This window comes from Pungitius pungitius, chromosome 21 (genome assembly GCF_949316345.1).
Source record: "Pungitius pungitius chromosome 21, fPunPun2.1, whole genome shotgun sequence".
Lineage (NCBI taxonomy): Eukaryota > Metazoa > Chordata > Actinopteri > Perciformes > Gasterosteidae > Pungitius > Pungitius pungitius.
The window spans coordinates 3,840,009-3,973,918 of record NC_084920.1 but is presented as its reverse complement, the minus strand read 5'-3'; the positions used below and the strand labels follow the sequence as shown (position 1 = coordinate 3,973,918).

At 44.4% G+C, this 133,910-nt stretch overlaps 7 protein-coding genes across 9 annotated transcripts; 5 read left to right on the top strand and 2 right to left on the bottom strand.

Annotated features, from left to right (window-relative positions):
- The first annotated feature begins 16,278 nt into the window (after window positions 1-16,278).
- On the top strand, window positions 16,279-24,797 carry cep55l (centrosomal protein 55 like). The gene is made up of 12 exons (XM_037463670.2): window positions 16,279-16,772; window positions 16,950-17,176; window positions 17,282-17,389; window positions 18,028-18,183; window positions 20,390-20,443; window positions 20,628-20,775; window positions 21,017-21,162; window positions 21,285-21,478; window positions 21,624-21,747; window positions 22,103-22,174; window positions 22,350-22,475; window positions 22,666-24,797. The coding sequence occupies exons 2-12, from the start codon at window positions 16,988-16,990 to the stop codon at window positions 22,876-22,878; spliced, it is 1,530 nt and encodes a 509-aa protein (XP_037319567.2). The 5' UTR covers window positions 16,279-16,772; window positions 16,950-16,987; the 3' UTR covers window positions 22,879-24,797.
- A 3,069-nt stretch (window positions 24,798-27,866) lies between these two features.
- rbp4 (retinol binding protein 4, plasma) lies at window positions 27,867-30,211 on the bottom strand. Of its 2 annotated transcripts, none has more exons than XM_037463673.2 (6): window positions 30,090-30,211; window positions 29,779-29,987; window positions 29,535-29,671; window positions 29,319-29,425; window positions 28,636-28,848; window positions 27,867-28,520 (listed from the first exon to the last, which is right to left on the bottom strand). In XM_037463673.2, exons 2-6 carry the CDS (start codon window positions 29,878-29,880, stop codon window positions 28,468-28,470), a joined length of 612 nt encoding a protein of 203 aa, XP_037319570.1. In that variant the 5' UTR covers window positions 29,881-29,987; window positions 30,090-30,211; the 3' UTR covers window positions 27,867-28,467. The 2 variants fall into 2 exon arrangements, with proteins under 2 accessions (XP_037319570.1, XP_037319569.1); XM_037463672.2 differs by having other exon boundaries at window positions 29,779-29,881; window positions 30,090-30,205.
- Window positions 30,212-32,903: 2,692 nt separating this feature from the next.
- pde6c (phosphodiesterase 6C, cGMP-specific, cone, alpha prime) lies at window positions 32,904-41,498 on the top strand. The gene is made up of 22 exons (XM_037463669.2): window positions 32,904-33,570; window positions 34,432-34,584; window positions 35,395-35,484; window positions 35,568-35,708; window positions 35,808-35,882; window positions 36,004-36,068; window positions 36,302-36,368; window positions 36,737-36,784; window positions 36,931-37,080; window positions 37,179-37,322; window positions 37,664-37,729; window positions 37,916-38,071; window positions 38,148-38,255; window positions 38,374-38,483; window positions 38,578-38,665; window positions 38,790-38,890; window positions 39,011-39,118; window positions 39,341-39,404; window positions 40,055-40,129; window positions 40,241-40,324; window positions 40,823-40,976; window positions 41,090-41,498. The coding sequence occupies exons 1-22, from the start codon at window positions 33,103-33,105 to the stop codon at window positions 41,128-41,130; spliced, it is 2,556 nt and encodes an 851-aa protein (XP_037319566.1). The 5' UTR covers window positions 32,904-33,102; the 3' UTR covers window positions 41,131-41,498.
- A 3,238-nt stretch (window positions 41,499-44,736) lies between these two features.
- On the bottom strand, window positions 44,737-55,250 carry fra10ac1 (FRA10A associated CGG repeat 1). Its single transcript, XM_037464576.2, has 14 exons — window positions 55,199-55,250; window positions 54,794-54,873; window positions 54,466-54,558; window positions 53,864-53,909; window positions 53,555-53,631; window positions 53,319-53,402; window positions 53,119-53,203; window positions 51,631-51,676; window positions 47,842-47,955; window positions 47,110-47,152; window positions 46,727-46,860; window positions 46,464-46,514; window positions 45,684-45,768; window positions 44,737-45,178 (listed from the first exon to the last, which is right to left on the bottom strand). Exons 1-14 carry the CDS (start codon window positions 55,214-55,216, stop codon window positions 45,136-45,138), a joined length of 999 nt encoding a protein of 332 aa, XP_037320473.2. The 5' UTR covers window positions 55,217-55,250; the 3' UTR covers window positions 44,737-45,135.
- A 1,092-nt stretch (window positions 55,251-56,342) lies between these two features.
- Window positions 56,343-65,129, top strand: lgi1b (leucine-rich, glioma inactivated 1b). The gene is made up of 10 exons (XM_037464138.2): window positions 56,343-57,029; window positions 57,197-57,268; window positions 59,122-59,193; window positions 59,593-59,664; window positions 61,964-62,035; window positions 62,540-62,709; window positions 62,856-63,020; window positions 63,145-63,365; window positions 63,526-63,772; window positions 64,239-65,129. Exons 1-10 carry the CDS (start codon window positions 56,827-56,829, stop codon window positions 64,586-64,588), a joined length of 1,644 nt encoding a protein of 547 aa, XP_037320035.1. The 5' UTR covers window positions 56,343-56,826; the 3' UTR covers window positions 64,589-65,129.
- Window positions 65,130-67,140: 2,011 nt separating this feature from the next.
- slc35g1 (solute carrier family 35 member G1) lies at window positions 67,141-73,752 on the top strand. Its single transcript, XM_037464216.2, has 5 exons — window positions 67,141-67,654; window positions 68,964-69,144; window positions 70,709-70,843; window positions 71,148-71,344; window positions 71,571-73,752. The coding sequence occupies exons 1-5, from the start codon at window positions 67,351-67,353 to the stop codon at window positions 71,981-71,983; spliced, it is 1,230 nt and encodes a 409-aa protein (XP_037320113.2). The 5' UTR covers window positions 67,141-67,350; the 3' UTR covers window positions 71,984-73,752.
- A 2,417-nt stretch (window positions 73,753-76,169) lies between these two features.
- Window positions 76,170-132,883, top strand: plce1 (phospholipase C, epsilon 1). Of its 2 annotated transcripts, XM_062560266.1 has the most exons (48): window positions 76,170-76,294; window positions 80,846-80,941; window positions 84,243-84,366; window positions 84,476-84,620; window positions 84,768-84,837; window positions 85,204-85,828; window positions 86,033-86,446; window positions 86,548-86,757; window positions 102,663-102,856; window positions 102,947-103,089; window positions 110,613-110,767; window positions 110,884-111,054; window positions 113,356-113,501; window positions 113,598-113,745; window positions 113,837-113,947; window positions 114,054-114,163; window positions 114,303-114,401; window positions 115,462-115,590; window positions 115,682-115,818; window positions 116,302-116,408; window positions 116,600-116,724; window positions 116,838-116,982; window positions 117,118-117,282; window positions 117,370-117,484; window positions 117,631-117,805; window positions 117,913-118,035; window positions 118,541-118,677; window positions 118,772-119,010; window positions 119,130-119,191; window positions 119,355-119,520; window positions 119,624-119,731; window positions 119,853-119,969; window positions 120,370-120,528; window positions 120,740-120,875; window positions 121,128-121,169; window positions 122,753-122,871; window positions 123,102-123,219; window positions 124,665-124,802; window positions 125,323-125,613; window positions 126,408-126,571; window positions 127,224-127,485; window positions 127,626-127,744; window positions 127,860-127,988; window positions 128,075-128,272; window positions 128,515-128,733; window positions 128,809-129,021; window positions 129,582-129,699; window positions 130,248-132,883. In XM_062560266.1, the coding sequence occupies exons 6-48, from the start codon at window positions 85,229-85,231 to the stop codon at window positions 130,433-130,435; spliced, it is 7,164 nt and encodes a 2,387-aa protein (XP_062416250.1). In that variant the 5' UTR covers window positions 76,170-76,294; window positions 80,846-80,941; window positions 84,243-84,366; window positions 84,476-84,620; window positions 84,768-84,837; window positions 85,204-85,228; the 3' UTR covers window positions 130,436-132,883. The 2 variants fall into 2 exon arrangements, with proteins under 2 accessions (XP_062416250.1, XP_062416249.1); XM_062560265.1 differs by lacking the exons at window positions 80,846-80,941; window positions 84,243-84,366 and having other exon boundaries at window positions 128,809-129,036.
- Window positions 132,884-133,910: the final 1,027 nt, after the last annotated feature.

Here is a 133,910-nt window from a genome sequence, read left to right as displayed (position 1 = left end):
ATTTCTCAATGGAGCAATGCAGAGGCGATTAACCAACACTCGTCCATCTGCTCCCACTGGCTACTATGTTGCCCAGACAATGTGGGCTACTACGAATAAACAAATGCTTATTAAAAACAGCGAATATGAGTCGCTCACCATGCCAGCATCATCGGCTTCACGTGTCGTCTCCGGTGTGACACAGAAACCTGATCTGATCATCCGCTCTTATTAATGCTCCTGCTTTTCATCACGTTTTAAATACGACCCAAAATCTGACAGGTATTGACTGCAGTGCAAAGTCGAAGGCCTCACGCCGTCACATGCGTGAGCCCTGTTGTGTCAGTGAGAAATGGGCACGGCTATTTGTCATGGGTTTCCGTAAAACCCCAGTGCGAGAGCTTCATGCATCTTGAAGCATGCTCAGATCATTAAGCACACCATTTGGGAATCATATTCCCTATATTTTTTTAAAGTTTGACGTCTTACACTGCCTTAATGGCCAGTCCAGACACATGGACATATGGACGGAGGAGAACTAATTAAAGCTTGCTGTAAAATGATTCGGTTGGATGGCTACTTCCTTGAGGTTAACAGTTCACATCTCCCGCAAACACAGTACCTCTAATACTCACAGTTATGTCCAATGTATTCGGGAATCTGGGTATCTACTGATGCATTCACCGTGAAGCAATATAAAAAGCAGCTTATGTTATGTAACGGCTTGGCTTGAGACCGACTCCTTGGTTTATGAGTCATTAAGCATCTTGCAAACACCTTAGTCTCTGGGCGCTAGTTTAAATGAATCACAGAGACCCATCTCTTCATCCTCACTGTGAAGAACTGCATGAAAAGGGTCCAAAAATGTATAATGGTCAACCGTGTTAACCTATGCTGCAAGGTAACAATATGCCCCTTATTGTGTAGTGTGTTATGTATTTTATTTAAGCCTAATGGCATTCCAGTGTCTTCTTCAACCCAACAGGCTAAAGATATACCGTATAATGAGGACCAGATGCCCTGCAGAGTCAAAAGGGCCCTGTCTGGAGTACACTGATAATAATGGTGCAGTCTGCTGGTGGTTCATATAGGTGAGAAATTGCTTATAGATTGTGTCGACTCAAATGGTCTCGTTTTGCCCTGCTGGGTAAAAAGTGAAAAGAGACAACCTACTTTATAAAAGATAGTGGTTTTAAGTGCGGAGGACTCATAATCCGCACATACAATATTTACTGGTGGGTTTTGATGAGGGATACATATTGCATGTTCACACTTACACAAACAGAGTTTCTGTGCGGTGAACAAAATGCGTTTTTAAAGGCGTCAGTGTTTCGAGTTTCCTCCGAGAACGATCCTCTCAACTCCCCTGAAGTGCTGACACGGCACGGCCGTTGGTTTTTAAGGGTTCTCCGCGACAAACGTCCACCCCAAAGAGTGGTTGCGATAGCCGGGGGGAGCCACAGGCCCAGGCACTGATCACCCGGGGCTCCTCACACGTCAGCCTGCAAGACAGATTGTGGTCCTGACCTCAAAGCAGTGTTGTGGTCTCAGCTATAATCAGGACGGTTCCCCGATGCGCGGCCTGTCACTTTGGTATTCTGCTCAGTCCAAAGGGGGATAGTTTCATGTGACCATTCTAAAGGGAAAGAGTACAATTAGAACATATTTGTACATTTAAAACTCGGGGTCTTCCAGTATTGCAGCAGCTGCTCCTAATTGCCCGGCATCTATTTATTGCGGAACGTCCCGATAGCTCTCATCGGTTTGTCGAGTCCTCCTGTCGGAGTTCCTGCTCTGTTTGTGATAACCGCTCTGCAATCAGACCTAACCAGCAACTACTCCTGTTGCTAATGCCAGTTCTCTCCGTTTCCCAGTCAAGGGTCATCTGTTTTTCCTCAGCTCTCATCTGCAGATAAACGGCACCGCCAATCTCTGTAGTCCACCCTCCACTGCTGCTACCTGCCAATCTTCAATTTTCCACCCTGCTTATCAGCCTTAGAGCCTGGATGTGTATAGGCCTTGGAACATTTCGACACTTTTACTTGTGCCATCCAAAAATATCGAGGTAGAAAGCAATGCACGATTTTACTCTTCCTCCTTTTTCATCCCACCCCCCCCCCCCCCCCCCCGAGATCCTTCAGAATGAGTTAGCTGTGCAGCAATTAAACTACAACAATTTCCAACGGCATTGTTTCCATTTTATTTGAAATGAAAAGTCCTAATTGCCTTCACATTTCCACACTGGGCTTTAAGTTATAGTTCCACTAATCACATCAGCAGCCATCTAATATGCGTATTCGGGTGCACCTTATTTCAAATAATTTTGGTATTTTACTCTGGTTTTATTTGGGGTCCTAAAAAGGAATTGAATGGAAAACTGTCATTCGCAATGTTTTCAGTTTTCTGCACACTAAGGTGTCATCCTTTTGGATTATCACATTAAATTGCACTTTCGAATGAGGCTTTTCCTTTTCCCTACAAAAGGACTGCAGTGCCGAACAGATTTTCAAGCACAAACCCACGAAAACATGGACTCAGCCAGAAGTGGGTTTTACACGGCAGGCTGGTCGATTACACTTATGGTGCTTAAAGTAGGTCAAAGAGGGTTTGCGGAGGTCTATAGAGGGATCATGTCCTTCCCGCTGGGTGGAACTTGTAAATAAACGAGTGAGTGCGAGAACATGTTTCTGCCACCTTTTAGCATACTGGAGTTGGCCTGTGTTCGGCTGGGCCAAGTCCAAGAAAAGCTGAGAGGGAAACTCGTGTTGGATCATCTTGTGAAAAGACTCGAGTAGTATTGAACGGTCTCCATTTTACGGTTGTTTCTCACCTGAAAGAGGGGATTCTAGGGGTGTGTGTCAACAAGTTAACCACTCTCCCTTTCTCAGCAAGTATTTCCAGTAAGAGGGATCAATGTGACAGATGTTGACCCTCGACAAAAAGGTAACAATCAATTATTGAAAAATAAAGAAATGTGCAATACGATATTGATGGATGCAATGCCGTGTTCCCCCAGACACCAGAACCTCATCATGGTTCACCTTAAATGCTCTCCTTGGAGGAGCATTAGGAATGAAAATGAAATGTGATCCCCATGAGAGGAAGTCAGGATGTTTGTGCCAGCTTGGTGTGTTTCCTTCATAAATAAAACCAACTGTTCTTTCTTTTTCACACGTACAAAGCCAATGCCACGGCAAATCAGTCCGTCCTGGAAGGGGAACAAAGGATGCCACTGTGCATGAACTGAGGGCAATCAGATACGACCCAGATGGAACAATGAAATACACTGTGCAGCATTGTAGTCCCCTCCTTCAATCCGCAACGAGGCGCACCGCAGTCGCACAACTCACGACACTTATAAGGTTGATAACAGGACATGCGCAACCCTAGAAAAATCAGCTTTCAGTTAAAAAAAACTGTTGTTAAACACCTAATATATTTTTCCATTTGCCATGGATAGTCATTTAAACCTCAAAGGCATTACAAGAGAACCTAATTTACTTGTAAAATGACCAAGTGCTTACAGTTATGATGTTAAACAGCACATCTGCTGTAAGGCCTTTGCATTTCTTCAGTTTTGACCTCTGGAACCCAGAACCAGCCGGTGGTGGAGCTGGAAAAGCCGATCTGTTGGTGCATGGAGGACAGAGAACCAAAACGCCATTTTCACTGAGCTACTACGAGGGGACCTTTGAGCGCTTGGGGGGGGGGGGGGGGGGGGGTAGAGCGGCCCCTGCATCATCCCCTCATGCATCCCAAGGGCCATGGATACCGACGCTGCTCTGTCAGGCTCCTGGCATATTAATGAGCTCCCTTTAACGATGTTTTCATGTTAAAAACAATTAAGGAAGGCTCGCCTCTGGTGAGATGAGTAGCTCCCCGAATCCAGTATCTCTCATCTTCATGCCGTTGCTCACCTCCCGTACTAGCAGGAGAAGACGCTTGGCATCAGCATCATCAAAGTCCTCAAGTTGAAACTCCCAGAGCTGCACTCCCCATGTGCGTCACATCCTCAGCAGGCAGACGAGGATGCAATTTTTTCCCCTGCAGAAGCCGCATAGGTTCCGTGAGTGCAATCTGATCCGCAGAGAGCGATCATATAAGGGCCTGAGGAACAACACCTTGATGGGATCTATGCTGCTGCTCTCTTTTCATGAACTGCATGGATACTGTTTTGCTGTGCATCTAAATATCCAGAAAGTCCCAAAGGGATCACAATTTCAAATCTACCTATTTTCACCATTTACAGTCAATGACATTGGCTCTACTTTGACCAGCTGCAACAGAAAAGTTGACATTGAAGTATCAATAGTCCCAATTCAAAACCGAATATACATTATTTCGATAAGGACCATTGTCACGGTTTGGGTTCATGTCCTGTTTTATTTTGTAGTTTCATGTCTCTCGTGTCCCTGGGGTTGACTTCACTTCCTGCCTTGTCCTGTCATCCCCTGTGATTGTCTGCAGTGTCCATGATTGTTTTCACCTGTGTCCAATCACCTGCAAACCCCCCCCCCTTGTGTAGTTAAGCCCTGTTAGTCGCTTGTACCTTGTCTCTAGTCCTCATGCCATGTCAAGTGCGTACTCTTGTGTAGCGTTAATTCCTGGTCCCCGTCTCGTCTACGTTCCCCCCCCCCCCCCCCCCCCTCGGCCTTCCGGATTCTTTGAGTTCTGAATTGTGAGTTTTGGCCTTTTGGATTTTGATTTTTGAGATTGGAACTGCTGACTATTTTCTTTTTTCCTGCACCCGTCCTGGCAGCCATTCTGCATTGGGATGTCATTTTTCTATGTCAACAGTACGCTCTCTACCTCGACCCTGACCATGTGACATCAGATCGGATACAGAATAAAGTTCCCCACCAGTTTTGTATGACAACGGAAACCAAATGAAGATTATTCAAATCATTCAGTAATTAGAAACAGGGCTTTGCTTTTATTCTGGCTAAACTGATGATACAGCAGTAAATGCACCATACTAAGATTAACATTTATGCTCTGGATAAAGTGAATTCATAAGGGACGTTCCGCTGTCTTTGAAGTAGTCTGGCTACTGGCTCAGACTTTGAAATAAATAAATAGATAACACTGGGGGGAAAAAACTGTTAAAGATATTCCCTCAGAATCAATTCCTGGTTTACAGTCAGAACTGCAACTTTAAAGGCTGTTTAGTCAGTTTGGAGACACGTGGCAAGAGAAACTTGCCCAATAAATTCTCCTTTCAGTAGAAAACACCAATGGGGAAGTTTAATCTCTGTATATAGCGGCGAGTTTTTAGGGCTATTAAACTAACCCGAAGTTTAACTGTCAAAAGTATCTTTTTTTTTTTTTGGAATGGTTATGGTAAAAGCCGGTTTGCCCATTAGCTTTAGGATTTAGGTGTAATAATTTGGGGGTCATGTCAAGCTCAGCTGCAAAACTCAGCGGGAGAAGAAAAAGGTGAGCGTGGCCCCTCTGATTCTCCTCTAAACCAATTCCTAATATCTAACAGTTTTCTTACAATGAGTCTTATAACCTATTCAATCATTAATAGGTTATCGATCACGTTTAGCATCTTTGGAATTCTGCAGTATTCTACTCAATGGTGGAAGTGTCCTGCCGTTGCAACATCCGTAGGGGTTGTTGACACACATGAAAGCGAGCGTCGTGAATATTTTCCAGAGGAAACTCAATTCCTTTCCTGCAGGGATGAGAAGGACATCAAAGCATGTGTGTTGTGCAAAATGACTGCCAATGCAACCGTATTTTTCACTAAGGTAGCGTGGTTAATCAGGAGAGCAGATAGTCAGACAGATACTGACTGAGTAGCAACACACAAACAAGGGAATTCACAAAGATTGGATGGAGGCCACTGATACCATCATATATTATGCTGATAATATGAATGCTCAATCGTATAGCTTGGCTTCTGAGAGAAATTTTGAGAGAGAGAGAAGGAGGCTTATTTGCATTAGAAGGGGCCAATCTTGCACCCAATATATGCATACCTCATTTAAACATGTGCAAATAGCATAGGAGCTCCGAGACACTATTGGCTTAGCAGCACAGCCATAGCTGCGTTTTGGCCTCTATGTGTGCTTTGAGCATTACACAGATTGCATATGTCTCATTTGTGCAGGTTTATCATCTGCAGAAGCCTCGCAATCCTTTAGTGAATTTGCGACTAAGACGAGCTGAGCTGGGTCCGCTGCGGCAGCTCGCCCACCACGGCCTTCTCATCTCATTACATTGATTTTGACCAATAAAAAGAATCCCATGCTCATGTTCTGAGCTCATCTGCTTTGCTGTTCGAAATTAGCTGGGCTGCCCCGCAGCATCAACATGCACGCTGCATCCGTGCTTATCGGAGGAATGACCACAGTTTATGCAGATCTCACTTGATGGGATGTTGCACTTAATAGGCAGAGTGAATTGCATAAAACATTCCGTGATGTTAGATGACCTTGCTTCATCCCCCATGCATGGCTTGCATTTGGGATATCAGCAACGCCACATGGCGGGACGCTGCTGCAGAAAAAGCTGCTGCAGCTTCCGCTCTATCAATATTTGCTCAGATTGCCAGACGAGTCAGCCAAGATGAAATAGCGTTATTTGTCTGTATATCACATTGTGCACAAATCACATTTAAACTAATCAATGTACATTCATATTAATTGATGCAAAAAGCACCTCACGGGTATGCTAAAAGTATATTCTCACAGCGAGTGTCGAGTTCAGAGCCAAATGCTAAATGGAAGCCACTCTGCAGTCTTGTTAGATTTGCTGTGCTCCGACCTGATCAAGTGTAACATCGCCATCCCTCCTTGATCTAAAACTCATTGCATATTGATAGGCTAAATGTCAACAAACATGTTGTCATTACGTGCGAATGAATGTGTTCATGAGCAGCCCGACGGCAGCGCCTTGTAGATGTAGCTACATGTTGATGATGCAAGGAGATAACGCGCAACGAGATGTGTAAAGTGCACCTACTCGAGCAAGGTACCCACGGTATGTATAGAAAGGCGGAGAGAGCAGAGGAAGACCGACTGATTCCCAAATGATGAGTCACAGCAGTCAATGCAGGGAGTTGATCATAAAGTACTGACAAGTGAATTCTGAGCTCTTACTTGCATTATTTAAATAAAAAGGTCACGCTTTTAACTGTTCACTGCTGAAACCTCCTCTCCGGCCTATAGCCTGATGAACGACTGTGGGGGTATTGCTAAAGAGGTGGTTTGGACTCACTTGTACAAAAGGTTAAAAAATACAACTTTTGGAGGTGGAGCTCACAGCACGACCGACAGCACAGCCTCGCTGTTTTGAAATTGAAATGCCCTTGTCACATTAAGTGGCAGATCTCAGGACACTTAACAGTCCTTCCCACGCCCCTTGGCAGATGCAGTGTTTTTAATGACGTTGTCTGCTTCCTGTCAAGTCAGCTGGGGCCTGATACGGGGGAAAGTCACCTGTGGAAGGACAGTGGAGAAAAAAATGTTTTGAAGGGCAGCCCGAGGAACTTTAGTGTCGTGCACGCTGTACAGGGGAATCGGGGCTGACAAGGCACGTGGACACGGTACGGACACTGCACAGAGAAACGGCACACGGCCATGACACGGACACGGCACAGAGACACGGCACGGACACGGCACATAGACACGGCACACAGACACAGCACGGACACGGCACATAGACACGGCACACAGACACGGCACGGACATGGCACATGGACACGGCACAAGGACGCGGCACAGACATGGCACATAGACATGGCTCACGGACACGGCACATAGACATGGCTCACGGACACGGCACATGGACATGGCACACAGGCACGGACACGGCACGGACACGGCACAGACACGGCACACGGACACTTTTTCCACCGGTGTGTTTTCTCTGACGTTGCCTCAGTGTTCTTTTGACTGGGCTCATGGGAATTAATCCCTTGCGTGATAAAATGGTTTCGGAAAAAAACATCCGACAGGAAATAATTTCATTTTAGATATAAAAGGAGACAATGTTCAGATGTTAAATAGCGCGTGTGTGTGTGTGTGTATACGAGTGCAAAGATGTCTGCCAACGGTGTCTCCTTCACAATCCAGGTGTTCTTTGCTTTCTTAAACTCTGCCCGGCTTAATCTTCAATTCAAATGAATCTGCTCTCCTCAGGCCCTTTCTGCCCCCCCCCCCCCACCCCCACCCCCCCTTTCTGTCATTTATTTTTCTCTTTAATTTTCTCTCGCCGGTCATTTTTCACAGAGATTTTCCACTCTGCTGTGAACATGTCCACCGAAGTAGGGCAGCCAGCATGACGGGACGAGAGAGGAGCTGGTGGAGAGAATCCCCAAAATAAAACACGTCTCTGCAGGCAAATGTTTGGTACTAATGACAAAAAAGGCTGCTTTGGATGATGCCGCTTGGTGGTAAAATGGTAGCGCTGTGCTCTTGGATAAAGCTGTGACGTGTACATCATCCATCAATGTGGAGCCATCGCCCTGAAGGTAACAGAAGCTAACGTGAAAAAGATTTAGTACCGTTTCACTTTGATGGCCTTTATGAAAGGCGGCCATCTTTAACTTTGTTGCACTGACGCAGTACCAAGCTTTACCTTGTTAATAGTTTAGTTGTTTTGGCCCATTTTATATTTATTTTATTCCATTTTTGTTGTTCTTGCTTTGTTTCGCTTGTTTCACCGTACTACACTCAATATTTTTGTGATTGAGTGTGTCTCCTCTTAGCGGCCTTTTAGTATCTGCCATTGGCTCCTCCTGCATGCTCTCCCATCTAAAGGACTGTCTCTCCATCGTTAAGTACGTTCACGCTGCGTCTCCAACCAAGTCTTTGCACATCCATCCGCTTCATCAACTTGTCGATCCATCAGAACCACAGGTGTCTGGACTCCACGGGGTGAGGGGGGAGGGGTTCGTCTCGCTGCCGCTCGGGAAAGACGCCACCAGATGACAAATCTCCACATCGAGTCGTCGCGCCCAAAAAGATTCTGTCACACATCCTCCGTTAAAAATGAACAATTATCTTTGGTTTATCGGATTTGTCTCTCCTAAATGAAGTTGCCTTATTGGAAACTCAGTTTGTATGTTGTTATAGTGACGCGTTATTAATCTCTGCACGCGGCCCGTTTGTTGGACTCAGGTTATATTAAAAAGACGGCCAATTATGTTTCTTTATTGTGGACGTGAAAGCCCCCAAGCGTCTCTGAATGTGTTCGCTACAGTAAATTCCTGTTTGTGTCCTTGGTTAACGTCCAATATTCACTCTCGTTTTAGAACTCTTTTGCTTCGCACCAACTCCTGAGGGAATATCTGGCTCTTTATCTGCTGAATGCTCCACTATGTTGGCAGGCTGGTCCGTAACTTGTGTGTGTTTGCTGGTTGCAGCTAGCGTCCTTGTCGTAGAGCCTCACCGCCCCGAAGACGGGAAACGGGCGGGAGAGGCCGCGAAAGGAGTGAAACCTAAACCGTCCTCAGGGTTAAAAAAACGATGGATCTTGAACGCAGCGTCTGTTGATAATTCATTGTGGGTTCGCATTGATTAAAGCCCTTTAAAAGCTGAATGTTGTGTCAGTGGGAAAATTAGCCCCTTTAACCTCATAATCATTGCCTTGAATCAAGTAGAATGGGAATATCTCCAGCAAATATAACGTGTCGCTGGTGATGATGAGATTTCCAGCACAATAAAAGGAAAACAGGACAAAAGGCAAAGGACTCTGCAGGAGGACAGTGAAGATCCCAATGACTTAATTTGAGCTCTCTTGATTTGTTGTTGTCTTGATTTTAAGTTGATGTCCTCAAACTAAAAAAAAAAGGTTAATGTTAGAAACTTTAAGTTGGGATCACTGCAATTGACAGTGAAGTTAAGCTCTGTGTCAGCAGCACAACAACTAAAGCTAACGTAATAATGTAACCTAGAGTGCACACACAGAGATTTCCCCCTTTCGCTAAGCCTGCATAATACTCCATAATACTGCATAATGTCCAGCTATCAGAGGTGACACGGAGCCCACACTGAATAGATGTTATCTAAGTTCAGAGATAAGCAGGCAGGAGCGTCTACCATGTGTGTTTGAAGGCTGTATCCAGGATACCAAACGGGTTCTGCAGTGAAAATGGGTTTGCATGGAAGCCAAACCGCCAATAGACAACCAATCTGAGGACAACGACTGTTCCTGTAAAGCAGGGCAGTCTTCATTCAATTTTTCTATCATGAATCTTTTGAATATTTTCAGTAGCTGGTGTGGCGTAGATTCGCTACAGCTAGTTAATGATGTGGTAACGTGCCCTGTTAATGTTATCTCAACAGATTTTTTACCTTTTGGAAGCAGCACTATTCTTGTGATCCTCCACTGCTGCAGTTCAGGTAATTGTGACAGCAATCTCCTTGTTTATTTATCTCTCCGCTGGTTCCCGCCAGGCTGAAATAAGGCTTCAAAGACAAGAAATATTAACAAATTTGCAAGATGAAATCAAGTCCATCAATCTCAGAAAATACACCCACAACAGAACGGCTCTCAGTTACTCAGCGGCATTAATCTTTCTGATGATCTTTTCCGCCTTGACAGGTTCAGCATCAACAAATAGGAATCTAAATTTGACAATGGAGGAATGGAAAAAAAGTCCCCCTGATGAACAACATGCTATCGCTAACGCCAGAAGGGGTGTTAATGGGGAAAGTAGCTGCCTCGGGATGCTACTTTTCACAGGAGTGTACACAACACTGGCACATCGTACAGTTAGGGACAATTTAAAAGAAATGCTCTGTGAGAGAGTGTCAAAGTGTCAGTCCCTTAACCTTAAGTCCGTTCACCTTTTCCAGCGTTCAGTGCTTATCTTGTTTTGCCTTTTTGCAGGCATTTTTCCGTATAAAGGGTGTTGATGTGTGTCGGGCCGAGTAGGGTTAGACATTTCACCCAAAACAAGACTTTCGAGCATTCTCCGAGTGACCCAATTAGGAGAGGTACTGTGTGTTGGACCGGAAAGCGGCAATGTACCAAACGAGGATCCTACTCGGGGAGTTGGGATGGTGCTCTTCAAAGCCTCTTTTCTTGTTTCTCTACTCATCTTCAAGTCAGGTGAGCAATCAATGAAATCTCGCTAGATGTGTGAGCTGTTGGAAAATGTGTGATCTGGGCCAGAGAAATCATGAAATATTCAGTGATGTTAAGACATTGATGAGTACACAGAGTCAGAGACAAGACAAGGAGGCTTTATGAAGCCCCCCCGCCCCCCCCCCCCTTTAAAACTAACAAGATGTCCACATGATAGAAGCTGTAGGTGTGTGTAGAGCAGCGCTGAAACAACTAGTTACACAACTATTCCCAACATATTTTACAAAATTGGCAGGTTTTCCAGATGTCAGCATGTCTCTATTTTACATTATTATAAATAATTGGAATTGGGTCCGAAACGTTCGCCCTTTTCTGTCCGACAAGACAAATATATTCCTTAACTCGTTCAAGGAGGAGATTATGCTTTGTTTTATCGCTGTGCTCTAATACACGTTTGATTTCATCAGGCCGGCTTACGATATTCTAATACGTTTAGTACAAAACTCACTCTGTTTTTCTGGTTATGTCTCTTTTAACAATAGCTGCTGACCTTTAGCGGAGGCTTGTGTTTAGAACAGCTGTTGCTATGGAGATTTGATGAATGACCCGTTGCATTGAAATCGAAACGGCGCTTTTATGATAACCAACGCACTTAAAGTTCACAGAAGTTCATGGGAAAGTAAAAACAATTTAGTTTCGTGGCCCTGACTCAGTGCCGTCAACAGTGCTGATTATACGCTTGCTGTGAATATGTATTAGAATCTTTTGCAAATTTATTTTGTGGAGAAAAAGAGCATATGTCAACGGATGAGTTTAAATTCACGTCCACTACTCTGTCTTCTAAAAGATAAACATCCAGTTTAAATACTTAAAAAGGCATTTTCACGTTTCAGCCTGTTTGAGCAACAATATACTGCACACATTCCTGCTCTCTAGCCCACGCCTAATTGGGATTTTTATGTGCCACTAACTAACCTTCCTTGAATTTGCATTTGTGTCCCACTTTCATGTAACCATTTGGAGGAGGCCCATTAATGGCGTTGACAGCGAGATAAAGCAAGCACAACCATGAACATTTAATCCAAGAGCAGAGGAATCGGAGTTTCAACGTGCATTCGGCACAGATTTACCCCCAAAATGTCTCAAACACGTCCTGTGCACTGAGGACACTACCTCAGCCAGCACGGAAGGAGCAACAGGAAGGCGAAAGACCAAGAAGAAAAGCACTTCAGGTGCAGGCCTAAAGAGCTAGTTCTGTGCAAAAAGCCCCTGCCCTCGCAGATCCATCGATACGAGAGCCACGGGTCTCTAATTCAGTCAGATCCCGCTTTTTTTTCCTTTTCTTCACATTTGGTCACAAAGCCCGTGTCACGTGTTCATGCTGATGATGTAGTCGAGGCTCTCTGCGTCTGCACATTCTTGGAAGCTGCTCAAATAGTAATGGCAAGTCCAGGCACACGCCGCCTCAGATGAATTCGCAATTTTAGGACATCGGAAATTCAAGCCGGCCCGCAGAGAGATGAGCTTCTCCAACTAAACAGAAATTCCATATTGGTGTGTTGCTAACACATCTGAATCGTACATGCTAAACATTATCGACTGCGACAAATCCAGTGGTAACCTGTGTATGTTCTTTAGCTTCTACAGCAGAGGTCATGGAGGAGGAGGTGATGGCAAACGGAAGCGATTACGTTTTGGTGTTTCTGGTGATCATTCTTTGCACTTTAGCTCGCTCCTAACTAAGAATCTTACCGTAATCCAGCAGCCTCTCAGGGGAGTAAAAAAGACGTTGCCTCAGAAGAGCTCCTAAAAATAGCTTGCGATTCATACGACCTGAGATTATCCACCACAACTTCGCTAAAGAGAAGGAAAAAAAAAGAAGAGAGATTTTCAAGCAAGACGTCAGAAGGCAGAAAAAAGGGAAACGAAGATGCCCCCGGGGTCCTTAGTTCATCTTCCCTGTGATGCTGGGCGGCTCACATCAGACAATGAGAACAAAAAGCATTGAATAAAGAATGGAAGGGATGGGAAAACTTATGAATATAATCTCCGTGGCAAATTGCTTTTCCCCATTTTGATCTTTGGCCCTTTTGTCATATTTCAAGGCACTTAAGTCTGATTTGAGTCATTGAAGAGTACGATTGTCGACAAGGGCACATTTTTTCAGTAGAGAGGGGAAACCCATCGTGCCAATGTGACCCCCGCCCCCCCCCCCCCCCCCCAACATAAGTGTCAATCACACATGTCGTTCAGTTCATTCTGCAATTTGCTTTTGCTGTTCACCCTCATTCTGGAGAACAGTTGGAGCCGATGACTTGCATTCATTCTGCCACGAACAAGTCCGCCACCTTTTTTTCAGCCTTCATGAGGAAGTGGGTTCGGCTCGCTCTGCATTGAGTGCGAATGAAAGCAATTAAAAGCAACATTGATGTCCATGAATGCACACGTCTAAATACATTTAAGTCTATCGGGGCATTTTGACATCAAAATAAGTCCAGCACGTTGGTGCATCTTTTATTGCATGCCAGTCATTTGAAATGAGTCATCACACTACGCACCTTCCCTGATAAATGAAATGTGTTTCTAGGCCGTTTGAGAGGATTGTAATGCTTTATGCAGTCAGAATATGGTCTTAATCCCAGGTTATGCCACGTGAATATTCAAGTCTTGTGATTCTTGTGACTCAACTACAACGGAGCAAACACAACACGCACAGAACACGACTCACTTACTTCCTCCGCTGTCAAAAATGCAATAAACTCTCGAGCAGTTTGTGCTTGGCTTCAACACTGGAATCCATCAAAGTTGGACTTGGCAGGATTTGTTTGTTCATTAATTACATTTCGTAATGAGCATCTTTGTTGAACATGATTATCAGACTGGTGGGATGATGCTTGTTTATTTCATGGACAACTTAAAAATGTCTCTACGTGATGGGGAGGAACGTATAAGGAAGCTTTCGGGGATTCGAAGATACGTTTTGTTTCTCCCCGGGGGGGGAACATCTATTAGGACTTTAATTCACTGCAAACTCACAGTTTTGGGTCACGTCGCCATCTGACCAGCTTTAATCTTGCTCAGCGCTCCTCGATTCCAACTCGTGGGCGTGTGCAGCGGGTCCATAACGCGCTCGGCTGTGGCTGGTTTGGTTGGTTGAAAATAGTTCTCTCGCCGAACGGTGTTGAACTTGAAAAATTCAGTGTGGTGTTGAGGACACCCAGCTGTGCAGAACCACACAAAGTCAACGACGCAGTGGAACTGTGCAGCTGCAAAATTTAACAAGCTCTCGCGTCCTCAGTCGGGGGGGGGGAGGCAGAGTGATCCGTAGGTACATCTGAGTGGCAAAATAAACTTTCGTCTTGGTCTTTCCCCGTTGTGTTGTGTCTCATTCTTTTATTTGTTTTAAGCGACGTGATTTCATATCTTTCCCCACACACACACACACACACACACACACACACAAATACATGCTGTGCTGTCGGTGTGTATCTGTGTTGAGCCCCAGCTGATGTGCCCTTTCAAAGCGCTTGTGTGCAGCCAGAAATGTTAATGAATCTTAATGAAATATTAATGAATCGCGAATTCCTCTTTGTCTCGTGACGTTTCGCTGCTTTGGTTGCTGTGGGTACGACAACAGGTCTGAGCGTGCTGTCGATGCCGAAATCTCCGTTTTGCATCTGTTTGTTCTGCTTAATATTTTCATGTTTGTCTGACAATGCTCACTTTCCGTTATCACAATGGCTATCAACCAATAACATCCATCCTGGCCCGCTTCCATTTAGGTTGGCGAGGGCTCTGGTATTGTGCACGCTGGCCCACCCGTAATTCATTTGATCAAAACACGCCCGTATTTCACCTGCTGCAAACGTGCCCAAACAGCTGCCATGATAAGGGCCCATTTAGAACTGACCTCTAGGTATAATACACAGCACAGGAACACAAAACCTGCAAAGCCGCAGCCCCGTTTCCATCAATGCTGCCCGACCTGAAGTGTGCCTCTCCTCTCGCCGTCTCCTCGCCGTCTCCAGCTCGTGGGTATCGGGAGCGAGGCCAGCGTGTAATGCAGAGCCAGCGTGGGGTCCGCAGCGGAGCGGTCAAGCTGCTCGGGCTGATGATGCGGACGTGCGGCTCACCGGGGGAGGACGGATGCATGAGCCAAGCTCCTATCCTGGCTCCACTGTGAGCCACTGCGGGGGCCAGAACGAGAGCCTGGCAACTCCGCGAACCACCAAAATGGGGGGGGGAAAGGGATGAGATTCTGCAATTCTACAGGATGTGATAGTTTCCAATAGTGGCATGTCTATAATTAGCTCAGTCGGGCAAACCTGGGGAGGGAGGTTTTCCTAGCTTTAGCATTTCAAAGCTGGCTGTAGAGCTTTGGCGCTCCATATCGAGGAGTATGTCTCCATCTGTCCGCTTCTCTCCGGGGAGCAGGGTTATAGATACCTCTAGCTTTGATGCTACGAGAACAGAATTAATCCTGCGATGCCCTTCGACCCCGGCAGACCATTTACTGGCTAAGCCATGACAAGGTTTCACAGTGATCATAGTGGTCCTCAGCTGGGAGTTACAGGCTGGACAAACACAGCCCACCAGAAACAGAAATGGCTTTGTGTGATTCTACCGATAAAAGGAAAATAGGAGGTGTTGGAGGTGGTGATTTACAGCTGCAAATATGGACCATACTGACCGATTGGATGTCTATTAGATCAGAGGTTAAAGTACAAAGTAGCTTAACAATGCACTCTGCAGCGTTTCTGCTAATGAATTAAAAACATTATAACAACCCTTTGATACTTTTATTAACGCACATATTCTATGCGTTGTGTTTAAATTGACCTTTTGATGTTACGTAAAAAAAGGAAGAATTCAAAATGTATTTGAACAGCTTAACTTTTGAAATAAATCCTAGCTTTCAATACAATAATACTTTGGATAATACTCTCCAGTACACAATTAGAGGAACACACCAAGGCCAACTATTTACACTGTCTATTGCTACAGGCATTTAAAATAAAGTCTGCATTTTTGCCAGTTTTACACATAGAAAATAATCTATTCTTCTGCTGAAGGTTTTTAGGTTCAAAGAACTTTAAAGTGATTCAACATCGGGTTTCTTTAGTGCAATGGATTGGTGCTGAGAATAAAGGCGGAGAGGGGTATAATCCATAATATTGAAAGACAGGCACATTTTCTCTAGAATGAATGGGATGATCTGAGGGTGTTTTCAACACCAGACTCTAGCATAATATATTTTCTATTTTAGAATCATCAGATTTGCAAAGATTTGTGTTTGTATGAGAAATATTTTATTCATTTAAAACATGTAGTGCAAATGACAAGAACACCATAAAGTAAACCCCATCTAAAATGTCTTAAAGAACAGGTGTAATTGGCAGTGTTATGTTAACCAAATACCTCATTCAGTGCAACACGCCGTCCGGTGTGGGTGGAAACATGAGGTAAAAACCAGAAAAGACGAATTTCTTACTCATTTTATGGAGACTTGGATGAAACACCAATATTTAAAAGAATTACATCAGCACATAGTTAACAAATCATTGTGTTTCCCATACTGCACCGCCCGTCGAGGCATTCCGGGTGACAAAAGCAAACAAACCCCACTGCGCATCACGGATGTGACGTCAACGCGCTGCAATTCAAACTTCAGGAAACGAAAGCGTTTGGTTAGAAAACGGTCTTGTCGTTACCAACACCCTGTTTTCACGAGTTACCTGCATTTCGCTGTATTTGTAAGTTTATCTTGTATTTTTTCATCAATGATATTTGTTTACCTTTTAATTATAAGCGTGCAGTTGAGACGAATTAACAGTTTAACAAAAGTGCTTTAAAAGGTTTGCGTAACGTACAAGGACTGTCAGTGTTATTCCAAATGTATGTATATATGGAACTGCTCGTTTCCCTCCTAGGAGTCGAGGTCGTTTCCTCTACGTCAAACCAAGCAGCCATGACGTCTAAAAGTGCCAAAGAGACCATCGTCACCAGGTTGGGCTTCAAATCCAGCAGCTCTGCCTCCAAGGCCGAGGCGGAGCTGGAGAAGGTCCGCAAAGACAACGCTCACCTCAGGAGGAAGGTCGATGAACTGACCAAGAGACAAGTCAAACCCCCCGAATCGGACAAACTCAAGCTGCTAGAGGTACAAGTCGTTGTCTGCTTGATTCCCCTTGTTGTTTTTTTCTTCTTCTACTGCATATTTTTAATGTGTGTGTGTGTGTGTGTGTGTGTGTTTTTTTTTGTTCAGAGGATCCTGTCCCTGGAGACGCTGCGAGAGAGGAACAATCAGCAGTTGTTGGTTAAGGAGCAGGAATTAGAAACAATGAGACGGCAGCTGTCAGCCAGAGGAGGAGAGGTTTGCACATGTGACACGTCTCGTTTTACAGCAGACCCGCACAAAGTACTCTAAACATTCTCCGTCCGCTTGCACACTGTCCTCATTTGGGCTGATGTGGCCCAGCTGTGTTCTTCTGAGAGCGACTTGTGAAGGGTTGTTATCACTTTCTGCGATGTGTTGGTGTGTGCGCGTGTGTGTGTGATACTGGCAGAAGACAACTGTCAGAAAGTGGGTGGGAAATGGACTAGAATCCCACTGAGCTGGCATTAAAAACAGTTGGGGGTAGTGGGGGGGGCGGGGGTAGCTTCCATCATCCCATTATGCCAGTGGCCCAGCTAAAGGACGTTTAGACAGCCTGGAAAAATTGCTTAAAAACACGTTGTGTGCTGTTCATATTTATAAAAACCAACTATGCATCACTGTTGTTGGTCTGTTTTTATGACACTGCCAGGGAAATTGGTGCTGTCTATTTGATGCTTCTTTTTCTATTGTTGGATACATCTTTGTTTATTTTTTTTTAATGACAATCCTATCCGCCTACCACTTGGAAATGGCATGTTTTGTCTGTTTGTTTTTTTTGTCTTTTATTTAATCACACTCGCCTCTTCGTCGTTAACTCTGAAACACGCGCATGCACCTGGGTGTGGACGTTTCAGGTGGTGGCATCGCTGCAGGCCCAGCTGGAGCAGCGGAAGAAGGAGGCTGAGCAGAGAGACGCGTTGTTCCAGAATCTGTCGCAGGAGACCGGGAACCTGAAAAACCAGCTGGCCACTGTTTCTGCCCGGTGCCAGTCCCTGGAGGCGCAGGCGGCGGTAGGTTGACCGTGTCGTAGCCCTGTGTGCGATTTCACCTCTCCATAGTGGGGATGCAGTAGACTTACATTAGTACAATTGTTTAAAAAAAAAACAGTCACCTAGAGTGTAACAGGAACGAAGTGCTTTAAACAAACCTGTACATTAATGGCTTGATGTGACATTTTATGTGCGTCAGGTCTTTGAATAACAAAGGCTTCTGTGTTACTCAGACGCAAGTACACTTATGCTCTATAATGTTTTCATAATCAGGTTTTTGTACATTTCAACAGAAGCCCTATTTATTTTCAGTGACCACTGCATGATAGGACACTTTTTCTATGGAAATGCAGCTAATTCTTTGTCCACTGGGCGGCGCTGTGTGACCTCTGTTCTCCTCAGCTGCTGACTTTACCTTCACTCTGGGGAATTAGTCTCCATGAGAGCTAAAGCCGCAAGTAATACACGACCCAAAGCGCTATGAATGTAACCGCATAATCCATGGTGCTGGTGAACATGCACGCTGGCTTTGTGCCAGTGACACACCTTAACAATAACTTTCTATATTACTCGGATTATTTATAAGGAGAATTTCTATTTCCTACCATCAGCTCCCACCACCATGGCAACGGCGCAATTGCAAGAGGTATCAAAGAGCGGCAAAGGTGTGTGTGTGTGGGGGGGTGGGGGGAGAGAAGGGGGGGGTGCGCTGTGCTGCGGTAATGAGATCGTCGACGCGGAGGTTATAATGCGATGTAACCGGCGCTTAAGTCTGAACGCGGCGGCCTGCGTGGGTTGACCTCTGGGGCGCGCCCACATGCATTAAAAACACTATCGACCTAATACGTATATACATATGTGCTCTGAATATTTAAAATGGTACTATCGACATATCAATATGCTGTTTTTAAAATCAACAATGGCGGTACATCACAACACCTTTTTGATCAAGTCTCCTATGAGCCGTTGCAAACCCGGAGCTCTATCCAGTCCCTCTGGGTGCTTTATTGCTTCAATCTCGGCTCGAGCCAAAGCAATACGATGGGTTGGAGAAAGAGAGATTTTACTAGATTTGTTGTTGCTGGAAGCGCTCTTTTGAATCTTAAGGTTCTCTGGTCGTTTGCATAACTCTCGCTTTGGTTTTCAAGTCACTACTTTCCGACTCAAGGTTGGAAAGTTGCTAACAATAAGATTCTTTTTTTCTTTTACAAAGGGACACTTTTTAATGTCCGTGTTTCTCCGTTTTTACCGTGCACTGCATCTACTCATCTGTCTTTTTATTACAGGAGCTTTGCTTTTAGCTCCCTTTTAGCTCTACTAGAAATAATCCGACAGACCCTGACCCAACGGCTCCCTCCTTCTTGGGTTCACAAAAGCTCTTAGTGAGTTTAGCTCATGGAATGTATGTGTTTAAGTCCATCTGGAAGAAAAGGTTGACGGGCGCATGTTGCTTGTCTGGAAGTGTGCGAGCTCACAGAGATGATCGTTTCAGAAGCCTGTTGTTGTCGAGGGTTACCGTGAGCTTGGGTGTTTCAAGTGGGATCAGGGCCTCGGGCCGGATGCTCTTTTAGGGGAATGGATGTCGGGGGGAAAGTGACTCTAAGGTGGGTCCTGTGGCTTTTAAGGGTACCGACTGGCGTGAGAGGCGACGCCTACTTTCTGTCCAAACAGTTTTCAAAGAACTGATGGGAAACACAAAACACAAACGAACTGTAAACCTGCACACAACAACAACAACAAAAAAGCCCAGGGCCTCCTGTTACCCTTCATTGGAAAAGGCTGTTAACCTACGGGGGAGTTGACCCCTTTCAGTCAGGGTGGTATAGTCCACAAGACATTCTCCCTTTCATGTGATGCCATCTTGAACATTTGTTGAAAATAGTTCTATTAATTTATTTCCAAGGCTGTAAGGGATTTTGCACTGTATTGCTATTGGTGGCTCTGCCGAGTACACACATGGCTGGTGTATTAGCTTAATTAAGATGTTGCACAGTAAAACAATCCAATCCCCTATCATTAGTGTTGTCGTTGTTGAATAGCAAAAACACCAAATGGCCTGTTGATAATCGCCACACTGGTAAAGTTGAGTAACAAGATCTTGATTAAAAAATAAAAGGCACACTGGTAGAGCGCAGTTCCCAATTCAAACCGGTCAGATAGATGTCCACAATATTGGCTTCAACACTTCTGAGTTGTTTTTATTCATTTGTTCCGTCTCCCTCTACAGAACGGACAGCTACCTCCTGCAGACTTGGCCTTGGTACAAGATCAACTGAGAGACGTGAGTGGATGGCGATGGGTAACGGCGTGTGTTTGTCATGTGACCGCTTACTCTCTCTGCCTTGTAACGAATGCCTGGCCCATCCGCCGCACATTTCCGAAGTATTTCATCCCATAACTCCCTCGAGTGCCACACGGTGAACGAAAACCATCATGTGCATCTGCTCCCCCCACGCCCCCGCCAGGCCCTGGAGAAGAACCAGCAGTGGCTGACGTACGACCAGCAGCGCGAGGCCTACGTCCGGTCCGTGACGGCCAGGACGCAGGAGCTGGAGCAGCAGCTGGCCCAGCAGCAGCAAACCAGACGGGAGGCCCCTTCAGACGCTGAGGGAGGTAGGAGAAATTCAGTTTCGGTACCTCCCCCCCCCCCCCACCCCTTCTACCCCGCCTTGTTGTGCTGTAATATGTTCAGTATGCGACAGGAAAAGGGTAAATAAGGGGCGCTTTGATTCAGATAGCGGGAAATGTCAGCAGCGCCTGGACGGTGCTCAGCGCTGAGAAGTTTCCATTTAAATTGCAACGCATGTCTGAGATGAGTCCTTTTTATTTTATGCACCAACACCTGTTATCTCAGCGCCCGCTGACTCGGCAAGTGCAAAAAAAGAGGTTGAGCTGAAAACCCACTATGAGCAGCTGCTTCGGGGGGTTCAGAAAGACTTGGAGGAGAAAGAAGAGCAGGTCACCCGAAGACAACAGGAGCTCAGCGTGCAGAGGGAACAGGTAAAAGCTGTCATTACTGTTTACATATCTACTGTCTGTCTAATGTTGAGATATTTGAGGGTCTCTTATAAACCCTGCAGTCAAACCACGCACACAGTTTTTGTCTTTCTGCGGCTCCGCAGGCGTCGTCGGCTCACGCCGAGCTGCAGTCTCAGAGGGAGGCGGTCGCCGGGCTCCGGGAGGAGACGTCCGCGCTGCAGAGGAGGTACGAGAGCAAGTGCGGCGATCTGTCCGCGCTTCTGGTGAAGTACGAAGAGAAGAGCAGAGAGACGGAAGAGCTGAAGATGCGGCTGCAAGCGGAGCGACACGGCAACAGGTAAAGCAGGTCGGCCATCGATCTGGCCGTCCACAAAATGTGCAAATGCACGCGATTCATATATTAAAGGACCTCGTATGCAAGGTGGACGGTGTCAAGAGAGCGCACCTTTGTGTAGTGTTGCCTAAATGAACGTTGCGTCCAGGCAATCGGCGTGTGAGGAGAGAAAGGCCTTGTCGGAGCGCTCCGACAGGATGAGACTGGAACTGGAGAACATGGAGGTCCGATTGGACGAGGAGAAGAAGAGATCTGCTGAACTCCTTCTGCAGGTGACACTTGAATTCCACCAGAGACATTTTTAAATCGATTGGCGATGGTGGCGCGTGGAGTAGCGTCCTGGTGGTGCCCTGGGAGCCGCCACGGTTGGGGGTTCGAATCCCGGCTGCTCCATGTGCCACGTCGAAGTGTCCCTGAGCAAGACACCTAACCCCTGAATGCTCCCCAGGCACAAATGTAAGCCATGGGTTACATTTCAATGTAAGTCACTTTGAATGAAAGCGTCAGCTAAATAACGTGTAATGTAAATCAAGCGCAACGCCGGATGTGTTTGAATTTCACGACATTTCAATGCATGACGTGGGGTTTTTTTTGTGGTTTTTCTGACTGTTGATTGGGCCTCCACAGGTGAACATGCTGCAGAAGTCTCTCCTGAGCCAAAATGAAGAAAAAAGGAGACTCGCCGCCATGGAGCAGCAGGTAACGCTGTCAACAGGTCACTCGCTGTGTTCTCTGTACACATCAGGTCGGCGCCGTGTCTTTCTGTCTGCACCGACTTACCATTTCACAAAAGCACCGATACTGATCCAACTCACTGGAGCACATTGAGTTCTTGCCTCACTCCTAAATATATATACTTCTAACCCCTCCTCAGATCCAACTCTCCGCCAAGGACTTTGAGAATGAAAAGATTGATCGCCAGGGCATGCAGCATCAGTTACATAAGGTGCTGAAGGAGCTCCGCAAGGCCAGGGATCAGATTGCTAAACTGGAGTCTGCAGTGAGTTTTCTACTCTGAGCTCCATTTTCAATTATATACATATATATTTATTTCAGAAATACAATTTCACTCTCAAATATTTTAATTGCATTTTAATGGAAAATGCTCTACTTGTTATTCTTCCCCTGGGAAAGTTAAGTGAACTCTTTTTTTTTCTTCTTTTTTGTAAATGTGTCGTTCTGTGCTCCAGAAACAGCCAAACGCGCGTTTCTCAGAGCCTGGCTCCTACAGCAACTTTGAGTTCGGGCGTCTCTCCATCGACGACCCCCCCGGGCCTACGTCTCCCTCCAAAGTCGCCAACCTCCTGGATGAGAGTTTCCTGGAGTGCCCAAAGTGCCGGGCGGCGTATCCCACCAGCCGCCACAGGGAGCTCCTGGCACACATTGACTACTGCTTTGCTTGAGCTACAATAAGGTATAGCTCAATGGGGGTGAGGGGGGGTGAGGGGGAAGGGGGGGCAGGAAATATAGAGAAGCAACCATATACACAACACAAGCAATTGTTAATTCTTAAATCATATCCAGGCCTCTAAAAACAACGGGATGGATCCCTGTTTGGTCATGTGATGAAGTAGGCGTGTCTTCTTTTAGCCTTTCTTCGGCTGGATCATCATCATCATCATCATCATCATAATAATAATAACATCCATTCAGGAAATTTCAAAGACGTATTCTGCAAACACATTACTCCTGTGAGCAACTACGGTGAATAAGATAAATATGTGTAACCTAAGCTCATTTGGGGGCTGCTTGCATGCTTCTTTTTTTCTGTTCCCAAAGCTGATTCAATGTGCAGCAGCCTCGTGTAACATGATCAGTTTGGAAGTCCTGCTGTCATTATGATCACTGGATACACATTTCTGATGCATTCAATAATGGGACATTGTAGATTTGTTCTAAGCAAAGGTGTGTGTGTGTGTGTGTGTGTGTGTGTGTGTGTGTGTGTGTGTGTGTGTGTGTGTGTGTGTGTGTGTGTGTGTGTGTGTGTGTGTGTGTGTGTGTGTGTGTGTGTGTGTGTGTGTGTGTGTGTGTGTGTGTGTGTGTGTGTGTGTGTGTGTGTGTGTGGATATCCCATAAACCAGATTAATTGTATCACTTTAATGGAGGTAGTGAACTTTGTACTCCAAGCGGTTCCAATGGTTCCTTTGCCTGAGAGTGGGTTGATTATGTAAGCAGCTTAAATATCTGAGTTAATAGTAAATTATTTTTTTTCTATATCTAAATGGGATTCAAGGGATAGTCAGTTTCATGCTGGATTAATATGGAAGAATAAAAATGTAGTGCAGTTTTAATTTGCCAGTAGAAAACCATTAGGCCAAAGTATTCCTTGTGTTATTGCTGCAGTCTCCCTGCTTCCCTTTTTTATTATTGTAGTCCTTATTTTATTGAAAAGCTCTTGGTGAATTTTATTTTTTGTGTATTTATTATTGGGTGACAGTCTTTTTAGATAATGAAAGCTTTTATTTCCCTCCCGGTAATGTTTAGCATTGCTGATTTGAATATCACTGTCCTTTATTATTATTTTGTATTTATGATTGCCTTTTTTTGGAACATCATGGGACGTTTCTTATTTTATTGTATCCAAGTTGACAAAGTTACTAGCCGAAAACCTCCACTTAGTGTATATAACATTGAAGGCACATTTCCTATGTTTATTTTTTTTCTATTTTATAGTATTGAGGGGAAGGACCCTTTTATATCAGGGGGATACGCGTTGCCTATTGAGGTTTTGGTTCCGGCTAAACACGGCTTGGGGCGTTGGACAAGCCCTGCTGAAGCATGTGACCTAACCCACAGTTTGATTTGTCCACCATTAAGCCCGATTCTAAACCCGCTGCACGTGGTGCCCGGTTGTCCTTGTTTTCCTCCCTGCTCCACTGGAGCTCACTTCCACCTCCACTGTTCCAGCCTGCGGTCCTGTGGGGCTGGAATAAGATTGCATGAGCTAATTCCTTGTACTGAACTATTTAAGGCGAGGGATTAGTAAAGGTCCTCTTGGCGCTGGAAATGGGGTTAAGTTGCCTTTATTTCTGCCGTCTTGGCGATGCAGCTCAATAGACTTAAGAGGGACAGACACTGCTACGGTGTCATCTTTTAGATAACAGGTTTTTCTTTTATCACATTGTTTTGGATACATGTATTCTTGTTAAGCTGATTTATTTTCCAACTCATGTTTTTGTAATGATGGGCTCTTAAGTGGTTGTGCCATGTACTGTACAAAAGTGTGCAATAAAGATATAAATGCCCTTCCGACGCGGCCCTCTGTCCTCCGTACTGCCACATTGGAGTGTAATTAAGGACCAATAGTGCTTCAAACTTTAGCCTGATTTATAAAATAAACTATAATAAAGATGAGGGGACTCGTTGTACTTTGGCAATGGAGGGATTAAGCACCGGATTGACAATTAATTAACCTGCAAAGTAACCAGGCGCTGTGTCAAACCTTTAAATTAGGGCCGCGTTAATTACGATTAATTAATTACAATGTGAATTAAGATTAATTACACAAAAAATATCACATTAAACATTTTTTACGCATTTTTACACTTATTTTTTGCACCGCGGAACGTTTCTCACTGGATGAGTTTCGGAGGACCGATTATACTGGAGCACCAACTAGCGTTCATGACTTCAGACAACAACAAACCACAGTGAACATGAACGAAGAAGCTGACGAGACAGTGTCGCGTGGCCCCGTGAATGGGAAATCTTATAATAATAATAAACACACGGATGGAAGCGTCGATAAGAGCGTGGTTGTGTGCAAGCTGTGCAACAAGGAATTCACATCGAGCCTCAAGTATCACCTCAACGCAAAACAATTAGCAGCTAGCGTGGACGTTAGCCCGACCCGAGTACAAGGACCCACACCCCACCCACACTGCACCAGCTAACTGGTTTAAGGACCAGGGTAACTATGTCCACGTCTGAAAACATAACCAATGTTCTGAATGTACTTGAAAGTATTGGTCTACTTAAAAAAACATAGTTTACAGAAGGTCTACTTACCTATAGGCTACCTGAATTTCTGAAAGTACTATATTTCTAAATATGCTATTTCTACACTTGTCTGCTGGAATTGGTTGAACAAATCCATGTGAAAAAAAATTACTTCTCACTGTTCTCAGGTCAAATATTTATGCAATTAAAATGCAATTAATTTTGATTAATTACAAAGCCTCTAATTAATTAGATTATTTTTAATATTTTATATATTATATTATATATATATTGACCTTACATATATTTTTTATAATTTTTTACCTATTATTTAAAAAAATTGTGACATTTTTTGACCCTACATATTTTGACTTTTTTCACAATATTATTTTCCCATGACATGACTGGAATGATCTCAGATGGAGCAACCTACACGTCCCTGTCACTAATGCCAAATGCCCCAAATTTCTGTACTTTAAACCTTATCTGGGTTCAACCCTCAAGGGACATGGTGGCTCTTCCTAAATCCTTTTTTAGTTTTGGGTAACTGACATTTAGAAAAAATCATAATGGGATATTGCCCCAGAGACGGATTGGTGCATCTTGGAAGATCAACCATGCTATTCATCCTTCCTGCATTGGTAAAGGCACAAGTGAGTTGAATTTGAATGTAATTGGAGAATTGGAGGGTGGATGCACTAAAAAGGGTAAACAAATCTACACCCTGTGCCAGACTGTCAGTTTAAGGTTGTCCACAGGATGCCCTGAAGTAGACAAACATGTGATTGTCTTGAAAAATGCCCTCAGAGGCTGTAATAAGTTTCATGTCAGTGTGAGCACTGAATGAGACACATCTGCTCATCTTTACTGACTTATCCGGCCTTCTCTCCCGTCAAAAAGGTGGAACCCTATAGGCTACGTAGCATGGCTAATAGGCTAATAGGCTAAAGCAAAGCAATTAACATCAAATTCAATTCATCAGCAAAAGATTCTTCATCATTCTTGACAATGCCATCATAACTCAAGTGACCGCGCCTTGTGTTTCTGCATAACCCCTAGGGTTCACTTCTCTGAAACAACCGTGGGGACAATGCCCCCACTACTACCTCCGCGGCAGTGTGCTCAAGACTTGGCACGAGCGGGATTTGAACCCACTGGCGGTGCGCACAGAGGCTTCTGGGCTCTAGCTTGCACCCCTACACTACCAGTCCTGGTCACATTTTACCAACTTTGATTCTCCTATTTAACCTTGAGCATGTGAGTTAAACTTTTAAAATCTCTTAAATGCTATTTCCACATCTGGGCTTGAACCATCAACCTTCAAGTGCAGTGCAGGGGCTTATGTCAGCAGCTTTTCCGCTGTGCTACTTCACCACACACTAACCAACCCTTTGTTTCTCGCATTTAACCTTGAGACTGCTACTCAAACCTCAAAACTCTTTCAAAGCAGAAGTGATGTCTGCATTAAGGGGCATGAACCCACAACCTCAGACAGCAGGTTGGAGCCTGCAGCCCTTCAGTTGTTCCCTTGTGCTATTCAAGCACATGCCTCATTGTGTCCGTTTCTCATATTAGACCTTGGGATTGTTTACTAAACCTCAAAACTGTTTCAAAGTTTACAGTTTAAAGCCCTGACGGCAACCAAACCCTCCTTCTGAGAGAGCAGGTTTGAACTGAGGATCCTCCACACTTCAGCCTTCCTGCTATCTCCCTGCACTGTTCCACCACACACCTGTTGATGCTTTTGAATCCAACCTCAATTCTCATATTCTCAGGCTGGAATCCACAACACAACACACTTGTCTGCTGGAATTGGTTGAACAAAAATAAAAATCCATGTGAAAAAAATTACTTCTCACTGTTCTCAGGTCAAATATTAATGCAATTAAAATGCGATTAATTTCGATGAATTAATTACAAAGCCTCTAATTAGATTAATATTTTTAATCGAGTCCCGGCCCTACTTTAAATAATACAAAGAAATAAATGTCCTCCAGCCACTCAGGAGGAGGATGAAAGGCACAGCGGTTCTTTATGTTGTTGCAGATGTAATGTTCACAGTGTTCTTCGTCTTGGTTACAGTGCTCACATTGCTAAATAGGCAAAAACATGAAGTATAACTGACTACTACTGCAGTTTTTGGAGAATAGTACATTTCAATCTAAAGGTTATGTAATCAACTGCTTACCATTCATCCTGTAGATGTTTATGGCACACAAAACACCTTACAGCAGTAAGAAGCTGTAGCTTGAAGCCCATTTCCTATATTGGCCTTTCTGATGTTTATTTGCACAATGTTTAAAGTCGATAGCACTAAATTCTGCAGGCACTTGGATTTCGACTCCTCTTGATTGACTGAAGCCGAAGGCAAACAACATGGATTTGTTATTTCCAATCCCTTTTAATACAGATAATTATATCGAGGCAATAAAAAAAATGTTATGAGCCAGCATGTTATCGATGTTTTATTTCAAAACTAGATCAAGAAGTATACATCAAATAATGAAGTACCAAACTAAACGCCTATGCCCATATAACACACAGCTAAATACGTATGACGGTTTATTACCTTCAGTGTAAAAACAAAGTCATTGACATGTGTACCTGGTTTTGTGGTAAACATGGTGTTAATAGTCCAGAGCTGCAGTACAATATATATATATATATATATATATATTGGAACTGATTGAAGTTGCTCTTCAATGATCTGATGTGTATGTTTGTTCACTGTGACTCACTAAGTTCACAGTGAATAAGTCCCACTAGTTTCCATAAGGAACCATGTTTCAGCAATCGAGGATAACACTAAAATATGAACAGGCCCACAGTCTCCTCCTCCAACTGGGACCTTTTTTGGGGACAGTGGCAACAAACTTTTTGTTTCTATGTACAGCTTGTTAATGTTACAGTTGATGGTTCACATATTGTTGAATACGTTTGAAGAAAAAAAAGGGGAGAGGAGAGGAAAGCTCTGGTGGGATCCGGTCCGGGCCGAGCGGGCCCTCCCCCCCAACGGTGGTCCGCAGCCCGAACCCGCATGCCTTGGTGCTGCTTCACGAGCCCAGTATGATGCCTGGAGTGACGGATTGGCTGGACTCACAGTAGCCTGCAGGGAAAGGACACACGACATCTCATCTCTCTGTCATCACCCCCCCCCCCCCAAAAAAAATACCACGTGATGATGGACGACACAAACGTGGGCCCCTGGGCCGATCTCTCACCGGTGTGTTGGACGCGTCTGTATTTGCCCAGCAGGCAGAGCTCCGTCTTCTTCTGGACCACTTTGGCCTGGTCCTCGGGCCTCAAGCCGGTCGGGTGGCGGGAGAAAATGAAGGAGTAGCTGTTCAGGCAAGTGCCATCGGAGTCGATCTGCCTGCAGGAGTAGTGGATGGCGTAGTTGTCGTAGTCTGTGTCAATCACCCAGTGGTCGTCGTCTGCGGGCGAGAAGGAGAATTCATGTCGTTTTGATTGATTTCAAAATAAAACATCAAAACCACGTATGGGAAGAAAAAAAAGAAGTCAGTTTTTTTTTTTCTCCCCAAAGTGGACTTTAGCACTTGTCAATCCCACAATCAGATAACAGCTCAATATTAGATTACTAGGAAACTTTATTTGACTTAAACACCAAAAAGTTTGAGTCAGCCCTATGATTGTGGGGACATTTCAGAGAGAGAGGCAAGCATTTGGTCGGATTCGTTCTCCTGGGTCACAGAGGACCAAGTGCTGCGGTTGATGATTTAATTAAATCAACATTCGTCGTGGAGGTCAACGGCCCCTAAATGTCAGCGACTCCCAATCGACGGTGCCTCGGCGGGCCTTGAACTTATTGTTGTTGGTTCCGGGAAAATCCACATTCGCAAATCAAGCCTGGACCCTTTTGAGGCGTGAATGCTCCTGTACTTACTTCCAGTCTGCAGGTAAGATGCAGCCCCCCAGTACCTCATCTTGAACTTGGCGGGGTCAGGGGTGTCCATAAAGGTGGCGAACATGCTGGCACACAGTTCCCATTGGCTGGGAGTCAGAAGGGGAGCAAAGGGCATTACGTCAGATGAGATCAAAAACGGAGTCGGATTTAAGGGTAGAACATGTGGCACAAATTGAAGAAAAGAGCACTACTCACTTGAGAATGATCACCCTGCCCTCGGCGGTGGCAGTCATCTGTCCGTCCTCGGAGATCGTGAAGGTGGCCAGGATGTTGTCCAGTAAGAACAAACCTTCCGGGTCCTTCTTTCCCACGGCGTACCACGTCCCCGTGTACTGCAAGAGAGCCACACAAGCGTAAGGGCGCGTCGCTACTCAGCGCTTTTCAGCAGAAACACGTCAAGTCCTCTCGCTGATTACTGAATAAAGAAAAAGCTCTTCACCCTCGTTTTGTCAAAGTCCTGCATGACCTGGATGTTGGCCACCTGGCAGTCCTGTGCCCAGGACGGAGCCAGGAGACAGAGGGCCACAACGTACCGCAGCATTCTACCTCAGAGGGGGGGAGAGAAAAGGGACACGGGTCAGCCAACGTCCTGCACGTGTCCAGCGACGTGTTCTCCTCTAAATCAGGACCCTTTCGAAAAAGCGATTGCTTCAAAGAAATAACGAAAAGAGTGAGACACAAACAAAAAAAGAAGCTTAAATCCTTTCAAATGAAAAAAAAAACCTAAACAAGTCCGTTGTCAACGCATACCTGTTTGAAGTGGAGAGCTCACAAATACCCTGTGCTCTGTCGCGGTTGTTGCCTTATATATACGGGCCGCCGCGTATTGCGCAACGTCTTCTGGGGATCGGGACCGCCCCCCCTGCTCCCCCCGCAGCGAGCTCGCCTTCCATTGGACCAACATTTACATAGCTGCATGCCCCGGCGCGCTATTGATTTGTGCGTTTGTGAACATTGGCCCCCACCACCCCTCGGCGGGCCTTAAAAAATGTGTCCTCCTGTCAGAATCAATGCTTTCTCGGGTCTTATGAAAGCAGCTGCAAGCAAAGCCAAGAGGAACATCTGGAACAATACTCATCTGTAGATACATAACAAACATCGGGCACACTTTAAAGTACACACACACACACACACACACACGTGCGCGCAAACATTGACACAATAAGCCCATTTGAGTATGTGGAAAGATTTTTAGCACTTGTATAACAAGGAAAGGTTCCAGGGGGTGAGCACGCTTCCCGCCAGCATCCGTGTGATTGCATCACCCCATGACTTGATTTGCTATCAGCTGATTCTTTTTAGGACTGTGTTTGCAGAAATGACGGACGAGGTGCACTTCAAACCTAAAAAAACACAATCAATGTGAAAGAGAGAGATGATCACGTCACGAAGCGCAAAGTCTCGGGTTTCATTGATGTTGGCCCGATGTGACTTGGCCCTAAAAGAGAGGAGCCTAAGCAAGCTAATGGACCCCACGATGACGTCATATAATGTGTACAATAGCCTATTTGTTTACTTTTCTGGAAAGCTGTTTTTTTTATTTTTTCTTCCTAGACCGAGGTCCAACTGTTTGTTCCAGTTTTCGGAATTGTTTTGCAGCTGTTATTTTTTTGCACTGAGCTCATGTTGCCACTCCTCTTGATTGAATGAAAGGAGGCGAGCACAGGCACAAACATCTGCAGCTTGCATAACCAAAGGCCCAGCCAGTGGAAAACAGGGCAATCACTCATTTTGAGCAGGAATAATAGCAGCTGGAATTTGGCCAGAGGCTACATTTCATAACCATGAAGATTGGCTGAGAAACCCCATAAGAAAACAGGCTTGTGCATGCATTTTCTATTATTGGGGAGTGTAATGCCATCATTATAGCAGGAGTCTTTCTTGATTTGTTGGGGCATGAATATTCTACTGAAACCAGCAAAAGTAAGCGAGAATATATATATATATATATATATATATATATATATATATATATATATATATATGTCAGGCAGGTGGCAGCGTAGGAGGAGGACTCGGACGCAGAGAGAGGGTTCAGCTGATAATGCTTTTATTAATAACAGAACGGAAAAAAACTCAAAATCTCTCTTAACGAGGAAACAAAGGTCGTGATCAAAATTCAAAAGGCAAAAACTCAAAATCTCTCTTGACGAGGAAACAAAGGTCGTGATCAAAATTCAAAAAGGTAAAAAACTCAAAATCTCTCTTAACGAGGAAATATAACAGGAATCAAAAAATGACGTGACAAACATTACCGGACTTGACTCTTGATGTGAGGGCTGGTGCGCAGGGAAAAACAACAAGACACACTGGCACAGGACAAGGGGCGACGCAGACTATAAGTACACATGAGGGAGTTGTGGGAACAGGTGGACACAATCAGGACTCAGGGGAGACAATCAGACTGGTGACACACGAGGAAGAGCAAGGCACCAGAAACGAGAGGGAGTTAGTTTCCAAAATAAAGCAGGAAGTCAAAAAACTGTGGAGACAGGACAAAAACGCAACTTGACATACAGGTGTGACAATATCCGACCGAATAACCCAGGCCAGTGCTGCAAATTCTTTTCAAATGACTCTTGCCAGCAGCACTGGTTCTCGCAAGAAATTTGGCAAACGCTGCAAACTGGTTCCTTTTGGTGAATGTAATTGTACATGTAGGAGCATGGCTTATGTTAACGCTCGCTGCAGTTTGTTGAGTGAGCGAGCACAATGGAGGTACGTGAACAGTACAAGTGAGTTAGAAGTTGTACGTTATGAAACGAAACACTGGAACTGTCCATCAGAAATATGTCATTAATTCATCTTATTCATCGATATTCTGTCTCTTACATCAAACTAATTACTCCCAGTGTGAAATGAGCTGCTCCAACTTGTTTGCACTCATCCACCCGGACGCATTTTCTAGTAGCTCGGCTAATCCCCGAGTCAAAAAATTAGTGGGGAACTCCTTGTCTTGCTGGCCCGCCAGCAGCCGACCAGACAGACTCAGTTAATAATAGCCAGCCATCTTTGTTTAGGGCTTTGTTCCCAGACATGCAAGTCTCACTAATTGGCCAATTTCCAGTCCTAGGACGAATACCTCCGCGATGATGGAGATCTAATTATAGCGCACAGCCAGGCTGCTGTTCGCCAGGTACACCACTATGGCTCTGATCACCTGGGACGTCCTCCACCTCCAGCACCAACACCAAGGACAGCTGTGTTACCTAATGGAGAGTTTGGGTATAATGGTCTAAATAGCTTATGAATGCAGAAGGATTGGAGCAGAAGGCTCCCAGGTGGGAGTTGAGTGCTCGCCCTTGGCCCCTGAGCACCTTTTTCACACCCTCTCCCCGGCCCGGGCGACCTGACATCCGACCCGAGGACTGTCCCCCCACCCTCCCCCCCCCGGCTCTCTGCCGTGTCGCGCGCCCTGACACAAAATGATCAGCGTCGGGATTTGCGGGGTTAAGGGCGCTTAGAGCATGGGTTTTAATGGCCGTGACGTCACCTTAATTAGCGGCCCCTTTGATCCTTTCAGCCTCTAAGCCGCGCTCTGCCCCGTTTCTGTCTGTCGGTGGACACGGGATGTGTCACTGACTCCCTCGGGGACCGTGGAGGAGAATGCCACTGATCCACCAAACCCTGTAGGGCCACAGCGCAGCCTCCCACCTCCATATTTCTTTTTTTTTGTTGGGGGGGGGGACTTTTTTGACGCGGGTGATGCTTTTTTAAAAGGAAAGAGAACGGGAATATACACACAGCACCACTCGAGTTCAACATGGCGGACAAGGACAGCGTGGAGAAGTACTTGGAGAACAACCCGCAGTTCGCCAAAGAGTACTTCGACAAGAAGGTGCGCGCCGAGGCGCTGGCCGCCGCCTTCGCCGCGCCCCTGGAGGTCAAAGACACGGCTTCCTTCAAGGACGTCAGCTGCGTGCAGGAGGCCGCCGTCATCTTCGAGCTGGTCCAGGAGCTGCAGAAGCAAGGGAGGATGGAGGAGTCTCTCCACAAAGTGATGCAGCGAGTCGCCCTGATCCTGCAGGCCGACCGGGTCGGTTTTTACGTCAACCGGGCGAGGAACGGAATACCCGAGCTCTCCTCCTGCCTCTTCGACGTGACCCCGACATCCAAATTCGAGATAAACCTTGTCGACCCGCACAGCGAAATCGTGTTCCCCCTCGATATGGGTATCGTCGGTTTGACCGCAAATTCCAAAAAGGCCCTAAACATACCCGACGTCTCGAAGGTGAGAGAAAGTAGGGCCCGGGCCGCTCTGTGGGAGAGTTGTGTGTGCGTGGATGCCCGGCTGTCAATCATTAGGCGGAGATGTGTCCTTGTTTGTGCGATGTTACTAGTGAAAACTGACCCTAATTTTAAAAAAAACCTCTTCTTTATATGATTGATCTGAATAGCTAGAGGAACGTGTGAAGGTCCACAGAGTATTTGTATGTAGTTAAATTACCACCAGGCTTGTTAGGGTGGATTAGTGGATTAATGGACCTCATTTGTGGTCGACCTACGTTTCTTTGTAGCATACATTATTATTTCCTTGCTATTGTTGCTTTGACCATTAAAAGCTCCAGTAACTGATATTGAAATATATTCATGAAACACAGGTTGCAGTGTCAAAATGAATGATAAAATATATTTGTGGGAAATATTTTGTATTAGCTTGAAGATTCACAGAAAACGTTAAAAGTGATGTTGTAAGAGCATTGTCATTTGTACGTGCCTATGCCAGCCGTCTAAGGCTTCAACTGGGTCGATAAAATAGTTATCTGAAGAATATTAACATTTATTCACCCATATTGTCCATTGAGAAATTTGAATGCAGCATGAATGTTTTAAGTGTGGCCAACACTAAAATATCATATTCCTGACTGTCTAGTTTGTTCATTTGAAATTAAGATCAGACAGATTGCTGCCCTCTTTTTAAAGAAACCATATGTATGTTAGAAGTATACGATTAATGAGTGAAGGAAACCATCTAACCGCGTGGATGCCAATGAATAGTGTGATAATAAACCATGGCACATAACGTGTTTCATATCCACCTGGATTCAACTGGCCCCTGACACAAAGTCTTTCATTTTTTTGTCCAACACAGAATCCAAAGTTCTCCGACTTTGTCGACAAACAGACTGGATACAAAACGAAATGCATGCTCACTTTTCCCCTGATGGCTGATAAAGAGTGCCTTGGAGTTGTCATGGCACTAAACAAAATAGGAGCCGACTCGTTCACTGCAGAGGATGAGAAGGTAAGGAAAAATCATTTTGTTTTCAGACACCATTTGAATCAGTGAATGTACTTGGATTTGACCATTATAGTGTCAAGTACAATATATTTTGCAGGGAATGTCTGCTTCTTTAAAAAAAAACAAAATGAAAAAAAGCCGGCGTCTGCCATTTGAAATGTGCAGAGAAAGATTGCTGTAATTAAGGCGTAAAACCTTCCAATTATATCAGCGGGAGCCAATCAGACCTGACCGGCTTGATTTGCTTGCCTTTGAGCATTCATCTTGAATAAAGGGCATAATGATTTAACATCTTTCTACATAAAGGAGAGCGTTCTTGCGATTATCTGGAAGCGGTAAACTCACACCGAGGTAAAGAATAAAGTGCGACGGGTGGAAATGATGTTTTCACAGACTGGTGGTTATAACGGTAATCAGACGAACTGAAAACGAGAGTTAAGGAGATCTGAAGAGAGAGAATTATGCAAAGAGCACATGCTTCAGCTGCTAAGGAGCATAATTACCACGTGTGGAACCCGTGTGTCATTTGGGTCCAGGTCTATGCTTCCCTTTCAACGTCTCGCATCTCAGAGGCTCTAACGTTTTTAATTGTTTAGCCAAAGGTGGACTTGACAGACCGTGTCAAAATATTAGGTTGTGCTTAGGTCAGCGTTTTTTTACGAAATAGAAAACACACTGTGTAAACCCATCGTGTTATTTTACAGTCACAGTTCTCTCTTCATTTCAAATAACCAAATAACCCAAAGAATTCTACCACAGTCTTTAATCTGCCATTGTCTATTGCTGAAACCTGTAATCTCCTTTGGTCATTAGCTCTTCCACAAGTACATGAACTTTGCCCAAGTCATCACCCTGCAGAACTACACATCCTACATGTTCAACGTGGAGTCCAGAAGGAGTCAGGTGAAGGCAACCTGCAACCATCGCGCATTGAAGCAACGTTTTTGTAAATTCTAACGCAAGATTTCCCGTCCCTTCTCCTGCAGGTGCTTCTCTGGTCAGCCAGTAAAGTGTTTGAGGAGTTGACGGACATTGAGAGACAGTTCCACAAAGCGCTCTACACTGTGAGGATCTATCTGAACTGCGAACGATACTCAGTGGGCCTGTTGGACATGACTAAAGAAAAGGTTTGTCCTTCACAACAGTGTCAGTTTTCCTCCCAGGATTGAATTGGTAGCGTTTGTGGCCAAAGGCCTAATAAACTTTTTTTTTTTTTTTTCCTGCAGGAATTCTATGATGAATGGCCGGTGAAATTGGGAGACGTGGAACCTTATAAAGGACCAAAAACGCCAGATGGCAGGGTAACATTTTTCTCCTCGTTGATTCGTTTTTTTTGGAGTCCCGCCGTACTTTGAATCTGACTTGCTTGATCTTTCTATCGTTCAAGTCAGAAGATAAACGTATCATTCTGTTTTTGTACAGGAAGTCATCTTTTACAAGATCATCGACTACCTCCTGGAAAGCAAAGAAGAGATCAAAGTCATACCGTGAGCATGTGTTCAACAGAAAAAGAAGATGTCCCAACGCCGTTTTACTAAGAATCTGATTTTCTACTCAAATGGACAAAAACATAAAAGCAGTAGTTAAAATTCAATGAATATGTTAAGCATTCTTATGGGACAAATGGGAGTTTCTGAGTGTGATTGGGTCAAGTTTCTGTCTGTTAGCATCATCAACCTTGCTTCTCAGAGGATGATTCTGTATTTTTCTCCCTTTTCAGTGGTCCGCCTGCAGATCACTGGGCTCTAGTTAGCGGCCTACCGACATATGTTGCAGAGAATGGCTTCGTAAGTCGTTTATTATGAAAAATGACTTGAATTATATAATATGAGAACATATGTATATCGAATGGAGTAACATAAGCATGTAGTTAAACAAGTGACAAATAACAGAATATAGACTCTGAATTTGTAGGAAGTGACTTTGTGCATGTGTCACTACAGTAATCAGCATAGTTTAAATTAAAAACAGGATTTCATTTCCAATCATTGAATGGTTTCTGCTGTTGCTAAAAGTTTAACATATTGCAAAAAAAAACATTGTGGAATATATAATTACTATTTTCAAGTCAATTGCAAAGATTGATCCGAAAAAGCAGCTTTAAGTCTTATGCATGCATATTAACAGATTGTCTCTGTCTTGTGTCCTCCTGCAGATTTGCAACATGATGAATGTGGCTGCAGATGATTACTTCAATTTCCAGGTGAGAAGACTTTTTCCATCCAGGTGGTAACCACCTCCTTTTTTTTACATGAAGACCCTTCTCTTTACCATTTGCAGTTTTTGTTGTTGTTGTTTTGTTATGCCTATATTCAGCAAAGCTAAACGTTTCACCCCGACGTCTTTCAGAAAGAGGCCGTGGACGACACGGGCTTCGTCATCAAGAACGTTTTATCGCTGCCCATCGTCAACAAGAAGGAAGAAATCGTGGGCATCGCCACCTTCTTCAACCGGAAAGACGGCAAGCCGTTCGACGAGCACGACGAACAGATCACCGAGGCACGCGCATTCTCACGCACCCCTTTTGGACATCACCTGTGTGGACTCGTTGGTCATTGGTTCCCCCCCCCCCCCCGCCCCCGTGTCGTTTTCTCCAGGCCCTGACGCAGTTCTTGGGCTGGTCGGTGCTGGTTTGCGACACGTACGACCGGCTGAACCGCATGGAGTACCAGAAGGACATCGCCCAGGAGATGCTCTTGTACCAGACCATGTGCACCAAAACCGAGTTGCAGGGCATTCTGGTCAGTATCCACGCCCCCCCCCCTCCCCCATACCCCCCCGTCCTTCCTGCACATCTTACTCTCCAGAAGCTTGCCCTTGATCCCCCAAAAGGAGACTCAAGTTTACAAAAGTTATACAAGGATCTATTGGGGGGGGGGGGGGGGGGGCTAACAAAAGGTCTGATGGAGACGATGACTCAACAGTTCCTGCCTGGAGCTCTCGTCTGAGGCGTTTGAGACATCTTCTACTTTCCGTCGCAAATCTACAAGTTCAGGCTGTAAAATGATGAACCATGAATGTTCATGGTTTCAACGTGAATACCAACAATCCTTATTGTTCTCTCTTTTTTTTTTTCCACCAGAACACCAAAGAGAAGTTTGACGCCGAGCCTGAAGATTGTGAACAGAAAGATATGTACAAACTGTTGGTATGTTTTGTTTGAACCTTGGAGGCCAATGAAACACTGTGACACATATTAAATGTGTGAATGAGACAATGGATGGATGGATTGATGGATTTTGGAAAGCTTTATTTAAAATATTCTGAAATATTCTTAACCGTTTACTCTTTTTTTGGGTATCGAATGATCTTTATTGGGGTTTTTTTGTTTCAGAGAGCATCGTGCCCACCAGCTGACAACGTCAACGGAGAGAACCTGTACCTGTTCTCCTTCAGTGACTTCCCCGTCTCCGAGTTGGACCTCATCAAATGCGGCATTCGCATGTTCTTTGAGCTCGGAGTGGTCGAAAAGTTTAAAGTTCCCGCAGAGGTGAGGTCCTCGGCAAACACATCCGTGTGGAACGACGCGAAGAGGAAGCCCGAAGCTCAAATATTCTCTCTCCCAGACGCTGACCAAGTGGATGTACACCGTGAGGAAGGGTTACCGCAGCATCACGTACCACAACTGGAGGCACGGCTTCAACGTGGGCCACACCATGTTCTGCCTGCTGCAGGTAGGGCCTTAAAACCCCGTAGCGAGGTGCCCTGGTAGATGCTCTTTCATGGGTGGGTTACAATCCATAGCCGCTGCGAATGATAACCCCAGGAATTGTGTGTGTTTCCGACCCGCAGACAGGGAAGCTGAGGAAGTACTACTCTGATCTAGATGCCTTTGCCATGGTGGCAGCCGCTTTCTGCCACGATATCGACCACAGAGGAACCAACAACCTCTACCAGACAAAGCGAGTCTCATTTCTGTGTCTGTGCTTCGGGAGCCCGGGCATGCGTGTGTGTGTGTGTGTCTGTGTAACCAGGGGCCTTTTCTTATTTCTCCAGGAGCGCGTCTCCTCTGGCCAAACTCCACGGCTCCTCCATCATGGAGAGGCACCATTTGGAGTACAGCAAGACGCTCATGGCTGAGGAGGTATGACAAAGTGACGCGTGCGACGGGTGTTGAAGAAATACCCGACCTGAGGGGTGGGGGGGGGGGGGGGGGGGCGGGCGAGGCGCACGTTTTGACCACCGCTCTTCGTCATGGTTTTTCGCAGACCCTGAACATCTTCTGCAACCTCCAGAAGCAGCAGTTCAAGAACGTGCAGCACTTGTTTGATGTCTGCATCATTGCCACCGATCTGGCCCTTTACTTCAAGTAAGTTCTGTAAAATACCGCTGAGGTTCGGCTACCGCCCCCCCCCCCCCCCCCCAGACCTTTTTTCCCTTTGGTCTGGTTAGTTCAGTTGGTCGGACTGTCTGCTTTTTCATCACGCAGGAAGAGAACCATGTTCCAAAACATTGTGAATGCCACAGAGCCCATGCCGGATGAAAAAGAGGCCATTGCCTACATTTCCAACAACTCCACCAGGAAGGAGATCGTGATGTACGTACCCGATATCACGGCCTGATCCTTTCACTCTGAAATGTGTTTGTGAGAAGATTTCTGAAACAGAGGACCTTTGCGTCATCAGCAGCAACGGGGTGTCACATGTGTGTGTGTGTGTGTGTGTGTGTGTGTGTGTGTGTGTGTGTGTGTGTGTGTGTGTGTGTGTGTGTGTGTGTGTGTGTGTGTGTGTGTGTGTGTGTGTCTCTCTCTCACCTCCAGGGCCATGATGATGACAGGTTGCGACTTGTCAGCTATCACCAAACCCTGGGAGGTGCAGAGCAAGGTGGGCGGCGTTCACAGCCTTCGCACGCGTCGAAAAGACTCCACAGTGACATTTCTCACGTCGCTTTGTTCTGCTACGACTCACATTGTTCTATTGGGCAGGTCCACAGTCGTTGATTTTTTGTTTCTGCTTCCTTATTTTAGATGTAGTACATCCATGAAAAATAATAATAAGGCTGCATATAGTAGGCCATATGTTTTGGGATTATCTGTCCATTTGGTCCATTCTCGTAAGTAAATTCTGGCTCAAACCACTTCACTTGGACTCCAGGATTAGCTGGTTTGGGAGGTTTAAGGTCAAGGTTAAAGTGTCCTGTCATCTGGCCCAATCTTGTGCCTTTCTCAGGACCTCTATTCAAATTAGGTGGAAAAATCCATTAGGATTTTGTGGATGAACTTGTTCACTTTGGGGTCGATTTCAAATGCTCATTATGAGAATTTAAAACACCCGTCTACAAAGATCAAATGAAGTTATTCACATTTGGACAGCCTCTGATTGGCAGAGGCACACAAAAATGAGGCGCTATTTGTAAAATTTGAAAAAATAACACAAGATAAAGGTCTGAGAACGGAGTGTGTCTATTTATAGTCTGCTTTAACTTTCGTATTGAATTTACTTTTGCCATTCTTTGTTCCTCTGTTTCCCTTCAGGTGGCTCTGATGGTAGCTGCTGAATTTTGGGAACAAGGAGATTTGGAGAGAAGTGTCTTGGACCAACAACCAATTGTAAGTTTCATACCCCTCAACATGTTCCTCCTCTTCCTTTCACATATTCCTTTTTTTTAAAGTTTCTCAGCTTGGCTTTTGTTTTGAAAGTGTCCTCTCTGTCTCCCTTAGCCAATGATGGACAGAAACTGTGCCGAACAGCTACCCAAGATGCAGTGTGGTTTCATCGACTTTGTATGCTCATTTGTGTACAAGGTAATACTCTAGCTTTTACATTGCCCAGCAGAAGAGTGAGAGTCATTATTACACACAGCGAGAGGGAGGCCGATTGTTTTCGAGATGGATCCCGAGGCGTCTAAAAAGCTGGGAATCGATTTCGCAACAAGGGAGTCTTTGCCTTTGCTCTGTGTGGCAACAATTCATCTGCAACCGCTGGAATTTAAAAGACGGTGTCAAAAGGTGTCGATTAAACTCACTAGAACAGCCAAGGAAAACAGCATGCAGTGACAAAACAACCAGTCAATTAAATCATTTCTCACGATACTATTGGCTCAAGGGGAATGTCAGCTGGATATATTTCAGGATGGTATTTGTACAAGATGACGCCCATCCATATAAATCAAGTGTCAGTCTAAAAAGGAAACAATGTATTTACTACGGCTGCCTTTTCCTTAAACAAGTCACTGTCCACTGTGCATTCCACAGTGCCAAACGCATCACGTTCATCCCGTGAATCGTCTTTTCTCCTACCAGGAGTTCTCCAGGTTCCACAAAGAAATCACGCCCATGTTCGATGGTCTTAACCACAACCGGGCACAGTGGAACGCGCAGGCTGAGGTGTACAACGCAAAGATGAAGCTCATTGAGGACGAGAAGAAGAAGCTGGAGGAGGAAGAAGCCAAGAAAGGTATGAGAAAGAAACCGTTGTGTACATTGGTCCTGTTGGTGCTCTGATAGAAGATCGAGAGACTCACCCTGTCTTAATACTTCTCCTCTGTTTCTGTGTGTGCGTGTATCTAGCCGGTGGAGATGTAAAGTCAAAGACCTGCACCATCTGCTAAGTTCCTACGGTTCCAGGGTCTCGACTGACGCGGCCTGGTTAGAACTTATCTAGCCTATTCTGGTCTGACAACTAGTCTAGTCGGAGCTTGACCGGGCCGGCCTGGTCTGGTCTGATCTACCCCAGAGTAGTTGTCTCTGGTTAGGTGCTGTCAGCTCTGGTGCAGTCTAGTCCAGCCCCGTCTGGCCTGGTCTGGTTCAGTGTAGCCTTCGTTAGCCTAGCGTATTCAGGTCTGGTCTCTGGTTCGGGTCTGCGGTCAGCCTCACTGTCCCCCCCCAAGGAAGGGAAGAGTCAGCGACGTTCCCCAAGAAGTGATGCTGGGACTGCGAGTGAAGAACCAGCAGATGTGATGTGTTTGAGCCCCCCCACACCCCCCAACACCTCACCCCCCTCCTCCCCTTCAGACAACCAAGAACTTACAAATATGTACGCACACGGACGACGTGTATTCCTCTTTAATAGAATCGATAGCAAAATTCAAAAAACATTTGTGTTCGGAACTCTGGGTTGGATAAGTTCAGAAGCTGCAAGAAAATGTTCAAGTCAAACGCTCTGGTGTACATCTCTAAAACCAGGGGACAGGATGCGATGTATGTGGTGTGTATGCATTGGCTGTCAGTAACCACACGTTAGCCACAGTAGCAGCGTAGGTTGCACAATGCACTTTTGGCAGTGGCAGGCCATGAGTGGAGGGCGGGTGGGCCGGCTGGGGCAACGACCTCATGACTTTATACTCACTGGGATCAGAGGGATGGGTTTAATGTTCTGTTTTTTGGCTGATATTCAAAGTAGCGCGAGTTGTGGAGTGAATTCCTCAAACACAAGAACCTGAAGGATCCTTTAGTGCTGTTAAACAAACCAACGGCTGATGTTCTCATACCTCCAAAGGCGCTGATGAGCTGTGTGGGGGGTGTATTTATTTTAATATGCAATCAATCTATATACATATATATATATTTTTTGGATTCTTTGTCTGACAATTTTGTACTTGAGCTGTCTTCACACATGGAGAGTTTGAGATGATTTTTGTGACTGGGCGTTAAATGCACGCTAAAATCCAAAGTCAGCTTCGTAAAAACACCTGTAAGCTGTTGTCCAACAGGTCCAACCTGCCTGAAAAAAAGAACATGCATAATATTTAAACCTGTGTTTATAGCCATATCCATTCAAGAAATATAACCTCCTTTAAATGTACACGATGATTCACATGTATATAGGCAACTACATAGGAATTGTAAATTGTGTAAACTTAAGAATAACTGAAGTGTAAAACTAATTTGGATCAAAGTCAGTCAAACGGGGGGCCGTAGATCTGCCTCTCCCTGTAAGAAGATTGGATAGGATTTGATTGCGGGCCAAGTGTTTGAGATCCACACAGCTTTAGACTTTAAATACCCTTCTTACAGGGGAGGAAAGGAGGCTACCAAAGCCCTGTGCGCATGTGCAGACGATTTTGTGTTAAAAAAAAAGAAAAAAAAAAGTACGTACAGATCCATAGCAACGTCGGTTGAATGGTGACGGGCCAAAGTCCTCTGCTTCCTTCTTCACTGATGCAACGGGGCGAGGAATCACGCAATGACCGCTGTCAGGTGTTTGAATCAGTGTGAGTCTCCCTGTAAAGCTGTTTTGAACTGGATCAGGCACCTGAGTTGACAGTGCATTCCCCAGTGCGCCCTGCGAAGCACTTGAAATGACCAGCTGTTGCGTAACGTCTTCTCAACTTAATCCAATCAGAATGGCTTTGGGACTACCTGGAAAACTCCTTTTTCTGCTGCTGGAGGTGAAGTGAGGAGCCGTTTGCGGTCACTGGAGACCTGATGGTGCAGAAACATTCACTGAAAGCAAAATGTTTTCACTATTCAACCATGAATTTACCTCAATGTTCCTGCTGCACACATCTTCCTCCAGTGATCCGAATAGCCTCTCCCTTCACGGATCCTTTGTGAAATACCAAATAACGCTCCAATTATCGCATCAACTGTCATCAACTTTTGCAAATAAGAAATCTAACATTTGAGATATGAGAGAACGTCTACTGTATGTATGTATCATGAAATGTAATATGTGTAAGCAAATAAAGGAATTTATGGAAGAGTACGTATAAACACAATTACCTTTTTCTCAACATGAAAATAAGGGATACTTTGATCTGCTATTAGAATGAACTTAGGAAACCTCCAGCTTAGCTGCGCCAGCGCTCCTTCTTAGTCATATATATCGTGCAAGGATCTTAGAAGCTCCAAAGCTGGATGAGCCTCCGGGGGAAAGAGGATCAGTGGATTGGTTCTGATCCCCCGCTCGATTCAACGCTGTCTGGCTATTTCCTTCTGCGTCCTGCTGTCTGCAGATCCTGCATGCAGAAAACGCCGGTGTGAAATGAAGAGCAACAGGGCTGCACTAGTGCAATCCAGCGTGTGTGTGTGTGTTGTGTGTGTTGCGTGTGTGTGGTTTGAGAGCAGGTTGCTTCAGAGGCTTCTGCTAACAAGATGGAGCATTTGACTAATGAACACAAAAAGCACTATGATCTATCATTCTGCAGGGCGCTATCAAACCACGTGACCTGTCATTCCCCCAGACAACTTAGGGGTTGGTGGGGACAAAATCTTTGTAGGTTGCCCCCCCTTCTCTAAACCAGAAACACCTCAATGTGTTCAAAGATTTCAAAAAGGAAAAGGGAGTTGTTATTCTTTGGGTTTTATATATATATATATAAATATATATTTCCTCCAAGACATGCACAAGGGGCCCTGAATGTGTGCCACGTGAAGGCAGGAATGTTTATCTGGGGGAAAAAAAAAGAAAAGAATCGTTCAACTGTAAATGCATCCAGGTGTACAAGGGAGGGCCGAGGGCCAGATAACATCCCGCCGCCACTCAGAGGCAACCGCCTGCTATCACTCAATGTACCGTTTGCTTCGCCTGACCACCTGTTTGCCATGAATCATTTTCGCCCGAGGAAGCGGAGGAGTTTCAATAAGACGGACAGAACTGTCTTCATCAACCCGCGGCGGATTGCTTCTCTGCGACTTTCCCGCCCTCGGCCACAGGGACATCTCCAGCTAATCCTGGTTAACAGCGGAGCGATTACTACAGATAGGGGCTTTTGCACGATAACTTTAGGTGTAATTGTAACATATTGAAAGCGGGTGGTTTTTCCCCCTTTCCACAGTGGCTCAATTGGAATGACCTTTTGTTTTAGTTGTTTTACTTGTTAGAGAGGTCGGAACCTCGCGTGGACTCCCCCGCTTGTCACATTCCGCGAGGCCAGGTCGTGACAAATGGTTCCCCCCCCGGGGCCGCTTTGAGCTAAACGCTCCTGTTGAAACACGGCGCGCGGGTTCACCGGGTTCCCATCGGCATGTTTTCATCTGAAAATAATAAATGCACAGCTGATGGCTGATGAGAATGTTGGGGGAAAAAAAAAATTGGATCCACAAGAGGCCGTTTGGACTTTCACAGCGGGAGAAGCAAGTAATGGAACTATTCAAGTGCCGTGCATGCTGGCTCACTGTCACAGCTGACTGGGACACGGGAATAGAACAGAGACATCACTAATGGAACTAGAAACAAGGGCCCTCTTCTACTAGGAGTCAAAATGTACGCTGTGAAAAAGGCTTTTGTTTTATTACAAATATTGGTCAATAAGCAAAAGATTCAACAAATGGAATGTTGTAACTGACGTTGGTAAAGTAGTTACAGTTCACCCTAAAGCAACACGCATATCTGCCATGGCTTTTGAGGGGGGGGGTCCGGACAATCTGGACGGGGAGACATCGGCGTCCATCGCCAAATGAAACGCCGACAGCGGCGTGATTGACAGACATTGCAGGGCAATACGTACTTGATCGTCAAAACGTACAAAACGTCTTTTATTTTCCGCAGCAGTCCCAAAACACACAATAATACACATTAAACCAACAGCTACACTGGACTGGATACTGAACAGGCTGGATGTCTGCGGCCCTGCGGGGGGGGGGGGGGGGTTGGAAGTGTCCTCACAGCGCGGTCACAGAAACATGTCTTGGAAGTATTCATCAAACTCCTCCTCCCTGGAAACCACAAAACAAACGTTAGTCCCTTCCAGGACGGACTCAGACGGTTAAATGCTTTGTTGGTGTTGGCCCTGACTAACCCAAAGTGCTAGTGGGACGCTTTTATATTTAACACAAACAAGTAAATGAATAATGTAAACAAGCAGACCTCATGAAGCCTCTATTGGCTTAACTGACTGTGACAAATTAAAACTTCTGGTTCTCTTTCTGTGAGTTTTGTTCCCATGGTGCTAAGTAATACAGTGGCAGAATAAAACACTGTACACACAACGTACTCTTAAATCAACCAACAATTCAAATGCGAGAAGAAGCTCGACAGGTTCGTGTTAAAGGTTTAGCGACTTCCCCGACAATCGGGAGGTGCTTTGCGGCGGGTATCTAAGGAGTCACCTGTGTGCTAGAATAGAGATCAGTAACATATGGACGCTAAGTGGTAAAGACCGATGGTTTTACAGCAGCTTACTGGGTCAGATTTAATATGCACAATCGCCGGCAACCTCACCTTGACTTCTCCTCCACTGCGGGGGCGGGCCCTCGCCAGTGCTCGCCTTCTGATTGGCTCTGTGGTTTATCACCGGCTTCAGAGTCTAGTGAGTGAGATTTAGAGAGCTTGTCAGTCAACACTGAAGGAGGAACAACTAGGATGAACAAATAACCCACGTAAGGAATTCTTTGGACGGTTTTGAAATAACTAATATTTGAATAATTTACAAACAAACCCTTGAACAAGTACTAACATAACCTACAAAGTAGTAAAATTACATGTAGATTAAAAAACCCGATGATGCGATTCATTCTATCCTTTTTCAATGGCATAACCCTTGACAAGAGAATGTACACCACCACCCAGCCACCCACCCATCCATCCATGCAACCATGCATCCATGCATCCATCCATGCATCCATCCATCCATGCATCCATGCATCCAGATCCTGGTCCAAACAGAGCGGGAACATAAAAGACACATTTCATTTCCTGCTGCTCACAGTGAAGGGCAAAAGTGAATACATTTTTTTTAAACCTCCAGAGGAATGAGGGGAGAAAAAGGCAGACCTGTAGTCTGTTTATAGTCTGTTTATAACCATCACCCACAGGGCTAATAAGATGCGTTTTCAGAAAGGGTTGTCAAGGGGTTTTCTCAAGTTTAAAAGGAGCTGAAAAGCCCGAGGAGCCCAATGTGTGTGCCTTGTTTTTTATGTGGGAGGAATGTGTGTGTGTGTGTGTGTGTGTGTGCGTGTGTGTGTGTGTGTGTGTGTGTGTGTGTGTGTGTGTGAACTCTACCTTTGTCCGAGTCCTTCGACTCCTCGGATTCGTCAGAAGAGGCCGAGGGATCTGGAGAGAAACAGAGACAGTTACAAAATAACACTCCCTTAACACCCAAAAGGGAGTCGTTATAAAATAATGATGCAGAATGCACGAGAAAGATGATCTCATCAAGAAGAAATCTCAAACCGGGCTGCTACCACAGGCGGTTCGCATATGATCAGATTGCCGGCCCATTTAACGGGACAATTTATTTGGATGTAAGAGGACAGGAGCTTTACTTCTGGCTCTCTTGTGTCGCTGCTTTTTGGAGCGTGAAGACGATCTTTTCCTCTTCTTCTCCTTCTTCATCTTCTGTGGTGGCTCCTGGTTCTCCTCCGATGGCCTTTTAGTCTTTGCTTTCACCTCCTTCCTCCTGCAAAACAGACTTATACTTTCAACAAACGGTATTCGGAACACGAAGCAGCCAATTACAGCAGTGTTTGTACGACCGAGGGCTCTTTCAGAGGCGCATGAATGGATCCTGGCTTGAGCATTAAACAGATGAAGGCTTGCATACATTTCCTTACACAAGGAGACCTTGCATATGCTCCATAATCATTCAGCCACTCATTAAGGAGATCCACATTTGTAATGCAATGTCAAAGAAATGAGGACTACTTACTTGTGGTGGTAATTGAGTTTGAAAGAGCATTCGGGACATAATCCTGCAGTAGAGACAACATGGCATCATCAATACCAACTCAAATAGGATTTTATTATTTCAATGTCATTATTATTATTACTACAGAAATTATAAAGGTGCTGTTAGATGAATTATTGCACTCTCTATACTATATTTAATCATCTGTTATAAGATGCACGTAAGAAAAACACATATAATTCAGGAAAACCAGCCTTTTATACCTCAATGAAGTAATTCTGGTAAATAAATCATGTATAAATGACGTAAAGTAGTGCCAGGACATAACCCTGTGGAACTTTCAAGTTGTATGTATATATATATATATATATATATATATATATATATATACATATACATATACACACACAAACTCAAATGCTCGGGTGGTCTGAGAAATGTGTTCATTAATTCAGTGTAACAACAGCTCTATCCATCACATTTATCAAAGATGCCTTGTTAAATTTGCCAGATGATGCTTCATCGCTGTCAAAGCAGTCGACATATTATTATTAATAACGTAACTTATTATTAGAAATCTGAAAAGACGTTTAGCCGTGTGGATGCTGCTTCTGAACTAGCAGGGTAACATTTCCTACTTCACTTCATGATACCTGGTGGGTCCTCCAATCACGGTAATAATTAACAGGACTTTACTTGAATCAGGATTATTACGAGCTGGGTCTTTAAACTAATGTGGCTGTTTTGGCTTACTGAGTTTGACCAGTGCATTCTTCTTCTCGCCGTGTTCCACGTAGGCAAAATTCACCTCCCAGCTCTTGAGGCCTTCCTGCGCCTCGCAGCGTTTGTTCCCACACTCAAACTGACCTGGGAGACAAAGAGAGAACACGTGCTGGACGTTCAACGCTGTCATCCAGCCGCCTGGATCTCATCTGCGGCCTTATACACCACGTGTGTGTTTGGGGGAGCGGAAGTGCGCCGCCGTGTTAACATCAAACTGACCTTTAGTGTAAAAATATTGTTTTTAGGGAATTCTTATCTATGGTACAGAAAGAAAGAAATAATGGAAATCTCTAAAGGCCCGAGATTCTGTCGGGTAACCTTCAAACCCCGCTGCTCCCCCCCTCTTCTCGCTGTATTTGCATCACCTCGCCGCCCCCCCGCGGGCCTCCCTCCAGCCGCTGCGCAGGCCGCCTATTATCCCTAGAGGAGCTTAAGGTGGCATTGATCTGGTCTCCGGGGTTCCCTCTCGGGAGTGACGGAGGGAGAGTGAGTGACGGAGGGAGAGTAAGTGACGGAGGGAGAGTAAGTGACGGAGGGAGAGTAAGTGACGGAGGGAGAGTAAGTGCGTCAGCGGTCCAGCCCTTGGCTCGGGGAGCCGCAGGTGCTCCTCACTCCTCGCTGAGGGGGAAGGAGGCCTGACCCTGGAGGACGGGTGTTGACGTCCAGGTGGAGTGACGTCGATCGCAGCGGCTTTCCCCCCCTCACATGCGCCATCGGATTAAGGATCCGTGGCGTCAGCTGAAAACACAAGGCACTCCTGGCTCGAGTCCTCGGTTGTAATGAGGGTTGGCTGGTTTTATTTTTGGAGGGTCTGACATTCTATTTAAGTTTTTTAATCAGTAAAAATGATTAAAACGTGCATTCTCTCTACTGGCCAGGCCGCCTTTAATAAATCCTCAGCCTGTGGAACCACTGCTTGGACCACGAAACCTGAAGTTCAATACTCTTTTCTCTTTGGGAACTTGTTTCTACTCGACTACGTAGACTAAAGAGCATTTCATAACGTGTGTGTGCAAAAGACCTGTATTCAGACGACCTCTCTCTCTCTCTCTGTAGATTACTGAGAAAAAGTACTGATATTCTGAATTCAAATCAATACACAGGTTACATAGGAACACATTGAAGCTCCAGCCATGCTGGATCCCACCTTTAAGTTGGGCAGTATTTGAACATAAGATGACATGCCTGCGAGCGCGTGATGGCGAACATGTTAAAACCCTTTTTTTTTTTTTAACTAAGTTAGACGAGACGAGTCCATTTTGTCCCACAGGCGGCGAGCCAAAAACAGCTTTTGGCCTTTGACCCCTTCTTGACAGCAAAGACTAATGCTTACAAGGGAAACCCGGAGAGAAACAACATGGAACATGATGCGCGCCCGCGTCCGCGCCGACACAAAAGGTTTGGCAGAATACAACAAAGAGTTTTTCTCAGCGTGTCGTAGCCTCTCTCAAGCCGAGAAAGTGAACGTCACCCAGCGGGAGCAAATCGGCCGGCCTGCGGGCCACTGGCGGCCAGGAGAAGGGTTCGGACAGGAGCTCCACAGAGGAAAGCTCCAGAGTTATCTCCAGAGAGGGGGGGGGGGGGGGGGGGGGCTATTTTTGCTCAATACCTGAGAAGATATTGCATCTAACTAAAGATTAGCATTTCACATGGATGGCATCCAACAACAGCTCGGTGCCGATTCCGGTGTGAATGTTTCCTTCTGATCGGTGTCCAGCCAGCGCACAATGACACAATTGTGAGGTACAAGGGTGACATCTAATTGAAAGCGAAAAAGATACAAGGCTCAATCAATGGCTCATAACCGTATGCTGATCTGTAACGCAAGCATTAGGAAAGAAAGAAATGATATTGTCTTTGTAAAAGGTACAATAGGAGTTTTTTTTTTACCACCAGCAGCATTATAGAGCAATGTTTTTGTTCAGCAGAGGGGGCTTGTTAGACCTTGCGAATAAATGGAATCTGTTTTGGGTGGGAAAAAAAAAAGTTAACTTCGTTTTGTTTACTAAATCCTCCATCAGGTACCTTTTAAGGGGTGTTTACGGGTGTTTTTATAACTCAAAGATGCAATTATTTTTTCCCCTAAAACACAATCAGAGGCCTTCATTTTGGAGCCTGCAGGAGTGAATGTTTCTGAGTAACACACAAAAAGAGACATGAAGTAAAGGTAAATCTCATTCTTCAAGGACTCCTCTAAAACGAAGGCCTTCCGGGGGGGGGAAGGATACTTGATCCTGACCTCGTGTAATTAATTCAAGGACACAATCTTTCCCGTCTTGTTGTCTTTCATATTAAAGAAAAGAAGGACCGTGCTGTACATTCCTTCATCCCGTATCCCACCGGGGCCGTGAAAAGAGGAGCTGAGCGCTCTCTGTAATCCACCTGATTGGGTGAAGAGTAGACAGCCTTTCCTAATACCGACGTGACCCCAAGTGCACAGCGAGCAGGAAATGATTAGTGGATGATTTTCCCAAACAGGCGCCCGAGTGGGAGCGGAAGTGCGCCGCCTCTTTTGTGGGGGGGGGACGCACGCGGGCTCCGTTTAATTGGGAGATGGGAGCGGCGGCTGGTGTTTAATTCACCTGTAATCAGAAGTGGATCGCGGTCACGTGACCAGCGCTACATCGGAAACCTGGACCCGCAGCGTTTAAAGCAGGTGTAACTAATTGAAGGATCAATCCTCCTGAGGGGATACGATGGACACTTCTTACACCTTTAACTTGCCACATTGACGCTTTTCTAACTTTCAGTTAGCACAATCTGAACGTGGACCTCGGGTCTACCTTACAGGAGTAGATTAGTATTGATTTTGCTGGTCCCATGCTCTAAATACTGCTAACGCTGTATTCCTGTGGGAATCATTAATGTAAACAAATCACAGACGTGACAGTTGAAGTGAAGTACCTCTGACCTGATCTAATCCCACTTCCTGTAGAGTATTACTACAAAGGGGTGAACTGTCAGAGACCAGGATTACACAGTCTTAATCTGGAACAATATATTGGCTTAGACAGCCTTCTTAGAAACACTGTGTATGCTTGTGAGGCTGCGTTGATGCAAACGTATGCATATAATTAAAAAGGTAAAATGTTGTGCCTGCGTGAATGTCTCAAAGCATATCAATGAGCTGCAGAGGCAGGTTCATCCCCACAGAGTAACCGATATTCTCCCTCCAAGAAAACCTATAAATATCTGTCACTGTCACACGAAAGGAGCAGTAGACTGAGAGGTGTTGTACTAATCCTGAACAATTAATCATCAAAGCGCTGCCAATCTGTCAAAAGGGGCTCTGTAGAATGAGGTTTCTCTTTCGGTGTGAGACATAATAAGCAGGAATTGAATAATATTTAGGGTTTTTTTGTGTTGGGGTGCAAGTCAGCAAGTCAAAGTGAAATGAAACCTGTGTTAGGAAGTCTCCACTGGATGTGTTTTGTCCTGCTGTGTAAAGTGCTCTATAAATCTCTGTCGCCATCTAGTGGAGGAGGTGGTGAACGGTTTTACGGGTAAATGGGCAGATGTCCATGCTACATAATAATTCTATACCAAATGTACGACATAATAATTGTCACTGTATATAAGTTAAATTAAATCTGCATATTTCACTTCTTTACAGTAGGAATACAATAAACACTAAAAAAATATTTTTAATTAGGACTTTGTCAAATAATAAGTAATTCTAATATGTAAATATTACACTGCACAAAAAATAAAAGAAGTATATACAAATCCAAATTAGGATTGTGTCAGTGAATGCCCTACCGTTGCCAGAAACCACTTCATCTTCAGTCCGCCAACGGAATCCAAACTGAGACAGAGCACAAATTACAGTTGTGTTACAATCTGAACTCCATAGAAAAAAAGCTAAACTAAAATCTTTAATTAACAGCTACAAGGTGTATCTTTAAGTCATTATTGAAATGTTTTCATATGGAAGATTACTTTGCATTCAGATTTATAACGTTACTTATTACTGTAAATTGAATTCGGTTGAGTAACATTCATTCTGCAGGCAAGTCTATTCATTGCGTGTCCCTTGTGGGCAATTTGTGGTGCAGCAAAATCAAACCAACTAAAACAAACAATATAAAATAGAAGCACAGCAGATGAGTCGTTCAAGTGTCCCCCGCCACGGCGCAGTGCCGGAGGAGCGGTACGTACAGTATGTGTACAAGCGTGAACGAACAGATGATGCAGCCATTAGTGTTTCTGCCAGTGACTCCACAACACCCTGCGAACGCAATCTGTGATTCATCCGCATGCTGTCACTACTCGTGTAGCCAACACAAACAATCAGTATGTGACTGCACTTGTGTGAATAATGGGACTCATCACTGCCTTTGGAGTCACCAACAAATATGAATAATGAGGAAATCTAAATTGAGGTGGATTGAGTCAACTGGAACGATGTTGAAGGTCTTTTTTTGTTTATGCATTCTATAATGTATCTTTCTTGTAAATAATTGGATTAATGTATATATGCATAAATGTATATACACATATTTGTGCGAATGTATTTTTCAAGCCATTTTTCTTTCCTCAATATTTAGCATTTAGCACTTTTCAACAATAATAATATATTTTTAAACTACTGTGCCTCTAATGATTAAAGGTCAATTGGGGCATACCGGGTTATAATAAGAGAGTCACCTCTGAGATTTGGCAACTTTATAGTCTAGAGATATGAAATTTGACATATCAGTTTTAAAGCCTGGCTTCAAACCAGAATGGCCCAGTGGACACTAGAGAATTGGTCCGGGTCCAAAAGGCATCACTCTCATTAACATGTGTCTAGAATGAAAAATCCCTTTATATTGGGCGCATGATAAGCTTTCTTTTTAGTCTTTTTCTTAGCCAACGACACAAACTCATTTGACTTCGGGGCGTAGTTAAACCAAAAACTGGATTACCAAACCAGGGGTTTCCAGAGGTATTTTCCCCATTACTCCACAATGTGCGTGTCGATTAAACAGCAGCCTCCTAATGAGGGCACGTTACCTACATGTGTGATCATTTGGATTCTGTCAACGAAAGAAAAAAGGAAACATCCTTTTTCTTTCTCGCCTGAAACTGGCTTCGTATTTCAGCATTTCATCAAAAATGGTGAGCTGGCGTATTAAAAAAAGTCACTAATCGGCAGGCATAATCAGCTACCTGTTACTGCATGTGCTGACTAGTTGTTTGATGCCACCTGAATGCCTACTGCTGCGGTATTTTTGTTTCAGCTGGATAATACATCACTCATCCCACCTTGTTTTCCTTGTATCTGCTGAGGTCAGCTATGCAGTACTCTTTAAACAGCTTGTCGTAATACCGCTTGGCAAGTTCTTTTTCCCTGGAACAGATGTAAAGTAAAAGTCAAGACTTTGTCATCTGAGACAGAGAAAAAAAATCAAAAGAACACTGAATATTGCAGCGGCCCGTACTGGCAGTTGATGACGAACAATTACCATGTCATGTCCTCCTCGTCCTCGTCCCTCCAGAGGAAGCGATGATTCTCACGCAGCACATCCAGATCTGTTTTGTCTTTGGCTCTGAGGAAAAAGAAACAAACAATGAGATGGTAACTGCGGACAAACTGGCTCAAATTGTTTTTAAAAATGTTGCTGAATGAAAACAATGCAAGACCAATGGTTAACATATTCACATTATTTTTGACAGCCGAGGACTGTGAGATGACACTTACGCAGAGCGCTTGAAGTCAGCCAAATGTCCTCCATAATAAAGTATGTAGTCACCGACAAACTTCTTATGTCGCTCAAACTGAAGACATCTGTTTAAGGTCAGTCTGTCTTTAAATATTACAATATGCACACTTTGAACGGCAAAAACATTACTTGGTGTTTAATTAAGAGAGCTAAGCACTTAGCATCCTAATATATTCATTGTTATCACTGCTTGATTATATATATTGTATTGTATATGGCATAATAATACATTTAAAATATTTAAATATATAATTTTATATATATATATAGTTGTATGAAAAGGATACAGCATTCAATGATATCAGGTGGGCTCTTCTGTTTCTGGCCTCCTCTCTGAAAACAGAATTAGAAAAGTTATTTTCAAGATAAACAAGGTTGACAGCCTTTCTTTTAGATTTACACTGCATGTTGAATGACTTTGCTTAGCATTGTCAACTCTTATACAATCATCTGACATTGAATGAATATGTGCACACGTAAAGTGCATGTGACTGAAAAGGAATAAAAATTATTTTGAGATTAGAGATTAAAATACATGACAGGAAGTGAGCAGGATGCTCTGTCATGGTCATAGACAATAAAAATGTCACAAAAAAACTCACATAGTTAATTCATGTAAGCAATCAGATTTCTAAACTTTTTCTTTTTTTTTCTAAATTGTTTTTATTAATTTGTTCCATGGCTTAATAACCCTTAATACGCCTCTCTCTTTGCTATGGAATTTACCAGAGCTTTGAGATATGTAACTTTTTTTAAATACATTTGCAAATCCCGTTTTTCCTTCACCACTGTTGGGTATCAAGGGGAAATGTATTTAGAGGATTTTGACATAAAGCAAGTGAAGGGGTCTGAATGCATTGTATTCTTTACTGCAATTGCACAGCATCACCTGTCCACTTCATTTGAGTGTAAACTCCGATGAGCTTTCTGGGAGTGGCGACCTTTCTGGAACGGCTTCTGTAAGATTTCTTCTTCGTGTTTCCTGGAAAAAGGTTAAAATCATTACAGAAAGCCTGTTAGTGGACGAGGTTGTCCACCCACTGCAGTACACATGTAGGCTACTGGAGACAAAAGGTGGGCACTGATTAAAACGTTTGTGTGTGTCTTAAATACAGTATATTAGACTTTGATCTCCTACACTTGGTAGCTCAGAAACAGACCCATGTATTTCAATAAATGGAAATATAACGACAGAGTTCAGGGTTGTGAAATCGTACCTTTTAAGGGCTTTCTCTGGGTCCTCTCGCTGAGCATCATCATCACTGAAGTCCGAGTCATAGCCGCCACCTCCGTGCACCTGAGCAAACACACGAGCTCGTTTTTAACCAACGCGAGAACGTGGGTGGTAAAGAAAAATACACTTGGGTCGGCATTCAACTAAAGACCGCTTATGCGTGGCAAACTGTTGCTTCATGCTTAACGTTAGATAATGAATTACTACAACGACGTCTGGAATCAACAGAGTAACGTTAGCAGGCAACCCTGTGGGCAACTGGCTGACTTATCTGTATGCTAACGCTGCATGCTAACTGGCAAGTTACGAACAACCAAAGCACTACATGTTCTTCAAAACGTGGTTGAAAGAGGGGGGGGGGGGCTTTCGGCTTTAAAAGACACATCACCTTCACAAGACTATCCATCTGTTTCCTCACTTCAGTCTCCAGCTCGCGAAGTGTTTACAAAATAAAAAGTGCGTCGCTGAATGATGACGTAGGCAGGGATTCGTGCTATGATGACGTTTAACTGCATAAAGTATTCTGGGAGAATGTGCCGAAAAGGGATTAAAATAAGTCTTTGTGCGCTTTGACATAAATTTTAATACAGGAGTCGTTGGGGGACCGTTTGAAATTTCGAAATAAGATGCAGAAAACTAAATGTGTTCAGTCTCTTGGCTAAATAGTCTTTGGTTTGTTGTTTACTGATTCGTCTAATTAATCCATTATAATTTTCAAATCATCTCAATACAACATTGTCCATTAAATACAATTTTGAAAGAAAATGTCTTTCCTTTTGGATTATTTTACACTGATGAATTGGCTGCTCGGGGATCTTATCGTTATTTCCGGGTAGGAACAGTGTAGGGCGCATGCAGGCCTTTTAATTGTAAACAGAAAAAGGGGGTATTATACAATTCGAATGTTTCTGTATAAGAGAGCAGCTACTTGGGTCATAAGGGTTATAGGGTTGAATGTTCGTTCTAGCCTGGGAATAGAAGTCCAGTGTTTTATGACTTTTCCACAACCCACTCAACTCAACAAAGAACTCAATGTGTGACTGCAAAACAGAGGAAGTGAGAGACCAATCGTTTCAAGTGCACGAATGACTCTCATCGTGCGTTTTCCTTAAAGTACATCTATTCATAAAATGTTGTGCTGTGTTGTCCATTATACCTTCTGTATTTGATTCCATCAAATAATTATCATAAATTCATTGAATGGGTTTAGCGATTTTGAAGGAGTAAAAAAAACAACGGTAAATGTCATTACATATCATGTTTATTTTTAAGCACACGGTACAAACTCATCCTCTTTTCACGGTTAACGTCGTTGTAGGGCCAAGGCAGAGAAGAAAAGATGCCGCATGTGATTGAGTGAGGCAGGTGCATTTGCACAGAGGCTCATGAATAGCTGCTTCCCATTAACCATGCGCGGCTCCGAAGCGCGCATAAATAATAGCTGGCACCGCTGATGAAAAAAAGCGCACCTTGGGGCCTTCCACCCCCCCCCCCCCCCCCCCCGCTCCCCTCCAACCCCCATCTCTTTCTTCTCTTTCTCTCTGCCAGAAATTTACGCTTTTATTTGTTTTCATGGCGGCAGCGTTGAGCCTACAACTTATTTGTAAGCTGCATACTAATAGGAACCAGGTTTATTTTTTCAGCCGCGGTTTTTTTTATGATCGTTTGTGACGATTCCTTTTTTTTTTTTCCTTGAATGAGAAAAAAAATCCGAGTCTGTTCTCTGTTCTCATGTCCCGTCTGTCCCGCATTTGTAATCCGGCGCCCTTGCAGAACGAATCCGCTGGACTGGTGCCTTCCCATTGAGACGCAAGAAGCATAGACACGAGCCTGCATCCGAGCGCGACCACGGACCGCCACTATCATCAAAGCAAACCACACAGAAACACAAACCAACAGCTGGAAGCACTTTTCAAAAACCTGCGGTTTACAAATCCTGCAGGATTTTTTTTATTTTTTCTTTCCCAGCGAAGTTGCATGTGCGGGGAGTGATAATACTCGACCGGGACGCAAGCAATGGGGTACCCGGGCAGAGCAGTGGGAGGATGGACGGGATGGACGCTCCTGCTTTGGGTCGCCGCTGTCAGCTTTATTGTCGCGGACGGGCGGAGAGTGAGACAGGCCAGATGTCCCGCTGGATGTACCTGCACCAAAGACAACGCGCTGTGCGAGAACGTCCGATCCGTGCCTCACGCGTTCCCGTCCGACGTCGTTTCCCTGTAAGTGCACGCGGCCCTGCACCTGAATGCACTCTTGATTTTATTGTTTACATGGTGAATTGTCAGGGAAGCTTATGAAAATACTCATTTGAGTGTATCCGGATCTTTGCATCTTTATCATACTTTCAGAACAATTTCCTTTTCTAATATACTGTCCATCCTTGCAGATCTTTTGTCAAGTCTGGATTTAATGAAATCATTGGAGGAAGCTTTGTTCACACGCCTGGCCTGCAACTGCTGTGAGTATATCCCCCCATCCTTCCATCCATCCATCCATCTATGCAACTATCTATCCATCCATCCATCCATCTATCCATCCATCTATCCATCCATCTATCCATCTATTCATCCATCTATCCATATATCTATCCATCCATCCATCTATCCATATATCCATCTATCATCCATCCATCTATCCATATATTCATCTATCCATCCATCCATCCATCCATCTATCCATCTATCCATCCATCCATCCATCCATCTGTGTTTTTACAGAATCAAATAATGAGGCAAGAGGTCCTCAGGGAGCTTCTGTGGCGGCTGATATGCAGATTTAAAGGGGGATTCTCTGTAATGGTGTCAGGATTATGCAATAGACCACATGGCTACAGCAACTAACAGCAGGGGCTGGCAGGAGAGGAGCCGGTTGTGTGTGTGTGTGTGAGTGTGTGTTTGCTCAGAAGATCTAAATAATGGACTTGTTCTTTCCCCCCAAAAGACAGCCCTTAGAAAAAAGAGGAACAACAATTACACACATAACTATAGTTTATCTTGCCATTTCTTTGACATGTGGCATCTGTTATTATACATTTGGAGAGGCTAGAGTTTCATGGGGCAATTTGTTTTTGCAAATAAGCAAATTCACGGGCAAGGTCAGACTTAAGTGCTCTCTAATCACACTTTGCTCCGGCTTATTGCACAACAGCATGCTGTCGACAAGCATGACATTGTCTCAGAAAAACATTTTTCTGGGCATCACTTCTTCCATATGCTCGGATGGCACTTAATCATTCTGGATGCGCACAAACGCTTGTGACCAGAAGGAGAGTCGATTTAACCGTGGAAAATAAATGAGTGGCATCGTCCCCTCTGTCATTATTTCCTGCCAAGGTGACCTGAGGTCTGTTAACCCCCATTATTGTCACGGTTTGGTCTCTCTTCCTGTTTTAGTTTGAAGTTTCATGTTCCTTGTGGTCTTGGGTTAACTTCACTTCCTGCCTTGTCCTGTGATTGCCTGAGTGTTTCCACCTGTGTCCAATCACCTGCACCTCCCTTGTGTATTTAAGCCCTGTGTGTCTGTTGTCCCTTGTCGCGTCATTGTCTAACTCAGTCATTGTTGGTGCACGTTCTTTTGGCTTCTGTTAGTTTTTTGTGTTGAATAAAAAGCACATTCCGGAAAACTGAATCCTGCATTTGAGTCCTGCCTGCCTTCTTCGACCTGCACCAGCTCGACCCATCTGACATTATACTTAATCAATGAGGCTTCTGTGGTGCCATCGTTGTGAGTGTAGAATGTCTCTGTCAGTGGTTTGCGACGCATATAGTGAGAAATAAACATGAATGATTACATTCTCTGCATTTTGACATCTCGAGATATAAAGTTAAAATTCATGGGCAAACTTCTATTGGATTTATGAGCATTTGACTTACATGTAAAACTGTGTATAGAACAGATTCGATGAGGTGCACACTGCTGTGTCTTCTTCCCGGAAACTATTCTTACATTACTGGTTTAACGTGTGACTCAGAAACATGTGGAAGGAAGAATCCATTCCTCTCTCATTCATAGTTGGACGGACCGGCCATTTCTTCTTATTTCATTCACCGCGGTGGAAAGAAGTGCTGAATAAGTCTGTTGTCTGTAATTCCATCCTTCTTATCCTCCGATTGTGACTTAGAGTTGCTGGTATCGATAATATTAAACAGATGATAAAAGTTAGTTTGAAGACACGATGACAGTTTTGTTTTGGTTCAAAATTAAACTGACTGGATTCTTTCAAGTTCAAACCAGTAAAACATGAAGAATTTAGGCATTAGGAGTGCTCTGGGAATTGAAATATTACTATTCTAAAAGGGTTTTTTTCCACAGATTGTTCACAGCAAATTCATTGGACCTAATTGATGAGGATTCATTCATGGGTTTACCGCATCTTGAATACTTGTAAGTCTTTATCTTTACAAAGGGTTGATTTATACTTGTATGGGGATAGGGAGGCAACATAAGCTGTTTACCAGGTGCAAACTTTTGTTCTTATACTAATGTGAATTAACCATCACCTCAAATAGAAATAACATTTCCAATTTAAATCTTCTAATATTGGCTAAATGTTCATTCTGGAATGTTAAAGCCTAGACACTTATGCTGCCTGATTGGAGGAGAGTAAATGACATCTTTAGGATTGTTGTGTAAGGCCTTTTAAAGTAAATCATTCTGTGTCTTTGCTACTGGATACTTTGTTTGCATACGGTTTATGCATTTAGAAATAGTAGTGAGGGATTAATGTCATACTGTAAATCTGAATTCATCATCAAATACTAATTAAATGCTTCTCATTCACAGATTTATTGAAAATAACCAAATTGCATCAATATCCCCACATGCTTTCCGGGGCCTGAAAGCGCTGATACATCTGTAAGTATTTTATTTCTGCAGGGGCTATGTTTCTTTTATCTTTCTTTCCTTCTCTACTTGCATAATTTATTTCTGCAAAAAGGGCACTTGCATCATTTAAAATGTTCCTCCTTTCTCCCGTTTTATAATTCTTTATAATCACTCCTTATCATTTACAACGAGAGCAAGTCATTTCTCTGTGGGAGAGGATTATTAGTATTCATGTTATTCGAACATAGACCATGCATCCATTTTCCTCTTGTGGTATCACTTTGATTTCACCGGGTGAAATGCAAAGGTAGGCAGAAGCGCTGGTGCCAGTAGTGATGTCCGAGGCTGAAGGTTCACTCGGATCAGGTTGCTGAAGGGCAGATCAGGATGTGCAGAAGCCTCAGTAGATCAGCAGAGTTGTTCTTCACACAGGTTTGGCATAGCAAGATGAAGGACTTTCTGAGCTTAGGTATCTCACAGCTTTTCTACATTCACTAATGTGACCCGCAGTGCCGGAGTATCTTCTGCAGACTGCTTCGGGGTCTATTGTGTCAAGTAATGAGCATCGTTTGTTGACAGAAATGAACAAAACCTAGATACAGGACATAGTCAACAGTGAAGTGTATTACCTGTTTCTGAACTGTGGAGCTTGCCAAAACCAAAGCCTTCTAAAAATAAATGAGAACATGAATGACCTGTAGGTCAAGAGTAAAAATAAGGGTCCTGTAACCTTACACTGACTGACCTATTCTCTGTCTCCAAAGGATCTGACACATTTTGAGTTAAAGCAGGGCAGCCGAAAAGCATGCTTGTGTTCCTTGTTTTTCTGACTGCATGCATGCATGCATGTTTTGTTTTTTCAAGGTTAGGAAATGTTGTACTGTAAAGAAAATAATGTAAACATAATGGGAAAACAGTTTTAAACACGCATGCTTTCCCTGGAATAATGAATAGCTCTTATGATAAGACAACAAAGTATGAAGGAAACTGCAAATATAAGTGTTGCAACACTAATGTCTCTTGGGGAACAATAAGTTTGGGACTGATCAAAATCAAAAAGATAAACAAATCAATAGCTTTTCTACCATTTGTGCTTTTAGAAAGAATAACTTCACCCATTGCAAGGAAGCAGATTGTCAGGCTGCGTTCATTATAACTCAAGCAGGGATGTGATTGATTATCGACACATAGAGGCTAAATCTACAGCAGAGGAAATATTGCTTTGTTCACTGTTGCAGCAAACATCCCATCATAAGAGCATAATCAATACAAGACAAAACGTCATCCCTCTAGTGGCTCTCAGAGAGAAAGCAGACGCTGAGGTTCTGACCTAATGATTCAACTTCTTCTGCAATTAAAGAAAAGCTGGTTTCAATTTTCTATTCAGAAACTTGAAATGCCATTAGTTACGTGACACATTAAAGTTTAACTTTTGGCGGAAATACCCTCATTCATTTGTTGTTGTTCAAGAATTGGATAAAAAGATCAATACCATAACCGCTCAATACGGTCAGCATGAAGACTGGAGACAAGAATAACAACTGGGGAAATGTCCCTGGTCAAAACTACATCATCGTTTGTTTTATTAGGTACAAAATACAACAACTTGGAGCTTTATAGGGCTCTAATTAAATTAATAGCTTTAATTGCAGGAAGTCACTGTGCCTGGCCGTCTGGCAAATAATAATACATGTTTTTGTATTGTGTATGAAATATGCTGCCGCATGATAGGATAAAGTGCTCTTTTCAGGTTACAAAGCTTTTTTGAGGAACGTAAAACCTTTTACACAAAGAATCTCTGATGATCACATTATTAGAGATTTAGCATTAAAGGACCCGGGCGGAAATCCTCAACCGCCCCCGCTCTATCTATCCTGCTCAAACTCTAAAGTAAGTAAAGTAAGTAAAATGGCCTCCATCTCTGTGAAAAACCAACTCTCAAATAAATAATGCAGTGTTCACGAATTACGCTGACATTTCACTTCATTCACTTGTCTCTCTGCTTTGGAGTTCAGTCTCACACTCACAGAAGAAGTCTCCAAAGGGTCAGGGTTGGGTTGGTTTTAACAGCCAGGTAGATATATTATTCACTTGATTAACTATTCATTATTTGACAGCTGTTACATTATTTAACAGTGTCCCCAAAAAGTTGTCAAAACTTGGGCCTCTATTACATTAGGCGGCTTGTCATTTTGTTTTAATGAGTTAATTCTACTCTCGCTCAAGTCGATTTGGCTGTCACAGTGTAATAAGTGTAATAAGTCTATTTAAGTACAGGCCGGGTAATGTTTAACTCAATCACTTATATTGTCTCTCTTTTTTTCATTAGAAGTCTGGCTTACAACAACCTTGAGACGTTGCCAAGAGATGTCTTCAAGGGTATGGATGCTTTGACAAAAGTGTGAGTTTGGTCTTTCTTTCTTTCTTTCTCAGCTAATTCATTTTTATTGATTCATTCGGAAATATTCAAGTGGACGGATAGAAGACAATATTTGTTGGTAGGGATGGGAAAGCCGTTACAGCAATTATGCAAAATCTTCCTCTGTGATGTATGGTGGCATAGTAAAAAAAAACAGTAATCTACCATGAAACAGAATGAATCCTAAAACAATGAAGATTAACAGAAGTGAAAAGAATCCGTCTAAGGACACTGTAGAATAAGCCGTGTGAGTGTGGATTAAATACATGTGCAAGGTCGAGTAGGGACCACTCAGGAGATAGGGCACTTGTTGTGGCTTTCCTGGCTTAAAGCCAAAGTGCAACCCAGAAGGGGATGGGGGGGGGGGGGGTAAGCAGACACTGTGCAGGGGTTTAAAATAAGAAGTCTGAATTATATGTTTCAACAGTAAATATAATTATGATTGTGTGTCTACTGACGCCCCACACGGTCCGTACGTACTTGCAGGGATCTCCGTGGCAACAACCTGATTTGCGACTGCAAGCTCAAGTGGTTGGTGGAGTGGATGCACCACACCAATGCCACCCTGGACCAGATCTACTGCAGCGGCCCACCCGTTCAGCAGGGGAAGAAGATCAATGACCTGCTGCCGCATTCTTTCGACTGCATCATAGCGGGTACTACCTTCTGTCACAGGAGCACTAAACCAACATTAGCTATCTGTCACTGGTTAACTTCCTCATCCTCCCCACTCGAGTCTCCCTTCTGTTCTCGTCGACCAGATGGAAGGACGGAATTCGCAATCGTGTCATGTCCTTTTCAGAGTTTGCCTCCTATCAGTCGTTGAAGTTCGAGTCCATTTCGGTGGGGGCCTTTGCCTTCGACGAAGATCAGTTCGTCGTGTTCGCTCAACCGTTTGCGGGGACGTGCAGCTTCCTGGAATGGGATCACGTGGAAATGACCTTCAGAACTTACGACACCATTGAAAGTGAGCTCATGTGCAAGCAAAGGGCACCATTGATGTTATGGTGGAGTCCTGCGACCTATTGTTCAAGAGGTTATCTGCTGATAATAACAATGTTTTTCCTGGTTCCAATATTTTTATCGTTCAGGCACCTCCACTGTGGTCTGCAAGCCCATGGTGATTGACAACCACCTGTTTGTCATCGTGGCCCAGTTGTTCGGGGGCTCGCACATTTACAAGCGCGACACCTCCGCCAACAGGTTCATCAAGATCCAGGACATCGACATCCTGAAGATTCGCAAACCCAACGACATTGAGACGTTCGTTATCGACGGGGAGTCTTTCTTTGTCATCGCCGACAGCTCCAAGGTTGGCCACTGCAGTTGATGTGATTACATTTCGTTGTGCAGGTGGCTCTGTCCTTGTATCGATACTTCGTTAAACTGATCTTTCAAAGAATGTCAACCATCCTTTGCCTTATTGGCCTCTTCAGCTTGAGCGGACATTTTGCACATGTTCATCTTCGTAGGCGGGCTCCACGACTGTGTACAAGTGGAACGGCAACGGCTTCTACTCCCACCAGTCGCTGCACCCGTGGTTCCGCGACACAGACGTGGAGTATCTGGAGATCTCCGGCAAACCCCACCTGATCTTGTCCAGCAGCTCCCAGAGGCCCGTCGTCTACCAGTGGAACCGGAGCAAGAAACAGTTTGAACGCAGGACCGACATACCAGACATGGAGGACGTCTTCTCTGTCAAACACTTCCAGGTTAAAGGTCAGAGGCGCAGCGTTTTATAGCACCCAGTTCTTACTTTATCTTCCGTTCCGTTTTTGATGGTAAACAACCTGGTCCTTGGAAAATAATTCAGAACACTTAGATTTGTCTCCACATGGCTCTCAATATAGAAATGGCGTAGTGTTTATCCGGTTGGTTCTGTATTTCCTATGTGATTAAATTAATATTAATGTATCACACCTGTGATCTATTATGCTTAGGATCCCCAAAGGCATTTGTTTTATATACGGTAAGGGGCGTCGCCATCGCCCACTGCCATCAAACATGCCTGTATACATTTTTTTTTAGCACAGATGATCTACTCGTGAATCTTGCTAAGCAGCCATATTACCAGCAATGACTTGGAATGACATAAACAGTCTTTTTGAGGTTTTCTATTTCAGAACCAGATGTAGGCAGCTGTGTGTGTAAACTAAACTGTCCATTAAATCGTTTCTTTTTAAAGGTGAGCTGTTCATTTGCTTGACAAGATTCATCGGGGACTCCAAGGTGATGCGCTGGGATGGTGCCATGTTCAAGGAGGTCCAGACATTTCCTTCCCGCGGCTCCATGGTGTTCCAGCCTGTCTCCATCGGCAACTGGCAGTATTCCATCCTGGGCAGTGATTATTCACTGACACAGGTCTACCAATGGGACACTGAGACAAGTCAGTTTGTCCCGTCTCAGGAGCTGAACATCCAGGCACCTCGGGCATTTTCTGTGGTGTCCATTGACAACCGGGTGTTCCTACTCGCATCCAGCTTCAAGGGGAAAACTCAGATATATGAGCACCTAATGATCGATTTGAGTAATTAAAACTTCCTGTTTAATTTGGGAGAAATTATGTACAATACCATTCCAATGCTATGTTTCTCGATTGTGTCTCATTAGAATCTACCAGCCGCCCCCCCATACATAGATACAGTTCAGGATTTTTAAGTTGAGATGAAATGGTCAAAATTTCTACACTTGTTATGATCACTGAATTCCCATGTTAGTGAAAATACATTATAAACAGTCCCTGGTGTCAATGTTTGGCATGCCTTGTTACTACTTCCTTTTGATAAACTCCTCATATTTTCATCTTGATTACTCGCTATTTGAAAATGCCTTAATCTCCATTTGAAAAAAAACTGCGAGCTGACTATCTTTCAGGAAAAAGCTATGAAAACATGTCCGTCTATTATTCTATCTGTGCGGGTGTTTCTGTAGTTTCTGGTAATCAAAGTATATCTCTCCATTTCCATGCATTTTTATTTTCTATTTGATAGGAAAGATCTTGGGGTTTGGTAGTCCTATTGATCTTGCAATAATAGGCAAATGGGAAAAACATGCAACCCGAAGTGTGTTTTTTTGGCGAAAAGAAATTACAAACATAGAAAAAACTTTTCATTTTTGTCACCAAATATAGATAAAGTTTGAACTACTTTTTGGTGATTATGCACCTTTTTCCATTCCATTTTGCTTGCTAGTCAGCCTAACAGTCTTTTGTAATTACTTACCACAAAGAAGTGACCCTAATACTCAAAACGCAGCGAGTAAAAGACCTCATCTGTCCGTCCTACTCAACAGTTGACCCTCAGTCATTCAAGACTACACGCGTGATGCAGACACCGGCCCTGATGAATGCCTCACTGGAAGCGTCCCCTGTGTCCCCTGGCCCTCGCTCTTTCCCTCCCCCGATTGACAAAACCATTGTCTGTAACTAAAAAGCCGACCACTGTGCAGCACCTGGTACCTGTGCTTTCACACGGCCCTCTTAGTGTGACACAAAGGAGAACCGAATAACAACTTCACCGGTTTGCCAAATGTAACGTTTACGTTTTTACAGTGCGGTGAAAATTAATTTGTGATGTTGCTTTTGTATGTAGAGGACACCATAGACCAATTTGTTTTTTCTGGCAGATGTAGAATTTGGTGTCGATACGCCGTGTAACGTGCTACTTCTGCATAACGGTGTGTCAGTCTGATCTAGTTAGCTAAGGATAGAGGATAATAGCCATTCATTTGTGACCTTGCTCATTGTATTTTCTGTACAGCACAGTGTTAATAAACTGCTAAAATGTTAAATCACTGTTTTTTAAATAATTATTTACAGTAAATCGACCGCAGGGCTACTCTCACTTAATCATACATAATTATCGACGTTTTGGGGAAAACAAATAAAGTCATAGTCATCCAACCCCCCCAAGACTATGGAATGCCGTTTTAGTCAAATTTAAATAAATGAATAAATACACGGTAATGCATAATGACACTGCATTTCATGATAAATAAATGAATAAATACACGGTAATGCATAATGACACTGCATTTCATAATAAATAAATGAATAAATACACGGTAATGCATAATGACACGGTACTCGGTAATGCATAATGACACGGTACTCGGTAATGCATAATGACACGGTACTCGGTAATGCATAATGACACGGTACTCGGTAATGCATAATGACACTGCATTTCATTTCACGTTCTTATATGCAAATCAGGGGGCGTGGCTATCTATCACATTCAGAACAGACAACAGAGCCTCAGCTGACACTTGAATTTCAGTGCACGTTTATGCTGACATTTACGGTATTGAGCAAGTAACCGGACCAAACTTTGAGAAATTGTACCGTAAATGTCAGCATAAACGTGCACTAAAATTCAAGTGTCGGCTGAGTTGACCACGGATATCCGAGTGTCGCCTGAGTTGACCGCAGTCTAGAGCTGCCGAAGTGGGACCTGCAAGCCCTAGTATTTCCAAAAAACCCTCAATATGTGTCAAAATAGTATCTGCAGATAACCCATGTTGATCGATTTGATCCGCTAATGCTAGCATGCTAGGGAGGGGGGGGGGGGGGTGCTTCCGCGTTCGCTAGCGGTGTCGACGGCACACGGCTCTGTCGTCTGTTCTGAATGTGATAGATAGCCACGCCCCCTGATTTGCATATAAGAACGTGAAATGAAATGCAGTGTCATTATGCATTACCGAGTACCGTGTCATTATGCATTACCGAGTACCGTGTCATTATGCATTACCGAGTACCGTGTCATTATGCATTACCGAGTACCGTGTCATTATGCATTACCGAGTACCGTGTCATTATGCATTACCGTGTATTTATTCATTTATTTATTATGAAATGCAGTGTCATTATGCATTACCGTGTATTTATTCATTTATTTATCATGAAATGCAGTGTCATTATGCATTACCGTGTATTTATTCATTTATTTAATTTTGACTAAAACGGCATTCCATACAAGACACCCCCCTCTGTCCATTATAGGGCTTTAGGCGACTTGTGGTTGGTTCAAATCCCCACTGCCTCCCCCCCTCTCTGGGCGTGCACGTTGAGTAACGTTTCACTTCTCCCGCAGAGCTGGTTTTGGGTTCAGCTCTGCCCCCCCGTGGGCAAAGCAACCACCGCACGGGACCGCGTCTGCCTCCGACCCGAGGTTAATCATTGACCTTGCCTCCCCGGTCTCCCGGGAGTAGGCAGGCGGGTGGGTGGGTGCTGAAGAAAGCGGACGACCTACTCCGCCGCGCCGAGGCATGCTGCCGCTCAGCCGCCGTCACATCACACCATGGGCGACCGGGACCACGCCGCGCGCGAGCGGGCTTTGTGCGCAGAGGGCGACATCGCCGTCGTGTTTCACCGAGTGGACACTAACAGCGACGACGAGGACGGCGACGGCGGCGACGAGGAGGAGAGTGCCGGGGATGGACGGACGGAGGCGAGGATCCAGCTGCAGAGCAACAACGTCCGCGCGTCGTGCGCCTACGACGACGACGACGCCGGAAGAGGAGGAAGAGGAGGCGGCGGGAGACACGCGCTGTGCCCGCCGGCGTGGTGCGTCGCGACGCGCGAGGAGAAAGCCGCGGGCGAAGGTATAAGCGCGCGTGTCTTAAAAGGCAGAGCCCCCCTCTCCCCTCCCGTCCCGTCCCACCGTCCCCCCGGTCACTTGTCAGTGGACTGCCATGGGAAGGAGATGTCGAGGCGAGGACCGTTAGGCAGCCAGAGAAGCAATGGCTTCCCTTTTTGAAGTTTTGTGTTATATAACCGCGCAACGTCACATAAAAATATGCCGACGGCGATGACGTCACGGGGAGGCTATTAGCCGATTAGCAGGGGTATGGCTGACAGAAAACACTGTTAAAAGCTTTACATTTAAGTTTACTTAACTATTTTCCCGTTAAGTCCGGCACAAATGATGTAATGTCATAATTAGCTTTATATATCAGAAGTACGTCATAGATTTACTTATCTATTTATGGTCAATTACTAGATTTCCGAATATATCGGTACTATATGATGGTGTCCATATATGTTAATGTACACTGTATCTAATAATAATACCATATATCATGCAGATACAGACACACTGCTTCAACATTTGCGTCATCTTGAAAGGGGAAATGACTTGGCACTTTTACAGTGTCATCACACCTGTGGCTTTAAGCATACAGGCATTTTCATCCATACAACGGCTACAATACTGACTTAAATATCTTTCGTGCACATCTGTGCAACTCAGTATAAAGTGATGTGTCTTTGTGTAGGAGTTAACAGGCATGTGCGCGATGTACTCAAGGCCCAGGGCCACTAGTTTTCCTCTGTGTAACTTTGGGGAAAATGAGGCTCATCACAGAGCACCTTGACTGTAAATGTTTTATCAAGATAGTTACTATATAATATAATAATATATATTAGTAATTATTTTTGACATAAATGAATTTATACCAGCAAACGGTATGTGAAATACTAGCGTAATAATGTAATACTAATACATTAACGTAACAATGTAATAGTAAGCCTGTCTATGGACCCTGGGGCGGAACTGAGAATACAAATAAAAGCGCGTCTTAGCAAAAGGCTAAGAAACCTAATCCTGTATACAATAAATGAAATACAGAGTAAGCCACTCATTGAAAGATGTTTGATTGACCTGAGGTTGGAATTTAATCTCTGCAATGATATCAGTTTATTATTCTGAGGGCAGGGTATGCAAACACTACGCCGCTGTCTTTTGTAGACGTCATGGAGATAGATAACACACCGTCAACCCTGCTGCTCTTACTGGGTCAACACGAGCAGGGCCAAATCAACGGGCTTTTCATTGTAACTGGTTTGGTCGGATGAGAAATCCGTATAAACCAACTGTTCTTTGACTCTCTCTCTCTCTTCCGTTTCCTTCAGATGCAGAGAAACCAAAACCGTGTCCGGGTCTCGGCCTGTTCTACGCTTTGCTGTCCACGGTTTTCTTCTCCGTCATTGCAGTCCTGGTGAAAAGTATCCAGGGTGTCCACGCCATAGAGATCAGCGCCATACGCTGCTTCTTCCAGATGCTCTTCACTTTGCCGTTACTCATCTACCACAAGTGAGCATGAAGCAGAAACTCCCAACATTTAGTTGTTGTTTTTTTAAACCTTCATGTCTTGCGATTATAAGAGGAGAATATTCTCCACAGTTATGTAGCACACGACCCCTTTCATTAGTCCTCAAGCCTTGCTGCCCACCCCCATTAGCAGGTTGCTCCAACAAGTTTAAGTTGTCTCAAAGCTGTGAGAGACATGTATGTTTATTATTCCCATAATCCACTCATAAAGCATAAACATGTAGCATGTAGACGGGTGTTAGGAGGGTTTTGAATAAAGCCTTCCTACATGAAGTTATATGCTTTTTATATCTATATATATAGATATATATACAGATGAAACTCGAAAAATTTGAATATCGTGCAAGTTTTATTTCAGTAATTCAACTTAAAAGGTGAAACTAATACATTATAGACTCATTACAAGCAAGTACGATATTTCAAGCCTTTATTTGATATAATTTTGGATGATTATGGCATACAGCTTCTGAAAACCACAAATTCAAAATCTCAGAAATTCTTTGGCAGTGTGGGCAGGTGCCAAGTCCTGCTGGAAAATGAAGTCAGCATCTCCATGTCACAAGGTGTGCTGCTGGTGCAGGTCGGAGGCAGGGAGGACTCAGAGTCTTCAGGTTTTCCAAAAGTGCTCTTTAATCCAAAAAAAAGGCATGTAGACATAACAATGACGCGACAGGGGACAACAGGCACACAGGGCTTAAATACACTAGGGAGGTGCAGGTGATTGGACACAGGTGGAAACAATCAGGCAATCACAGGACAAGGCAGGAAGTGAAGTTACCCAGGGACACAAGAGACATGAAACTACAAAATAAAACAGGAAGCAGAATCAAACTGTGACACTCCATAAAGCTTGTCTGCTGAAGGAAGCATGAAGTGCTCTAAAATGTCCTGGTAGACGGTTAAGTTGAATTACTGAAATAAATGAACTTATGCACGATATTCTGATTTTTCGAGTTTCACCTGTATATGCGAAATGTTATAAAATGAAAAAACCTTCTTTCACAATAATGATATATCGTATCATTTTCACTTAACAATGTGTATTGGATTATAAAGCGCAAGAACATGAAATAATCCAAAGAACTGAACCACTAGGAGATAGTACACGATGGGAAAGGAGCATCTGTCAATCATTAATTGTACTTTCGATCCATTTATTCCTCAAGCTTGTTTCTGGTTTCGTTTTTGCACCAATGGATGTAAAACGTGATTCCCAAAGACTGCCACTAGTATCTTGATTCATTCATTTACCTCTCTGTCCATCCATCCATCCATCCACTCGTCCTCCACGTTGTTCTTTGTTTTTACATTCGTCATAATCAACTTTCCACCTCTCCTTTCAGCCCAATCCGTTCGTTCTGTGCACCTCCCCATCTGTAAGGCCATCAGGTCATTTGTCTCCCCTCGGCTCGCTCTGCTGCTCAATTTGTCTCCGTCCGTCCCCCGTCTGAAGTTTCAGTCGTATTACTTCCTCTGTCGGTCAGTCTACTCATCCAGCCACCCAGTCATTCATTCATCCATCACCCTCATATCTCTGATCCTCCAGGACGGGCTTCCTCGGTCCCCGAGACAAACGTGTTTATCTGGTGCTTCGGGGATTGATCGGTTCCAATGCCATGATCCTGCTCTTCTATGCGGTCCAGCAGATGCCGCTGGCGGACGCCACAGTCATTATGTTCAGGTAGGATCTATATTGATTGTGGATTAGTGGAGATAATACGAATATCAATAGATTCTATTCCCCCATTGCACGCCTGTTACCCTTTTTTCCTCAATTTTCTTCTCTTCTCTCTTCCCTTATTTTTCTTTAATATGTCTCTCTCTTGTTCTCTTTCAAATATCGGTCAGTTATCCATTTTAAAACAAGGATCTGGATTACCTCGTCTCTCAACTTGCCTGTTTTTAAATTGTACATACACATTTAATTATTTTTTATCTCTCTCTCACACTCTCTCTCTCTCTACCTCATTGCCTCTGCCTTCCAGTAATCCAGTCTTTACCTCCCTCCTGGCCTGGATCTTCCTGAAGGAGAGGTGTACAATCTGGGACTGTGTCTTCACCGTGTTCACCATCAGTGGAGTCCTCCTCATCGCCCGGCCACCGTTCCTCTTTGGCGAGCAGCTACGCGGCATCGAGGGAAACTACGGAAACCACCTCAAGGGGACGATCGCTGCATTTGCAGGTGATGCGAGGAGAACACACACAGGGACGTTTGTTTGATTAAAATGAATAGGAAAACGTCTTGTTGTTCTGTAGAAAGTATGATGATAATGAGAATTTTGTTAATTTCACTTGGATAGAATAACATCTCTCGGCCCGTTTTTTTTTGTTTCTTTTGTACCACCCGGGTACTTTGTTTTTTAAGATTGCCGTACCACTTTCAGTCTTCTTTCTTCTAATCACTGCAGGAGCGATCGGGGCCGCTTTTACATTTGTCGTCCTGCGCAAGATGGGGAAGAGCGTCCACTACTACCTCTCTGTCTGGTACTACGCCGTCATCGGCTTCGTCGAGTGCGTCATCGCGGTGTCCGTCCTCGGGGAGTGGAAGATCCCGTACTGCGGCCGCGACCGCTGGCTGCTGATGCTGATCGCCGTCCTCGGCATCGCCGGCCAGACCTTCCTCACCAAGGCCCTGCAGATCGAGAAGGCGGGGCCCGTGGCCCTGATGAGGACGCTCGACGTGGTGCTGGCGTTCATCTTCCAATTTATTTTCTTCAACCGCGCGCCGACCATGTGGAGCCTGGGGGGGGCGCTGTGCGTCGTGCTCAGCACGAGTGGAGTAGCGCTACAGAAGTGGTACAGCAACTCTCGCAAGACCTGAGAAGGAGGACTTGGTGTCAGTATTTGTACTTTTTTCCTGATTGTGTGTTCAGCATTTGACTGGTTTTCCTACATGGATAGCCTACGGAGAGGCTTGAACTCCATGAGAGTAATGAGGCTGTTTCTGAAGGATGTACGCAGTCCCATATTTAAGTCTAGTTTAGTCCTGAATTAAATAGCCAAAGTGAGAGGTTTACTGCATTAGGACGGTTTTTACTGCGTTACATTAATTAGCAACAATGGTATCCTCAGAAAGAAAGAAGGAACACATACGTATAGATATTTCATTGTATTGTGGCACGCACCAGGCACTTTTGAGTGACTTATCTGCAAACGATGCGAGCAATAAAACTTAAAAATATAAGGCAAACCAAAAAGCAACATTAGCACTTAAATACACAGTTTTGTTTAACAAAACTTGTTGATTATAAAGACAGAAAAAGATTAAACTAATTAAACTAATAAAAAAGTATTTTACTTGAAAGCAGCAGTGCGATTCACTCAGGGATCCCTCGTCTTTCTGCTTAAAATGCCCACATGGGAACCACACCAAGTCTTTTGTGATTTCATTCTTATTCGGCCTCCTTTTACATAACAAGATAATACGCTAATATCCATTATCTTACGATGCATATTTATCCTCGAAGTGCCTTCAGCGGGGAACTTTAACCTGCCGCTCCTCTTGGGGGAGCCGCTCCGTCACCAGCAACTTCTTCTGGGCAGCTCTCACGTGCTATTGTGCATATCTCTGAATATGAATTAGGATGCTTCTGAAAAATCTAACAGCGTTTTTTTTAATGAGCCAACTAATGCTTGACTGTCTTCTCTACCCGGGCGGCCCCACTGGTTTCTTCATTATCTCAGGAGGAGTGAACTCTTTATCAAGTCGGGTAGCTCTTAATGTTATTTTAAAGACTCCTAATTAGTGTCCTCAGGTGTCTAAAAAAATATTTTCCATGAGGCTAAAAGTGGCTTTTTGTGGCTAGAGGGTAAAAAAGTTTTCAGTTACCCACTAAATAATACTGTAGTGTTTATTTGGCTGAATTACAGCTAGAAGAGGAAGGTAAATGTCCTGCTAGCCTGCTATTTATGGTCCTACACTTTATTCCTTTCACACCTGCTGTTTCTGTTCTCTTGAGTCTTGTATTTATGGTTTCGTTTCTCCTTCTAATTCTTTTCTTTACTGAGGTTTCCAAGATGGATATTTACATTTACAATTAGCGTTCCAATGCTGGACAAAGCACTTTCCAAGCGCTTATTTGCTGTGGTCGTGATGGCGGAGAGATGTATCAGTTCATTCAATTCTGATGCTACTTAGTAGTTTTAACTAGTTGAATATAGTTCAATGCATCATTTGGATATGATGAACAGTGCCGTGTGTGAAAATGATGCAATCGAATGTGTCCCCAGTATTCTGCTTTGGTTTGGAGGAAAAGGTTTGAAGACACTGTGACTTCTTTTCTAAATACATGTTTGTCGTACAGAAGACTTAATGTTCCCCTAAGATGTTGCAACACTACTTTTTAGTCTTTAAAGTTTTGATCACAACATCAATTTAACTTACTTGAATGCTAGTAGCTTAAGCACAATGTGTTGTTTTTCCATCAAATGGTTAACAATCCAAAATATTTCAGGAGCTATTAGCCTTACAAGTCTGATTTTGGATTTTTGAACTATGCTTTAGCGGAATTTAATTAACCGTTTCTATAATTTATTACATCAAAATAATCTAAAAGATGTATATATATTTATGATTTGATAATAAAGTAAATGAATAATATAACTCGTATGTGTGTCCTTTTTTGCTCTCAAACTTGCGTAGACCGGTTTATTTCTTATAATCACTCAGAAAATCATTCTTTATTGTATCTTCTGTGACTGAAGCTGGCTGTGCACGGGCACTGCCTTGGACATCATTGTCCATTGTGTCTGTGCCGTTGCCATGGCGAACAATGGTGCAAAGGACTGAGTCAGGTAGCTGTTGAGCAGGGTGCTTGGCTCAGAACGCTACGCGGCCGAGTCGATTGTCGTTGTCATGGGAACGTGTGAATGCAGGTTGTTGTGCAGCTTTGAGCAACCCTCCTTTGTTAAGTTCTCCCTTCGTTAGCAGACAGTCGGCGTGGTTAATTTACGCAGATTGGGCGTGCTTTATTGTGTCGCAACACAACCCATATCTTACTGGACCAAGTGTTGTATCATCCATGAGAGCAAACTGCTCTGCAAAGAACATGCAGGTGTTGTCGTAAGCCGTGTTCTGCATCCAGGGGCGGTTGGGGACGGGGGGTGGAATCTGAACTAGAACAGAATGGCTCATTGGTTTTGGGGGGCATTAGGATAAACTTTATGCAAAAGATGTCTCATATAAAAAGTAAAGGGACTTTCACAATTTCAACATCCAACCACCATGAATTGTGTTCATTGGTAGGTTATTTCAGGAGGTGTAACAGGTTGAATACCAGCTTCCTGTACATGTAGTCAACATGTACGGACAGCAGAGGGCAGGATCCACAAAATGAGGATTTGCTCTTAAATTGCAACTTTTCTTCACCTACGATAGCAGCAGCTCTAATAGTTGAGGGGATTCCAGTTTTTGGTTTTAGTCATAAACTAAAATGTAAAAAACCATGTTGGTTTCTCTTTTCATAGTTATTTAAATTGCTTTCAACCATACACATTGCATACATTTGCTGTATTTGTTCACGAAAAACAACAAAAATCTCTTTTTTTGCGTTTGCTGGTAACAGGCTGGCTTCGGAAGAACACGTTCACACCGGTACTACCAGGTCAAAGGTCAAAGGTGTGCGTGAAAAATAACATGCTCACTATATCTAGAGCATTTTATTTGCATTGCTTGTCATTACATCCCTTTGGTTTGGTTTTATCGCAAAGCACAAAGTCATATCAGATGTTTTGGCGTGGAGGAAATAAAAAATGCTCAGACACTGAAAAAGCACCTCGACAGCCGGGGATTCCCCGAAGGTTTTCAGGAGGAGCGTCGGAGGAACGAAAGGTTTGAACATTCCTGAAGAACGGCATAATACTTCCCATCAACTGGGTGGGAGGCAATTTGAAAATAAAGCCTAATTTTCCAAGTTGAAACAAATGCAGCCATACTGTATGTGAAGTGGAAAACGGCATTCCTCGTTCGCAAGGGCTTTTTTCCAGTCCAGAGGTACAACTGCAGTTTAAGTTCTATACCCATAACGCCAATAAAAAGCGAAGAGGAGAAACAATGGCACCACATGAATCTGCACATCAAATGGAACACATTATTACCACACGTAAATGTAAACATAAATGTGTCCGATTTTGCACCTCTGGCTCTAGATCAGCAGATGATGGGCCAGTAACTGATTGAGGATGACATTTATAAGGTGAGCGTCATTTGGTGGGGCTTGCATGCACTCAGACGGTACCTTGGTTGATAACATCCCATAGTCGAGCGTCTGGTGCTACAAAACTATATATCCAAGAAAAAAAGAAAAGAAAAGAAATAGAACATGGAGTGTAGGACACTCTACATGAAGTGTGTGTGACTCAGGGTTTATGATGCAAAAGTGTGGCCAGACATTCCAATACAAACACAACCCCCCCACAAACACACACAGACACACACACACACACACACATACACACACACACACACACACACACACACATTCAGAACCATTATTGTCCTCCTGTCAACAATTCTGCTGGCTACTGGGGACAGAAGAAGAATGCCGCATTCACGTACCCATGGATATTTTACCGAACAACTTGAATAATGAATTATCTAGCAAATATCTATGCCACTAATTGAAATGCGAAACATAACTCAACTTGCAAGAAATCACATCAAATTATCGGAAGCTACATGTTTAGAAATCAACCAATTACATTGTTTTTCTGTCATGGCATCACACACAAACTACTGTCAATTTACAACCGTTTTACTGTAGTGTGGTCAAAATGCTGATTGCTCTATTTGCAGAGGTTTTACAGGGCCAGAACTAAGCAACTGGGCTGCCTTTATCATTTATCCGCCTGCTTTAGCAAATGCAAATGTGTCTGAACACAATGTCCACAGTCGGCTAAACCAAACAGTACCTGGGGCCCGGCCCGGTGTGACGAAACCGCACTCATATTCGCATGCAAATATTCCGAGGAGATCCTGAACGCATCACGGCGGAGAGCGTAGCGCATCGACCTCCAGTGCGCGCGAGCTGCGAGGGGAACCAGTCCGCGGGGGCAAAAGTCCTCCTTACGTCCTCCTCGCGTGTGTTAAAACCGGGCAGTGTGCGAAGTTTACACCGGACGCGAACCAAGCTCGGTAAGTTCATCGCACGCCACTGTCACTTCGGTGCACGCTTCCTTTCGTGGGTTGCGTTGCGTTGCGTTTTGTTTGGGGGGTCTCGAGCGTGGTAACGTTTGGGCAAGTTGCTCTCATGTGTCGGTGGTTTCCCCAAAACGTGGTTGAAAGAAGCCCAAAGTCACTCAATAGCAAACATAATATAATAAATACGGTTTTGCGAGACGGACATCATTTTTTAAGTAACTGGTTAAGTTGACTTATAAGTCCCCCTGGACATCACTTGGGCACTGTGACCTTTTAAAAAAATAAAGGCTCTAACTTCAGGGTTGCAAATGGAAACTAAATAGAAATACATCTATTTACAACAAATGTGGTTGACACATTTGTTTTAATGTTAAAAATTAAATTTGATATAACATCCCGCACATTCCAGTTATTTCCTGGTGCTCCAGAATTAAGTCACGTGTTGAGCAGCTTGAGAGAAGGTGTGGTGATGCTTCAAGGGTGGAGGGAAGGGATTGGTGGAGACTGGTTGGACTCGTTAAACGTTCTGCTCTCTGCTTTGGCGCATCCTCGCTTCCCACACTTTGTCTGGATGGCGTCGCCCTTTTTTGTTGTTTTTTTTGTGTCGTACTTGACCTTTGACCTATGAACATATATCAGTGGGATGCATTTGTATTGCTTAATGCTTCGTGAGCTAAGGTCCCCCCGTGGGGATTTTTGAAAAACAAATGCAAATGTTATGTTCATTTTCTCTCACCAGCCTTGTTTGTAAAAATATGCTTCACTGCGTTGTTAATGAGTCTTCTATCCTCAGTGTTTCCCTTCTCTCTAATGTGATCCCGTTTTCACGTTCGGGAATTAAAACATCATCAGAGATTTGGATTGTTGTCAGGCGACGTCTTACCACATCGCATGATGTTCAGTCCATGCCCCAAAGTGTAACGGCATCTTGGAATAATAGCAGAGATGACAGATCATTGGATTTGAATGAATGGGAACGAGTAGGTTGATTTGTTTACCAGAAATAATGACCAAATGTCTCAGAGAAGACCCTGCAACAGTTTGATATGGACATGATTCACCATCACTTATACTGGCGTGGTTCACTTCTGTTATGCCGTCACACTGTTTTTGTGGTTGTACTCACACACACTCGCACTCATTTCATTCTTCAGTTCAGCAGTCTCTCCCCTTTTGAGTCATCATTTTATTCTCTTTGTTATTGAGTGCATATGCTAGCGCTCACACACACACACACACACACTACCATTCACACAGTTATCCACTGAGATGATACAATCCCCCCTCTTGAGTCAGCCCTCTCTCTCTGCTGTTTCACTAACACACGTAAAAACACTCTCTCACACAGACACACACACACACACACACACAGAGCCCCTCTCACTTTCCGCTGGCGTCTCCCTCTGCCCGGCCCACTAATCAAAGCCACATGTCCTCCAGGTCCCTTTGCATGAAACGTCTGTTCTGTTTGCAGCAGTGTGTTACTGAGGGGCAGACTGGAAGTTGGAAATGAAAGGTAACCTGCAGAAGATTGCAGGTTGATTTCATGTCCTTTTCGCTGCCTTATAATCTGTTTTGATTCCGGTGCCTGTCAGTATTGTATCATGGCGGCAGTGAGAAGAAGGATATATATGCTTTAATGCTTTAGCGTATTTGTTTCATTAGTTGTGACTGTTTCAATGAACTCTCTGTGAATGAAGCCTTGATCTTTAGTGAGTTCTGACACTATCTTCCCTTTTATTATTAACAAAAAGCATGCCATCCAGTAGACCAAAGGGGAGCTGATTTAATGTATTGTGAAGTCGATTTCTCAAGTGGACAATTAACAAACGTCTGGATAAGGTCTTGAGTTTCCCTCTCACACATGTGGCACATTAAAGGGTTCAGGTGCGTTCTTACCTAATGGAAATACATCGCTCGCTTTAGGGAAGGGTTGACGCCCGGGAGATGTATTGTGATTCTGTAAGCAAGCTGATATATTCAGATTGGGGGGAAAAAAGTAAGTCTTTGTCTAAAGAGCACAGTACAGTGTACAAAAAATCTGAATAATCAGAACACTGGGATCTACATGAACTCACTTTAATCCATGCGTTTAGCTTCATCGCGCTGCGTTTTGATGCAATCGAAGCCTCTGTCTGAATGACTGCGAATTGGATGGAGTGTTTTGGGGAATCGAAAGAGTATCAGGAAATGTTACCCTGCGATACAAGTGTTGAATATTTTCTTGCAACCGTACTTGCCAGGAGGCGGGCCATGATTAAACCGCGTTGACCCAGCCGGTTTGCAAATTGTTCATTAACAAAAGAAGGGGCTCTTTTGTTCTCGATCTTCCTGGAATTTGTCTGACCAATTAAGGCTTCGCCAATTACAAAGAAGCTCTGAATCATCCAGCGGGACCCCATCACCTCCTTCCGCCTTTTGATCTTTGCGTCGTTCCCGTTTCACGCCGGTGTCCACAACGTCATCAAATCACCGACTGTCAATTCCGCCCCTGATCGCACCCCGGCTCAATCGGACGCTCCTTGGACTCTGTAGAAGGGAGTCCCGGCCTCCCAAAGGTGCAATAGTACTCCCGCGTGGAGGGCAGGGCCCATCTCAAGCACCTGGATTTGCTAAAACTATGTTGGGGATTGAAGGCGCTACTTCACGACATGTATAATGACCATTGGTGTATAGAATCTAATGACATTTTTTGTGTTAAATGGTGCTGTCGTTCAGGTGGAAGTTGGGTACTGAACCCGTTCGGGTTTTTGATCAGAAACCTGCTCCTCAGACGGATTAAAAACCGAACATTCAAACTCGTCAAAAATAACGTCGGCCCGGTGTGTTGTAATTAGGATGATCCACGCGATGCAGGCGGATTTTCCCCATATTTCTGAAGCACATGGTTCTTCTTTTCCTCCCAGCTGCACGAATCCCTCCTTTTCAACTGGGTCTCTCTTCGCTCTCCATTGTAACGTTTCTCAGCTTTTCTACTTCTACCAGTTTAAGGAATGTGATTCTATTGTAGTCATGTGATGCGTCTTTTCTCCACTGACCCCCCCTCCCCCCGTTTCAAAGAGAGTAGCTGTGCCTTTGCACAAAGAGTGGGTGCTTTCCAGCACAGCGCCACGACACACCAAGTGACCTTACTTCACACCGCCTCGTTTCTCCTTCAGTACATTCATTCATTAACAAGCTGTCACCGTGCACTGAGGTTTAGATACCTGCCAAATAACCTGATGAACATATTGTCAATTTGCAATGCAAAGTGTTGTTGTTCTTTTTCTTCTTGTTGTGCCACTTCCTTCTCACCTCTCCTTTAAATGGAATGGAATTTATGTTAGTTATTTTTTTAAGAACTTTCCTCCTTCTTTTTTGCCCTGCCAAAGCGCTTGTATCTGAGAAGACAATCTAAGTGACGTTCTTTGCAGTTGGGTGACATCAGTCGGAGCGTCACTCCATTGTACTCGCATGGCATGCCTTTTTTTTCCCCCCCCCATGGCCCTTGCACAACAGAGAAAGGGGATTCCTTCTCTCGCTGACCTGCTTATTATGCTGGTGGAATGCCAAAGGTTCAATGCTGAGACTTAAGAGGATAAGTGGCATTTCAGCTCAGTTTGTATACAGCTCTCATGTCACACTTGCAGATGCTTTACATTCTCTTACTTCCCTTATTCACTGACTGTATCGTTTCAGAATAAGCTTCAAAATAGTGTTAGATTTGAAGCAAAAAGGTCATTGCCGGTAATTCCTGGTGCTGCTTTCTACCTTGGCTTTACATGCCTGCACACCATCTGAAGTTGGACCCAATAAAATACCAGCTAATAAATCCTGGTTGAATGCACATTAGAAAAAGGCGTTCATGTGAGCATGCCTCCTGTTGAGGGGATGCACAAAGATTTGGGAATTGAGGGCAGAAAAACGTTTGAGGTCCTAAGACACAAACTCATTAAAACAAAATGTTACTCATTTTGATTGACTAAGCATGAGACAAAAGGTTATTGTATAATGGTTTAATGATTTCATGTTTGATGTCTCACTTCTAAAAAAACTATAGTGGACTTCATTCATCAAAATATAGGACATGGACATCACATTATTGTTTTGTTTTTTTCTTATTTTAGTGTTATATTTTACTTCTTTAGAAGCCAGGTATAGTGGCAGTGAACTGTCTTTTTACCACGGTAGTAAAACTAATTTGTAAGTATATTTAATGGCCTTACAGGACATGCCCTTAATATAAAAGGAAAGCTAGTCATTTATGGTTTGGTCTCCAAATCCTTTATACTTCATATCATTTTCCATAAAAAAAACCATATTCATAGATATATATGATTTATGCTACCACTTAGTGGAGACACCATTCTCAAATATTTCACAACATGTGTGTCTCTGTGGTCTTTTGGATCAAGGTGAAACATTTAAGTCCACAAACTTAAACATTCTGATTGGCTGCTGAACTTTAGACTGACTGGAAGGCCCATCCCTCTTGTCAATGACAATATTTGTCTCTCTCCCTCTCTCTCTCTCTCTCTTCCACTCCCCCGCCCTGTCTCTACTCAGTCGCCAACAAGACAGTGAGCAGGAATTCATCTGTAAAAAAACCTGGAGCATAAAGCCTAAAGAAGCGCTTTTACAAGGCCTATTTCCAACATTTATGTAAGTATTGTCAGTTGGCAAATTGTAGCCACCTAGTTCAACTTTTGTCATTTTGTAGCAAAGTGAGCCTGTTTCGTGGGTGCCATGTGCTGGACAGTGTTGTACACGACAGGACGAGTCAAGTAGAAGTAATCCAGGGTTTTCTTGGTCGGTGCACTTGTCCCGCTGTGTGACCTCCTTTCCTGTTTGTACGTGTGTGATTGTCTGTCTGTCTGTGTGTGTTTTGTGTCTGTGTGTTTTTTGTGTCTGTCTGCAATTCTTGCCCGAGGCTGAGATTTAACTTGGGAGAGCCGTTTGCTATCCCAGCCGGGGGTCAAAGATCAGCTGATAACAATCCTTTGAACTGTGTTCAGCATGTGTGGGGTGTTTTTAGGTTTTCTACCGGCAGAGATTCTTATTTTTAATTACTCTCTAGTAGTTTTTTTTAAATCATTTTGACGTTTTGAAATAACCACATAGCAGGTTTGTTATTAATCTATATTGTCATTTAATCATCCATTTCTGTACTTTAATTAATTAATTCATATGTCCGCTGTAAGCAACTCATATCAAACTCAACGTTACCTCAAGTCCACGTGCATCAGGTGCCGTCCTGTTGCTCATATTAGAGTTGTTAAATCAGCCTGACAGCTGTTTATCGCAGGACTTTAAGCCGCCGTGAGCAACGACGGTGCGGGCTTTGTCTCGCCCCCCCCCCCCCCCCCCCCCCGACCCGTCAACATGTGGAGTGTGTCAGCTTGTGTTCTCACCCTGAACGTGACAGCTAACGCATGCGCAGCCACAACACCATCCGAGGCAGTAGACGACGAAACACAGGCGGTCGGCAAAAAAGTCCTTTTCTCTCGTTTATCCTCCGTGTGTTGTGTCTTGTGACTTCTCTGTTCCCCGGGGTTTCTGATCTCTCTTTACCAATGACGCAATGTAGCGGCAAAAAAAACGTTTACAGTATCATGCTAATCCTGTTTGACATGTGTCGCGAGCAGTGAGTCCTCCTGGTAGGATCGGGGCGGGGCCTCCAAAGAGGCATGACAGCTCATAAGGACCTCTAAAAGCCTTTTGATTTTAGCCGTCCCTCACCACCTCAATCCTTATTAAATGTTTTCCTGTATCAAATGTTCTTGGTCGTGCGACAACATCCTTCTCATACCTTTTTTGGTTCTTAAGTCACAAGGTGTCTCCTTTTGAACGTCAGTGTAGCTGACCCACATGTTACAGTTTCGCTTTCAGGCGGAAGTTGGATCATGTTGTGGAATCTGCACATTGAAAATCAATAGTAACTGTAGCTGAATTCATTGCATGCTGCACGCTGGTGTCTTTTTTGTGTGGTTTGGTTTATCATATTTCATGAAATACTATGAAGGTACAATTTAATTATTTTCATGTTAGGTCATTAAATTTAAGTATGATGCAAATCCTGTGATCTCCAAACTTTTGTATTAAAGTTCTCCAGTTGGGACGGTTTCCTTCAGCCATATTTTGCAGTAATGAGTTGCACATTGTGTTGGGTAACATTAATTCAGATTTTTCACAGTTCATACTTTCAAGTCGTGTAGGATGTCTTTCCTCCACAATAAGGTATTTTTTGTATTTATTAAGTTGAGTATTAAACGCCTTTTTGAATAGAACCTTGTGTAAAGACTTTCTCGAACCTAAAATGTTAGTTTTACGAGACGGTTATAGCCTTCCGGGAAATTCACAATTTTGGAATGTTTCTTTTTGCTGGAGCAGCTTACAGTCTCGTAACTCACTTCACTATAAAATAATGACACCTTGTACTCAGTTCATGGCTGTTTTTGTTTGTAAATCAGCCTGTCGATTCAGTTTTCCTCAACACGTCAACATGAATCCGAATTCATCTCCTGCAGTGCAAAAACTGAAAATAAATCATAAATCAGGCCGTCGGCTCTCAGAACGATGGGATTTTGGTGTTTAGCTATCAGATCACCGTCCTCAAGAAGCTGCAGCTTAGCAGCAAGGTGGAGGAAGTCCCTACGAAGAGCGTGAATGGAGCACTTTGTCGGTTTTCATCCCCTGAGGTGACGTGCGTGTGAATGTAGCACAGTGGCTTGAAAAGACGCTTCTCCGCTTTTTCCGTGGATGTTTGGTAGGATGCAGACCTTTCGTTTTCTGACAGTGGGGAGGTATGATGTAAGATTTAAATGTGTTCCAAGTCACCAAAACATAACTGAGTCTCCGCAGTGGGGTTGGCGTTTTTTCCTTTTTGAAAGCTTCATCTCACCGTCTGTGAATATGTAGAAATGCCCAAAACGCTCCAATCTTGGACTCACTTGTCCGAAGAACATTCCCACGGAAGGATGGCGCCTTGTTAATATATTTTTTAAGCCTTTCTGGCCTCTTCTTCAATGTTTCCCTTTCCAAAGTGGAGTCCTCCTGGGTCTTCTTACATGGAGCCACCGTTCACCACCTCCCTCCGACCTCTCCCCCCCTTTGCACTCACTGCTCCATGTTCACCGCGTTGCACATGATAATAGAAAAACGGGACGCTGTCTCCTCTTGTCCCAGAATTCATCGACCGCGTGAATTACCAAGCATCAGTGAGCGGAGCCCTTTCCTCCCTATTTGTGTTTTTATTCCTCTCCCACACACATGCTCTAAGTGCAGCCGGTCCTCCCTCTTTGGGTCGATCCCACATTCTTACTCTGACCCACGCATTTGGGCAGGGAATTAAGGCCCGCGGTCGCTCTAATTATGAGGTTTCGGGCACTAGTCGTTTGGATTTCACTGGCCACCACTGACCAGAACCAGAAGCAGTTAGTATGTGCTGTTTGTGTGAGTGTGTCTGTCATGGGTTGATTGCATAACTCTGCCCAGCTCTGATTCGTGAACCTCCTGTGTGCTAGATCATTCTAGACCCAAGCGCTGAAGTTGAATATTTTCTTTCTTTACCCGGGAACGAGGACGGGTTGCACAATCTGCCTATTGACTGAAGCTCATGTCCCCGGCTTTGCTTTTTTGCTCTTTGCACAGTAAAAGAAGAAGAAATGAGCAAACACACAGAGAGCCGGCTCTCTGCAGATACAGAAGCCACCAAATGCTTCTAGTGGGTCATAAGTGATGATTGAGAGGGATGCTTTTTGGCCTATAGCGGCATTGTTTTTTTTCAGGAAATTGTTGCATATATGCTTTTTTATTATAACAGGCCTTTTCCCCCGTACATCATCTCAGGAAATTGAAATAATAGTACTGATATAGTTCCTATTGCCCCACAATGTTTTTATGGGTGTTAATTCCCTCGCACATTATTCCCTTCCACACTGAATTTCAGTATTTGTTGTTTCAGTTGTGTGACTACAATGGCTCGCGCTCTGTGCGATGATTCAGTTGAATGGTTACGGATAAGAAGGCTGATGTGATGAATGATGGGAGCACGAGAAGGACCTGACAGAAATCCTCAATCTCTTAAAGTTTGTAAGGCTCAGAAATACTCTTTGAATTTGTTTGAGAATTGTGAAATAGATAATGACTGATGTGTCTGTGTTCTCTCCTTTTTTTTCTGCTTTTTTTTTCTCTCAGGCCTCCAAGTGGATGGATGTCAGGACCAATCAGGGTTAGCGCACGCAGCCGCGCACGTCTTGTAAGCCCTGAACGGCCCTGAACCGCACTATCAAGGAAATTCTTCTTCCCTCCAGGGTCACCTCCGCGGGTTCTCTATCTAGCGGTTTGTACAGCTGCACAAGCTTCTGTTTCTACAACACACACACACACACACACACACACACACACACACACACCCACACGGGGCCTGCTGTGTATGGACACGTTGTCTTAGCCCCTCGAGAGGTCACTGGAAGCTGTGTCTTTCCAGCTAATACGCCCCGAACACAGGCCATGATGGCTGGACCTGGAGCCTGAAGTGGATCTTTTTCAATATCTCCGTGAGTATTGTGAACTGAACTGAAAAAGGTGTCATAGGGGAGGATGGTCCTGTGTTAGTCTATCAATCAAAAGGTGGAGCTGCAATTGAGAAACGCCTTGCAGGGAAAGCTTTGGTCATCGAGAACATCGGTGTTATACGCACGACAAAACGGTCATCTTACACAAAATATATGAGTTTTGAAGTTTGGAAATTGAATTTCCTCTGCAAATTGACTAATTGAGATGGACGAGGTCGCTTCTCAAATTTTCGAAATTAAGAGATTTAGATGAATGTATTCACCATTTTGCATCGGGATCAGCATTAATGCCACTAATTTAAGTTATTCCTAATGCTGTTTTATTGCTAAAGTGTCGCTTACTTTCAGAGCTACAAAGGACAAAGTCGACCCGATGGCCACCGAGGAAAATCCGACCCAGGTCGTGGCTGCGGTCCTGGCTCAGGGAGCTTCGCCTCCAGCCGCTGGGAGCAGAACCGCCAGCGGTGCCAGACACGTAAATAGCAGCCAGGAAGTGTGGCAGTACTCTGACCTATTGTGGCAGTCGAAACAGCGGGGCAGCCCTTCCCTCCTTTTTTATAGGAAGCTGTCGTGTGACAGTGGGAAAGGGACAATTTTGGACGAGGAATACGAGTGTTTGGATTGCGACTCAAACCTCTTGAGCGCTGAAGAGAGGCTCCCTCCGGAGCTGCCTGCTGGCAGGAGAGCCGAAGGATTAACCGACGCCGTCTCTGCGATACCTGGGAGAGCTTCAGAGGGATCTCGGCGTCAGCCAGACACCCCCGGAGGAGAGGGCGTGGATGCAGGCGGAAACGGAACTGGCAGCACCCGATGCTCCGGCACCGCGTCGGGCCTCATGCGCAGTCCCAAATCCAGCCCCGCTCAGAGTCCGAGCCGGTCCCCGGCTCAGCACAACCGGAGACACGTGCGTCGCAGCAGCCTGCCTGTGTCCATGCTGGCTTTCCACAATGGAGAGGGACGTCGCCTGTGCATGGTATCTGCAGTTTGTTTTACTGTGTCATGTGCTCTAAAATGCTTTTTTCTTTTGAAGCACAGGTGCACTTAACCCTAACCTGAACAAAACCGCACTCTTTCTGCACAGTAAATGATTTCTAGACAGCCCATTCGAGGCGCTGCTTTTCAGCCGGACGGAAGCCTCACAAAGACTATCCCAGCTAACTGTGTTTTCCCCTCCTAGACGTCCCCCTGGCCCTCATCCCTGTGCTGTACATCCAGTGAGCCCAGCTCTCTGGTCTCATCTCCCTGTGGCTCCCCCTTCGTCGTGCGCCGCCAGCATCAGCTGAATGGACAAGTTCACCGGAACCGCCTCAAAGACGGCTACTCGAGTTTAGAACGGCTCAACAGGAAGCCCAGGGTTAAGAAATGCTCCCTTGAAAAACTATTTCCCAGTAGAGTGTCTTTGGAAGCCATGAGGTCAAACCTGAGGGCCGAAGGCAGGTCAAACCTGAGGAACGAAGGGAGGTCGCCCTGCAGCGTGGCCAGCGGCGACGCAGGGGACGGAGACGGCCTCTCGGACAACGCAGACTTCATCAGGAACCGCAAAGAGGGATCCACCGTGCTGGTCAGGCGCTTCTACAAGAATAATCAAAAGGTATCGCCATCCACGATTCCTTCTCTGGTGTTTTTACACAGTTTGTGTTTTTAACAAAAAAAAGGGGACATTGCCCGAACCCCTTCTTTTCTTTCCATAAGATGACCAAGTCGGTGTGCACTGGGACCAGAGCGATCGTGAGGACGCTGCCGTCCGGACGGATCTCCGAGGAGGCCTGGGAGGTGGTGGTCGATCGGAGGACATGGCGACCCCGCGAGAGGAATCTGCGGCCGTTCGTTCTGCGCGTTACCAAAGAAGAATTCAGCATCTGCAGGGAGATGCTGCGTTTCATTGGAGTTAAGCTTCAGGAGGTAAGGAGACGGCCACATCTGCGTTTTGTAAGGCCTCCCGCCTCAATGCGCGTATTCTTTCATCACGCCTCGCGGTGATGTGGACGATGTGGACGAATGGCAATTGTCATACTGGCAAAAGAGTGTTACAGCCTTCATTTGTGGTTTGCTGTTGCTGTTGCCTCAGTTTGGCTTGAAATGTCATGCCTGTCATGCATGAAAGATGAATAATTTGTTCAAGGAATATGTTAACAGACCGACACACACACACACACACACACACGCATGCATACAAATCCCCCCCCAAAAAACATTCACACAGGCCCTTTGTTCACAGAAAGGCCCCTGTTGCGGCCACATGATTTATTCTGTGTTAGTCCTGCTCCCCATATTACTGACGGACTGAATGACTGAGCCTTCTCTCTCTGTGTGTGTGTGTGTGTGTGTGTGTGTGTGTGTGTGTGTGTGTGTGTGTGTGTGTGTGTGTGTGTGTGTGTGTGTGTGTGTGTGTGTGTGTGTGTGTGTGTGTGTGTGTGTGTGTGTGTGTGTGTGTGTGTGTGTGTGTGTGTGCGCGCGCGCGCGCGCGAATGGACTGAGCAGAGTTGGCATCCACATTAAAGTTAGTCATGGAAATTGCTTTGAGAGAAGGTAAATGAGCAAGACAGAGTGAGAAGGTTGGAGAGGCATGGAGGAAGGGGGAGACGAGAGGGGGGAGACGCAGAGGAGACCCGAGGACATGGCCTGCGTTGTTATCGCGTCTCCAAGCGAGTGCTTTTACAAACATCTCGACTGCAGCTGCACCGATCGAGCAGCCCGGGCAGCCACATTTCAGAGAATACGACGCTCCTCGCTCCCTCTATGGTAGAATCTTTTTTTTGTGTGTCATAAGTCACGCTTTCAGTCGGAGAGGTGCGCACATTATGAGATTCTGAGGAGAGTGGGAATCGCCGGCATCACACAGGATACTCTCATGTTGTTCTTTTGTTATCTTCTCCCTCCTCCTCTTCCTGTAAAAACTCAAACACCTCGACCCAGAGCCTTGTAGACGCAACAGCCACAGAATTCTACTTGTACCATCTAGCAATGCCAAGAAGAATATTTCATTTCTCTTTAACTTTGTTAGCTACACGTAACTGTTGCTGAATGGCTATAAATGGGCTTTTCATGAGATTGGAAGCAACTTTCTTGTTATTAAATATTCAACCGCCTTCATTGATATCGGCAATCGATTGGCTCAGGTCCTTGACTCCGGCCAATGAGGCTCCCCTGACCCTCACGACTGGATGTCAACGCCTGACCCTAATCGGTTTCTGCGTTAGTTAACTTCTCGCCAAGTACTGCAGTGGAATTCCTCCCAGAGCTAACGTCGCTGACGGAGCAGACGGAGCAGACGGCGGGCACCCAAGGGGGAACCGGAGGGTGGGCGCTATGCTTAGGCGACGTTCTTGGTTGGTATGGAGTTATCTGCCGTAAACCCCTAATGAGCGCAGTGCAGAGCGGCAGCGGGCGAGCGACCGAGCCGCGCTTTTTGCAACTCTATTCTGTTCACAAACCGCTGTTATGCACCTTTTAAATCTATACACAGGTACATATTTCAGTACGTGAATTGCCTGATAGAAATTAGATGGCAGGCTGAGTTTACTCTTTAATTTTTAATGTGTGTGCAGAAATGCATGATTATATATGAGCCTTTTTTTATGGGTTCACATGCACAGCCACGACAGACTTCAAGTACTGTCTCAAATTTCTCCCGTGTGGACGGGGGCTCGTACGCTCGAGCCATACGAACACACACTCATGCTCCATGTGCATGCTGCAGCGCGGTTCCTGACTTTGCCAGAGTTTCTTTACGAGTCCTTTGTGGTCGTAGAAATATGGGCCGAGTTAAGTCCAGAGCTGCTTTAATAATGAGCCTATTGAAAGCCGGGTAGTTGCCAGCACTTGTCAAAACACCATGCGAGCTACTCTTGTAAGGGGGTCACCAGGAGAAACTGGGAGAACACTGAGCAGCAGTGAATAAGTAGACTTGTAGCCGGGCTGTCATCGGAATCATAAAATACTGTACTAAAGTAAAAGCGAATACCATTAGCAACACATGGGAGTCATGCAGTCATAAAGATGCAGTCGCTGGTAAATGTTTGTTTTTATTAGACGGCGTACAGATAGAGAGAGATCAGAGAGAATACCACATTTGTGCAGACACTCGGCGTGTTTCTGTTCATCCCGGAACATCTGGTCACCCTATTGACGTGTCGAGGTTTTAACTTCATGGAGGCCCCTTTTCAGAGCACAAACTTTGTAAATGATTGTATATTTACAAAAAACAAAACACTGTCTGTCTCTACTCCCTCCAGCATTTTACACACACACACACACGCACAACCACATGCTATGTCACACACATATGTGGCATGTACTGCAAGCCTGGCTCGGCAGTTATCACGTTGAGCAGTTTTTTGAAGGTATCCTGTGGCACTGTGTGTTTATTGCTACGGCTAATGAAGCGAGCCAAAGAACACAGGATTATATGAAGGAGGAATTGGAGAAACAGGCAACAGCGCCAGAGAGGGAGGGAGGGAGAGGGAGGGAGGGAGGGAGGGAGGGAGAGGGAGGCAGGCAAGGGAAAGGAAAAACGCTACAAGCGAAAGACTGAGAAAGGCAAATCTTAACAAGTGGAAAATGGGAGGAGATCTGAAAAACAATGTAGGGTGAAATCAGACATTGGCGATTGGAAAGAGAACAGAGGGAGTGACGTATGTCTTATATAGGTTTCATAAACCTAATTATTTTTCATAATGGAAAATGAACAAAATGGAAAATATTGGAGGGAAAAGACTTTCCTTGAGACTTGAGCAAAATAAATTGACTATTAAACTTGTTGTTCCCTCCATGCATTGATCAACGTGCCTCAGGTTTCTTTTCAAACTGTCATACAACTAAATGTTGGGAAAGTTTCTAATAAGGAAGTGTTTCATTACTTTTTGCGGGTTTAGGGGCGGAAACACACACATACACACACACACTCACAACTGCTTTATATGGATCAAACGGTGTATAAGCCAGATGTATTTTATTGTTTGCCGTTAGTGGAGTCGACCAATTAGAGCCCATGCTGCGTCCTATCATTTAATGCAAAGCAGTGCGAGGCTGAATGACAACACGCGCAACAACTACACACTTTTTTTTAACATGGAGGCAGAGCAGTGGAAGCTTGTAAACATTTCATCTTCCCATCATTGAGGAGTAGTCCTCGGGGACGGGGAAAACATTCTTCCTCGGGGGGACGCTGTGTCTCAGCGGCTCTTCTCATTACTTCACTTAAATCCCAAACATTGCCAGTTAACCACTTCATATCTGTGCTGGGAAAGCAATTAAAAATAGTCTGTTGCTGAAGTGCTCCGTGGGAGTTGCAGTTGACTCCTCTACTTTTGACTTTCGCAACGTGGTCGCATTGTTTGTGATAAAAAATACATTTATTCCTCCTTTTTTATATATATTGTTTATCATTATTTGAATCACAAATCTTCCTTTTACGATATGCACAACCTTTTCTAAATTTGTATTTCGTCCCGATTGTGTGAAAGGATGGCTGAGAATAAAGAATGAAAATATATCCTTAAGAATCTCCTCCTTCAAAGAGGATAATTATCCACAAGGCTTTGGCTCATGCCAGTGCAACGCTCCACTGTACGGATCATTGATGATGTCGAGCTCGAGGACTTTCCACACATGGTCTGCCCAGATGTTCAAAACAATGAGACGCAGCCTCCGACGTATGGTAGTCGTTGTTAAACTCATTCTTGTTTGCGCTGTTAAATGCAATTTTTCCCTGCAACCCCTTTGCTCGTTAAATTTCGCTGGCTGTAAAATGGGTGAATATGTTTTAAAGAGCGCTTCATTTATGAGCCCGGGCGAACACGTCTCACTTATTGGTGTCCAAATTACGGCTTGTTTCAAAGTTTGCGTTCTGAGACAAAGTGTCTGGCAGATATCCGGTTTTAGGACATCCATTCCCTGCCCCGGCGTCTGACATCGCATATATAATCATATCTATATCTGCTTTCCATATTATCGCTCAGTAATTACTGGCTTGTTTCTTTGTTACATTTTATTGGAACGCCATAAAAACATATACTGTTTGCATGCAGTCCTTTGCCTCCTGGTCAGTGGCTTTATTGAAGCGGGAGGCGGCGGAATGAACGTGTCCACACGCAGTGTTGATTTAGGTCGAGGGCGCCCTAAAAATGTAATTGAAGTTAATTGAATGACTTTTGCAATCGCGTTTTTTTGTAAATGTAGCAGTATGAGAGCCTGCGCACAGTGAGTATTTTCTTGCTCCTTCCTTTTAGTTGTTAAAGAGCGCACACACACACACACACGCTACATGCTTTGACGAACTGCCCTGACCGAACCCTGAGAGGCTTTCCAACCGGCCGCACGCACACACACGCGGTAACATACTTAGGAAAAACACTTACAGCGGTAGAAGAAAGAACATCTCGATGGAGCCAGGCTGTGAAAACTGGCCCAGCCTTTCGTGTACATTTTTGCAGGGTGAACAGGAGTTGTGCAACAACGGAGTTTTCCCCGTCGAGTGCTGCACACCTGCAATTATTATTATTATTATTTTTTGCGCGTGTGCAATCAAGACGGCAGTTATTGCTTGCTGCATTCATCTTTTAATCGCATGAGTGTTGGTAATAGCCGAGGTGTTGGGCTGGAGTTTTGGTCGGTGACTCAACGCGCACTGCGCAACACATGTTGTCCACTTTATCTGCAATATTTTCGTCCAATTACAGGTCGGACTGGCTGCACGTAGATGGGTTTCGGGGATTTGTACTCTTATTTCAGTGGACAAAGTTTCCCTGAATGCCGACACTGATACTCCCCCTTTATTGGTTGGTACAAGGGCAGGAGATTAATAAAGTATTATGTTCAGATCAGTCAGTTCAGATGTGCTTGGAGGCGGTGAATTACCCCACATTATCTTGAAGAGCTCAGACTATAATTATATATCTTATCAGATCTCGTTACCTTCTTTGATTCAAAGAGCAATGCGCAGACCTCCAGGAAATAAACAACAACAACAGCAGCAGCAGCAGCTATCTACCTACTGTGTTCCAGTGGGGAAATGAAAGGATTCAGCGAGCAGTGTCAGTTCTTAATTATAATACCCTAACGGGACACACACACACAATAACACTCCCCCTCTGTGTATGTCACGCTCATTTAACCTTCTGTCTATCATTATGTTCTCCCCGTGTGTGTTGTGCCTCTACAAAGGAATGTGCCGAGCGGACCACTCTCTCACCCAGCTGGGTGTTGCGGCTTAGCCCGAGATTAGTGTGTGCGCGTGCGTGCGTGTGGGTGTTTTTGTGTGTTGAGACACAGCGCTATTCACAGGTCTGCTTGCCCCCAAAAGATGGGTCGTACGGTAAATATAAGTTTATGAGTACTGTTTTAATTTTGACATTATCAGCATGACCTCTCGGCTCTGTAAACATGGAGAGATTTCACTACCAGCTCCATCCTCGCTCAGAAATGAGCCTGAATCCGTCACTTGTTTTAGGTGAAACCCATTCCATCTGTTTGTTATTGAGCGCGACAGAACGGTGTCAAAGCTGCAGGATAGTGTGTTTTTGCCCTGTGCTGTGTGTGTCTGTGTTGGCCGAGGCCTCTCGCGTCCCTGTGACATTGTGGGAAAGCTTCCCTCCAGAGAGCCACAGCCGAGGCTGTTAAACCCTGGGTCAAGATACACAAACACAAACGGTGGAACATTTCAACCCCAATGCAGCACAACATGAGCTGTAAACACGCTGCTGATCATTAGCACGCCGCATGTGCATGCCCCTTTTTTTCGGGTGATAAACTCTAGGAATGCATCACAATGTGGAGCTCCATCCAGACACACAACATAAGAGAAACTTCTTTTCTTCAACTTTGGCCTCTCTACAGACTACACAAACGCTGCATGCGTCACGCTCCCGCAGTGATGTCATCCCTTTATTTAAGTAACCCCGCGAACACCTGCCGGTTTGATTTAGAATAGAGCATTTGGATGAAAATGGACCAACGAAATTCCCCAAAGTGAATTAAATGAGAGCTTGGAGCAGTTTCGGTCATGCTGCTATTGTTGCTCTCAAAGAATACCACAATCAGTGTAAGATTAGCCTGTCACCTCCCCTTCCAGAGGTCATCTGGGGGGGACTCAGCCAAAGTGAAAGCCTTAATCTTGCAGGATGTAATATCATCAATAGTTGAAATTGCAGTTTCTGTTGACACGCAAGTCCGACAAACTGTTATATAAGTGTCTCTGTGTGTGATGTTAAGCTTAAGACATACAGTGGGCTCAGCTGCAAAGGTTGCTTACTTTGAATGATTGGTTTTCTTTCAATCTTGCGAGCATATGTCAACGTAATGTAGATAGAAGTATTGGAATAAGAATTGAAATATGAAAAGTGATCCTTCTGTGCCATCTGGTGGCGAACCTGAAGAAGCTGCTGCAGAAGGAGGAACTCTTGACTGCTAAATATTTTTGGTATTTTTTTTTTGAACACCTCTTAAGTCTGACTCGTGTTTATGTTTCGTAAGATGTATGACATTGGTACAAACAATCCTTCCTCTTGCTAGTTTGTCTGCGTGCTTGTGATGTTTGTAGGTGTACGCTTGTTATTCTTTAAGTCCCGATCATCATCGCGTTATGCAGCAAAGTTCCGAAACAATTAGTAATCTAATTACCAGTAAATATTCACTGACTTCTCAAATGCAAGGATATCTAAATATTCTTGTCATAATAAATTGATTATAATTGGGGTTTGTCAGACAAAACAAGCAGATTAAAGTTGTCCCCTAAGGTTCTCTGGTACATATTTTTACCTATGTGTCATATTTTAAGGAACAATAAAATAAAAACAACAATAAATTGATTAATTCATAGTTGTAAGTAACAATTTTCTCTTGTATCAGTTCAGTATTATTTCCCCATGACTATCCATTCCTTCCATCACACCTCCTTCTTGCCCAAGATTACATTTTAGTCAAAAGACCAAAAAGTAATACTATATATAAAAAGTGAATTACTGAATTACTTTGGTAAAAAATGACTTAATAATAAAATAATTATTATTCTTTTGATCGACTACATAATTAATTGACTCAAACCTCCTCTTTAATTGATCATCAAATGATTTTTAACCTCAAATTTTTTTACGATGCTTAATATTTCATCTTACCACTAATCGGGCTGATTTCATTTGACTTTCCTTTACTTGCTGGATGATGTTTATTTTTTAAGATAATCTGTGTTTACTTATCCACCAGAGGGCAGCACACTTACTGAAATAAACAGGTCATGTGGCGTTTTTCATAAATGGTCTGTGTTAATATTGGGTTGTAGTGTGTGTATATAAGCTCTCTTAAATAAAATAACCTGGTGTGAAGGAAAGGATGGAGGCGGCATCAGCCTGGTTTGTCAAAGTCCTACTGGTTGCACCAGACAACACCATACTCCTATTGGCCTGCGAGGCAGTTCAAGGGCAAATCATTTAAAAAGTGTATAGTATAATGCATGAATCTGACCTCTCATAACCGACTCAGACGGCCAATCTCACTAGCTGAGTATTGATCAAAGAAATGCAAAGCAAAGGCCGGCTAGTTTGCTTTGTTCTGAAGATCACTTTGATGTCACCTGGGCATGAAGACCATGAATTTCCCCACTTCATTAGGCGGATTCAATAGGACTGACTGTATTCACTTAGACCTTAGACTCCACCGCTCTTCCACAACAAATTACCTTTTCAATTAAACAAAAAAACAGCAAAACAAAGACGTACATCTTTCCTGTCAAGACGTGTGCTATGACCAGTTTCCAGTGTCTGACGTGTCGATGAGATGGAGAGTGGGTTCCAGCGGGTGGGCGGCGGCGGCTGGCTCCCCCGCGAGCAAGCAGGCTCACACAGAAATGATAAAACACACTCCCCTCTAATTGGACGTTGGCATAGAAACGCTCGCCTTGAGGAGAGCGAGCGCGTAACAAGCATCAAGTGGGCCTGCCTGCGTGCGCCTCTATTGGTTAAAACGGTGTCACCTGGCGTTACGGAAGCAAAGCTGCGGCGGGGCTCGCTTCCCGCCGCTATGACACCCTGAAACCGCTTGCTCGGTTGTCATGACGACGGGTCTGTTGACGCGACCCTCACCCGCGGCGCTTTTAGCGCCATCTCGCCGATCTCCCGCCAACTCCCACGGCTCGAGCCGATATTTAACGTGTCTTCTGCTTCTTCACTCTGGAGATGACCTTGGATGGAAACATTTGGGGCAATAAAACCTTCCTTCTGGTAAACAACATCACAAATCACTTCACATTTTGATTCACCATCCCGCTGAGTTTGACAGACTAATAAGTATAGCTTGTATTGGCTCAGTACTATCTTCTTCTTCTTCATTAAAAAAACTACTTTAACATGTATTTATGTCAATGGGATAGAGATTTGCCCCTTTGTTGTTAAAGCAGGAAGCACGCGTTGCCACGCTTGATTACTAGAACGTTAGAGCAATATCTCTTGATGTAAACATTGATTTGCCTCTCAGCACAATGAGCCCCTCCTGAATTAACACACTCGGAATCGATTGTCTTCGCCCAGCCCTTTTTTTCGGATTAGCTGAATGTCGAGCGCGTTTGGGGTAAGAGGGGGCTTCAGCGGTCGATTTTTGTGGGTTCGGAGTAACGGCTCCTCGTCAAAACCCAGAGGCCTCGTTTTCGAGTTCTGTCGGACAATGTTTACACGCCGGACACGCTCGCCCCGAGGGAGGATCGATGGAAATCTCGTCTCCTCCTGACTTTGTGTTTGCAGTGTGCTGCCTGATAAGATCTCTGCTGGCTTGTGGCGGGCCGGGTGCCTCATAGCCTAATATGGGGGTCCCCTCTCTTTCTCCTGTCTCTTTCCTTTCCATCGCTCCTCTGTAGGAGGATCTCTCTCTCTCTCTCTCTCTCTCTCTCTCTCTCTCTCTCGCTCTCTCTTACTCTCTCGCTCTCTCTTACTCTCGTTGCTCACTTTAGCCCACTCTCACTTTTTAAGAGTACACAGGCTGAGAGGGATCGGAGCTTAATGTTTTGTTTCTTCCTCCCCCTCTCGAACTGATCAGCTAGTTTCTGTGCCGCAGTAAGTAAACTGTTTACTCCACGCTTCTCCTGCTCTACCCGTGTGGCTGAGAAATGCATCTTTTCATTCATTGTGGCGGTGCGGAACTACGCATTACTAACCTGCCGTTTCAGCGAGTGCATTTCGAATGCGGTTGTGAGAGTCAAAAGTGTTAATATGTCATTTGTTGTGGCACAGTTTGATGTTGAACTGCGCGAGTAACTAAAGCCGTCCTATGTTCGTGATACCTGTAGTACATTCCAGCACAAACATTCATGCAAGTCTTTTATTTTGCATTTGTGTGCATTAGAACAGTAGACTACGTTCTACCTCTAACGCTGGAGCAACATCCATCAGGCTTATCTCTGGCCGTCTGACTGGGACTGTGTGCGTGTTATGAAGCACAGTGTGGCGGCTCGCTGTAGAATGACATCATGAGAACTGGTGGTGGTGGTGGGGGGGGGGCGGAAGGGTCCCAACGGATGCTCTGGGTAATGGGTTCCAGGTTGTTTTGGCCCTCGAGGTGACTCCAATTTTCATCAAGCCTGAAGTTCCCTTTAACTTCCTCCACTGTGACTCTTTTGGTTCTAACAACACTACAACAACGATTCTACCCTCCGTTAAGTGTTCCATGAAGCCCACGGTAACATTATCTGCGGATATGGTGACCTTGCATTTCACCAGTGTGACCGAGCAACCACTTGTCATCCCCTTTCTGCTCGCTCTTCACTCAGTATAAATCGGATCAGCTGATCCTTTCCCGTAAACGCGTCTTCTCTTTTTCACCGGCGTTCGTCCCTGCCGTCTCCCCCCTGAAAGGGTCCGGTAGCCCCCCCCCCCATTTGTCTTGTTGTTCCCTCCTTGCCTCCTTTTGTCTGTCCTGCTGCACTTTTTATCACATCCTTTTGTCCTCCTCCTCCCCTTGAACCTTGCTGTTAGTCAAATGCTGCATGGAAGGAGGGATCACATAACAAGGGCTCAGGGTCAGAGGGTAATTTCTTGGCATTGTGAGCAGAGGTGAATAATTGAAATCAGATCAGATATCGGGAATCCCAGGGAAAAGCCTTTACTGAAAACCCTTGAGGGATCCCAAACACGCACACCCTACACACCGCCCACATCCCATTCACAGCGCAGTATGATGCACGAGTCTCTGCCTTGGAAATGTCAGCATCATAATCCACCGAGTGAGCCTCAGAGGACCTGGTTTAAGTTGTGAGTCACGCACAGGAGGGGGCCCGGCCCTTCACTTGAGGCTTACACAGTGAAAGAACAGACTCCACTGCTTTGTGTGTGATGAGCCCATTTAGAAGGTATTTTTTTCATGTTGTGTCCATATCACAAAAATCCTTTTAAATCTCGTTCGCCTTTGTCCAGTAATTAATTCTGCGTCCATTTGAGGGGATTTAGCTGCACTCAAAGTGCATGTTCATGCACTGTTTCCCCCCCCCCCCCCCCCTTCCCCACCCCCACACACATTACAGTTGCATTGTTATCCCAAGTTATTGCAAGTACGTCTTTATCCGTAAGAACCGTATTTTATCCTTCTGTCTTGTTAAAATCAGATAGCAAACACAGGCCGAGCTCGGACACAAACATTCAGAGTCTCCATCCCTCTACACGGAGCTGTGTTGCCGGAGAGCTCGCACACGCAGATTATCGCGGTGAGACAGTCCAGGCTGCGGCGAGGCAAACATTACCTTGTGGAGACCGAGACTGCAGCGAAAGGTCAGAGCGGGCCAGGACGGGACACAGAGGTCGTCTGTTTTCTCGGTTATGCAAACCAGGACTGAGACTCGCTGAAGATTCCTGTTCCCAACACACACACGCGCACACACACACACACACCCTTGGAGCATTTCTGCATGTGCTGGGCTGAAGGATGTCTGCTCGCCGTGTGCTTGGTTTATGGCCCTTGATCCGGGTCGTGCACCAGAGCTGCCGGACATACCTGACTCCTCACCGGGGGGGGGTCTCAAACAGACGAGGCGCAGTCCCTTTAAGCGCTGTTGTCGCATTGGCAGGTAGCTCGTTGTCTTCATTTCCCTCTCTGGCGGGTCTGTCCGCTCCGTTTTCAGTGCGCTAGAGACAACGCAGAGTCCACAGGAGACTTTAGGCATTTGGCTCTTTCTCGGATTTAGAGCACTTTGACAATGAAGCAGCGGAAAGATGCTGCATATTGCTCTGCCAAAATAATTTTTTTTTTTATCAACATTGAAATTGCATTATTGAGTTATTAAAAGTATTTGCCTAGCTTTCTAAAGCTAGCTTTCTAAGGCTAACTCATGATATTAAGAAGAATATATTGCATTGGTTTTAAGGTCTTTCTTGTCCCCCGTTCTTCCTTAAAATCCTGTAGTAATTAAACCAGATTTTTGTTATATACTCCAGTTTCTCAATAAGATATTTACAATTGTCTCATCCACAAGACCTTTTGTACAATGCATTTATTGTGGGATGTTTTCTTTTGCAAACCATTCTAAAATGTTATATACTCAGATTCCTGTGTTCCTATTTATTTAATTTGCTGTTAGATGCTATTCGAATTTATGAAAATTGCATTTACTTTGAAAGAGCATACCTCACCTCCAAGTGGCCTTGCTCTAAAGAAATATGACCCTGAATCATTTCTTGCTACACTTTAATATTAAGAAAGTGAGTGAGATTAGGAAAATTTTCCGCATGCGGCTGGTTGATGTTAAATCCTCCTACAACAGTGTTAAGAACAAAACACTTTCAAAGAAAATCACCCAAGTTTATCAAATGTACTTTATAAGACCACAAATAACCAAAATACACAGTTGTGCAAATTGAGCAGTGGAGGAAGGGACGAGGGTGACGTCTCTCCCAGTGATTCGGCTCTGAGGCCACGGACCGGAATAACAGAGCTCTTTTAACTCTGACCCCTCCCGCTGACCTCCGCTGACCTCGACCCTCCGAGAAGCTTCTAAAAGTAGAATTCAGTCCAAATGACGTATTTCCATTCCTTGAAAGTCAGCTTTGTGGGATAATGTGTGGAGGGGGAGGGGGTTGGCAGGGTCTTAATACATCGATTTGCCTTATCCAATATGAGTTTTTGTGCAGAATGTTTGCATGCGTGTCCATAGATGGAGGGGAAAGGAAATGGACCGCACCGCCTGGCACTCGCACCGTATTGCAGCATTTCATCGCATCGCGGGATCTTTTCCTTTAGAGCACTGGACGACATCCAGACGATTGAAGCAGAGTGCGCGTGTGACCGAGAGGCGATGTCAGCCCTTTAGCATGCGAGTGCGCGGTGGGCCGGCGACATCAAAAGTACAGCGGTCCGGGTGGTTGGATTTCAGGGGGATGGCGTCGGCCTTCGCAGCTCACCGCATGCTCGTACGTGCCGCCACGATGCACACAATGGCACGGGCACGAGTCCGAGTGCCTCTGCGTGTCCGGATCTGAGCGTGCGTGTGTTCGTCTGTGCATTCCAGCTCAAAGTTCAGCGGATCTGCGTGGTGCCCCCTCTCCCCCCCCCCCCCCCACTCGCGCTAAGCCTTTCCCAGAATGGCTGTTGCCGGGCAGATAAATTACCTCAGGGGGCGCTAATGGGACTATGTGGTAGTAGTTGTATGGGCTGTTTGGCAGTAATATGAAAGCTTGTATATATATCAGTGCAGCGTGGCTATTAATACCATTTTTATTTCCGATGGCACTTTGGATCCACTATGACAGGTTTCTTATACATCCTTAAGAGACACAAACTCAGAATTATAGAATGTATTACAAAATGTGTTTGAGTTGTCTTAGTTCACACAAACTGTTTGGAAAGAATATAGTTTGCAAAAAAAAACTTTGTTATCCATATGGACAACATGTGCTCTTCACTACAAGTTCTATGCACCACTGTAACAGTCATTGTCACCGTTACAGACCAGGACTCAGTCGACTGTACAGTACATCATTTTTAAAGAGGAGCAATATTCACCCTTGCTTGTTGTAAATGGAACTCCATCAGTGCAGCTGCCTCTAGCACTTTAGAAGTTACCTTCACTGAGCTTAAGCCATTAGCATTTCCTGTGAACACGCACACATATATGGAACATGATAAACTTGAATAAGTTTCCTCATATAGCTCTGTTCACTGGCTGAATGTTAAGATTAGTACTAGTGTAAGTTAAGATTAGTACTAGTGTAAGTTACCAGGAAGGACAACACAATGAGTATGTATTGGGCAACCTTTTCTTGTGTAATCGAGCTGCGGTGCAGTTACTGTCTCCATGCGGTTACATTATACATTATGCTCCTTGTCTTTGTGCCTGCTGATCTGCATTAAACATGGTGATTCTTTTTTGCGGTGTCTTAAAAAAACAAAACATATTCCGTTAAGTTATGGAATTATTTTCCCTTTAATTACTGTTGAAACCTCCCCCTCTCAGTCCTCCACACCTTTCATCCCTCGTTCCCTCGTGCCTTTCATTTCTCCGTGTTTGTTATTTATGGATTCACTTGTCTTGGGACATCTGTGAAAGCTGAGAAGAGAAACTTGTTATTCATAAACAGCCTGTCGTTCTTTTCAATGTTTACATACTTCTGACCTCGCTTTTATTTTTTCTGCATTGCCACACGCTACTGTATTTTTAAAGGTCGGTCCATGTGTTGGCGTCGAGGTTTGAAGATGAGATTGTCAGTTTCTGAACCTGAGTGAGGAGGCAGTTGCATCAAACACCCCCCACATCTTTCTTACTCTTGGTCAGCGTGCTAAAGACAAATTGCCATTTCAAATCAGAGGAGACTTGTCAGCTTGAAATGTTAATATTTCTGTTGGTATCATTTTTGCTGCGTGGTTCAAAGGACTTCTTGTGAGTCACGTTGAATGCACTGAAGTATCCAAACTCTACAAACAACGTCAATTAGAGATGTTGTTATAACACATTTTATGAGAAGTCCGGAGACGAAGACGAGTGATAAAAGGGTCCCGGTGGACATTGTACTCTGACAAAGTGTGACCCCCATCGTGCAAGGAGGAAGGTGGGTTGTGTTGGGTGGAAATCAATCTCCATCGCCATAAGAACACACCAGGTCTGATGCACACTTTTGCATTATTAAATACGCTGGGAGGTTTTTAATGATGTCGTTGCATAAGGAAGACGTGGGGCCCATTTTTACAAGTGAGCCTGGTATCAAGCAACCACATTTCCAACATACCATTGAAACTTGGTTTGTATAGTTGCCATTAAAATATTGAACCGTCAAAACTGCAGTCATAACCCGGACAGCTTGGAGCGAGACGGAGGTTACGTAGGACACGAATTAGACGCGTTGTATTTCTTGGCTCAGGTGGAGTATTGGTTTGGGAACACGAGTGCAACGTTTACAGCTTTGAAACTCTGCACTGAGATATATTCAAGCAATGTAAAAGAATCCTTTAGGGTTTTATTTGTTATGGAAAAAGCACCTTTTTGTTAAGTGAGAACCTGAATGCAGGGTGAATAACCGAGTCTGCCGTGTTGCTTTTTAACTCTGTATCACATGTGGAGGAAAAAAAACCTCATAATTAATGTAGCAGACTTTGTGTCTGTTCAGTGGACATGAACAGTCTCTAGATGCTGATTCAAAAAAAAAAATGGGCCTTTTCCCAGAGATGTGAGTCAGTGAAATGTTTTTGTTCACACTGATTTCAACACCTTTTTCCCCTCAATGCGGTACGTCTCACATACCCAGAAAGAAGGTGTGCGTTTGTGTGTACGAGTGTGTTCCCATCTCTCTCTCTCTCCCTCCAAACGGGCATGCTGGTATGTCTCCCATCCCTCGGGACGGCCCTGATCTGACAACCACAAGTTCTACACCCCATGCACAGGAAACCCGGCCCACTGAGACAACAGGCCATTTAGTGTGTGTGTGTGTGTGTGTGTGTGTGTGTGTGTGTGTGTGTGTGTGTGTGTGTGTGTGTGTGTGTGTGTGTGTGTGTGTGTGTGTGTGTGTGTGTGTGTGTGTGTGTGTGTGTGTGTGTGTGTGTGTGTGTGTGTGCGCCATTCTGCTTCAGTACTTGCCACAAACAGGACATGTTGTGAAATGCAGATTAATTTAATTATGAGAATGTACACTGTGATCCGGGTGGGGGTGTCGCTCAGTCAGTTACCAGCACCCCTCTTCTTACTGACAATCACCCCCCCCCCCTCCTCCCTCCCTTCTCCCCCAACACACACACTTTGTCACCAGTATCGATTTTGTCCAGTTTTGCAACGTCCAACCCTGCTGAAGGCATAAGTGCCCACTTAAAGTTGTCGTAATGGTCTTTTATGTGAATATGGTGCCAGAAGAGCTCTTCTGCAGCTCCGTCAGGGACAAAGTGCAAGTCTTTGGTTTTTGATGATGGATGGTTTTCTTTCATGTCGGGCGGCTCCTGTGAAGAGAGAAGGGAGTGAAGTGAAGGAGGGAGGAAGCTGTTCTCTGGGGTCAAAATGTCCTCCTTTCTTTGTCCATATAGCCCCACGTACATATCACTCCTATGCATTCTATCCCCATCCTTCCCACCGTCTTACTTTCCTTTCTTTCTCTTATGTGCCTCCATGGTGTTACTCTCAGTTCATTTTTCTTTTTTCTTTTTTTCACACTTCGGTACCTGTTCCGCCACGAGGAAATTGCTTCCTCTAAGTGACCGCAGCAGAGGAGCTGATGGCGATGACCACTGATTCGGATGTTACACAACAGTCTGAAAGGTGTCTCTGTCCAAGTCTGGACCACCCTGCGCAGTACTGGCTGTGTTTTACCAATGAGTCCAGTATTTACTCAGTAAACGACCGACGGCTCTCTCAACAGGTCAACAAATACATGCAGGACGGCGAGGAGCTCTACCTGAATCACCCCGCCAAGCGGCTCCTTCTGTCCCCCCCGGGAGGCGCGGCGCTCCGGGAGCCTCGCGGGCAAAGCCACGCTGTCAGCGGCGGGCCGGCCGCATCGGACCCGGACCCCTGCCTCCCTCCCCGGTGCCGCCGGCCCTCTCACCCGCCGAGGTTCGTGGCAAAATTGTGCTCTTGTCGGCGAATTGCCGAATTGCGACTTCACCGTTTCCCCCCTCGCCTCCACGCCCGATGCGTCTGTAGGTTTTACCGGGCCTGTTGCCAGAGGACGTCGGTGTGCTCCCTGCTCACCGGAGCCCTGCTGGAGGCCACCGCCGCCCTCGGTTGCCGCTCCGCTCTGCCCTTCCCTTTGGCCCAGAGCCCGAGCGGCCACGCCGTGCTGAAAGGTGAGCGTTAGACACCGGAGGGTGTATTCAAATGTGTGTGTGTCCCCCCCCCTCTCTCTCGCAATTTAGCCAAAGATACACACAATGTGAAAATGGGGCAAGAGGTAACATCACAGGGTCTGCACAACGTTGATGCACACACACAAATCGCAAAAAAGTGCACCTGCTTTTCATTGTACTGAAACCAGCGGAAATGCTTTAAGTAAAAAAACACCAAAATGATTCAATCAAACTCCCATCATGCACCTAGCTCTTTCTCTCCTACCCTCCACATGGCATCCTCTTCACACCAGTCGGGCAGTCAGTCAGCTGTCCGTCTGCCTTCTCCGCAGTGGTGTTACGGACGACATAAATGCAAGCCGATCCCGACATTCATTTCCACTGGCTTCGGTCCAAGGGACAGGCCGTCCCTCGCAAGATCAAGGAGTCACACACACACACACACACACACACACACACGTGTTTGTTTGTTTTCAATTTTCACCAACAAACTTTTTTTATTTTTATTGGTTAGGAGGGTCTTTTGGTGGACACACAATCTGTGTGTGGTACGCACGCCTACACATGCGCTCATACAGCACATATCTTCAACATGACACTGTGTCATGTTCCAATGTGGGTTTGCAGGAAACTGAATCAAGCGTGCACACGTGCACATAGAGCAGCTCAGCAAGTCCCAGGGCAAAGAATAGGATTTCATAGGATTTTGCGCGCACACACACACACACACACACACACGGCATGAATGACTCCCCGACTAACTATGTCTTTCTCTGTAACCCAATACCAAAGCTACCCAGATATGTCTCATGAACATTACCTCACAGGCACAAGGAAAGAAAAAACTCTGGTCCACCGTTTACCTTCGTGGAAACAATCCGTGTCGCTGTGACATTTGAATCATGTGGAATAGTATCTGCCTCCGGAGAAGATATTGACCGTCCAACAGAAACATACACGTTTTGATTTACTTACTCAGAGCAGTGCTATGAGCTTGAAAATAATCAAAGAAAAGAGTTCATTTAGAAAATCTTTTACCAGGATGAGGCTTAGTTTTACAAACGATTCTATGCATGGTTAAAGTAAATATCAGATGTCATCTAAAAGATGTCCATTTCCTGAAGCTTGAGGAAGGTGTAAACTAAGAACATTTGTATATTACTAGGTTATAGCGCTCTTAACACTTATCTCGTCTCTTCAGTGTTTCAACGTAACCTGGTCTTATTCTCTGATATGCATTTCTGTTCAAAATGAACATGTGCAAATGTTAAATAGAGTATGCTTTCATAACACTTCACAATCTTAATAGAAAAATCCCATGTCCAGGACTTTGGCACCAGGATGTCTATTGTGCATTTTGAATAAATACATCCATTATGCCTTTTCGGGTCAGTCTTTACCAGCCTGTGGTACCTTTTTAATACAAAATGTAGTTACTTGTGACACAAGACTGGGTTGGTTTTGAAATAGACATCGAATTGAGCCGGCTTTAGAAACACTGTAACCACTGTTAAAGTGGTCCTCCCCATCTGGATAATTGCATTTATTTTTCATTGTCCTCTATGGTGAGCGTCCCCTTTATGTCATCTCTATAGAAAAAAAAATATTTCATACATTTCCTCTCCTTATTTTCTTTTGCCTTCATCCTCTTCCGAAGGTGAAAATGCACCTGACACCTTACAAAGGAACGAAAAACAAGAATGTGAGGTTCGTAATTACGACACAATAATACGCAAAAGACATATGGAGGTTGTGGCTTAACAAACTTAACTTTGAAGGATTTCCAGGTCAGTCGCCTCGTCCGCGGTAATGATCTGAAAGTGTTCCTCTGATGCACGTGGAAGACGTGCGTCTTTCTGTAGCGTCGCAATCGTTCGGTTTTGGTGGCAGGTAAACAGTAACATTGTGGAAATGAGTCGGCACACATCTGGGTCACAGACACCGGCGTTGGTGGTCAGGTTAAACGTTTGATGCCTACAAAGGCAGATTCTCTGTGTCAGGGCTGTTTGTTTTTGTGCTGCTTGGGATTCACAGATCGGATCATTCATTTTTTGTATATAAATAATACTGTTGTTGGAGGAAATATTTTTTTTTGAATAATCACAGTCTTAAGAAAAAAAATGGTACCTCTCCCCCCACATCTGGAGTTCAACTAGATCTGAAATGAACAGCAATTTATTTGCTGAGAGAAAAAAATAAACTATTTTGTTCTTGTCAGTCATTTTGAAGGAGCTACTGTGGCACTTAAGGAGAAATGCTCAAAGCTTCTCAAATGAGATGATGTGTTGACATTGGTTGATGTTTAGGCTCAAAAATGAGCGTAGAAACCTAAACATCACATCTATTCAATTGTTCATTAAGTTATTGATCAGATCTGGAAATATTCATCCAAAGAAAGGAACAAGAATTGAAAAATGGAAACTGACAAAGTCCATCGATATATTAAAAAAAAAAGATTGCAGATATTTTGAAGAAGCCATGGTTACACTAAGAAACCACAAAACAATTACAATTTGGTGAAAGACAACAGAGATCTCAGCTTATACATTTATACCATATAGATAGTGTCAATAGCTGTAATCTTATTTTTGTATTAAACATCTGTGCCTTCATCTCCTGTTGGTAAAAGTGAAGCTCCACTGTGATTTAGTAATATTTATTTGAGCAGGTTGTGGTTGAAGTGCTTTTCTTGACCTTGTTTCCTTTACAGCACAATTTGCTGCACTGTTAAAACGGAAGTGGGCTTCTCAGTAATCTGCCTCCATCCACCTCAATATTGGTGTTTCTCTCTTTTTTTTTCCTCTTCCTCTCAGTCGACAATGTACATTGTGTTTTCTGCCAGGGGGGAGGGAGGGGCAAGTAGCTACGGTTTGGCCATTATTGCAAAAAAATAAAAATACCCTGTGATAATGTGGATTATTAAAACTTTCCAGTGCATATTGCACAATGATATCCTGTTCATTAGCTCAGGTAATATAACAGTTGATAACGATTTAAAGACCTTGATACAGTGACGTTACGCTTCTGTAGTGATGAGTGATTTTTAACTTTTCCCATTTTATGCTTTTGTTTATAAGACAAGAGGGGAGACAGGGAGGGGGGTTGATGGTCTAGCTTCTAGAGCATGGCAGTGAGCTATGTATGGCGTCCGTATATAGAGTGGGCGGGGGAGAAAGGGGGAGACAGTGAATGCGGTCCGGAGAGATAGAGAGAGCGAGGTCTGTTTGCTGTTGAGGGAGGAGGGAAGCCACGTGAGGGCAGAGAGAGAAATAGACAGCGGGAGTCGGAGAGATCGCAAGTTAGAGAGACACAGAGAGAGAGAGAGAGGGCGCAGCTGCAGCAGGGAGGGAGGGAAGGAGAGAGAGAGAGAGAGAGAGACTGCTCGAATGTGGACAAGTGCACTTGGGTGTCCTCTGCACTGAGCTGTCAATGACAGCGGAGCGGCCAGCTGTATCCGGCTCCCATGAAGCCCTCTCACAGAGCCGACTGCAAGCTGACGGGTGAGTAGAGGAGACGGTACGGATGCCCGTGCGTCTCCCCCCCTCTCCCCCCTGCGGCGTTGGCCCGAGAGGTTAAACCTGCGAAGGAAACCCGTCCGTTTGTGCGTGTTTGAAAGTGGGGTCTTTGGGGATACGGCGATTGGATCTGCTGCTGCGTGTTCCGCACTCGAAGCCCGTAATCAAAAGGGGGGATTAATTCATTTCCCGAGAGCACTCGAAGCATTTGTTTACATGCTAATCAGGAATCTGATTATGAGCATGTTGTTTAAGAAGTATTACACATTTAGTGATTTTGGTTTCATCTTTGCTACAGATTTAAAGTTGGTACATAATGTCTTTGATAGTTTTCTTGCTTGATTCCTTGATTTGAACGTAGCTTCTAGATTATTGGCAGAAACCTCAAACGATGAAAATGATTATTTTGAGATGAGTCTGTTTCATCTTTTTATTGCTGCAGCTGACATGTGTACATGAATATCTTATGTGCTCATTGTCACATTTTTCAATGAGCCTACTTTTCCACCTAAAGCATGAAAACGTTTTTGCAGTATTTTCACTGCTTCCTCTCAAGCTTTTGTTAATGTGCAAACTCTTTATTGTGCTAAATACTGATACTGATTGGAAATTTTTATCAACATGCTTCTTTTAGCGGTTTGTGTGGTTTCCATTATATTTTGCTTCTGAATTGCAAAGATTTCTTCCTCGCAGATTCAAAACACATTTCCATCTATTCCCAGGGGGATTGTTTGTTGCGTCCCGATAAGTGAACTGCATTTGACGGGTGACTTTGCGATGCAATGTGGAACTTTTAACATTTGACACAGATGTGCGGCGGTTGAGAAAGCGCGTTCCGTTGCACCGGAAACCTGTCAGAATGACAGCCAGGAATGTCACTGGGCAGCTAGTAGAGTAGACACCCCCCCCCCCCCCCCCCCACAAGAACTAAAGCCACGCGTAGCTACAGGTATATTTGGTGTCTGAGGATACAGTAACGCGCCCGACAGTAGAACAACCAAACCGCCCGAAGGGCCCGTGTGCTGTCGGGTCACTGCGAGGTTACTCACAGGCTCTGAACTCGCGTCTCACCTTCTGCTCTCCTTGTTTTTCTCCTGTGGAAAAAAATAATTTCCTTCACTCGCGGCGCGCAGCTCGACCCGATACCTCTCGTGCCGAGGGGATGGAGAAGAAAAACATTCCAGTTTCTGAAAGTCCTCATAATTACCTTCACCTGAATTATCTGACTTGAACAATGCTTTAATGTGACCTTTTGGACTCATAACAAGGAGCCTTTTGCTCAATGAGTCTAAACTTCTTATCGACTGCGTGTTGTCGGGCCCACTAATGAAGTAAGGCCAGCGTGCTGTATTAATGTGTGCACGTGGTTCCTGTGTACACACAGTGTATGGATATAATCAGTGTCATAACTGTGTGTTCTTATCAGTCAGACATATCAATGTGTTCTGCTCTGTGTGTATGTGTGTGTGTGTGTGTGTGGCTCTGGACTAGGACTCCTTGTTGATTTTTTCAAGTATGACTTTACCATTTTTTTTGTGCATTTCATTAATAGTAATAAAGTTGTAGCGTGGTATAGTTTTAAATATTCCACGCCAAACTGGAAAATAAAACAAGATTGTTGGTTTTCAATAGAACCTTTTTTTTAGGATGATATTTATAGGTTCAAACTTCCACGGCCGATTTGCTCAGAGTCCTTTGACTCGAGCTGTTGGAACTGCACCTGTTTGAGTCGCCTACATTCTGCAGTGGGGAAGTTGTCGTCAGCTCTAAGCGTGGTTGTGAAAACGATGACGTGGGTCTCTGTTCTTTGGCTCTTTGGTTGGCGTCATTTACTGAGTGAACAAACCTCAAATCACCGCTGAAAGATTGTATCTTCCTGTTGGTTCTCCAGTGACAAAGTACTGACTGAGAGTCAGGTTGAATTATGGTTACACAACACACACACAGAGTAACATGCTGATTTGTATAATTGATAATTGAACATTTTCCCCTGCTTAAACAACGCACTTACAGTACACTTACGCCTTCTCATTTAATTGAATGACAATGTATTTTTTAACTGGTACTGTATGGTTATCTCATCGAAAGTGTGATTTCTACGTGCATTATAGATGTGTAAAACCATGCATAAACATCACTCATTTGTTTATCCACTGATTCTATTTGGCACTTAAGAATTAATATTTAGAAAACTCCGTCCCACAGTTGTTTTTACCATTGTCATGCTGTTTGAGTCTTTGCTTTTAATTGAAGCTTCAGAATCTCTTAAGACCTTTCTGTCACTGCCTTGTTTTGAATAGCTTTGTCCGGTGTGTTTCCCATTTTAATGTATGAATAAATGCAGGATTTTGGACTGGCAGAACAGCTCTGAGCCAGAGATGACAAATGCTGTGAATCAAAATTTCTTCTCCATTATACCTGACCACAGCACAATTTCCTTGAGTGTGCGACTTAATTACAGGCCATATCTCCTGTGGTTTCATGACATCAGGCTCTCTGAAACACTTTTCTATTTTATTTTGCAGTTTAATGTAATGCAAATATGGCAAATGAAAAATGTTCATAACCTGAGGTCTGTCTCTGTGTCGGACATTTAAAGGATTTGGAAGATTACGCTGTCTCCGACTGTAAGAGGTAGCTCACACCTGCTGCATAGAATAAACAATAAAATCTGCACTTATTCAAGTCCCGTCCTTCCTCTCACTCTCATCTGTCCTCTTCTCCTGCCTCTCTCTGCCCATCGTCTACTTTTTGCAGATCCTTCTAGATTTGGACCTCAAGTTTTGCACGTCTATTATATTTCATTTAATCGTTTCTTTTCTCTCGGTATGTGTGTGTTCTTATCTGACGCACACATAAACTCGCACACTGAGAATTCATTACATGAGCTGTGAGTCAGTACACACAAATCAAAGTGTGTAAATAAGCAAGGTAACTGCTGTTGCCATGGCTACCTGTTGCACATCTCAAGTGTTACCAAGGACAGCCTTTTAGTGTGTGTCCGCATGTGCGTTTTCAGCATATACTATGCTGTGTGTGTGGGGGCAGGTACGACAGTGACCAGAAAGAATCTGTCCATGCGCCCGTGTTGAATCTGTTCCTCATGAGGTCGTTCTATGAACTTTTGATTACTTATTTGTTTTAAACAAAATTTATGGGTGCCATTTAGTGCAAAGAAGATGCTGACAAAATATGCGGCAACGCCTGGCTCTTCCATCGCTGTTGTGTTTTACGGATATTAGAAACGGCTCAATACTTCTGTCAGAAGTATTGCTTTTCGGTGTTGGACCGGTCAGAAACCTCCCCCTCAGTGTCCCCAGGAGACGGGAAGCAGCAATCTCCTCGTAACTAAAATGCATTTTCCTGCAAATCACAATCCAGGTCATCCCTCTGACTGCTCCTTAAAAATAAAAAACTCCTGCTGTGGAGGAGTTTATGTGGCTTTCATCCCAACAATGTACAGTATGTCTACCTGGCAGCTCCAGCACCGGTTCAGAAGCTGTCCATTAGTCCTTTGTTAGCAGACATGAGAACAGGTTTTTGCGCGTGTGTGTGTAAACAGACCGACTAATGGACCCAACTGAAATCCAAACACAGGAAGCTGGCAGGTGATCAATGCTGTTTGCTTCTTGAGAGAGAGAGAGAGAAGGGGGTGGGTGGGGGGGGAGGGGAGAGAAGTGTCCAGACTTCTCTGGGATGGCGGGGAAGGTAGAGAGTGTGTGGAATGCGGGGAGAGATGGAACGGAGACATTCAGGTTAAGCTTTCAAGCTTAAAGCTCGTTCTGTTCGTTTCCTGTTTAAAAAACAGCTGCCTTTTTTCTCGTGTGACCTCGACGCCAGTGAAGGCAATGCATCGCCCCCCCCCCCCCCCCCCCCCCCGCTCTCCCCCCTCCCCTCACCAAGCAACCTAAAACGCCAGCCAGTCAGCGACACGGCACGCCAAACAAGCAATGCAAAAGTGATAATCTGTCTCTCCTTCCGTCTGTTTCCTCTTCATCCGTCCCCCAGAGCGCCAGCTGGCCAACAGCATGACCAGCGGGGGCTCCCTCCAGCCCAGCGTCAGCGGGGTCAGTAAGGAGCTGGCGGAGGTGCGCCACCTCGTTCAGTTCCCCGAGGAGATCGCCTGCATCCTCACGGAGCAAGAGCAGGAGCTTTACCAACGGGTGGGCGGGCACGCACAAAAAACCTGAAATATTAGTCGGATCGTGATCGATGCCAATGGAAAGAGTTTGTTTTTAAGGGGGTGATAATAATTCACCCGTCGGCCCCTTCCCTGCAGGTCTTTCCCTTGGACTACCTCCGTTTCCTCACCCGAGATGTGGGCAGCCCCGAGAGTCAAACCAGACGGCACCACCACCACCTCAAGGCCTCGCCCTCTGCGCCCGCCGGGGCTACCCAGAGTGCTCAGCGAAGCAACGCCGTGGAGGACCTGGTGGCGCGGTTCAACGAGGTGAGGGGTCTGGATTTTAAGTCTCGATTTGCAAATCTGTAACCGCAATCCGCAAACTACTTTGAGAACACAACAGTCGTGCTGCTGAGAAAGCAAAGGAGGGATTGATTGGAAATGATGATGTCATCTTTAAGTTGCATGGCCCTCTCACATCAGCTGGTTTTCATTTCACGTCAGCGAAGAAGAGAGACACGGCAGAAGTCAAATGTTCACTGCAGCCTTATATGGGCACAATGGAACAAGAGTCAAATGACAAGCAGGGGTTCAGCAGGACGATGATGAAGCTGATGATGAGATATGGTTGGTGTAATTCTTTTTGGCTGTGACTTGGCAACACAGTTCAGATATGGTGTAAAACTCGGGTTCTATTTTATTTTTTAACTGCTCTTTACCATTATTGGCACCTTTTGCGGACCAAGTTTAAACATTAAATATAAACACGTTGACAGGAACAGTGCTTTTTCAAATAGGCAAAATAAATAAAGAGATATTTTCTTGCTGGCCTGTATTCGCAGCAAATCCACATTTTTAGATTCACAGTCGGATTCCTTTCCTCACACTTGAGGGAAAACATTTTGTAAATTTAAATCCAATTTTCCCGGAGGTATTTAATGGTTTCCATCCTGTTCTTGTTCGAGCCATGTATGGGAGTGAGAGATTGTGCGGTGAAAATGGTGAATATTTGGAGGCAGCGCGAGAAGTTTGGGCCCCTTTTGTGTTTGTCCGGAGTGTTTAGCTCAGACCCGTTTGTGTTATTGACTTTGTCATAGTTCTCCGTCAACCTTGGTTACGTAATTAACGCACGAAGGAGAAACCGACCCTCGCAGTTAAACTAATAAGGCGCGAACAGATGGAGACAGACGGACAGGCTGACGGACATTTGGGCGCACATGCAAACATCAAAGGAGAGATCAGTTTGCACGTCGCGCCGGTCCGGTGTGTCGGTTTGAAGTTGCTATTCATAACAATTATGTCACGTAGGTCACGGAGGCTGCTGATGTTTTTTTTGCACAAAATAAGTTGGTTTTAGTGTAGTTCTGTCTTTTTCGTACCACTCTACATATCTCTCCGTATCCTGTTTCATTGCCTCTCAGACGAAACACTCGAGTACAGCCTTTCGCTCCGTGGCACGTCGGAGGAGACGCCAACTCCGCGATGGGCCTTTGATCTGCGGCGGTTCAAAGAGCCACTTTGCGGACGTTCAGAGCGGTCGGGGTGGCGAGTGTAATTTAACCCCCGACGAGGCTCGGCTAGCAGGTTTTCAGGCGAGGAGCACACGGAGCGGGGGAGTAAGGGACCAGAGAGAAATAGATGATATGACCGATATCTCGTGCCGGGGTTTGTTCTCTCAACTGCTGTTTTTATCGTCTCCACTAAGTTTTAGTTCCGCTGAACTGCAGGAAAACTGTATGAAAGCTGGTGCAACTTTAACTTCAAGTTTCCTAATTTGAGCGAGTGGGACCAGTTTAGAGGAGACTCTCTGAGATTGTCTCACACACGTGTTTTACACAAGAGGATCTCACAGACCTGTGAAGTGTAGGATTTTATCAAATAGTATAGTTTTTATTTTTCATTTTTCAAACTGTGGTGGGCTTTACAGCCCCTTACATAACCCAATGATATGTATGAATTTTTGAATTTTTGGGACAGGGGATGTTTTTATCGCCCACAGGGGGGTTAGAAAGCTTCAGCACGTCTGTGTATTTATATGTGTGAATACATTCATCAAGCTTCAACACACGGACCGCAAGATTGAAATCTGATCTTTTCCTGTATTCTTGGTGTGTGTGTGTGCGCGTGTGTGCGTGCGTGCGTGCGTGCGTGTGTGTGTGTGTGTGTGCATGTCATTCTCAAAGAATGTGAAAGGAAGCTGACCCTGATACATATCTGCTTCTTCCATCGTGTATTTTCGCGCACGCTGGAGAGCAATCGGCTCGATGCATTACTGAGCTCAGCCTTTTGTGTGTGTGCGTGTGTGTGTGTGTGTGTGTGTCAGTGTGTGGCCAGCTGGCATAGTCCTGCGCATACATTATCACTTCCGTAACAGGTTGCCATTGCAGAAATTAAACGAGAGGATATGAACACAATTAAGACCCATACAAGAGTTTCTGTAACTGCTTGTAACAACAGGCCGACACACAGGCAACATTAATGTGTGTGTTTGACAACATGAAAAAGGCTATGGGCAGCACAGACATAGAATAGATAGATAGAAATCACTAGACTACATTTGTATATTTAAAACGGGTGTCATGTCCATCAATTCTGATGAATAAATAATGAAAATAAAATGCTCGACAGGTGAGTTCGTGGGTGACGTGGCTGATCCTGACAGCGGGATCCATGGAGGAGAAGAGAGAGGTGTTTTCCTATTTGGTCCATGTTGCTAAATGCTGCTGGAATATGGGAAACTACAACGGCGTCATGGAGTTCCTGGCTGGACTCAGGTTGGGACGCACGGACACGACTTAGAGAATCACTCTTTTGTTTAAACGACACCTGCTCAACCTGAGACACACCGAAATGCGTGTTTCGTCCTCCAGGTCCCGTAAAGTGCTGAAGATGTGGCAGTTTATGGACCCGTCGGACATCGAGACCATGAGGAGCCTGAAGGATGCCATGGCTCAGCACGAATCTTCTTCTAAGTACAAGAAGGTTGTGACCAGAGCTCTGAACATCCCCGGATTCAAGGTGGGTTTCTGTGCAGGTTCGCTTTCATTTGTCAGGTGCCACAAAAATGGTTCACACTGCAGTGAGCTGCTTTTTTGTGTTTGCACCAAAGGTGGTGCCATTCTGTGGGGTGTTTCTGAAGGAGCTGAGTGACGCGTTGGATGGGACCGCGAGCATCATCAGCCTCAAACCTCCTCCGTACAACACCGACGACCCGATCGAGGTACAGTAAACACTGCGTTAGCATTCACAAACATACACACGTGTACACACAATAGCCCCAAGTGGTGTCAATCATCTTTTGTGCGTCGTCGTCCGTCGTCGTGCAGTTCGTGTCGGACTACAGCGGCCAGCACAACTTCATGTCGCGGTCAGGTCCGGATGGACTGCACGTACCAGAGAAAGAAGCTACTGTCAGCAACATCCTCCAGATCATCAGGTACGCGACTGCTTTTAAAAAAAAAAGCAACCACCGTACTCGAATTTACACACTTTTTTTTGTCAGCTCACCGCTTTGATCGGAAACATTTGAATTGATGACTTGATTTTCCTGTGCCTTTCCTCTCTTTGCTCTCTAGATCTTGTAATCGTAGTCTGGAGGCAGAAGATCCTGACGAGGCCTCGACCGATCCCTCTTCTACGTGTCCTGCGTCCTTCAGGGACCGCTGCCGCAATCAGTCAGTACCTTTTTTGTCAAAAGTTTTCCAACATTCATGTTCATATTTTTTCCTTTTCACAAACTAGATTCACAGCCACAACCATAGGAAAAATCCTTTCATTGAAGACAACTTACTCATTATGATTATCAGATAATTTAAATGTGAATTCTGTAGTGGTTGTATGCTAAATATCATCCGATCCATTAAATAACCTCATCCGTGCCATTTTTTTTTTTTACAGCACAGTCACGTCTTTTATCTCACAAATGATCCTTCATAAGCACAGTCACAAGACAATGGGATTTGTGACGGAACACATCAGCAGATTGCTATTAAGATGCTGTGTCCTTCATATACACTTCTTTGTCACTGAGCGATAGAAGATAACGGGTTGGTTTCCTGTCAGGACAGGAAGGAACAGAGCTCTGGTACTTTTCAGTGCGCTGGTGGCAGGCAGCTAATGACACCAGCTGGAGTTTGGACAATAACATCCAATGTCGTTAGACAACTCATTTCATTCTGAACTCGGCCTGTGGTGTTTGTATTAAAGGCACCTGGAGACTGTTCTGTCTTTTTTTGACAGTTCTCTTTGACTGAGTTATTAGTTCAAGTTTATTTCCTTTTGGCTAGCGGTGTAGTGTTCATTTTTCTGTACTGGAGTGGGGTGTGGATAATTATTATCTCCTCCTTTTTGTGTCTCCTTTTCAAATACTAGTTCCCATTCATTTAGGACACCATCAGAGTCGCATCGTGTTTTGTAAGTGGTTAGAAGAGTGTCATTATCACCACCTAACATCTACATGGTGGTTTTAAGTTTGACTAGAAGCTTGTTTGGTAGTCATGGAATGTGCAAAGACAAATGCATGATGCTTCTGCTTGTTCGAACGAACACAGTCCTTGTTTTTATCTTACTCATGATGCAGGCCATGTCTTACTTTTGCCTTTTTGAAATAGCTGCTTTACCTTTTTTTTCTGCAGCGGTTGAAATAAATGTAGAAATTGCCCGAAACTAAAGCTTATAATGATCTGATCTCGTACTGAATCTCTGCTCTTGTGACCCAACTTCCACCGCCTTCAGATTCACGGTGGGAGACTTGTCGGACTCCGAGGGCGACTTGGCGTCCGAGCCGCCGCCGAAAGACGCGGAGTTCCACGGGACCGAAGAGACTCACAGAGCTTTCAGCCACGGCACTGAGCTCATCCCCTGGTAAGACGGACGCAATTACACTCAAACACACGTAGAGAGGCTCAACAGGCAAAGCCACGGCACTTTTTCTTTTTGTTGTTTTTTGTTCTAGGTACGTGCTGTCGCTGCAGCCTGACGTTCTCCAGTTCCTGCTGCAGGGAGCTACAGTCATCCACTACGACCAGGACAGCCACCTCACGGCCCGCTGTCTGCTGCGCCTCCAGCCGGACAACACAACGCTGACGTGGGGTAAGAGGAAGAAAAAAAAGAAATAAAAGTGCTGGTAAAAGCTCTCAACGTTTGAGTTTGGGAGGTTTGTTTTCATTCAGAGTCTTCCGTGTCCTGCAGTGAGACAGTCAACCATTGTTCTTAAAGGATTATTTACGACGGGGGGGGGGGGGGGGGGTTGTTTAGGCAAATGTCTTAACAAGAACTTAAATCTGCTGCTTTGTTGGTACAATTGAAGACCCATATGTCTCAGGGAAACAAAAAACCCATCTCCTCTCTCCTTATTACTCTTTTAACAGCGGAGGCATCCATGATTTAATATATTTCCTGTGACATTATTATGTTTTTTTTTAAATTTTAATATGTTTATCCAAAGTGAGTAGGAATGATGTGTTTTGTAGCCAGTCAAATTTAAACTGGATATAAATCTTGCACAGGCTGCTCAATTTCCTACGCTTTTATTGTATCTCAAACATATCGTAAATGTGGTGTGTTTTATGGCAGGTAAGCCTCAGAGCGGAGGGGCTTCCCCCACAGAGCAACCACTGGGATTAGGACAGGCTGTAGTGGCAGGACTAGCAGAGGGCCTTTTGGACCTGGGAGTGGTGAAGGTGTGTTGAAGAAAAAAAAACATGCATCTCTGTATATCTTCACATTGAGCCTTAATCTAGCACAGACGTTGTAATTGCATACCGTGAAACGTCTCCAGCTGTTGATTCTTCTTGTAGGATGAGTAAATGTGTTTTGTGTCTGAACAGCACTTGAGTCGGGTCGTAATACTAATGTTCGTTTGAAAATGCAGGCAGTGTTCCTGGGTCATCAGGGAGTAGACGTTCATGCCGTGTGTTTGCAAAACAAGTTGAGCCAGATGACGGTGGAGGAAAATGGCCTCAGCCTCCTGTATGGTCTCAGTACCACGGACAACAGGTCGGCATTCAAATCCACTCTCTGAATACCAGCGCGTTGCTACACGCGAACATCTGTGAAAGCCTTTTCTGTTGGCTAAACAGTTCAACTCGTCTCCTTGCTACTGCCCCTAGACTCCTGCACTTTGTGGCCCCCAACCACACGGCACGGATGCTCCATAAAGGCCTGTCGGAGTTGGTGAATGCATCCAGAAAATTAAAGAAGTTCCCTGACCAAAGGTTGCAGTGGCTTAGGAAGCAGTACGTCAGCTTGTATCAGGTAAACTCTGAACTTAATTCAATGTTTGAATCAACAAACTGAAGATCATGCGTGTGTCATGTTTGTTTTATGTGTGCCTTGCCTCTTTTAAACCATGCCGTTTCTTCCTTCTGTGTTTTTTTTTGTGTCTGTTAGGTGGACGGCAGGTACGAAGGCCCTACGCTGCCTCACGCAATTGAGCTGTTCGGTGGGCGCAGGTGGAACATGGGTACAGGAGGAGTGGAGAAATCTGCCGCCCAGAAGAACAGCCCTCTGAGCATCAATGACAAGGCCAAGAAGAAGAAGAAGGTTCTAGTCAGGGTCAGTACATTGAAAGGGAACGCGTTTTGTCATGCTGAATTGTTCCTGGATTTTAACATGACGCGTGTCTTTACACACCCGACACAGGGAGACAGTGGGGATTGCACGGATGACGAGATGGTTTCCAGGAAAACACGCAGCTGTAAGGAGGGACTTTATCGGAATGGACTCGAGTCAGACGGTATCGACCAAGAAGATCCAGGTGACTTTATAGAGAGCTTTTTGAATTCAGTGAGAGATTCCAACATCAGCGCCAACTTACATTTTAGTAAATAAAAGGACTACAGAAAACTTCCTACGGCATTCTGTATGAATTTTGTTCACCCCGAGTCCTCTTTGCCTCCACAGAGGACAGCTTCCCTGGACCATTCTCCCTCTCTTCTAGTAAAAGCCCCGGGTTGCTAGCCTCCTCCTCCTCCTCTTCCTCCTCCTCCTCCTCCTCTTCCTCCAGTATGGCAGGGCCCAACCCTTCACGCCCACAATCCACTCCCATTCTCTCTGGAACGGCCAAGTCACAGCCGGCGTATGTAGTGTGCTTTATAAAAAATGTTTGATGGGCTGAAGTCAAAGACCTGCATTCCTTATTGACGGTACTTTTCTTTCTTCTTCCCTTTCCTCTGGGGATTGCAGAGCGTGGAGCAGCAGGTCGTGGCACGGCCGCGGCAAAAGCTGTTTCAAAGGCTTCCAGAATCTCATGATTTCCGACAGCACGATGAGCTTCATTGAGTTTGTTGAGCTCTTCAAGTCATTCAGGTATAAGAATAAAATATTAGTTTACTCCATTGTGTTTTTGTTATTTTTTATTTTGGGTACACAGTAGTGCAACAGCAGAGTAAGCAATTTTTGGGTTTATTTGACGTTCAGTATTGGCCCGTATGTTGATATGATGATGTTTACATGTTCTGGTTATTTCTGCTACCTCACTCCCTTTTCTTATATAATTCTTGTGCTGTTAGTTGAAGACCGTGTGATAAAACATTCAGCAAATGCTTCTCCAGGTTTCCATGGCATCTATAATATTTAGCTATATATATGTTGGTAACTCCCCACCCCCCCCCCTCGTTCCGCTAAAGTCAAGCACAGAGATTGTAAGGGAAGAGCCTGCGTAATTTCTAGCCTTCAGCTTTTCAATGTCTTCTGATACAACACAATGCTCCTGCACACCTGTGTTTGTGGTGTTAAACTGAAATACAACCCTCAGGTGGCTGAAATGAGAGTAAATTCTGCTTTTTGGTCCCCCCCCCCCCCCCCACATCAGTATCCGAAGCAGGAAGGACCTGAAGGAGTTGTTTGACACCTTCGCTGTCCCCTGCAGTCGCTCAAGTCCTGAGTCGGCTCCTCTCTACACCAACCTCCGCATAGACGACAAAGATACGGGGCTACAGCCAGACCTGGGTGAGATAACTAATCCATTTGTACGCAAAAGCATGTGTTTCTCATTTTGTTTTCCCCCGTTACTCTTGCGTAATCTCTTCCTTACCCCACCCAGACTTATTGACTCGCAACGGCTCCGATCTCGGCCTGTTCATCCGGACCAGGCAGCAGATGTCCGACAACCAGAGGCAGATCTCGGACGCCATCGCCGCGGCCAGTATTGTGACCAACGGGACGGGAGTGGAAAACGCGTCCCTGGGCGTCCTGGGGTTGGCCATCCCTCAGCTCAACGACTTCCTCGTCAACTGCCAGAGGGAGCACCGAAGCTACGACGAGATTCTCGCCATTATACAGGTACCAGAGCGCTTTTTAAAGCCGAAGAGACGCTGGAGGTGAAGGTCTTAAACGTCTTAAAGCTCTTAAAAGTGACTTCTGATGGTTGGTATTAATTCTTTAGTGCTTTTCTCTTGCAGCAATTTGAGCCCTCATCAAGCATGAGACAAATGGGTTGGATGTCATTTGAAGGCTTTGCAAGGTAAAAGGGGAGAGAAATCTAAATATATACACACTTAAAATAAATGCTGAAATATCAACCTATTTAAAAAAACTTCACTACATTTTGTGTTTTATTTGTATAACTTGTTTAACAAAATAATCTCATTAATAGCTTGATGATTTGTACCGTCGCTAAATTTCAGGTTCCTGATGGATAAGGAGAACTTTGCTTCTCGCAATGAGGAATCCCAGATGAACCCAGAGGAGATGCTGTACCCACTGTCCTACTACTACATCGAGTCTTCTCATAACACCTATCTGACTGGACACCAGCTCAAAGGAGAGTCATCTGTTGAGCTCTACAGTCAGGTACTTCAAAATCAACGCCTGCTCACGCAACAAAAAAACAAACAAACATTTTAACTCCCATTTGCACATTTGTGTCTGATCATTGAATGACATGTTTCACCAGGTTCTGCTGCAAGGCTGCAGGAGTGTTGAGTTGGACTGTTGGGATGGAGATGATGGCATGCCAGTCATTTATCATGGACACACACTTACCACCAAAATACCCTTCAAGGTTAGAAATTCATATGAATGATTGTATTCAAATAAAGAGATTTGGATAAAAGACAACAAGGATCCGCCACTCGCTCCGTTGCTTCGTGTCTCGTGTTTGACTTTAACTGGTAACCCTCCAGGACGTGGTGGAGGCAGTCAACCGCTCCGCCTTCGTCAACTCGGACATGCCCGTCATCCTGTCCATAGAGAACCACTGCTCCCTTCCACAGCAACGCAAGATGGCTGAAATCTTCAAGGTACAACAACTGCCGTGTTTAAATCGGCTCCTTAGGCCTGTGTGTTAACTGTGATGTTGTTGGGATTGTATGATGGAGAGTGCTTGGTGTGTGTGTGTGTGTGTATCATTCTTATTTACTTAATTTATCAATACCATGCTTTATATTTAGGTACTCAAAGGCACCTACACCTTTGTGTAGTAGAGATCCTGGTTCAACCACACTCCTCCCTCACAGCACTTTTTGAGCTACTCCACTCGCAGCAAGAGGCTTTCATTTCTGATCATCAGGCTACAACCGTCCACCTCTAAACAAAAGCCTTAAACGTTGAAGACGCTCCTCCCGCCAGCTTACATCACGTTTTATTTGCAATGTGTTGTAGTCATAAAAGCATTTTGTTTTTTTGGTGCAAATGTATTAGACGGTGTTCGGGGAACGTCTGGTGACGCGCTTCCTCTTTGAAAGCGACTTCAGCGACGACCCTCACCTGCCGTCGCCGCTGCAGCTGCGAGGGAGGATCCTCCTCAAGAACAAGAAGCTCAAAGCGCACCAGGCGCCGGTGGACATCCTCAAACAGAAGGTACACGCACAGATAAATGCATCGTCTATATTCAGCGGGCCGCATTACTGCATTCAATGTTCAGAGGCAGTGTATTGTCACATAAATAATGGATGCAAATATGCTCAAGTGTATAGAGCATGTATGTATATATTCACACACACACACACATACATATATATATATATATATATATATATATATATATATAATACATGGTGTTTCTTTATAGGCTCACCAGCTGGCCCACATGCAGGCCCAGGCTAGCAATGGGTCACCTGGGGTTAATTCGCCTGGCAACCACACCAATGAGGAGGAAGAGGAGGATGAAGACGAATACGACTACGACTATGAGTCTCTATCGGATGGTGAGGAGAACTCCATTGGTGTCTTAAAACACACTTCAAAACTAATACAAACACTCCCAAAAGATTGCCTTGGATCTGAGGCTAAATTACAACTAAAATACTATGAAGAATCTTTTAAAGCACTTGAATCAGATTCTGTTTACACCTTTTTTCTATCTCTATTTAATTTCCGTTAACACTTCTGTCTCAGTGTACCTTTTACTCTCTTCTGTCCCTTCATTTCCTATTTTATCTTGCCTGTTTTCCACTTAGCTGATGTCCTCACAGCCTCTACTGCCTCGTATGGCCTGGAAGGTAAATGCATGGGTCTGATGCGCCTCTCCAACTACCAGTGTTTCTATCTTCTTTGTTGTGCAGTGGTAGCTGGCTTACTCATCCAAACCACTCCTCAAAAATCCACATTTGCCTTGAAATGATAACCTCTGTTTCCCTCGTTCCTCCGATCTACAAGTAAAATAAGGACCCTTCAGCCCGGGCGCCATGACAACTTTGTACTTGCTTTCACTCATAATGCTTTTAGAATGTTTATGATGTCCACTTTTTGTTATGATGACAAATTGAGCTTGAGTGTGTCTTTGTATTTTCACAGTATATTTTATAATGTTTTCGGAAGAACCTGCACTATATCCTATTTATATATAATATATATATATATATATATAATCTCAAATCTCTAAATGCATCAGAGAAATCAGGGAAGGATGAGACCACACTGTCTATTTAACGATGAATGGCATTGAAATAAAGTGCAGTTTTGGGGGGGAAAACCACTTTGAGTCCCTGTTAACTTGATATTTTGTTTCTCACACAAAACGCACAACTTCCCTTCCTCCTTCCCCTCCGTACTGCATTTATCTGTGACCTCGCCAGTAGCTGGGCAGGCTCGTCAGGGAAACACAACAAAGCCATCTGGTTTCTCAGGCCCCCGGCTGCCCCCTCACTAAACAACAGAGCAGGGGAAACTACCCCGTCCCGGCCGCGCTCCCAGCTCTCTCCAGATCCCTTCCTCCTGAATTCGGAAGAACTCACCGGTCAAAGACCTTTTCAATAAGATATCTCTAGTCTAATTCCTACATCTTTTTTTTTTTTCACCAAAGCCATTTAGCCATTAACGCTGAACAACTAGGGAGACGTCGTGGGTAAATAAACACTTTTTTTCATTTGACCCCACAGGCTGAACATCAGCTGGGCCATTAAATACAAACACTTGAGCACTAATCTGCCAGCATCTTTGGTTCGAACGGGAGCCGCACCGCTCACAATCTGGCCCGGGGGGGGGGGGGGGGGGTTGGGGGTTAACTCCTTTGGTGAACCCTTCTTTAGAGGAGTAGATTACAAACGTCGGGAATATCCGTCATTAAAAGCTTCTGCATTTTAAAGGCTGATTTGTTCCTTTCTGTGTCTTCGGGCTGTGACTGATGTGTAGGAGGAATGAGAGCAAAGGGAAGAACTCCCTACTGGTGCTCCTCGTCACAGATGATGATGACGATTCTTTGAATATCAACGAGGGTGTAGACTGCTCATGCACCAAGGGGCATTAATAACTATTTATCTCTAATAAATATCCTCTAATTGTCCTCCACTAAGGTCATTCGTCTAATTGTATTTAATCTAATGTATCGTATTTCAGCGCGATTAACGTAAAGCATAAACTTAAGTCTTATTTTAAATTAGCTGCAAACACCACGCTTGACACAAATATGCACAAGCATGTTTTTTATTGGAGGTGGAAATATGTCCTTAAGGGGAAGTTGGGCTTTGAAGAGAAGTACGTTCAGGGGGTTCTTGCTTGATTGGCAATCACTATCAATTACTAACCGTTAATAACTACCAAATGTATTTGTGCTGCATATTTACGTGTTGTGTCTCCTCAACAGATAACATTCTGGAGGACAAGCCGGAGGGGAAGAGCTCAGCGGACAAAGAAGAGCAATCTGTCGATGAAACACCGAAGAGGATGAAGAAGTCTGAGAGCACCGCGCAGAGCAAAGGAAAGGTAGCTAACTGCAATATGAAGTACGACAAGAAAAAGACCAGCGTATAGCTACTGAGCCAGAGGGAGTCCTTTTGGTTTTGCTGGTAGAAAAAGAACATTTTTTTAGATGTAATTTGCTGATGACATAAAAGCATTACACTTGAACTCTTAACCCTCCATGATGTTTTCAGGGTCTGCAGGTAAATCGCTAACCGTGTTGTCCTATGTCCCATGTCCACCTTCCCCTGCAGGTGTTTGACATAGAGCTGGGCGAGGAGTTCTACCTGCCTCAGAACAAGAAGGAGAGCCGGCAGATAGCCCAGGAGCTGTCCGACCTCGTCATCTACTGCCAGGCGGTGAAGTTTCCTGGTAGGGAAAACACACGCAACCCCTTTGTTAGTGTTCCTTCTATTTGTCTTCTCCCTCACGCCGATTCAGTGTGATTTATTCTTAGGTCTTATGTTCTTCCAGCCTTTCCTTTTTTTACTTTTGGCATGCTATCATTTTGATTATTTCCTTTTTCGTCCCACTCTAATCTACTCCCCTTCGTTATATTTAAGAGGTCAGCTCTTTCCTGTGTTTTCGTCTCTTCTTCTTTTTCATGGCACGATATATTTCATATCCCCGTGTTACACTTGGTTCCTCTCCCACACTGGACACCCACAGAGATGACGAATCCCTGTCTCCCCCCCCATGGGAGAGATATTGTTCCATCGTTAACGTCCTTACATCAAGGAAGTATGTTTGGTATATTCCAGTGTAGCAGGTTTTGATTTAAACGAGAGTCACACGACACTTCCCCTCTTTCATCCAATTGTTTTTAATGAGTCAGTTTTAACACGATTTATTGATTCATTGGATTTCCTGAAAATGCTCTACATTCAGTTTGATTTGATACACTGCTTTCTTTACCCTTACAAAACATCTCCCTTTTCCTCTTTACTGGAATATATCTTCATTCCGTGCAACCGTTTATCTCAGACAATGTGTCTCCCGAATATCAGTCTATTATCTCCTCTTTCCTCCCTTAAGTCTCTTCTTCTCTGCTTATCTCCTCTATTCTTTACATGACATTTGCCCTTATAAACGTGCCTGTGTTTCCACTGGTATTTTATTTGTTTATTGTTTCCAGGGACCTGAGATCTGAGGAAGAGAATGCAGGGGAAAAAAGCCAGTTCAGACAGACAGCAGACTTTGCTGTCTGAACTCATTCCAGATGTGTGTGTGTGTGTGTGTGTATATACAGTATATGTATATATATAGGGCATTGTACTACTAGGAATGTCTCTACTAACATTTATATATTTAAAGAACACACAAACGTTAAGAAAATGCCTCTCAAATAATTTTTAGGAAATAGCTCAAGATCAACTAAATGCATTACACGCATCATTCGGAACCCCAACATTGATTTATCGATCAGTCATTAAAAACAAGACCTTTGCAAAGAAGATCGGAAGTATCCATCTGCTCCTGGGCTCCATTCTGTGTGTGATCCTACAACGAGATATTATCTTATTGATTGCTTTACGGAACAAAAATGTGTTTTTAAAGGAATACATATATTTAGCTGCTACTCTGCCGATAGTACACAGCTTAAAATGAGTGCTATTAGCTTTAATCTCCTGTGCTCTTTAAAACAAATGCTCTTGGAGTGACGCCACGGCGGGAGACAAACTTCCTCATTATGCCAGAATGTTACTGCATTTAAAGAAACCCGATTGAGAGCTACTGATGTCATGAGTGTGTGCTGTCTCCAGTCTGTCTGTGTCGCATTATTGACCAGTCTCCTCCTCTTGTGTGTGGGAACGCAGGCCTGTCCACCATGTCTCCTGTCGGCTCCGGCAGAGGGAAGGACCGAGGGAAGAGCAGAAAGTCCATATTCGGCACTGCTCCCGCTCGCTGCAGCACAACGGGGGAGGTCATGACCCAGAGCCGCATCCCTGCAAAAGGTACACAAGGCTGAGGATGAGTGAAAATATATCAACATTTATGCATTTTTTGTTCCCTTTTCAGCTGTTTTAATCCAAATCCGGCTTACAAAATATGCTATATTAGGTCAGAAGAAATATATGAAATGTTGTTAAATAATGCACGTTGATTATTTTATTAGATACAACACAATACGCAGTTGTGTTGTGCAGAATGTTATGTTGTGATGATATAAAATACCAACTGTTCCCACTCCACTCACATCAAAGGAACAACAGCAACCAAAAAGCCTTTGGTGGCAATGAACTAAATCTTGAATCTGACTAAAAAGTCGTACGCCCCCTTTAAATATTTAAATAATGTGATGCCGAATATTGCTGAATCCGGAGCCGTCATGTGATGTAAGCGACGGCCAGATGGCTCGAAGCTCGAGAGGTCGGGTTGAGCAAATAGGACTTTGGTTCCTTCACGCATACCTCTGCTCTCTCTCTCTCTCTCTCTCTCTCTCTCTCTCTCTCTCTCTCTCTGTCCTCAACAAAGGTGGCGCCGAGCGCCTGAGCTGGGAAGAGCATCAGACCTCTCCCCCCCTCAACCCCGCCACCTCGCTCAGCGCCATCATCCGCACGCCCAGGTGCTACCACATTTCCTCCGTCAACGAGAACGCCGCCAAGCGCCTGTGCCGGCGCTACTCCCAGAAGCTGATCCAGCACACGGCGTGCCAGCTGCTCCGGACGTACCCGGCGGCCACCCGGATCGACTCGACGAACCCCAACCCTCTGCTCTACTGGCTGCACGGTGTCCAGCTGGTGGCTCTGAACTATCAGACCGATGGTGAGGAGGCACGCTGAAGAGCATCGCTGTATCGTACATATATATATCCCCCATAGAGCAGTATGTTCTTTCTCTGCATAACGCTAGATTTTAAAAGCAATGCAAACACCCACAGAAGAAAATAATGCCTTTTAGATGGAATATGATGAACCTTTTATGTCTTTAAAACCGGATAAAATGATCTGATTCTTTGTTTTTCTTTTTCTTATCTTTCGTACTGTGTGTCTCATTTGTTTCTTTCTTTCCTTCCCCAGAGGTGCTTAGCTGTCTATGTTTACCATCTAAACTCTTGTCAGATAAAGTAAATTTTCTGTAAAAGACAGATTACATCAAAACAATCCTCTAAATCTCTTCTGTCGTAGTTTTCTTTTGATCCTTGTTTTACTCCCTTTCATTCCTTTTCTTTTCTTCCTTTAGTTTACTCCCTCCCCCTTGTGTATTTCTGTTGCTAACCCCCCCCCCCCCCCCCATGTAACTATGTTTCCATTAACTAGAATGAGCACAGTTATCCTCTGCCATGTTGCACCGCCACGTTTCTATAGTAACGCAGAACGGACAAACCAAACAATGGCTTCAATCTGCAACCTGGGCGCTAAATTCCACTAAATCCTTCACACTTAATTAAACTTTACAAAACATGAGCACACTGCTTCGTGAAAGAAGACACTTGCATGCACACTCGTATACAATTTCTGTTCATAGGACAATGTTTTCGAGGGAACAACAACCAATTCGAAACCCAAAGGCAATAGCAGAAATCGTTGCAATTAACAATTCAGCTCTTCCTTCCTCAGACTTGCCCATGCAGTTGAACACGGCTGTGTTTGAGTCCAACGGCGGCTGTGGCTACGTCCTGAAGCCGGCGGTGCTGTGGGATCGTAGCTGTCCGCTGTACCAGCAGTTCTGTCCGATGGAGAGAGATGTGGAGAAAATGAGCCCGGCCGTCTATTCCCTCACTGTGAGTCACAACGACGTATGCAGATTCATCCGGACGACGCACTTTTGTGCTCACCACTTACCTCTTTTTTACAGCCTTTTTCTTTCACACTGATTTGCATTGTTGTAGTTTCTGAAGTCTCAAGGTACACTTTCTTTGGCCTTTTGTCTTCACTTCATCAACAAACCTCAAATGACTGCACGGACGTTATAACTGGACTCCGAAACATACACTCTTACATTTCTATACAGTTCTCATATAAGCACCATCAAGGTGTGTTTGAACAGTTTTATTGCGACGTCATCTATATATACTGTTTTTATTTGACAGTCATGAAGGCCAGTTCATACAAAAGTGAATCAGAACAGGTCTTCATAAAATCCCCTCTGTCTACTTTACTGTACAAATCAGATTTAGAAGTTCTCTATTTGTCTGTCATTTCTTTAATCAATCAAATCAATAAAAAGACAAGAAGCGTTTATTTACTACTAGAGAGTGGTATTAAAGTGAAATACCTAAACATAAAAAAGGCTTGATGTTATTGACAATGCAAAGCTTTAAAATAATCTAAACTGACAGTATTGCTCATACATGTGTCTATTCTGACTTATTTATATACATATAAACATATCAAATATCAATATCGCTTCCCCCCCCCCTCTTTTCCTTTCAGATTGTTTCCGGCCAGAACGTCTGTCCCACTAACGGCGCTGGCAGTCCGTGCATCGAGGTGGATGTCCTGGGCATGCCCATCGACAGCTGCCACTTCCGGACCAAACCCATCCACCGCAACACGCTCAACCCCATGTGGAGCGAGCACTTCCAGTTCATCGTGCACTTTGAAGAGATGTGCTTCCTCCGCCTCGCAGTGGTGGAGAACAACAGTTCCCAGACTACCGCACAGAGGACGCTGCCTCTGAAGGCCCTCAAGCCAGGTGAGAGACACGGCATCTTTTTAGGCATTAGGGATTAGATGGACACTGGTGAATGATCATAAATCCCTCCTGGGTGTGCATATTTTCGTCGGCTCACTCTGTTGCTGTGCAGTCAAAATACCCCGTGCCGTGTGCTTCAGGTTACAGACACGTCCAGCTGAGGACGCAACACAATGAACCTCTCGAAGTGTCGAGTCTGTTCATCTACAGCCGCAGGATGGAGGAGGTTCCCACAGGGGGCGCCACTCCCTCATCACTTGTAAGACGGCTCTTCGATTTCCAAGATTGCAGGAGGGCGTTTTTCGGGGGTGGGGGGACACATTTGATACTAAAAGACCTTGACGCGGTGTCCCTCTGCTGCTCCCCACACACAGCTGTTCAGTTCGGAGGAGAGACTGGCGGCGCAGCAGCACAGGGTGACGGTGTACGGCGCTCCCGGCCCCGAGCTCTTCACCGTGTTCCGCATCACAGAACAGACCACCGCTAAACAGCTGCTGGACACGGTGGGTGCCGAAGAAATAAAAAAAAAAAAAAAAAAACATTCCGCTTCGGTAATGGGATCGAAGCCCTAATCGCGCGTCTTCCGCAGGTGGTGGCGTCCACGGGGAACCCGTCCGAGTACTTCCTGTGCGAGGAGAAGGTTCCCCTGCTGAAGGAGCGCAGCGAGGCGAAGCGATGCCCTCAGCATCGTCCTCTGGCGCCCGAGGAGGAGGTGGTCAGACTGGTCTCCAGCTGGAACTCCGAGGAGGGACACGTGGGGAGGATCTCCCTCAAAACAAAAGATGAGGTACAGACGCCGATGATTAGCAATAGAGGAAAGTCATCATTTGGCATTATTGGTATTTACTTTTTAACATGCATGTTACATAATGATGTCGCCTGTTAACCTTATGACTGTCAAACTAAAACAAAAAGCATTTGCAAACTATAGCTCCCTCTTCTGGTTGTGTGTCATAAGTAATGATGCAGGGAGTATGATGCAGCTGGAGTTCCACCACGTATTCTCACTGTGTGGTTTTGTTCTTGCAGAACCTAAACGACAAGAACCCATTGCTGGAGGGAGAGGAGGAGGTGGCTGTGGGGGGTAGAGAAGGAGAAGGAGGAAGAGGAGGAGGAGGAGGAGGAGGAGGAGGAGGAGGAGCAGAGGACGACATGTTCTTTGTTCAGGTCCATGAGGTTTCACCAGAGCAGCCTCACACTGTGATCAAGGCCCCGCGCTACAGCACAGCTCAGGACATCATACAGCAGGTGAGCCGCGTCCACCTGGCGGATCAAAGATTCTGTGACAGTTCCTCACACGCTGCTCTTTGTCTGCCCGGCCAGACCTTGTCAAAGGCCAAGTACTCCTTCAGTATCCTGTGCAATCCCAATCCATTCGACTACGTCCTGATGGAGGAAGTGACCAAGGACACCGGCTCCAAGAAGTCCTCCACCGCCAAGCCCCTGCAGCGGGTGCTACTGGATCACGAGTGCGTCTACCAAGCGCAGAGCCGCTGGCGCGGGGCGGGAAGGTTCATTCTTAAACTGAAAGAGCAGGTAGCTCTAAACATGGTAACTGATTCACAGTTCACAGTAATAAGAGACTTTCTTCTGTTTTAATGTTCCACATTGTGCATTCAAATCACTCCTCTGCGCATTTGTCCACTTTGTGCTTTGTGCTTAATTAATGTCGCTGTGTTCGTCTTTGTTTTTTAACACCCACCTGTTGGATTGTTTGTGCTTTTTAACTTGTCTCAGCTTCCCTTGTTTATGACCATTTTATTTTTTGCTCTATGCTTTTGTGATTAACTGTTTCATCTGTCCATCTTGGTCTAATATTTATATGTTGTATGTTGGTATTTATTATACATCCTTTTGCACTTGAGCACTTTTGAGGCGTCTGTAAATAAGAATGTTTAAATCAGCTGTTTTGTTTAATAAAGGTTAAATGACCATTTCCTTTTAGTTCCTTTATTTTTAATGAATTAAGACGGAATGAGGGATGTGACATCGGCATGCCAGAAAACAACTTCATGCTTTGTAGAAACAAAACCACATGCAAATTTCTGCAAATGTCCCCATTTCTACTTCAGTGACTAACACGTCTCTGCTTTCAGGTGCGGGAGGACAAAAAGAAAGTAATGTTCTTCGCCAGCGAGCTCAAGAAGCTGACGAGCCGCGGGCGCAGCATGACCACCGGCGCCGGCGGCGGCGGAGCGGACGGCGCCGCCCAGAGTAAGGATGATAGAGCTGCATGCTGTGTGGCTCTGACAGAGCTCCAGGAGTGAGGCTCACGCGCCTCGTGCTGTCTGTGCATGGGAAGGCTACGGAGGTACCGTATGTTGTCTCTAACACCTAACACCTGGAGAAAGGGTCACAAAAAACAGAACGAAATTGGGATTGGGTTTGGGGGATTTTATTGACGTGCAGGGAGTGCATGAAAGCCTCACTTTCATTTGTTTTTAGAATTAGGTTTGTGACATTTAGCACATGGTTTTCTTTTCTGCATATTAATTTAAGATTGTAACTGTAACAGCTATTTCTTGGGATCACTCACACAAGTGTTTGCACTGTGGAATGCCTGAATAACAGCTCATTTCAACACACGTGTGTGTAGCGTGTATCTAACAAACACTCCCCCGATAGCACTCAATCCTGGACTTACGTGTGTGTGTGGAAGGTTTGAGATGCACTCAAACTATAAGACATTGTTGGATTTCTTACCAGCAGCATTTAACACGCTTTGCATTGAGACTTCACAGAGTGTCTGTGATCCTCTGCAGGGTATCTGTCTGCAGGTCTGAAGGCGTGGGTGGCAGAGGGCAGGTTGGGTGCAGGGAGGCTCCTGCAGGCCACGTCCTCCTCTTCCTCCTCCTCCTCCTTCAGAGGGCAACTCCTCCTGCCCACCTGCGCTCTGACCCCACCGGCCTGGAAGCTCCACCTCCTCAGGAACTGGAAGATCCACAAATGAAGTCGGGAAAGAGAGAGACTTTGCCTGATGGCGTATCAGGGAGGAGTCTGATCGTGCCACGTGTCGGTTCTGCAAAGCGGGTCCAGATGTTCGGCCCCTGTGTCCGAAATCCCACCTGGCGTCACGTTGGGGTCTCTAGCTCTTCTAGCCGCTGATGTTATTGCTAACTGAGCAAAGAGCGCTTTCCTTAAGTCACATTCAAAGAATGAAGAATTCTGGTCATAGTCTTGGCTTTGGTGAAAGACAATTATTATTTAGTAAAATGCCTTTGCACAGTTTGCTACGCCTTTCAATGGGATTAGCATATCATGTGTTTGTGTGGCTTGTGAAGTACTCCGGCCAGATAAATCACGCAGGGGAGGGAGGGAGGGAGATCTGCTTGTAGGAATGGAAGGATAGGTCTGAGGAGGTGAAACCCGCGTTCTTCTCTCTTTTCTCAGGTAAGGGCTCCTCATGCATCGCCAAGGACGCGGACAAGCGGGCTTGTTTGCTTCTTTTCTTACCGTTCCACTTTCACAGTACTGTAAGGGCACATTTTGAGCGTCGCTCTGAGGGAAAAGGCGGCGGCGGCGTGTGACGCATTCTGTTGGTCACTAAAGGTGATGATGATACGTCAGAGGAGGCGCGTTTTAAGGCATTGTAGCTGGTCCATGTTCAATGTGAAGCAATGTTTTATCCCTGTGTTGATAGAGTTAAACCCTTCTGTGTCATCTTGGAATGTTGCAAAACTGCGTTTAACTCGTGATCATTTCGTTGTGTCTGTGGTGTGACCTGGTGACGCCTATTGAAGGTCCCACAAAGTGTTAAAGAAGAGACATTTTTCACAAAAAAGAATACTTTTGGACCTTCGTACCAAACATTCAACTCTGGATTTTGGTTCTGGAGAAATGAAGTAACTCGTGAGGCTTAATGCTAATGATAAATAAATAATAAATAAAAGTACCAATGCTTATGGTGCAATCAAGCCATTTTGGCAGAACTGAGGGGCTTCATGAAGAAAAATAAGGCTAAAAATATTCCCCCTTTCGAACGGACCAATGATGATTTTAGCACTAAGGTACTTTGGAGAAACAGAACAGTGTTTTTCAAACAGCATTTTGCACGTTTTTTGAGGTGTTATTTTAAATTCCCCGCACAAAAATATTCACAAACGAAATGAATCTGATTCTTTTGTTTATCGGCCAACATTTAGTGTCCTTAATCGTAAATGCTGTATCTTCATAGATGACTAGTATTGATTAACTGTCAGTAAAGATGGAAGACTTTTCTTTATTTCTTTATTTAGCATATATTTAATGCGTGATTGATCTGGGACCATTTTCCCCCCATTTCAGTATTATAATTGTATATTTTTAACTTTGACAATGCTAAGATCGTTTTCTTTATCTTTATAACATAGCTTGGGTTTATTCAGAATTTTGGTTATTAAAACATACAAATTGCCTTTTAGTGTCTCACTGATCCTCACCAATCCAAAACTTAATCTCCTGCATTAAAAATAAGGAGAATTAGTTTTGTCGGTTGTTGGGTGAAGAATGAATAATACCGTTATAATGAATAATACCGTTATAAAGACTTTAAGGAAAACGTACTGGTACCAAGTAGTGATGTTTGGATTTTAGTGCAATGGGGAAGTTCTATAACCTTAAAACCTTTAAGTTCTTGGTTTTTAACTTCTGACCTCGACGTAAATAGTTACATTATTTTACATTACAAATAAATGTAATTTATACACAAAGCGTTTCACTTTTTTCTAATTAAAAGGAAGAAATAAGAAAGTTCTCCAAGAAACAAGAACTCTAAACTGCTTATTCCTATAATCTACTTAATGAAAAGAGCTGATAAAACAGAGTGATTCTTCTGTTATTTTGTGAATATATAATCAAGAGGTCAGTTCCTTGTTTTTCCTTCTTTTCAACCTCTACACCTCATTTTGAATGTAACTTTTCTTTGTGTTAAACCTGAGACAAATGTGTGTTTGGATGTTATTTATTTTTACTGTGAAGCCCTGGTTGGCAAATATCTGTTGTTGTTTATGTATAGGTTGTTGTTGTTTATGTATAGGTTCTTGTAAATGTTTTTTAATTTATTTCACTATGGTAGATAAACTCCACTGCCCCAACTTTACTCACTTAGCAAGAGACTTAAAGAAATATTTTACTTTACATCTTGTAACGCATTTTATTTTGTGATTTATTATAGGGTTTTTTTGTATTAGTCCGATCTGTAAAAATATGACGTATACGTTTGCTGACTGTGGGCTGTGATTTATCTTTAGCACACATCTAATTCCATAACATGTGCAGTTTACCCGTCAAAATCCACGATCCATCTGATGAGCGGGCTGTCAAGTGAACATTTCTATATATAATTGATTTTTGAATGGGATAAGAATTAGTGGACTTGTCATGTACCAGGATCACAATAAAAAAGAAAATACTCAATGTTGCTTAAACTGTGAGCTCAAGGCGTGCAGTGTCTGCTGTGGTCTTGATTTATATCAAGGTCCTTGTAACAAGTTATATGACGCCTATTAACAATAGCAGCATCATAAACACATTATGCATTTACAATAATATGCAATTATGTTTTTTTTAAAACTATTTTTATTTAAATACATACGGCTCTTATTTGTAGTATATCTACTGTGTCTAGTACAACATTTAATAGTACCTAAACTACTAATACCACTACTACAAATGATATTACTATTTTTCTGTTTTTTTATGATTAAATTGGGCTTTTGCGATTGTCCCGTTGCAAGGTGATCTCTAGTTATCTAAATGTAACATGTTAATTGTGGACTTTACTATGCCATTTGTTTTAATAGCATGTTATAGTATAGTCCTTTTTTGACACACTATACCATGACTTTCCAGCATGAAATGTTCAATAACAGGGTTACATAACTTCATTTACAGGGCGGCGACTGTGGGTCAGTGGGGAGCGCGGCCCTCCTCCAATCAGGGTTGGCGGTCTGATCCCAGGTCCGGCTAACCCGCATGTCCATGTGACCTTGGGCAAGACACTTAATCCAAGGATGGCTCCTCTAGCTGTGACTACAGTGTGTGAATGTTAGTTACTGATGGGCAGGTGCCGCTGTGTATGGTAGGTTCTGTCATCAGTGTATGAATGGGTGAATGATGTCATGTAGTGTTAAAGCGCTTTGAGTGGTCAGAAGACTAGAAAAGCGCTGTACAAGTACAAGTCCATTTACCTCATTTACATTGTAGTCTATTTATTTAAATTTAATTGATTTTAATCAAATAATTAAAATAATTTGTTAATTGTGGTGGAGGATGAATGAAGGAGTCTCAACCTGATACATAACTACAAACTAAAAGGTATAGAACAGATGTATTTCAGTACTTATTATTGCAATACAACAAAGTAGCCGTAAACGCTAATACTTACAAAGAATTACTTAAGTACTTGCGTATACATACTTTCTACCACTGGGTCATGCAATGTGTAA

Coding starts and splice junctions, on each gene's coding strand:
- rbp4 (XM_037463673.2), bottom strand. CDS start 29,880: ATGCTGCGGTACGTTGTGGCCCTCTGTCTCCTGGCTCCGTCCTGGGCA. Junction 29,426..29,534: donor GGCAGGGTGATCATTCTCAA/GTGAGTAGTGCT, acceptor TCTGACTCCCAG/CCAATGGGAACTGTGTGCCA. Junction 28,521..28,635: donor CAGACGCGTCCAACACACCG/GTGAGAGATCGG, acceptor CTTTCCCTGCAG/GCTACTGTGAGTCCAGCCAA.
- plce1 (XM_062560265.1), top strand. CDS start 85,229: ATGGCCACCGAGGAAAATCCGACCCAGGTCGTGGCTGCGGTCCTGGCT. Junction 116,725..116,837: donor CTCAGTACCACGGACAACAG/GTCGGCATTCAA, acceptor TACTGCCCCTAG/ACTCCTGCACTTTGTGGCCC. Junction 117,485..117,630: donor TATCGACCAAGAAGATCCAG/GTGACTTTATAG, acceptor TTGCCTCCACAG/AGGACAGCTTCCCTGGACCA.
- pde6c (XM_037463669.2), top strand. CDS start 33,103: ATGGCGGACAAGGACAGCGTGGAGAAGTACTTGGAGAACAACCCGCAG. Junction 35,709..35,807: donor TGGACATGACTAAAGAAAAG/GTTTGTCCTTCA, acceptor TTTTTCCTGCAG/GAATTCTATGATGAATGGCC. Junction 38,484..38,577: donor AACAACCTCTACCAGACAAA/GCGAGTCTCATT, acceptor TTATTTCTCCAG/GAGCGCGTCTCCTCTGGCCA.
- lgi1b (XM_037464138.2), top strand. CDS start 56,827: ATGGGGTACCCGGGCAGAGCAGTGGGAGGATGGACGGGATGGACGCTC. Junction 57,030..57,196: donor CCGTCCGACGTCGTTTCCCT/GTAAGTGCACGC, acceptor CCATCCTTGCAG/ATCTTTTGTCAAGTCTGGAT. Junction 59,194..59,592: donor TTACCGCATCTTGAATACTT/GTAAGTCTTTAT, acceptor TCTCATTCACAG/ATTTATTGAAAATAACCAAA.
- slc35g1 (XM_037464216.2), top strand. CDS start 67,351: ATGGGCGACCGGGACCACGCCGCGCGCGAGCGGGCTTTGTGCGCAGAG. Junction 70,844..71,147: donor GCCACAGTCATTATGTTCAG/GTAGGATCTATA, acceptor TCTGCCTTCCAG/TAATCCAGTCTTTACCTCCC. Junction 71,345..71,570: donor GACGATCGCTGCATTTGCAG/GTGATGCGAGGA, acceptor TAATCACTGCAG/GAGCGATCGGGGCCGCTTTT.
- fra10ac1 (XM_037464576.2), bottom strand. Junction 51,677..53,118: donor GCAGATACAAGGAAAACAAG/GTGGGATGAGTG, acceptor GCTCTGTCTCAG/TTTGGATTCCGTTGGCGGAC. Junction 46,861..47,109: donor AAACTCAATTACCACCACAA/GTAAGTAGTCCT, acceptor TCTGTTTTGCAG/GAGGAAGGAGGTGAAAGCAA.
- cep55l (XM_037463670.2), top strand. CDS start 16,988: ATGACGTCTAAAAGTGCCAAAGAGACCATCGTCACCAGGTTGGGCTTC. Junction 18,184..20,389: donor CCCTGGAGGCGCAGGCGGCG/GTAGGTTGACCG, acceptor CTCCCTCTACAG/AACGGACAGCTACCTCCTGC. Junction 21,748..22,102: donor CTGCTGAACTCCTTCTGCAG/GTGACACTTGAA, acceptor GGGCCTCCACAG/GTGAACATGCTGCAGAAGTC.